This window comes from Myotis nattereri (genome assembly GCF_964212035.1).
Source record: "Myotis nattereri genome assembly, chromosome: 7".
Lineage (NCBI taxonomy): Eukaryota > Metazoa > Chordata > Mammalia > Chiroptera > Vespertilionidae > Myotis > Myotis nattereri.
Genome location: NC_138082.1, coordinates 92979057 through 93120452, shown reverse-complemented (window position 1 = coordinate 93120452; position 141396 = coordinate 92979057). Strand labels below are relative to the sequence as shown.

At 52.8% G+C, this 141396-nt stretch overlaps 1 protein-coding gene across 7 annotated transcripts; it reads left to right on the top strand.

Annotated features, from left to right (window-relative positions):
• Nucleotides 1-34998: 34998 nt before the first annotated feature.
• On the top strand, nucleotides 34999-87128 carry BIN1 (bridging integrator 1). 7 transcript variants are annotated; one of them, XM_081095277.1, is made up of 19 exons: nucleotides 35001-35201; nucleotides 64371-64451; nucleotides 67721-67775; nucleotides 67971-68065; nucleotides 68274-68369; nucleotides 69232-69339; nucleotides 70069-70161; nucleotides 73674-73759; nucleotides 73933-74008; nucleotides 75232-75314; nucleotides 77931-78078; nucleotides 79228-79356; nucleotides 81817-81924; nucleotides 82383-82406; nucleotides 83214-83321; nucleotides 84029-84118; nucleotides 84310-84417; nucleotides 84642-84743; nucleotides 86514-87128. In XM_081095277.1, the coding sequence occupies exons 1-19, from the start codon at nucleotides 35118-35120 to the stop codon at nucleotides 86619-86621; spliced, it is 1782 nt and encodes a 593-aa protein (XP_080951403.1). In that variant the 5' UTR covers nucleotides 35001-35117; the 3' UTR covers nucleotides 86622-87128. The 7 variants fall into 7 exon arrangements, with proteins under 7 accessions (XP_080951398.1, XP_080951401.1, XP_080951404.1 ...); XM_081095272.1 differs by lacking the exon at nucleotides 70069-70161 and having other exon boundaries at nucleotides 34999-35201; XM_081095273.1 differs by lacking the exon at nucleotides 79228-79356 and having other exon boundaries at nucleotides 35004-35201.
• The last annotated feature ends 54268 nt before the right edge of the window (nucleotides 87129-141396 follow it).

Here is a 141396-nt window from a genome sequence, read left to right as displayed (position 1 = left end):
AAATAAAGATAAACAATCTATCAGATACAGGGTTCAGAGCACTGGTTATAAAGACGCTCAATGAACTTAGGCGAATAACAGATGAACTCAGTGAGGAACTTATACAAAGAGAAAGGAAATATAAAAATGTAAAAGGAACATAAAAGGAACCAGTCAGAAATGAAGAATACAATAACTGAAATGAAGAATACACTAGAAGGAATTGATAGAAGATTAGATAAAACAGAATTGAATCAGCATTTGGGGAGACAAGGTAACAGAAAACACTAACTCAGAAGAGCAGAAAAAGAAAAAAAAACTCTAAAAAAAGAGGATAATTTAAGAGGCACTGGGACAACATCAAGCATATCAATGTATATTACAGGGATACCAGAAGGAGCAGAGAAAGAGAGAGCAAAGAATTGAAATCTATTTGAAGAAATAATGACAGAAAATGTTTTTAACCTCTTGAAAGAAATAGACATACAAGTTCAGAAAGCACAGAGCATCCCCAGCAAGATGAACCCAAAGAGGCCCACACCAAGACACATCATAATGTAAATGCCATAGGTTAGAAGCAAAGAGAGCGTCTTAATAGCAGCAAGAGAAAGACAGTTACCGACAAAGGAGCTCTCATAAGACTGTCAGCTGATTTCTCAAAGAAACATTTCAGGCCAGAAGGGAGAGACAAGAAATATTCAAAGTGATGAAAAACAATGATCTACAACAGCATTTCAAACTCATGGCCCGTGGGCCGCATGTGGTCCTCAACGAATATTTTTGTGGCCCAGCCAATATAATGGTGTGTAAGAAATGTTTTAATAAAAATTTCGTAACTTAATTTTTACAATATCCTGTTATACATAATTATTCGATATGAACTACAACATTCGCTAATGACTGATTACTATAATTATGTTGCATTCACTTCCTTTATGCACCTTACACACAAGCACACCATTTCTCTCCACTAATACTAGCAGTGAATATTTTAGCAGCCAATTGCTACATTATTAGTCTTGGACTGACTTGTTTGGTGTGCACAACAGAAAATATTTCGCTTTTGAAGAACAAGAAAAATAGGTTTATTTGTGTTACACTTACTAATTTGTGCAGTTATTCAGTGTCTGGTAAGTTCATGTTCAAGAAAAAGTATTAATTTTTATTAAAAAGTTCTATTATTTTATGTTAATGATGACTAATTTATTTCAGCCCTTTGTATTCAGCATGTCTCTATCAAAATAAATCTATGTTTCTATGAAAATTGAAGCTTTTGTTTTTTTGCGGCCCACATAAACTTAAACCTTGTTTATTTGGCCCATGTTAGCTTTGAATTTGACATGCTTGATCTACAACTAAGACTACTCTAACCAGCAAAGCTGTCAGTTAAAATGGAAGGAGAGATAAAGAGCTTCCCAGACAAGAAAAAGCTAAAGGAGTTCATTATCACTAAACCAGTGTTATAAGAAATGTTAAAGGGACTTCTTTAAGAAGAAGAAAAAGGTAAAAAATGAATAAGAAAATGGAGATAACTACATATTTATTAATAATCACTTTAAATAGATGAAATGCTCGAATCACATGCTGAATGGATAAGAAAATAAGAGCATACATATGCTGCCTATGACTCACTCCAAATCAAGAGACACATAGACTGAAAGTAAAGGGATGGAAAAATATTTCATGAAAAATCTGGCGTAGAAATACTTATACCAGACAAAATAGATTTTAAAACAAGGACTACAACAGGAGACAGAGAAGAACACAGTAATTCAACTTCTGGGTATTTATCCAAAAAAACTCAAAACACTAATTCAAAAAGACATATACATTGATATATGTTCATTGCAGCATTGTTTGCAATAGCCAAGACATAGAAGCAACATAAGTGTCCATTGATGGTTGATTGAATAAAGAAGAAGTGATATATATATATACACATTAGCCATAAAAAGAATAAAATTTTGCCATTTCTGATGTGGATGGAATAGAGGATATCATGCTAAGTGAAATGGGTCAGACAGAGAAAGACAAATGCCATGTGATTTCAGTTATATGTTTAATTAAAAAAATAAACACACCAACAAAAAAAACAGAAACAAATTCATAGATACAGAGAACATTTTGATGGTTGCCAGAAGGGAGGGAATAATGGGGGGGGGGATGGGTGAAAAGTGAATGAGGTTAAGAAGTACACATTTCAAAAACATTACAAATTGTAAAAACAGTCATGGGGATGTAAAATACAGCAAGGGAATATAGCAAATAATATTGTAATAACTCTGTATAGAGTCAGATGGGTACTAAACATTAAAGTGCTCACTTCATAAGTTATACAAGTGGCTAATCACTATGTTGTACAACTAAAACTAATATAATATTGTATGTCAACTATAACAGAAAATTTAAAAAAATCCAATATAATAAAAGGCTAATATGCAAATCGACAGAACAGCAGAACAACCGGTCACTATGATGTGCAGTGACCACCAGGGGGCAGACACTCAACACAGGAGCTGCTCCCTGGTGGCCAGTGTGCTCCCACAGGGGAGCGTCGCTCAACCAGAAGCCCACAAGCCAGACTCATGGCCAGCAGTTGGACATTGCCTGAGGGCTCCCAGACTGTGAGAGGATGCAGGCTAGGCTGAGGGACCCCCACCCCAAGTGTACAAATTTCATACCCGGGCCTCTAGTTATTTAAAAAAATGAAAATGATATAGATGTATAAAGTAATGTGTTGGGAAGAGATGGCAATAAACATGATGTCAAACATTAATAACATTTTGTATATATTTAAGCATAAAAAAGTGAAAAGCAACCCTTGCCCTGAATCACCAAGACAGAGGTGAGAAAGCTGCAGCTGGTGTGTGAGGCAGGACCACTGGACGGCACACCCTCAGAGCGGCTGCAGCTCCATGGCTGGGTCAGCCAGAGTGTGGGGAAGAGGGCAGCATGGACAAGCCTGTCATTTTTTGCTGTAAAATAGTGAGTCAGGGCATCTGGGCTCCGTCCTCGGGCCCCTCCCCCAAGGCAGCCTCCTGTTGGCGATTCCTCTAATAGCACCACAACTGTCTGCTCCTTCTAAAAGCTGATCTGGGCCGATGGCAGTGTTTGTCATTTATACAGGAAAACATGTGTGGGCTTAAATAATATTTAAAAATAGCTTTGTTTTTTAAATTATTTTTTAGTTTGAAGGGATGATACAGCTTTTATAGAAGTCACTCATTATAGAAAAATACAAACACTGAATTTGTGCACTTTTTTTCATTTCTTTTTGTTCTCACCTGAGAACATTCTTCGACTGATTTTATTTTATTTTATTAAATCTTTATTGTTGAAAGTATTACATATGTCCCCCTTTTATCCCATTGAGCCCTCCTAGCCTGCCCCCATTGCCCTATTGTCTGTGTCCATGGGTTATGCACATATGCATACAAGTTCCTTGATCTCTTACCACACACCCACCACCCTCCCCTGCCTTCCCTCTTAGGTTCTATGCTTCTGTGTCTCTGGAACTATTTTGTTCATCAGTTTACTTTGTTCATTAGATTCCACATATGAGTGAGATCATGTGATACTTGTCTTTCTCTAACTGGCTTATTTCGCTTAGCTGACAGCGGTTCTCAACCTGTGGGTCGCGACCCCTTTGGGGGTCGAATGACCCTTTCACAGGGGTTGCCTAAGACCATCGGAAAACACATATATAATTACATGTTGTTTTTGTGATTAATCACTATGCTTTAATTATGTTCTATTTGTAACAATGAAATTGGGGGTCACCACAGCATGAGGAACTGCTTTAAAGGGTCGCGGCATTAGGAAGGTTGAGAACCACTGGCTGAGCAAAATACTCTCCAGGTCCCTCCATGCTGTCTCAAAGGGTAAGATGTCCTTCTTTTACTGCCGCATGTACTCCGTGGTGTAAATGTACCACAGCTTTTTTTCCACTCGTACTGATGGGCGCTTGGGCTGTTTCTAGCTCTTAGCTATTGTAAATTGTGCTGCTATGAAGATGAGGTGAATACATTCTCTCTGATTGGCGTTCTGGGTTTCTTAGGATGTAGTCCTAGCAGTGGGATCACTGGGTCAAATGAAAGCTCCATATATAATATTTTGAGGAGGCTCCATACTGTTTTACATAATGACTGCACCAGTCTGCATTCCCAGCAGCAGTGCACTAGGGTTCCCTTCGCACCACATTCTCACTAACACTTGTCATTTGTTGATTTGTTGATGGTAGCCATTCTGACAGGTGTGAGGTGATACCTCATTGTTGTTTTAATTTGCATCTCTGTGATGATCAGTGAATTTGAGCATTTTTTCATGTGTCTCTTGGCCTTCTGTATGTCCCCTTTAGAGAAGTGTCTATTTAGGTACTTTGCCCATTTTTTAATTGGATTGTTTGTCTTTCTTTTGCTAAGTTGTATGAGTTCCTTATATACTTTGGATATTAAATCTTTATCAGATGTATCATTGCCAAATATATTCTTCCATACAGTGGATTCCCTTTTCATTTTTGATGGTTTCTTTTGCTGTGCAGAAGCTTTTTATTTTGATGTAGTCCCCTTTGTTTATTTTCTCCTTAGTTTCCTTTGCCCTATCACTAAGAGATATCTGAGATTTTACTGCCTATGGATTCTTCTAAGATTTTGATGGTTTCCCATCTTACATTTAAGTCCTGTATCCATTTTGAGTTTGTTTTTGTGTATGGTGTAAGCTGGTGGTCTACTTTCATATTTTTGCATGTATCTGGCCAATTTCCCCAGCATCATTTATTGAACAGACTGTCTGGTATTGTGATTCCCTCTGACTTTGTTCTTCTTTCTCAAAAATCCTGCGGATATTCGGGGTCTTTTGTGGTTCCATATAAATTTTTGGAACCACAAAACTTTGTTCTAGCCCTGTAAAATATGCTGTTGGTATTTTAACAGGGAGTGCATTGAATCTATGGATTGCTTTGGGTAGTGTGGGCATATTAGTGATGGTGATTCTACCAATCCATAAACAGGATATATTCTTCCACTTGCTTATATCTCCCCTGTCTCTTTTTTCAGTGCCCTGTAATGTTCCGAGTACATGTTTTATCTCCTTGGTTAAGTTTATTCCTAAGTATCTTAATTTTTTGTTGCAATGGTAAATGGGATTATTTGTTTAGTTCCTCTTTCTGAGAATTCGTTATTGGCATATCAAAATGCCATGGATTTCTGGGTGTTAATTTTGTGTCCTGTTACATTGCCCAATTCCTCTTTCATTTCTGATTTTGTTTATTTGGGTCCTCTCTCTTTGTTTCTTGTTGAGCCTGGCTAGAGGTTCATCAATCTTGTTTATCCTTTCACAGAACCACCTCTTGGTTCTATTGATCTTTTGTCTTAATTAATTAACTAATTAACTAATTTTTTGGTCTCTATGTCATTTATTTCCACTCTGATCTTTATTATTTCTTTCCTTCTTCTTACTTTGGGTTTTTCTTGTTGCTCTCTTTCTAATTCTGTAAGTTATAGTATAGATAATTTATTACCAGTTTTTCTTGTTTTTTTGAAGTATACCTGTAATGCTATGAACTTCCCTCTCAGGACTGCTTTCACTGTGTCCCATAGATTTTGGATTGTTGTATTTTCATTGTCATTTGTTTCCAGGATGTTTTTAAAATTTTATTTCTTCTTTGATATCTTTGGTAACCCAATCATTGTTTAATAGCATGTTATTTAGCCTCCAAGTGTTTGAATTTTTTATGATTGTTTTTATTGTAGTTGTTTTATAATTTTATGCCATTGTGATCTGAGAAGATGCTTGATAAGATTTCAATCTTCTTGATGTTGATCTCTCCCTTGATATCTTCCAGAACTTTTTTTTTTATGTATTTGAGTGCTCCTGTATGGGATACATATATGTTTACCAGAGTTATATCCTGTTGATGTATTGATCCCTTTAGTATTATGAAGTGGCCTTCCTTATCTCTTGTTATGGCCATGCCGCCCTGGGAGTGCCCACAGCAGTAACAGGGGCTCCCTGTCTAAGAGAGCCTGATCTGTCAGTCCCTGGGACTCCTGAGATATCTAGCTGTCCCTCACGCACCCACTCACACACAACACATGTCCACACACACCCCTCTCACTTCTTTACTCTTACACTCTCCCCTCCATGCTGTCTTGTCAGCTGCCATGTTGGTTCGCTCTCCTTAAGCATTCTTATAACCATTGTTTTGAACTCTGTGTCTAGTAGTTTGCTTGTTTACATTTCATTTATTTCTTTTTTTCTGGATATTTCTTCTGTTCTTTCATTTGTGACATATTTATTTGTCTCCACATTTTGGCTGCTTCCCTAGGTTTGTTTCTATGTATTACACAGAGCTGGGCACTCTATGCGCTGTACACACCATCTTGTAGTTGAGCCTTGATTGCTATTGGTGTCACTGTGAGAAATTGACCTCAAGGCCAATTGGCTGTGAGGACCAGCTGTGTCTGCAATGAAAGAGCTGCTGTGCAGAAGACACCCTATGGAGCAGGACTTGCTTCAGTGGGGCTTCAGTGCTCACGGAGTCTGCCCCTTGAGTGTGTTGCTTGTGGATGTGTAGAGTTGTAATCTGCTATGGTCTGAAACTGTCCACCAGGTGCACTGGCTCTGAGCCCCCCCGCCTCGCCCCCCGCCCCCCAAGAAGTGCAAAGTCAACCACCGTCTGTGCCCTGCCTGAGACCACCCTTCGGGAGCTACAGAGTGACCTGCAGATGGCTGCTACTTGTGTTGGCCTTGGAAGCGCCCAGGAGATGCCAAACTGCGAAGCAAGGCAGGCTTCTGCTCAGCCCGGGGTTCTTAATGAGAGGTATGGGGCACACTGATGCCAGCTGCTGCTTGCTTGAGAGCTTTTAGGAAAGTCTGAAACCTGAGCCAGGACAGGCAATTCATATGGAAAATCCGTTGCAAACAGCTTGGGTGGGACAGTATCTCAAGGAATTACCTGGGTGGTGTGAGCCTCAGATATATATGGTGCCTGACAGTCAGCTCTGTGGTGAGGAGGTCTCAGCACAGGAACAATGACCCCTGACTGGGAGAAAGCTGCCCCTAAGTTCCTTTTTTTCTTTTTCTTTTTTTAAAGGAAAGCCTTTTTTTTAAAAAAATATTTTATTGATTTTTTACAGAGGAAGGGAGAACGATAGAGAGCTAGAAACATCAATGAGAGAGGAACATCGATCAGCTGCCTCCTGCACACCCACTACCGTGGATGTGCCCACAACCAAGGTACATGCCCCTGACCAGAATAGAACCCAGGACCCTTCAGTCCACAGGCTGACGCTCTATCCACTGAGCCAAACAGGTCAGGGCTGCCCCTAAGTTCTTGCTCCAATGCCAGGCTATCCCAGTTCCTCCCTGTCTGTCTGTCCCTGGATTCCACCAAGCCACTTCCCCAGTATTTGAGCTCAGAGGGAATTGTGTCTGAGGAAGCCTGTGCACTGGCTCTTTATGAGGAACTGTCTGGGTCTCCAGCAGCCTCCATGTCACTCAGCTTCAGTCCTTGCTGGTTTATACAGCCAAAGTTACACAGGCTTCTCTTAACAGCACTGGAACCCTGGAGTGAAGGGTCTAGTGTGGGGCTGGGACCCCTTGCTCCTCAAGGGAGGCCTCCACAGCCTAGATATCCCTCCCAACTAAAAAGAAAATCACATGTGGGTGTCAGACCAGCCCATTCTGCACCTCCACCACTCCTACCAGACTCAATGTGCTTTCTTCTTTACTTTTCTAGTTGTAGGACTTCCATTCAGCCAGATTTCCAGATTTCAGGTTGTTTTAAATGATGGTTATTCTGTATTTTAGTTGTAATTTTGATGTGGTTGTGGGAGGTGGTGAGTACCATGTTTACCTATGCCGCCATCTTGGTTCTATCCTAGAATTATTTATTTTAATTTGGTGAGAAATGCTATTGGTATTTTGGTATGGATTACATTAAATGTGTAGACTGCTTTGGGTAGCATAGAATTTTAACAATGTCAATTCTTCTTATCATGAGCAAGATATATGCTTCCATTTATTTAAGTCTTTTTCAGTTTTTTTCTTCAATGTCTTATAGTTATTTGAGTACAGGTCTTTTAACTCCTTGGTCATATAATATGTTACACCCATATATATGCTGTGTAGAAGAGACCCACTTCAGAACAAAAGACTAACACATATTGAAAGTGAAGAGATGGAAACAATTTTTTTAGGTAGGTGGAAATGAAAAAAAAAGTTAGGGTATCAATACTTATATCTGACAAAATAGGGTGGGTAGGTGGGGGCATAAAAGATAACCAAAGAGCTTGTATGCATATAAGCATAACCAGTGGTTCTCAACCTTCCAAATGTTGCGACCCTTTAATACAGTTCCTCATGTTGTGGTGACCCCCAATCATAAAATTATTTTTGTTGCTACTTCACAACTGTAATTTTGCTACTGTTATGGATCATAATGTAAATATCTGATATGCAGGATGTATTTTCAGGGGTCGTGACCCACACGTTGAGAACCGCTGGTAGACAATGGGGGCGTGGAGTGAAGGCAAGGGCTGGTGGGCGGGGGCAGGCTTAAAAGGACAGTGGGGGGAAAGGGTGCATATGTCATACTTTTAACAATAACGAATTTTAAAAAAATGCTTAATGAGTGCTTCAAGAAATTTAGTGAGAATTTCAAGGATCTTACTGAGAACCTTAAAGACATGGAAAAGAACAAAGAGAATATCTCCAGCTGAGATATTCCTCCCTTTTCTTAATTGCCACACTGTGGGAGGGGAACCTGCCTGTTCATGTCTCCACCCCCTTACCAGTCTTGTTGTGGCTTCTTTAGACCCTTAGTTATAGGACTTGTGTTCAGATGGTTCCCATTGATGGTGGTTCTATAATATTGATGTAGTCATGGAAGGAGGCCATCTTGACTAGAAACTGTAAGTCTTTGCTTGTGTGGGTGTTTTTGTTTCCCTTTGTTTTTGTTCAGCCCATCTAAACTTCCAAGGATAAAAAACATCAATAGTCTTAAACTGCAGTCAGTAGTTTTCGTCCTCTAAGTAGTCTTAGTAATATTTTAAAAGTATTTGATGCATGTTGTAAGTTAAAATAAGTAAATATACTAATCGAAGCCAAGATTTTCAGTTTAAGAGAAGAGATATATAAATATAAAATAAAATAAGTTAAGGAGGGAAAACCCTATAGCATTAAATTTGAATTAGAAATATCAATTAGAATGCATGTTTTTTATAAACTTACTTTTCCTAGCTCTGTACACGAAAAGGGCCCACGAACAATCACATATAGGACCAATGAGCACCCAGATGTTGTTTTTGTTCTTTTAAATACCACTTTCCAGTGGAAAAAATGAGAACTCTTAGAGAAACAACTGATTCCAGGATGGAGGGGACAATACAAGGTGAGTTTTGGATATCTTATGCCAGCAATTAAGAAAGCCTTTTGTGAAGGTAAATTTCGCGTGTCAACTTGGCGAGGCTGTGCTGCCCAGTTATTTGGTCAAATACAAGTCTAGCTGTTGCTATGAAGGTTCTGTATAGCTGTGGTGAACATCTACAGTCAGTGAACTTTAACTACAAGGGTTAACCCTTGATAATGTGGGTGACACTTACCTTAAAGTTGAAGGCTTTAAGGGCAAAAGCTGAGGTTTTCTAGAGCAGAAGGCATTCTGCCTGAAAATAACATAAAAACCGTGTGGGTTGCTCTGTAGATTTCAAACTTGCTCACCCCCAACAAGTATGTGAACCAAATCCTTACAATAATATATACATACAAATATGTATACATGTACACACACACACATAGTATACATACCTCATTGGTTCGGTATCTCTGGAGAACCCTGTCTGGTACACCTTCAAAGACTACTAGGGGCATAGCAAAAGGACAAGGAGTCAGGTGTCAATAAACAGCCACCAGTCCAGAGCAATTTGGACTCATGGGTTTTTATTTGAAAAGAAAGAGAGAAAGAGAGAGGAAAAACCCACCTTATTTAACATGATTGATGACTATTATAGCAATTCCTTATTCTGAAAAAAAAAGAGAAAGAATTAAGCATTTATGCTATATTTTAAGCAGGAAATGTATAAGTAATGTTAGAGTTAGAAAAATAGCCATTTTGCATTCCCAATGACTAATACTAGTGACTAGTTGAAAGCTTGCTAAGGATACAATACTTGTGTGGTGCCAAACCACTGCACCACAGCTCATCTGCTAATCGCAAGGTAAAATACCTTCACATGGGAAGCACAGGCTGCCACTACCTTAGCCAAGTGACCAAACTGAGTATCACTCACAGTGGGACCGGCTGGTATTAGGCACTTCCTGTTGTGATATAGTGTGACGGACGCAGCATCTCACTATAGGGCGCCTGCCGGAGAGTGGCTAGATTTAGCTTCCAGTTTACCATCCCCCAGGGGAACAGGTCAAAGCAAACCCCCAGGAAACACAATTTGGAATATGGGTTATTCTATAAGACACCTGACTTGGTGTCTTCAGACAGGCAATATCATTTCCCCCCAAAAGATGAGGGAGGGGCTGTTTGAAATGGACTAAAAGGTCTCAGCAACAAATATTTGTCAACCTAATTGAATCCTGTTCCTCCACAAAACCTCACCCTATAAATATGTATTTGTGACAATTGGTAAAAGTAAACCTAATTTAATATACATTGGATATTAGATGATACTAAACATATTATTGTTAAATTTTTTAGGTGATGAATTTATGAAAATCCCTTATTAGGAGATGCACACTGAAGTCTCTAGGAATGAAGTGTCATGGTATCTGCAAACTGACTTCAAATGGTTCATACATATTATAACATGTAAGCTCTATATACACTATATACCATATTATGATATAGTTTACATATAAGTGGACACATGTGGCAAAGTATTCACACTGTTGTATTGAGGTGATGTGTATGTGAATGTTGTTTGGTTATTTCCTTTTTTGTTTAAAATTTCCCATTAGAAAAAATTAGAAAAAATGTGATGAAGGCTATTGTTTTACTAAAAACAAATCATATTTTTAAGGTGAACAGTGGGATGCCAGCCCTTGCTGTAGTTTTAATTTCAGGGGCAGCATGCCCAAAGAACTACGTGTCATGAGAAGACTCCATTTTCCAACCACTTCCTCTACCCAAACTTTTGTCAAACCTTTTAATGGAGCATTTTGAAGTTGTTTACCCTTCTCTTGGCTTGATGCCAATACTGACATAAAATGTGCTTGTTCTTTTATAATTTCCATGAGACACGGTAATTTACTTGATACCAGTATGATCCTAAGTGGAAACAAATTCCTGCCTGACGTGGCGAATAGCACCCAGTCAGAAGGTGGTCATGTAGATAATCCAGGGTGACAACGTTGATGGGTGATGACAGGTGGTTCCAGGCTATGGGCACACTGAGGATAGCACTGTGTCCGCTTTCATGCTCACTTTCCCAAATGTCCTTGTTGCTAAGCATGGCATGTGATCTAGTTCTGGCTAATGAGATGGAAGCAAAAGTCATTCATTGTGGGGCTTCTGCATCACCTCGGTACAAGGGATCTGCTTAGAGAGCATGTAGTACCAGTCCTCTGCTTGTTGTCCCTCCTTTCTCCCTAACTAAAATGGAGATGCAACATCTACCTTGCAGCTGTGAAGATACACATTCCACAGACTATTGCTAGAGTCACGGAGTTGGAAGATGGAAGAACCTGTGTCCTTAATGACACCCTTGAACAGTTCCATCTGCCATAGACGGCCTCTCTCCAGACCTCTCATTTCATAAGAAAAATAAACTCATGTGCTTGAGCTAGTTTTCATTGAATTAACTTGCAAATAAACACATCCTTGGATGATTAATGCAGACTATCCTAATGTTAGATGTTTAGATTATCATATGTGTCATGAATGTAGATGCAAAAATTTTTAACAAAATCCTATATAATAAAAGGACAGTCGACCAGTTGACCAGTTGCTATGACATGCACTGATCAATAGACGCTCTGACTGGTAGGTTACCTTGCTGCTGGGGTTCGGCCTATCAGGACTGAGTGAGATGGGTCAGATATGCCCTGGAGCCCTCCTGTGGTCCCTCCCTGGGTGGCCAACCTCCTGAGTCCCTCCCCGTCCATGATTGTGCACTGATGGGTGATGACAGGTGGCCTGTGCCCTCTTGCAATACAGGACCTGTCGGGGGATGTCAGAAAGCCAGTTTTTGATGGATCCCACAGGCCAGGCCAAGGGACCCCACTGGTGCATGAATTCGTGCACTGGGACTCTAGAATCCTACATAATAAAAGCATAGTATGCAGATTGTCCCCTTGACCAGAAGTTGTCTGGGAGTTTGACCAGGGGGTGGAGCCAGCCGGGGGAAGGGAGGAAGTACCTAGCTGACAGCCAGCAGCCCCTAGGGACCCTATCAGTGTATGAATTTTGTGCACTGGGTCTCTAGTTAGCAAATAAGATTCAGCAATAGATAAGGTGAATTATACACCATAACTAAGTGGTCTGGAGGGAATGGGACCCATGGGTGCCCTTTTCCGTGGAATCAGACACGTCCTCTCCTCTCACATCAGTGTGCTCACCAACCGGAAGCTCCACAGAGCTTCCGTGTCCAGAGTTTTTCCTGTAGTTTCATTAAGGATTGCATCATTGGCCACATGATTGAACTCAATCTCCCTAGGTGCTGACTTCCTTAGATGCTGGGCTGATAATGCGTGGCTGAGAGTCCCAATCTGCCTATCACATGATTGGCTTTCTGGTGACTACCCCATCCCGAGTATCTCATTGCTTAGCATAAACTCAGGTGAATGGCAGATTCCTGAATGACAGGAACTCCTATTACTTGGGAAATTTCAAGGATTTCATCTCTCTTCTGGGAACCAGGGACAAATGCCAGTCAAGTGCTTTATTGTAGCCCAGCAGGTGTGGCTCAGTGGTTGAGCATTGACCCAATAACCAGGAGGTCACAGTCTGATTCCTGGCCAGGGCACATGCCCGGATGTGGATTCAATTCCCAGTAGGTGTGAAGAAGGCAGCCAATGAATTATTGTCTCTCATCATTGATGTTTCTATCTCTCTCCCTCTCCCTTCCTCTCTGAAATCAATAAAAGTATGTTTTAAAAATTATTATATAATAATAGCTAAAATAATTTTGAAAAAGTATAGAAAGGGAGGAGCCACTCTGCTTTCAAGACTTATAATAGAGCTACTGTTATTTTTTTATTTGTTATTTTTTTTATTTCTTAAAATATTACAAAGAGTATTACACATGTCTCCTTTTTTCTCCCCCTTGACATTCCCCTGGCTTCCCCAACCCCCCCCCCCCAATGTCTTGTGTCCATTAGTTATTCTCATATGCATGCATATAAGTCCTTCGGTTGAGCTCCTACTCCCCGCAACCTTCCCCAGGGTTCCCACTGTAGTTTGACATTCTGCTTAATGTTGCTCTGCCTCTGTATCCTTTTTTGTTCATCAGTCCATAATGTTTCTTATTATCCATAAATGAGTGAGTTCCTGTGGTATTTTTCTCAGCTTCCCAGGGGCTGTCCCAGCCTCATGGGGGCTGTTTCAGCCTCACAGGGGCCACCTCAACCTCACAGGGGCTGTTTCAACCTCATCAGGGCCATTCCAACCCCACTGGGGCGTTGCAAGCTCACCAGGGCCATCTCAACCTCACCGGGGCCGATTCAGCCTCACTGGGGCTGTTTCAGCCTCACCGGAGCTGTTTCAACCTCCCTGGGGCTGTCTCGACCTCACTGGGGCAGTCTAGACCTCACCGGGGCCGATTCAACCTCACCGGGGCCGTCTCAACCTCACCAGGGCCGTCTCAAACTCACCGGGGCCATCCCAGCCTCACCGGGGCCATCTCAGCCTCACAGGGACTGTCTCAACCTCACCGGGGCTGTCTCAGCCTCACTGCAGCTGTTTCAGCCTCACTGGGGCTGATTCAACCTCACCGGGGCCATCTTGACCTCACTGGGGCCGTCTCAACCTCACTGGGGCTGATTCAACCTCACCGGGGCTGATTCGATCTCACCGGGGCCATCTCAGCCTCACCGGGGCCATCCCAGCCTCACCGGGGCTGTCTCAGCCTCACCATGGCTGTTTCAGCCTCACCGGGGTCATCTCAACCTCACTGGGGCTGTTTCAGCCTCACTGGGGATGTTTCAACCTCACCGGGGCCATCTCAACCCCACCAGGGCCGTCCAACCCCCACCAGGGCTGTCCCAGCCTCTCGGGGGCCGTCCCAGCCCCACGGGGCCATCCCAGCCTCGGCCCTACAGGGGCCGCCTCGGCCTCATGGTGGCTGTCTTAGCAACACAAAGTTTGGCATTCTGTCCTTTGTTGGGCGGCTCCTTGCTGGACAAAATCTCCAGGCATTCCTGGTGGCTGAATATCTGGTATGCTTGCTTGGATTTCGTTTTCTACCAAGTTCACAGACTGCCTGTCTGCCGTCTCCCAGCGTCCCATGTGAGACTGGATCTGGTGGACCTGCCTGTGCGTTTGCTGGTATAGCGGTTCCACGTCGCCGGCCCAGCCGGGTCCAGTTCCGGCTTCCTCTGAACCTGATTCTGCTTCTTTAGTGTGTCCCTTATGTATGTGAGGAGTTGAAATCTGCATTCTGCTGGGCTGGGCTGCAAAAGCACCGGTGGTTCTCTTTGTGACACTAGCACAGCTTGGGTGGGGATGTAATTTGAATAGGGCGGGGTCCCTGGGAATCACCAGGGTGGAGCAAGAAGCAATGGCGTCTCCTCACTCCTTGCCTCTCTGCGACTCTGTGTCTCGCATCCCTGAGTGCCTGCGAGCAGTTCTGCGAGACAGCCACTCTCACTCTTCAGCCCGTTGCAAGGCCATCCCGCCTCTCCCCGTAGAGGTCTGGGACCTCAGGATCCCGCTGTAAACATGCTCAGTGGATTTGAGAGTCTGCATCCCCTTCTGATTGAAAAAAACCGCGCCTCTAGTTGCAGCCAGCCTGGCGCACGATTCCGTATCTCCGTTCTTGGAGCCTCTGCACAACCTACTCAGTCTCAATGCTCTTCTTTCTTTCCTTCCAGTTGTAGAGCTTCCATTGTGCCAGCTTTCCCATGGTTCTGAATGACAACTGTTCGTTTTATAGTTGGTAGTCTCGATGTTGTTGTGGGAGGCAACACGCACAGGTCTGTACCTTACGCCACCATCTTGGTTCTCTAGAGCTACTGTTATTAAGACTACGTGGCATTCATTGGCAGAGGAATAGACGTGCCAATCACTAGTACAAAATGGAGAACGAAGAAATAGACCCACACAAATATGGCCAACTGAGTGTTGACAAAGAAAGCTTTTGGAAAAGGAATATAGGCAAATAGGTAAAATTCTTTAGGGCCCGGGCTGGATGAAGAGTTCTTAAACATGAGTGAATTCACTAAAGGAAAAACAATGAATAAATTGGACTTCAAAATGAAAAGCCTTTTCCTGTAAAAGACCCTGTTAAATGGATGAAAAGACAAGCTACAGACTGTCAGAAACGACTTGGAAACCACATCCCCAACTAATGAGTATTATCTAGAACAGTGATGGCGAGCCTCTGACACGTGTGTCAGAGGTGACATGTGAACTCATTTTTTTGGTTGATTTTTCTTTGTTAAATGGCATTTAAATATATAAAATAAATATCAAAAATGTAAGTCTTTGTTTTACTATGGTTGCAAATATAAAAAAATTTCTATGTGTGACACGGCACCAGAGTTAAGTTAGGGTTTTTCAAAATGCTGACACGCCGAGCTGAAAAGGTTCGCCATCACTGATCTAGAATGTACTATACAAAGAGCTCTCAAAACTCAACAGTGAACAATCAGAGAACAGGCAGGAGACATGAAGTGATCTCACCGATGAGCAGAACAGATGCAAACAAGCAGAGAAGATGCTCAGCATGAGGCCATTAAGAAAATGCAAACGAAGACCGTGACGAGAACCCCTGCACGCCTGCCAGAGACGGCGAGGAACAAGGAGAACACCCGCGCTGCGAGCCTGCAGAGAGCCTGGGCTTCACCCTTTGCTGGTGGACATGGGAAGCTGTTCAGACACTCCGGAAAAGTTGGGCATTTTCTTAAGAAATGAAACACATACTTATTACATGACCTGGCATTTTTACTTGTGGGTATTTATTCCAGAGAAATAAAAACTTATGCTCACACAGAAACATGTACATGATTGTTCATTGCAGCTTTATTTGTAATAGTCAAAAACTAGAGTCAACCAAACACCCCTGGCTCAGCGAAGCCAAGTGGGCATCCAACCACACAATCGAATGCTGCTCAGTAATACCAAGGACGAGCTATTGGTGGATGCAGCAGCTGGGAAGGATCTCAATGGCATTGTGCTGAGTACAAAGCTACTTTAAAAACATCACATGCTCTGTGATTCTACATCTAAACATTAATGAAAATGACACAATGATGTAAATGGAGAACAGATTAGTGGCTGCCAGGCCTAAAGGGAGGTGGGACGGGAGGGTGTGACTATGAAGGGCTTGCACCAGGGAGGTCTTTGTGAGGCTGGAATAGTTCTGTGGTCGTTTATATGAAGCTACACCTGTGATAAAATGACAAAGTTATACAATCATACTGTACCAATCCACAGTTCCTGGATTTAGATTGGTTTATAGCTATGCCAGGTGTCACCATTGAGGAAAACTGGGTGGAGGGTACCTGGGATCTCTACACTACTTTGCAACTTCCTGTGAATTTTCCATTTTAAAAAAATTAAAAGGAAAGGAGAAATGGCAAAATAAATACTTCTTCAGAAAAACATTGCAGTAGAATGCATGGACCTCCTCACACACCTCCAGGGCCCTCAACCCCTAGCTGAGAATCGCAGAGGTGGTGTGGGGAGGGGCTGGCTAAGTCCCATGAGGTGCAGCTGCTCCTAGTTGAGGTTCGGATGAGGTCAGCATTGCTTGGGGCAGAGGAGGCCCCCAGTCATAAAACAACGTTCCTAGCTTCCTCCCACCCGCTCTCTTTCCCCCAGCACCTGAGCACATTAGGCACCAGCCGCTGTTGGGCACTGAGGTGTGGAGACGAACGAGGTGGGCCTGCTCCTTCGAGGGATAGATAATAAGGTGGAGTAAGTGCTGTGGGTCTCAGAGCAAAGTCGCTGGCCCAGTGGCGAGCCGGGGAGGCTTCCTGGGTGGAGGACTCTTGGGCCAGAACCAGTTAGGAAAGAAGGTGATGCTGGTCAGGCAGAGGGAACAGCTCTCTCCAAGGCCTGGAGTTGAGGGTCAGCAGAGAGGGCTGGTTGAGCCTGGGAGTGTGGGAGAGGAAGGTGCGGAGGCAGATAGGAGCCCGGCCACCAGGTGGCTGCATTTTAACCTAAGGCATGTGGGATTTATTCTCAAACCTGGGAGGCAGTGAAAGGTAGGAGCAGGCATGGTCAGAAAGACCATGAAGAGGGCATCCAGGGGATGGGCCAGGATCCAACCAGCCGGCAAAGCAGATGAAATGGGGGCCTGGAGGCGGCATGGGGAAGGGTCCAGAGCAGAGGTTCTCAACCTGCGGGTCGCGACCCCTTTGGGGGTCGAACAACCCTTTCACAGGGGTCGCCTAAGACCATCGGAAAACACATATATAATGACATATTGTTTTTGTGATGAATCACTATGCTTTAATTATGTTCAATTTGTAACAATGAAAATACATCCTGCATATCAGATATTTACATGACGATTCATAACAGTAGCAAAATTACAGTTATGAAGTAGCAACAAAAATAATTTTATGGTTGGGGGTCACCACAACATGAGGAACTGTATTAAAGGGTCGCGGCGTTCGGAAGGTTGAGAACCACTGGTCCAGAGGGAAGCAGTCTTGGGAGCAGAATTAACCAGGGCTGTGTCGACACAACACAGCTACAATGGTTGCAGGGACCAGGCCAGGCCCCTCCAGGAATGACCGGAACACACTTCTTTCCGGCTGCCAAACTGTTCCTCTCTGGCCCTTGGGGCAGGAGGGGCACAGCCCTAGCTACAGCACAGCACCCTGTAAGCGGCTGGGCCAGGAGCCTGCTCACGGCTTGGAACACCCTGTTTCTGCAGATGGCGCATGAGGGTCGGGTGTCCCAATGGGTCTATTCGACTGTTCCTGGGAAGACCTCCCCGCCCACCAGGGAGCTGCCGCTGCAGATAGTCAGGCCTCAGGCCTAGGTCCCACAGCTGGAGGCAGGGGCAGTTGCTTTCCTCCAAAGGTGTCCACATTTGTGTCTCTAATTCAAAACCAGTGAAGAACGGTCGTCCCTGCTCAGGTTTCCTCCCACCCAAGGGGTCAGGGCCGAGGAGCGCTTTGCTCTGTTACAGATGACCCTTCACTATGTGTCACTTACAGATGGTGCCGTCTCCTTCCAGACCGAGGACCCCTGCCACGGCGCCTGCTGCCTTCTCTCCGGGGCGCCCAGTGTCCGGGCCCAGGTGCAGTGCCCAGGGGATGCTGTCTGGGAGGAGATTCACTCGCAGTGGCCGTGGCTCTGGCTGGCTCGCTGCACCGGGGCCTTGCTGGATGGTACAAAACCCCGCCCTCTTTATGTCTGCAGAAACCGTTTATGTAACTAAACTATGTATTGTGATATGCATAGGGTGGGATTGGCAATCTAACCATGGCTTCTCCCCTCGGCATTTCTGTGACCCTTACCCTGCTGCTCAAACACACCAGCTCCCTCCTCTCATTGCCTCAAGAAATGGACTTTTCATTTGGGAAAGCCTGGGTCTGTTCATTAAGCCAGTGGACTGGGGCCAGTCCCTGATGCGTTAGTCTAGAGCAGTGGTTGGCAAACTGCGGCTCGCGAGCCACATGCGGCTCTTTGGCCCCTTGAGTGTGGCTCTTCCACAAAATACCAACTTCTGTGCATGGGCCACGAAGTTTCAATCGCACTGTACATGCGCGCCCGCACGTGGTATTTTGTGGAAGAGCCACACTCAAGGGGCCAAAGAGCCGCATGTGGCTCGCGAGCCACAGTTTGTTGACCACTGGTCTAGAGCAAGTCTTCCTCTGTCAGATCAGAAAGCTATTATTACGTGGGATTTGGAGCATCAGAAAAGTGGAGAAGTAGACGCTTCCCTGCCGCTGGGACCACTCCCAGGAGCAGGGAGAAGGAGAAGATCACAGCCAGTTTGAGAGAACCTAAGAGCAGAGTGTGCAGTCATGCAGGGGCAGGAGAAACTGCCCTCCTGTGTGCTGGGCAAGGTCACACCTGGGCCCCAACATGGTCCCTGTGTCTGCCCACCGGCCTGAGAGGCCACCAACGTTGGGTGTCCCAAAACCCAGTCATGAAGGAGGTTCCTCTCCGTCTCTGGGACAGATCTGTGGTGTCACTGCATGGTGATGCATCGACCCCAAGCTGGGGAAAGATGGGGACGAGCTCACTGTGGTGGATGGAAGTGGCCGGGGACAGATGAGGACCAGAGCCTCTAGGGCTAGAGAAATGGGAGCAGAGGGCACGGTGACTGGATGGTGAAACAGGGTTTGAGGGGCAAGAGTAAAGGAAGTCCATTGTTTCTTCACAGCCAGACTATAGACTGAGAGCTCCCCAACTACCTGTGAGTACACACATTTGCACTCATTTTTTATTTAAGGAAGCATTGTTGCTTTGGGGGCAGGAGCCATTGAATTGGGCATTGTCAGATGTTTACTTAGAATGAACAAAAGCTAGTATTATGTTCTATGTCCTACTCTGCAAAATATAAAATGCAAGAAACATGATTTCATTGCAAGAGTGATGCTGGCACCTGCACTCTGTGAATGTGTGTCTGTCTCCCACTGCACCGCTGCCCAGAGGCCACAGCCAGAGCAGCCCTGTGCTCCGTGCTCTGCCAGCGCCCAGGCCCAGGAACCAGGCTGGGCAGTAGAAGCTGACTTTGGAAGTAATAATGGTCATTAGGAACTAAGTGTTAAGCATGGCAATGACTTATAAAACTACAACAACACACCCATGCTCACCATCGAATATTTACAGAGCAGGTGGCGGGGGAATACAGAGGAGGGCCGCTTAGCCCTGTCTAAGTGAGAGGGGTTGAAGAAGGCTCTCTGGAGGCAGTGACATGAGAGTGGATCTGAAGGACGAGAAGGGGTTGCCAGGTTGCCAGGTAAAGAAATGAGGGAAGGAGAGTGGGGTGTGTGTGTGTGTGTCTTTAGGAAGGACACAGTAAAAGCCCCAGCATGCACCAGGAACCTGTCTGGGTTGGGCAGCTGCTCTTATTCCAGGGTGTTATTTGCAGCCATAAGGATGTTCAGGGGGTGAAACATACAGGTGGGCCCACAATTAGACTTCAAGTACAGATGATGAACTTGAGTAGAATATGTAGGAAGAAAAGATAGAAAAAGAAAAAAGTTCATCATGAGGAAAGGAGAAGGAATCTGTTATCTTATATAATAAAAGCCTAGGTGGCGTCAGGTGCAATGTCATCACAAGATGGCTGCCACAAGATGGCCGGCAGGGGAGGGCAGTTGGGGACGATCAGGCCAGCAGGGGAGCAGTTAGGCATCAATCAGGCTGCAGGGAAGCAGTTAGGGGGCAATCAGGCTGGCAGGCAGGTGAGTGGTTAAGAGCCAGCAGTCCCCGATTGTGAGAGGGATGTCCGACTGCCGGTTTAAACCGGCAGTTGGACATCCCCCAAGGGGTCCCAGATTGGAGAGGGTGCAGGCTGGGCTCAGGGACACAACCCATGTACAAATTTCATGCACCAGGCCTCTAGTAAATTATAAGTGGCTCCTCTAGTAAATTATATAAGCAGAGTTCCAGTGGCTCCACATCCTCACCAGCATTTGGTGTTGTCACTCTTTTTAATTTTAGCCATTTGGGGGAAGTGTGTAATGCTAGCTCATTGTGACGTTAGTTTGCATTTCCCTAAAGACTAGTGAGTTTAGCATTTTCTCATGTACTATGGCCATGTTCTTCAGTAATTCTTCAAATCATTTGGCTATTTTTTAAAGTGGGTTGTTTGCCTTCTTCTTATTACAACAATTATATATTCTAGATACAAGTCTTTTGTTAGTTATAAGTATCATGAGTAGTTTTTGTCTAAGTGAATTAGTCTTCATTTTCATAACCATATCTTTGGAAGAGCAGACTTAAAATTTTTAAGTAGTTCTACTTATCAACATTTAATGGTATCTCAATGTTCAATATAGATATATCAAAATTTAGAAATTAACTTATTTAACCAACTCTTGCTTGGACCTCTGGGCTGTGTCCAGCTTTTTAGTATTTTATTTGTTTTAAGGAATATCACTGTACTTATCTTTACCATCAATATTCTGAACTCTATATCAGATAAATTTCTTATCTCCATTTCATTTATCTCTTCTTCTGGAGAATTCTCTAGTTCTTTCATTTGGGGGTTGTCTGTCTCCTCATTTTGACTGCCTGTTTGGGTTTGTGACTCTGTATTAGGTGGATCTGCTATGCCTGTCAATCTCTAGTGCAGGACAGTGTCAAATACTGTTTCTGAATAATTAGATCAGGCAAAGACTCAAATCCTCCAGAGACTGCTTCTGTCTACAGACTGATAGCATTGCCTCTTGAATTGCCCTCAGGCAGTCTTCCACAGGTGTGGTGAGAGTTTTTTTCCTACAGGGTGGGGCAATGCTTCTGCTTGGAGGCTAATTGTTATTCTCAGTCTCTTAATGGGCCTCTGCCCCTCCAGTCTCTATGCGGTCTCCACTTTCTGTCCTCAGTTATAAGGGTTCCCTCCAGTGAGTCTTCTGTTCATTATTCAAGAAGTTTTTCTGTATTTTAGTTATAATTCCAGTTTGGTCCTGGGAACATGTCTGTTTAGCATCCACTTACTCTGCTGCTATTTTTAATCCCTGGTTACTTTTAAATTATGTTGATGGCAATCTTTTCTTTTTTAATATATTTTATTGATATTTTAGAGAGGAAGGGAGAGGGATAGAGAGTTAGAAACATCGATGAGAGAGAAACATTGATCAGCTGCCTCCTGCATGCCCCTGACTGGGGATTTGCCCGCAACCAAGGTACATGCTCTTGACCGGAATCGAATCTAGTACCCTTCAGTCCACAGGCCGACGTTCTATCCACTGAGCCAAACCAGTTAGGGCGATGGCAATCTTTTTTGAGGCAACTTGAATAAGGGTACTCCTAGTCGGTTTGGCTCAGTGGATAGAGCGTTAGCCTGTGGACCAAAGGGTCCTAGATTTGATTCCAGCCAAGGGCACATACCTTGGTTGCAGACTCCTCCCCAGCCTGGGCCCTGGTCAGGGCATGTGTAGGAGGCAACCAATCGATGTGTTTCTCTCACATCGATATTTCTCTCTGGGAATATTGTTATAGTTAAAACTGTGTTCTAAGGATTGTATAAGATGAATTTCAGGAGGCCAGCATGTGTAAGTCTTATGGCATGGCTCTCCTAATGGGTGCCAATGTAGCCCAGTTTCAAGGAACCAGCCACTTCCTTAGAATTCCCATTGAAGGTTAATTTGTTTATAAATAAATAACACTTTAGAAATGCTTAAAACATACATGTGAAATCTTGTCACTGCACTCTGTTTAGTAAACCATTATTTTTATAGAGAAATATAATTATAGTAAATTTCCAGCAAGCAATTTCAGAAGCTGGACCCTTACTTCTAAAGGAACTCGCAGTGACTTATTGAAGGAATACTGAGCAAAGTTTGCTTTTCTGAAACTCTGTTTACCCATCTGTGAAGCTGGCAAAGGCCTCGCCAGCAAAGAGGCCACAACTCAGATGAACTAAGAGACACTTTCCTGACCTTCAGAAAAGGATGTCATAAGATAACTATCATTTACTCAGGCTACTACACCCTGGGCCAGGACAGCCTTGCCTGAGATTACTGCTCCATTTAAAAGGAGCAGGCAGTGGTGGGCCCAGGTCACATGACTCACACCAACAGAGCCAGAGACTTCTGGTCTGCTACCTTTCAGCTGTACCACAGAGCACACAGGTCACCACAAGTTTAAAGACATGCAGAAGAACACATGTCATCTAAATTTTTTTTTTTTTTTTTGCTCTTGGAAAAAATTTCATTTGCTGGTGGCAAAAGGAAGTACTGATTTTTGCTGGAAGTCTTGGAAATGTCCTGGAGCTATTTGGTGGCCCTTTGACTGGCCAGGCCACTCCTGGAGAACAGGGCTGAACTGGATGGAGACTGGAATGTAACATCTGGGTCAGTAGGTTTGGAAGCCAGGAGGCGAAGCCTGAGACATGTCTCCTTTCAGAAGGTCCTCTGGAGTGTTACCCTCCCATCTCTGCAAGGGTCCCGGAAAGGATGGCTGGACAGGCCTGGAGAATGGACAGGTGCAACGGTCAGCACCCGCTTAACCACAGACTGTGAACTGCATGGCCTTAGCCCCCTTCCCCTCCTTTACTCTTAACTCCTACCCCCGACCTAGGAGCTCAGACATCCCGATTTGCTCAGGACAGTTCCAGTTTATGCCTGCTGGCCGGGTGCAACTACATATTTTTACCCCCTTGCATTCAAACCTGTCCAAGCTGAGCATTCTATAGTAACTCAGATGGACCAGGTGGAGGCACTCAAGGGGAACTCTAACTCAAACCTCCACTAGGGTTGTCTTTGAGAAGGACAATTTATGATAATTTTTATTAGTCTTGACCCTTTAGATTGCTAGTGACCTCAAATTGGCTTTAGCAAGAAAAAAATGTATTCGTTTGTATAGCTGGACCGTCGGAGGTGGGGACCAGGCAGGATTCAGGTGTGACTGGAAGAAGTTTGCATTACTGTTGTCTGTCTCTCTGTCTCTTTTTCTCTCTGTGCTCCCAATCCGCTGACTTCATCTTCTGGCAGGATCTTTACCACGGAGGGCTAGCTGGCCTCTGACGACTCTAGACTCCCATCCTCCCATCTCAGCAACTCGAGCTGAAAGAGGCACTTCTGTGTCCCACAGGCTCACTTCCTACAAATCCAGGGAAGGCTCTTAGTGGCTCTGCTTGGGTCATGCACTCATCCGTGAGCCAGCTGTTCGGGCTGCAGTGAATGGCTCACCGGCAGTATGTGCACATCATGGTACAAGGGACAAAGTCTGCCTCAAACCACATCAAACAAGGAGTTCTTAATGAAAGTAGGACACTTAGCTGGGCAGACCAAACTTATAGCATCTGCCAGCTACTATATAGCCACCATTAACAGAGTTACTTCTAATATTCCAGGGGCTTTATACTTACTGCTCTTTATTTCCACAATAACCTACAGAGTGTAATGTACCCCTTTCCCCATATTACAGATGAGGCTGGAACAATTTAAATAACGTTGCCAAACATGGAAAAGTGGTAAATGGAGGAGCTGACTTGACTCCAGGTTGGTCTGTCCCTCTCACAATCTCATGGTGGCATTTTACATGTGAGAGAGAGTGAGGATAATTTGAGTCAAGGGCCCTTCTTGGACACCATATCACGCATATGCTGCCCTCAAACAATGCTGCTAGAAAGACAGATGCCCTCCTGGCTCTGCCTGCAGAGTCTCCTGGATCCTCCCTGTCTCTTGAAGACATGGCACCCGAGAGCCCAGGTGTGAAGCTGGTCTGTTCCGGACCTGGAGCTGGCCAGGTGCCAGTGATGTCAGCTCAGCCCCCCCCCCCCCCCCCGCCCCGTGTGCCTCCTGGGGAACTCATGTTCTCCAAGTGTCCAGCCATAAAAGATGGCAAGAGGTCCTGCTGCTGTTGAACATAAGATTATTCTGACAGTCGAAGAGTATAAACTAAAAATAGTGCTGCTCAGGGCCTCTTGCTCATCCTTGAAGAGCAGAAGGAAGACATAGGTTGGTGCTCTTGTCTCTCCATGGGAAAGGAGGACTGCCCTTGCTTGTTTGAGTTCTTCATGGTTTGAAAAGTCACTTCCCCGGACTTCACAATTCAGGTATGCAAGTACAGCACACACTCCTCCACGCTTTCTCTTTCTATTCTGTCACACTGTGGTTACCCAACTAGAGCCTCAGGGCACAGTTCCTGCATTGCAATAAAAATATTTGTATTTTCAATAGCATTTCTTTTAAACATATATATATATATATATATATATATATATATATATATTCTTTTTAAAAAATGTTTTTATTGATTTACTAGTGGCCCAGTGCACAGATCTGTGCACATTGAAAGGAAATTAATTAGAAGGTGGCTGGCAGGGTGGGACTGGGCAAGACGGGCCAGACATGCCCTGGAGTGAACCTCCCGTGGTCCCTCCCCACCTGGGGTGGCACTGCAGCTTGAAGGGTGTCCGCAGAGTGAGAGGGTCCCTTCAGCAAGTGGGGTCCCTCGGCATGGCCTATAGGGATCGGGCTGAAACCGGCTCCCCAACATCCCCCGAGGGGTCCTGGAGTGCGAGAGGGCACTCTGCAAAGTTGCTGTTGCTTGACAGCTCCTGCGTTGAGTGTCTGCCTCATGGTGGTCTGTGTACATCATACCTATGGGCTGGTCAGATGGTCAGTCAGTTGGATGGTCACTTAGCCTTTCATATGTATATATTTTTATTTTTTTAGGTAGAGGGGAAGGGAGAGATTGAAACATCAATGATGAGAAAGATCACTGATTGGCTGCTTCCTGCACGCCTCCTACTGGAGACTGAGCCAAACCCCAGGCAGGTAACTTGACCGGGAATCAAACCCAGGACCTCTTGGTCCATGGGAAGAAGCTCAATCCACTGAGCCACACCAGCCATGCAGCATTTCTTTTTCATTACAAAAACAATACATGTGTAAAATTTGGGAAATAAAAAAGAAGAGAAAAAAATATCATTCCTGAATTGCTCTATCCAGAGACACCAAATGCATTTGGACAGCAGTTGGCAGGATACTGTTATGCAATTTAATATCCTGTATTATGCTAACAATACATTACAGGCACTTCACCATCACAAAAAACTTCTTGAGCATTACTGTTCTGATAAACATTTCCTGTCTGTCTATACTGTAGTTTAGTTAATCACAGGTGGTAATAGCCTTTTTCCCGTGTCTGGGGGTGGGCTAAATGGTGGCCACGGTCTCTGATGTGGAGAGTTGGAGAGATGCACAGCTCAGAGGCTGGGGTGCTGAGGGGCAGAAGGAAAGATAGGCCAATAATGCTGTAGACATTTGCTTGTCCGATCATTTCTTCTGGTCTCAACATTTAAGGGCTCCACTAGGCACCAGGCTCCCCACGTGTTCCTCAGTCAGTGCTGATTTCAGGTCTTCAACATCACCCCTTCAAAGAGCCCCGCTCCCTCCCAGACCCCAACCCCCTCCCCAGACAAGATGTACCACTGAAGGGCCTTCTCTGAAGCCTCCGTTTCTGCAGTGAGCCCGGGGCTGGTACTCAGTAGGCGCTCAGAAATGGTTGCAGACTGAGGGAGTGAGCAAATATGAATGACAACAATGATAATAATGGCTCATACTTGCATGTTTTCAGTTTTGTGCAATTATAATAAATGTGATGAACATCTGTGTCATAAAGCTTTGTAAAAATTTTGAAAATTCTTTTTTTTGATGATTCTTAATACATATTGCAAGATTGCTTTCTAGAAATTCCCTATCAGTCACACTCTCAGAGAGTATGTGAAAGTGTCTGTCTCTGGTTTTAAGTAACATAATTTTAAAAATGACTTTGCTAGAGATTAAAAATGGCAGCAGAGTAAGTGGATGCTGCACAGACACGCTCCCAGGACCAAACTGGAATTACAACTAAAATACAGAAAAACTTCCTGAATAATCAACAGAAGACTCGCTGGAGAATCCTGAAAACCTAGGACAGAAAGTGGAGACTGCATAGAGACTGGTAGGAGTGGCGGAGGCACCAAAAAGCAGGCCGGGGTGCCGTAACCGGTTTGGCTCAGTGGATAGAGCATCGGCCTGCGGACTGAAAGGTCCCAGGTTTGATTCCGGTCAAGGGCATGTACCTTGGTTGCAGGCACATCCCCAGTAGGGGGTGTGCAGGAGGCAGCTGATAGATGTTTCTCTCTCATCGATGTTTCTAACTCTCTATCCCTCTCCCTTCCTCTCTGTAAAAAATCAATAAAATATATTTAAAAAAAATTAAAAAAAAAAAAAAGCAGGCTGGGCTCCCACAGACAGCAGCTGAAGTTCTGGAGAAATATCTTAGTTGTGGGGAGTTGCCACTGAGAACTCTGGGGTCTAATCCCCAAGCTCCCCCCCACCCCCAGCAAAGAGCACCAGAATGGAGAAGGGTACCCTCATAACATGTGGCTGTGAAAAGAAGTGGGGTTGCTGTCCACATGGGAGAGATGGTTGGAAATGCAGGCACCCTCTTAAAGGGCCAATGCACAAAATTCCCTGTGGATCCACCCACCTTGTGCTCTGGCAGAGGGAGGGCAGAGTGGACTGGAGCTATGTGAGCAGAAGCCAGGATCTGGAACTCTGGGGTTAGAGCTCAAAAAGCAGACACATCAGTTTCCTGTGCTGAGCCATTCCATCACACTGTGAAGTCATCTTTCTCATTCAGACATTTGCTATACAGGCAGCTTTGCCTGGGGAAAGAGAGTTTACCCACCCTATTGGAAAACACCTTGCCTCTCCATGGGGAATTTCTGAGGCCCATTGAGAGATTGAGAATAACAATTAGCCTCCAGGTAGAAACAATTGCCCCACCCAGTAGAAAAAACTCTGTGGACGATTGCCTGAAGGCAATTCAAGAGGGAATCCCATCAGTCTGTAGGCAGAGGCAGTCTCTGGAGGATTTGAGTCTCTGCCTAATCTAATTAGTCTGAAACAGTGTTTGACACTGTCCTGCACTAGAGATTGGGAGCGTAGCAAAGCTACCTAATACAGAGTCACAAACCCAAATAGGTAGCCAAAAATGAGAAGACAAAAAACAACCCATAAATGAAAGAACATGAGAGTTCTCTAGAAGAAAAAATAAATGAAATGGAGATAAGAAATTTATCTGATATAGAGTTCAGAGTAATGATGACAAAGATGCTTAACAGCATGAGAAAAGATATAGTAACTATGAAAACAGAAATAAAAAATGACATAGCATAAATAAAGAACATATTAGAAGGACTACACAGCAGATTAGCAGAAGCAGAGGATTGAATCAGTGAATTAGAAGACAGGATTGAAAAATCAATTAATCAGAGAACCAAAAAGAAAAACAAAAAATAAGAGGACAGCTTAAGGGAGCTGTAGGACAACATGAAACATAATAGTATTAGAATAGTAGGTGTGCCAGAAGAGGCAAAAAGGGAGAAAGGGATAGAGAATGTGATTGAAGAAATAATGGGAGAAAACTTCCCTAACCTGATAAAGAAAAAGTCACACAAGTTCAGGAGGCACAAAATACCCAAAGCAAGAAGAACCCAAACAGGCTCACACCCAGACAGATCAAAATTAAAATGTCAAAAATTAAAGACAAAAAGAGAATCTTAAAGGCAGCAAGAGAAAAGCAATTTGTTACCTACACAGGAGCTCCCATAATGCTGATACCTGATTTATCATCAGAAACTCTACAGGCCAGAAGGGAATGGCATGAAGCACTCAAGGTAATGAAAAGCAAAGGTCTGAAACCAAGATTACTATATGCAGCAAGGCTTTCAAAATAGATGGTGAAATAGTGAGCTTCCCAGACACAAAAAGAAGGCTAAAGGGGTTTATCACCACCAAACCAGCACTACAAGAAATACTAAATGGACAGCTGTGATGAGAAGAAGAAGTAGAGAAACCTAGCAATACAGAATTAAAATGGCAATAAACAAGTACCTATCAATAATAACCTTAAATGTAAATGGATTACATGCTCCAATCAAAAGACATAGGGTAGCTGAATGGATACAAAAACATGGCCCAAGTATATGGTGTCTACAAGAGACCCACCTCAGAACAAAAGACTCACACAGGATGATAGTGAAAGGATGGAAAACAACTTTCCATGCAAATGGAAATGAAAAAAAAAAAGCTGGAGTAGTGATACTCACATCAGACAAAATAGACTTTAAAATGAAGACCATCACAAGAGACAACAAAGGTCACTACATAATACTAAAGGGATTGATCCAACAAGAGGATATAACCCATGTTATATGCACCTAATAGAGGAGCACCTCCATATATATAAAAAAATTACAGAGGACTTAAACGGAGAGATCAACAGCAATAGAGTCATAGTAGGGAAATTTAACACCCTGCTGACTTCATGGGATAGATCTTCCAGACAAAAAAATTAACAAGGAAACAGTGACTCTAAAGGACACACTGGATCAGATCGATTTAATTGACACTTATAAAACATTTCACCCCAAAGCTGCAGAATATACATTCTTCTCAAGTGCACACGGGTCATTCACACAGATACATCACATTTTAGGAAACAAAACAAGTCTCTACAAGTTCAAGAAGATTGAAATTATATCAAGCATCTTCTCGGTCACAATCGAATGAAATTAGAAATCAACTACAATAAAAACACCCAAAAACATTCAAACACATCAAGGCTAAATAGCATGTTATTAAACAATAAATGGGTTACCAATGAGATCAAGAAAGAAATCAAAATCTTCCTGGAAACAAATGAAAATGAGCAAACAACCCAAAATCTTTGGGACATAGCAGAAGTAGTCCTGAGAGGGAAGTTCATAGCATTTCAGGCCTACCTCAAAAAACAAGAAAAATTTATAATAAACTATTTAATCTTACAACTCACAGAATTGGAAAGAGAACAACAAGAAAAGCCCAGAGTAAGTAGAACAAAGGAAATAATAAAGATTAAAGCAGAAATAAGTGACATAGAGACTAAAAAAAAAAAAAATACAAAAATCTATGAAACCAAGAGCTATTTCTTTGAAAAAATATAACAAGATTGATGAACCATTAGCCAGACTCATCAAGAAACAAAGAGAGAGGATGCAAGTAATTAAAATCAGAAATGGAAGCAGTGAAGTAACAACTTTCATCACAGAAATACAAAGGATTGTAAGAAAATACTATGAACAACTATATGCCAACAAGCTAAACAATGTGAATTAAATGGATAAATCCCTAGAATAATACAATTTCCCAAAACTGAATCAGGGAGAATCAGAAAATCTGAATAGGCCAAGAACAACTGATGAAATCAAAGTAGTAATCAAAAATCAAGAACTCCCAGGAAACAAAATCCCTGGTCCGGATGGCTTCCCAGGGGAGTTGTACCAAACAAAGTTCAAAGAAGAACTATCACCTATACTCCTTAAACTGTTTCAGAAAACCCAAGAGGAAGGAGACTTCCAAACTCTTTTTATGAAGCCAGCATTATCTTAATTCCAAAACCAGATAGAGACACTGCAAAAAAGAGAATTACAGGCCAATATCCCTCATGAACATAGATGCTAAAATCCTCAACAAAATATTAGCAAATCAGATCCAGCATTATATCAAAAAGATCATACACCATGACCAAAAGGGATTTATTCCAGGGATGCAAGGCTGGTACAATAGTCACAAATCGGTAAATGTGACACATCACGTAAACAAATTGAAAGACAAAAATTACAGGATCATACCAAAATGCAGAAAAAGCATTCGACAAAATCCAACACCATATTTTAAAAAATAAAAACTCTCAGCAAAGTGGGAATAGAGGGGTCATATCTCAACATGGTAAAGGCCATATATGACAAACCTATAGCCAACATCATACTCAAAGGACAAAAACTAAAACCATTTCCCCTAAGAACAGGAACAAGACAGGAGCCGGGAGCCGGTCCATCCTTGCTGTTTCAAGGGACCTGGCATATATGGCATACTGTTCTTAATATGTTTGCTCACTTTCTTGGCACTATGTGTTTTAACCAAGGTCACCTCTCTGAGAAAGGTTGTTTCCCCAGGTAGGGATTTTCCCCTGAAGTTAGGGAGGGAATAAAACCCCTTAACTAAGCGCCAGGCAGGTAATTAATCACTTTAACTACGAACAATCATGCTTAAGCTACATAATCTTTACTCCCTGGAATGGTATGCCAGGTCCCTTGAAACAGCAAGGATGGACCGGCTCCGGGCAGACAGGGATGTCTGTTTTCACCCCTCTTATTCAACATAATACTGGAAATTCCAGCCACAGTGATCAGACAAGAAGAGGAAATAAAAGGCATCCAAATTGGAAAAGAGGAGGTAAAACTGTCATGATTCACAGATGACATGATATTGTACATAGAAAACCCTAAAGACTCCATGAAAAAACTACTAGATTTAATAAATGAATTTGGCAATGTAGCAGGATGCAAAATCAATACCCCAAAATTGATGTCATTTTTATACACCGATAATTCTCAGAAAGAGAAATGAAAAACAAAAAACCAACCCCATTCACCATTGCAACAAAAAAATTAAGATACTTAGGAATAAACTTAACCAAGGAGGTAGAAGACTTGTACTCAGAAAACTATAGAGCATTGGAAATAAAAGAAATAGAGGATGATATAAACAAGTGAGAGAATATTCCATGTTCATAGATTGGTAGAAATAATATCATTAAAATGTCCATCCGTTCCAAAGCAATCTATAGACTTAATGCAATCCCTATTAAAATACCAACAGCATATTTCACAGATCTAGAACAAATACTTCAAAAATTTATATGGAACCAAAAAAGACCCTGAATATCCGCAGCAATCTTGAGAAAGAAAAATAAAGTTGGAGGAATCACAATACCAGCTATCAAGTTATAATACAAAGCCACTGTAATCAAAACAGTCTGCTACTGGCACAAGAACAGGCATATAGATCAATGGATCAGAACAGAAATTGGCCCAAGCCATTACACTCAATTAATATTTGACAAAGGAGGCAATAACATACAATGGAGTCAAGACAGTCTCTTTAATAAATGTTGTTGGGAAAATTGGACAGATACATGCAAAAAAGAAAAGAAACTAGACCACCAACTTACACCATGCACAAGAATAAACTCAAAATGGGTAACAGACTTAAATGTAAGTCATGAAACCATAAAAATCCTAGAAGAATCCATAGGCAGCAAAATATCAGACATCTCTCTTAGCGATATATTTACAGACACATCTCCTAGGGCAGTGGTTGGAAACTGCGGCCCCTTGAGTGTGGCTCTTCCACAAAATACCACGTGTAGGCGCACACGTACAGTGCGATTGAAACTTCGTGGCCACACTCAAGGGGTCAAAGAGCCGCATGTGGCTCGCGAGCCACAGTTTGCCGACCACTGTCCTAGGGCAAAGGAAACTAAGGAAAAAATAAACAAATGGGACTACATTAAAGTAAGCTCTGAACAGCAAAAGAAACCATCAACAAAATGAAAATGAACCCCACTGTATGGGAGAACATATTTGGCAGTGATACATCTGATACATTAAAATATATAAGGAATTCATACAACTTAACAAAAGGAAGACAAACATTCTAATTAAAAATTGGGCAAAGGACCCAAATAGACACTTCTCCAAATAGGACATACAAATGGCCAGGAGACATGAAAAAATGCTCCAAGTCACCAATCATCAGAGAGATGCAAATTAAAATGACTATGAGGTATCACTTTATACCTGTCAGAATGGCCACCATCAAGAAATCAGCAAAGGACAAGTGCTGGTGAGGATGTGGAGAAAAGAGAACTCTAGTGCACTGCTGGTGGGAATGCAGACTGGTTCAGTCATTATGGAAAACAGTATGGAGTTTCCTCAAAAAATTAAATATGGAACTGCCATGTGACTAGTGCTCCCACTTCTAGGAATATAACCTAAGAAACTTGAAACACCAATCAGTAAGAATGTATGTTCATACATTCATCCTATGTTCATAGCAGCACAATTTACAATAGCTAAGATCTGGAAACAGCCCAAGTGCCCATCAGTAGATGAGTGCATAAAAAAGCTGTGGTACATTTACACCATGGAGTACTATGCCACAGTAAAAAAGAAGAATCTCTTACCCCATGGAGGGACCTGGAGAGTATTATGCTAAGCAGAATAAGCCAGTCAGAGAAAGACAAGTATCACATGATCTCACTCATATGTGGAATCTAATGAACAAAATAAACTGAGGAACAAAACAGATTCAGAGACAGAGAAGCACATAAGATTCTGTGGAATCTCAGAGGGAAGATAGGGGAGGGTAGTGGGAGTGATCAACCAAAGAACTTGTATGCATATATGCATAACCCATGGACACAGACAATAGTGTGGTCAAAATCTGGGGCAGGAGGCGGGAGCAGGCTAGAAAGGGTCAGTGGGGATAAAAAGGGGACGTATGTAATACTTCCAACAATAAAGATTTTTTAAAAGTCTGGTCTGCACGGCTCAGGGGTTAAGCGTTGACCTATGAACCAGGTGGTCATGGTTCAATTCCTGGTTGGGGCACATACTTGGGTTGTGGCCTGGATCCCCAGTGTGGAGTGTACAGAAGGCAGCCAATCAATGATTCTCTTTCATCGATGTTTCTGTCTCTCTCTCCCTCTCCCTTCCTCTCTAAAATCAATAAAAACATATTTTAAAAAGAGATTCTCACTTCTAGGTGCTGATCATTAATGGGAGGACCCAGAAGGATCCAGAGTGCAGGGGGCCTCCCAGGCAGAGGGAAGAGAGAACCAGCTGGGGAATCCAGGCTGAACCTCTAAATTTGGGCCTGTTTCTCCACTTGTATAGGGGATGTGGCTTATGAGCTCTTGCTGCTCTCAGGGACCCCTGCCTTGGCTCCTGTCCAGGCACTGGACATGTCCAGTCCTCCTCATTCTCAGCAGGGCCTCCAAGGCACCTCTCCCCACTCAACTCAGCCCACAGTCCCTGAGAAACCTTCCTGCAAAGAGAGGTGGTATCTTTCAAAGACCTGATATGATTTGGGAGAGGGGTTTGGGTGGAATACATACAGGGTGGGGTAAAAGTAGGTTCCTAGTTGTAAGTGAAATAGTTTGTTCTTGCATTATTTATTAACTAGAGGCCCGGTGCACAGATTTGTGCACGGGCACGGTCCCTGGCCAGCCATGGGAGCTAATTGGGGCAGGCCGGCTGAGGGACCTCAGACCACTGGGGGGTTGGCTGTGGGAGTGCACTGACCTCCAGGGGGCAGCTCCTGCATTGAATGTCTGCCCCCTGGTGGTCAGTGCATGTCATAGTGGCCGGTGGACAGGTCCTTCGGTCATTGGTTTGCTTAGGCTTTTATATATAAAGAGGCATATATATATATAGAGAGAGAGATTACTGTACTATTTTCCATATGAACAATTGTAGCCCTACTTTTGCCCCAACCTGTATGTATTCATGTTGAATACGTGTCAGTGGTCTGTTGGCCAAGGTGGTTAGCAGTGACCTTATCTTCTCTTTAAATAGTGATCATTAACCCTTCTCTCCCTGAGAGCAAGAGGAGACACCCAGGGTATAGTGGGCGAAAGCCTGAGAGCCAGAACTCTGCCTCATTTGTAAGATGGGAATAATAATTCTATCATTAGTAATAGAATAATTGATAAAATAGTAACTGTATTGTTTTGTTAAATGCATTTTAGTAGCAGCACCCACATCATAGGGCTGTTATGGAGGCTGAATGCAGCAATGCTGAGCAGGAGGCACCTAGCAGAGTGCATGCCCAGCGAGGCATGTTATTGTAAAATAACTCTCAGCAAACCGGAAGACTGGGCGCCCGGCTGGCATGGGACTAGGTGCTCCGACAGAAAAGTGAACACGTCCGGAGGCCTCCAGAGAACCCGGGCGGAGCCCGGTGAGGGTGCAGCCCCCAGGAGGCTGGTGTGGAGCGGGCAGAGAGGCCCGGCGCAGGCAGGGCTCCGGATTCCAGGAGCGCGCACCCGTCGCCGCACGGCCTCCGCTTCTGCCGGCACCCGCGTGTCATCTGGCCTCCCTCGGGGCCGGGCGGCGATCCTGGGAGGGGACCCACGGCGGCCGCGCTCGTCCCGGCCCCGGGCGTCCGGCTGGCGGAAGCCCAGCCCACGTGCGCGTCGCTCCCTCCGCACCGGCCGCGCGGGTCCCGCGCCGGAGGCCCTTTAAAAGGCCGCGTCCGCGGGCCGGGCGCACTGACCGCCGCAGGCCCGCCCTCCCCGCCCCCCTGCGTCCCTCCCTCGGCCCGCGTCGCGCTCGCGGCTCCCGGGCGCACGCCCCGCCTCCGCGCGGTCTCCGCTCCCCAGTGCGCGGCGGGAGCCGGACCGGGGCCGGCGGCGGGGCTGGGAGCTCGGCGCCCGACAGCGGGCGAGGCCGGGCGCGATGGCGGAGATGGGCAGCAAGGGGGTGACGGCGGGGAAGTTCGCCAGCAACATGCAGAAGAAGCTCACCCGGGCGCAGGAGAAGGTGAGGAGCGGGACGCGGCCCGCCACCTGCCTCCAGCCGCCGGGTCGGCGCTGCGCCCCCGGGCGCCCGCTGCCCAGGCCTTCGGGGTCCGCGCGCCGCGCTCCCCGAGCTCGCTCTGGGCTCCGCGGCATCGGCCCCCCGTCCCCACGACCCGCGGTGCCCCTCCCGGGCCCTGGGTTTTCTCCGCGCGCTGCCCTCCCCTCCGGCGGCGCGAGGTCCAGGTACCCGCCCTGGAGGCCGAGGGCCGCGCAATTGGGAGCGGGTGGCGCCCCGGGCGGTCGGTCCCCGCGGGTCCTGCGGGCCGGCGGCGCGGGGGAGGGGCTGCCCCTGGTCCCGGCGGCGGCGCCGGGGTCTCCGAGGCCGCCCTTCTCCCGCCCGCCCGCCCGCCCGCCTCTGCCCGGGGTCCGCCGGTGCCGGGGACTGGGCTTCCTTTCCCGGGGCGCCTGCGGCCTGGAAGTTCCGGGGAACGGAGGGCTGCGCAGCCCCCGGGGGCTCCGCGTTTCCGGCGCGGGGGAGGGGTGGCGGCCGGCTTTGGGGCCGCAGCCCGGAGGGGAGCCGCCGGAGCCCTGGGGCCGGGGGCGCGGCGGGCGCGGGGTGCTGGGGCACGCGGGCGCGGGCGGGGGTCCGTCCTCGGCCTGGTCCCCGGCGCCTCTGGCTCCCGCACGGGATCGGCCTGCCGCCCACGCCACGTCCCCGCCCGCTCGGGCTCTGAAACGCGAGACGCAGATGACATGCTCCTGCCGGGCCCCCCCGGGCTCTGCCCCCCGCGCGACGTGCGGCCGAGTGGGCGCCTGGGGACGCTGGCCTTCCCCTGCCAGGCTCGTGGCTGAGTATAAAGAATGACTTTGGCAGCTGGGGCCTGAGGGCTCCCTAGGAGGCAGCCACGTGACGGTGATGGAGCGGGTGCCCGGGGAGAGCTCCCGCGCCTCCCGGAGCCCTGAGCCTCGTCCTGGCCCCAGGCTGAGGAGGTGGGCGGCGGTGGTGGAGGCAGGGCCCTCGCCGCAGATCTGGCTGCCCCAGCTGTTCCCACCCCCTCCTTCCTCACCCCCTCCGCCTGCTGGGCCTGGAGGGCGGATTAGAGCCCTATACATAGCCGGCGGTGCTGGGGTGGCTCAGTCCCCAGGTGGGGGAGGGCGTCTCCTCTCCTCTCCTCTGCGCCTGGGGAGTCCAGCCGGTGCCTGGAGCCGGCAGCTCTGGCCTAAGCCGGCTTCCTGTTCCCAAGGGGCCAGAGGGATGAAAGAGAAGCCACAGCTGAGACCAGTTCCTGCCCCTTCCACTGCGGCCCTCTCCCTCCTGCTGGGCCCCTTGGCCTTGGCTGCCTTGTCACTGCAGCGGCATCTTTCAGTAACTCAGGGGCAGGGGCCTGGACTGTGTCCCTCCGTGTCAGTGCCAGTGTCATCACTGGCCCCACTGAGCCGCCACTGCTCCCTCTTTAGCCCGGTTTTGTGGCCGTAGGCAGTTGGCTGACAGCTGGTCAGCTGTGGATGCTGGCCTTGCACCAGGGCTGGCCCACCAGAGCGGGCTTCATGGGACTGGAGCAGCTTAGTGCTGCTGGTGGGCAACGGTTAGGGTCCCCATCAGAAGCCACAGCAGCACAGCAGGCTTCCCGCCTAGGATCCCTCCCCTCCCCACAAAACCTGATGGCTCTGCCCACAGGACCTCTCCCTCCTGCTCCAGTCTGTCCCAGCCTGAGTGCCAGGACCTGCTGCCTCCCAGCACCTTCTGGTGGCCACAGCACCACCTCTAACTCACGTTGCCAGTGGTCTCACAGGTACCCCACTCTGCCCATCTGCCTGGGTCAAATCTGAGTAAGTGGTGATTCCGCTGTCCAGTTGCCGCAGGAGGGCACTTCCTGAGCAGGGCCAGGCAGTTCTCAGTCCGCCACTCGCAGAGGGCCACAGTGTGGTCCCAAGAGCTTGCCCCCAGGTACCTGTGGAGACAGCTCCCTGTGTCTCTCCAGGGTCCTGGCCTGGCCAACCCATCGGCCAGCCTGCCTCCACACGGCTTCCCGGGGGACGAGGGGCGGGCCTTCCCTGGTCCCTGCAGGTGCTGCGCGGCTGTTTATGAGCAAACAAGGACGTTGGGGGCTGGCTGGGAGCCTTGCGCTGGCCTGTGGGTGGGCTAGGTTGTCCCGACTGGCCATATGCCCTGTGCCTGAGCCTGAGCCTGGGCTGAGCAGTGTGTGGCTCTGTTGGCATGGAGCGATGGCTGTAAGGTCCTGTGGCCTCTGGGCCTGGTGCCGGGAGAACAGGAGGAAGTATGGGAAGGGTTGCCAGGGTCTGCTAGCATGGCGCCACTGCTGCCCCAGCGCTCAGGCCCAGGGCACCATGAGGTCATCTTCCCATTGTGCGTGGCTTCTTGGACCCTCTATAAATGACAGTGTCCATTTTTGGGCTTCAGTTAGGGTGGCTGGGCAGAGCTAATTTCGGGTGGAGCTGGGTCAGATGACAGGATTAGAGGTTGCGGAGCTTGGCCCCTTGGGGGAGGTGTCGGTTGGGGAGAGGGACAGCTGGGGCGGGGGTGGAATCTGGCCTGCTCCTCTCTGAGGTCCATGCCCAGAAGTCCTCCTAGGGGTGCCTGAGGGAGGCTGGCCTTGCGCTGGGGGCGGCGATGGGAGGAAGAGGGCCCTGCAGGGGCGAGCATGCCCTCTCTCTGCGGGGAGGCCTCGTGGAGAGGGCAGCCCCTGTTGCCAGTGGACAGAAAGCCGGGCCTGTGGGAGCAGGTGCTCACGAGAGGGAAGGTGCAGCGCTGCTATTTATAGCCCTGACACTCGGCCAGGCGGGCACCAGCTCATCCGGTGATCAAGGGCTCCTCCTGCAGCATCCATGTTGCCCTCCTCAGTAGGAACCAGGCCTTTACAACCAGTCCTTGTCCTCACAGCAGCCTTGAGAGTAGCCTCAGTACAGCCAAGAGCAGGTGCTGGGAGCAGGAAGCCCACCCAGGTCTCCAGGAGGGCCTCTGGCGCCCCAGTGCCTCCCCCTCCCCCCTTCCCAGGCCCCATCCAAAGATATTCCTCTTCGCCCATATTCTTCATCTCCCTTTCCCCTTGGCATCCATCTCTCTGTTCTCGAATGTCTGAGGACTCTTCCTGCTCTTTCCGCTCATCAGCTACCCCCACCGCTCCCTCCCCTCTTCCTCGCTCGGCCCTCTCTCTCTGCCCCAAGCTCTCTCTGAGCTTGTACCAGCTTTCCTGCGCCTCTCGGTCTCCGATGAGAGCAGCTTCTCCCTGAGCTTGAGCTGTTGGTGTCCACGGTCCATCATCTGTGCACACAGGCCCCTGGCAGCATCTCCTGGTGGAGCGTCTATGGGGCATGGTTGACGTTGGCTAGGGAATGTGTGGCTAACGGGCAGCCCGGCCTCCAGGCTTCCCTGAGGCCCAGTGGGCCTGGCTGGGTTGAGTCTCCACTGAGTGGAGTCTGCTGGTTCATGGCAGGGCCCAAAGTGAGGGAAAGGCTGTTTTGCCCGGGGCGTGCAGGGGAGGAGAGTGCATTGGGCTGCATGGGACTCGGAGAGGCTGTTCCAGGAGGGACAGGTATGGACCAAAGTGAGAGGTGGGTGTGAGGACTGCAAGCCAGTACACCTGAAGAGAAGGGGAATGTGTGGTGAGTCCGGAGTGGGGAGGGGTGGGCAGCAGATTTGGGCCGGATTTGTCCCTGGTCTTTCCTCGGAGCTTGAATTCAGGGGTGTCTTGTATTTGTATTCTGGAGAAGCCAGGGCGTGCACGCCTGCATTTTAACCCTCAAGGCCCCTTCTCACCTCCCTCTCTGGCCCCGGCCGGCTGGCCCCGCACGAAGCCGTCTACACTGGCCAACGGGAGAGGATGCTCTGCCCCTCCCTCCTGCCTTCACCCGAGACTGGCTTCCATGGTTCTTTCTCCAGGAGGTTCTCGCACTCCTGGTCCTCCCCTTGGCGTGAGGCCTCTGTCTCGCCAAAGGAGAAGAGCGTGCCTGTGTGGGCTTGGCCGGCAGGTGGGCCTTGGGCAGGTCACAGGACCCCCTGGGCCCAGTGTCTTCGTGTACAACAAGCGTGTCAGACTCACAGGCTAACGGGCCAAATAAACAAGGTGTGTGTGGCCGCAAAAAAACAAAAGCTTCAATTTTCATAGAAACGTAGGTTTATTTCTATAGCAACATGCTGAATACAAAGGGCTGAAATAAATGAGTCATCGTTAACATAAAATAATGGAATCATTAACATAAAATAATAGAACATTTTAATAAAAATTAGTATTTTTTCTTGAACATTAACTTACCAGACACTGAATAACTGCACAAATTAATAAGCGTAACGCAAATAAACCTATTTTTCTTGTTCTCCAAAAGTGAAATATTTCCTGTTGCGCACACCAAACAAGTCAGTCCAAGACTAATGACGTGTCCGCTGGCTGCTAAAATACTCGCTGCTGGTATTCGTGGAGAGAAATGGTGCGCCTGCGCGTAAGGCGCCACGATTCTAGCCATCAGTCATTAGCGAACATTGTAGTTTGTTATTAATAATTACGTATAACAGGATACTGTAAATATTAAGTTTCAGATTTTTTATTAAAATGTTTCTTACATACGGTTGCCTTGGCTGGGCCGCGAGTTTGACATGCGTGGTGTAGAAGATGGGATAATAATGGCTCCTCTTCACGTGTCGGGGAGGAGAGCCTTGAACAAGATGTAGTAAGTGCTCACTGAGCGCCTGCTCTGGGGGCCTAGCGGTGCGGGGAGCCCTGGAGCCGTCCCTCCTGACAGGCTGCTCCCAGGCCCTCTGCCATGGACCCAGTACAGCCTCAGCGGACAGCTGGTCCACGCTGAGCCCTCGGCCGATCAGGGCTTACCTGTTGTCCTCGTCCCAGGTAGTGTGTGTGTGTGTGTGCGTGTGTGTGCGCGCGCGCGTGTGCGTGTGTGCGTGGTGTGTGGATGTGGAGGGGCAGCCCGCAGCAGGGAGGGAATCCAGCTCTTCCGGGTGACCTTGACTTGGCTGCACATGAACCGTGGGCCTGGGGCACGTTGCCCTCCACTTGGGTCTCTGCTGCTTGTTCGTTCCTTTCTCCGTGGCACCCCTGGGTGGGGCACTGGTTTAGGGTGGGTGTCAGGCCAAGCGAAGCCAAGCCCTCACTCAGGAGCTGATGTTCTGGCTGGAGAGGAGTGAGGCAGGGCGTGCCTGCTTTCCTCGGGAATCGGGTCGGCTCAGCCTTTCCCGGGGGGCCCGGTGCGGGTGCCGAGGACGCGGCATGGGTGTGCACGTGGGTCCTCCCACAGCAGAGATGGGGACGGAGAGGATGTGGAGCTGCTGGTGTCCAGGTTGAGGGCTGGGGGGAAGGCTTCCTGTCAGATGTCACCTGGTCTATACTGTGAGGACTGCCTCTTGGGCAGGTCTACCTTTAGGATTAAACGTGCAAGGGAAAGGGCACAATGTTAAAACCAGGCTCAGACAGAGGACAGGCCTGGCAGCCTTGGAGGGCAGGCCTTGCCAGGGGGTAGGGGCTGCCCCAGCAGCACTGCAGGTGGGCAGAACCACTTGGCTCTGGAGCTCTGGGCTTGCATTCCTCCCACCAGTTTGCACCAGGGAGTCACGCGAACCTCCTGAGCCGCAGTTGCCTTACCTGAAACAGGTGGTGTGTGCCCCAGAGTAAATGTATACAGATTACATGGATCTGAGCAAAGGGCAGGGCCCGTGGTCTCCTAAAGGAGCAGTTCTTGCCTCCCCCCAAAAGGTGCCATCTCCCAAAGAGGCCACGTGGTTCTGGGCCGGGCAGGGGAGCTGGCTCCATGCCAAGGCTGGTTCTTCCTGCCCCCAGGGTGCCCTTTGTTAAATATTAACTTATAGCAAGAGCCTGGTTTATTGTGTAGCTGCTGAGTGCCAGGTGCTTGGTGAACATTCTCATCCTTCCTGCAGCCTAGTGAGGTCCTTATGATTCCCATTCAGCAGAGGGAGAGACTGAGGCCCAGAATAGTGGTGCGACTTGCCCGTGGGCTCTCTCGCTCGCTCAGCTGTCCCGGTTGCCTGGGGACATGCAAATTAGAAGAGTGAGGCCCTCCTGACCAGGAAGAGTATCTGTTAGGGGGGCCTTTTAACAGATTTTGGTCCCCAGGACCTTCTGTCTCTTTCCTATTAAGTGAGATGTGGGGCCCAGTCTCCCCCCGAGCCCTCACCCAGCACCCAGGCTTACCTGTTGGGATGCGACCTTCCCCTGTTAGGTTGTGTTGTGGGCTCTGGGGCCGAGGGAGGGCCTGGGGTTTCCTGATGCAGATGAGGCCATGTGGTGCGTGTGTGTGTGTTTCCCAAGTATAAAAGCTGCAACCAGTTTATCCTATATAATAAAAGGCTAATATGCAGATTGTCCCCTCGACCAGGAGTTCTACCGCGAGTTTGGCCAAGGGGCGGGGCCAGCCCGCCAACTGCCTGCAGCCCCTCCCCCCAGCCAGCCCGACCCCATCGGCCCTATGGGGTGGACCGGCTGGACTCCACCCACGCACTGGCCTCTAGTTCAGTATAAAAGAACACCCTTTATTCTGAGATTATAACTGTCTACTTCTGTTGAAATGTTTCTTTGATTAAATGATGGTAATACTGTTTGTTTCTTAATGTTATTGGGGAGGAAATAGTCCTGCTGCTGATCACGGGCGCCCTGGAATACCTGCGCCATGAAGCTGGGCCCTGCCTCCTCCAGGTGCCCGGTGTCCCCAGCAGGGCGCACACGTGCTAGTATTGCACAGATGCATGGCGTCTTCAGGTGCCAGGGAGGGGCTGTGGCTGCAGGATTTCAGGCCTTCAGAGCAGAGGAGGAGCGGTGAGAGCGCAGGCCCTGGCATTAGATGGAGGGCACACCCTGTCCCACCACAGTGGTTCAGGGGACCCAGGCACCCTGCCCACACCTCCTCCACATAGAGTGTGCCCGCCTGAGCCTGGTTGGGCCCAGAAACGGGGTTCCCAGGAACGGGCTTGGGCCCTTCCGGGGAGTCCTGCGGGGCTTTAGGCCGCAGCCTGGGCCCCTGCACGGGTGCTCTTCCCACCTGAGAATATTCTTCCCACTCGGAGGTGACTCCGGTGCTGCCATTGCTGACCGGGACTTGCTTGGCCTGGGACTTGCTGTCGGGGGCCAGGGCACTGTTGCCCTCACTCCCTTCTACTCATTGCTGGGCCTCCTCTCTCTGCTTCCAGAATATCCCCTTTCACCCAGGGCTCTGGCTCAGGTCCCTGTGCCCCTGCAGGGGGGGTGGGCTCAGGACCGCAGAGTGGCCAAGATGGGGGAGCTGGCGGTGGGCAGTGATCTCTGGGCACTGAGCTGTCCATGGTGCCCTTGAGAGTGGGCATCGTGTTCCGGTGGGGTGGGGCCTCTGCTTCAGCACCCTCAGCCCCCAGCCCCGCATCCGGCCCCCTGCCCGGGCAGGCAGTGGATGAGTGGGTGGCACTGGCAATGGGGTCATGGGCCCGGGTCCCCACTGCTGCTTCCGCCTCACGCTAGGCCAATGAGCTGTCCACATCTCCACTGAGTGTGAGGTCACAGGCAGCGCCTGGGCCTGCGGGAGTGGGGGTGGCCACCGGCTGCAGCCACCACAGGACTGTGGGGCTGGCTCCAAGGCCTGAGTTCAGCAGGGCGTCCTGGAGCCCTCGGGCCTTTCGTAGGGCCATGGGGCTGGCTCCTGTTTTAGACGCCTCGGCCTCTTACCCCGAATCATCTGCAGTGGCTGGGATGACCTTGGCATCGCCAGCGCCATCCTCACACCCGCAGCCTGCCCCGGGGGTGGGGGGCAGGAGGCAAGGGGCTGAGGGTGCGAGAGCAGCGGCCCTGCCCCCACACTGCCCAGCCCAGCACTGCCCATCCGTCCTGGGCAGCCAAGGCTTCCCAGAGGATGTGACCCCTGAGCTGTTTGAAGGGCAAGGAGGCAGGTTGTGGGTGGGGAGGGATGTTTCTGGAAGCCATTCAGGGTGGCTGGAATGTGTGGGGGGGGAGGGACCAGCGGCCCTGCCCAGATGCCATCTGCCCCCACCTGCTCACCTTCCTTCTCAGTGTGGGCTCGCTGAGGCTCCAGCGCCTCATGTCCTGGGCCGTGGGCGCCCTGGCTTTCTGAGGAAGGGGAGGCGCTGGGTGAGGGGGAGTCCCGAGCCCCCTGGCCGGTTAGAAGCAACCTGTCCAGGAAGGCAAGGGTCTGGGAGGGTGGCCTGTGCCCTCGCCCTGCTGGAAGGCTGGGGTGTAGCGCCTACCTGCCCCCTCGCGTGGATACCTGCCCCTCTGTCTGGGGCCCCACGGTGACACGCTGAGCTCAGAGCTGGGGGCCGTTGTGGATCCGGTTACCCCTCTCACGTGCCCTCAAGGCCAGGCCGATGACCAGATGGCTGTCCTGGGTCAGAGCTGGAGGCTCTCAGAGGCGGTGGGCTGGTGGGCCGCACTGGCTGTGAGTGCAGAGCCCTGGGTGGGAGTGGGTATGAGGGGTACTGTGTGAGGAGGCTGGGGCAGCGCTGCCTGGGGGTCAGGGTTCCCACACACCCCTGTGGCTTGAGGCGCTTTAAGAGGCTGTGGGGCCGGAAGGGGGATGGTGCCAGGCGAGCCTTGGTGGCCTGGCCCCTTTTCCAACAGCTGCTGCTACTTTTTTTGGACCCTTTGCTCAGCACGGCCTCTCCCTGGACTATGGCCAACATGCCTGAGCCCTGGCCCGCCCTTGGGCACTAGGGACAGACCTGGCGCAGGGAGACCGAGCCAGGAGAGACCCCTCAGGGGGACCCCTGCTTCCTCCACCCTGTCTGCTGGGGCTCCCCTGTTTCTCTGCTGTAGGAGGCATCCGCTCTCAGCACAGGCTCCCCAGCCCCCTGAGCGCTGTCTCAGGGCCAGGCAGGGGATGGGTGGGCGAGGTGGGCATCCCAGGCCCAGGGGCAGGGGTGGAGCAGGGAGAGGGGAGAAGACAGGGCAGGGGTTTATGTGGGAGGAAGACAGGCCCGAGCAGAGAGAGAGGAGTGGGGTTATGGGCCGCATTCCATGCTCTGCGGGCCTGAAGGGGCGCTCCTGCCCGGCTGGTGGAGAGGGCCCCAGAGCGGGGATGTGGCCGGCGTCCGCCTGCGGGCCTTCCTGGGGAAGCCCAGAGCCCACGCTGTGGACCTGCTGGCCTTGTGCGTTGAGCCGTTTGTCTTCGCCTGGGACAGGATTCTTGAACTGCAGTGCATCCTGTTTCCTGTAGAGTCTGAGGGAGCTAATCGGAGTGTGGTGTCCCCTCCCTGAGGTGGGATGGGGTGCGGAGGGCAAATGGTTCCAGGTGGGGCTGTGGTTTGAGAGGCCAGATGAGGGGCAGGGAGCTAGGGACAGAGGAGAGGGTCTCCTGTTATTCATTCATTCATTTGTTCATTCATTCATTCATTCATTTGTTCATGGGGCCTATGTATAGAAGGGCACGGGTTCAAGAGACGAGTGTGTGCTGGGAACCGGGAAGCCTGAGCCCCGGCAGTAAGGCGCGGAACCCCAGTCCTGTGGGGCCGCAGGTCTCGCCGGGCCAGGAGGGGCGGAGGCGGAGCATCGCCAGGGCACCCTGTGACTTGCTGAGTGCTCCACACCCACCCTTTCCGTGTGTCTGTTCGTGGCCTGTGGAGTAGCAGGGCTGGATCGTGGGCCCCTTGGACAGAGGAGAGCACTGAGGCACGGAACCCCTGGGATTTGCTCCCTCAGTCATCAGCGGTGGCCCCCAGTTGGCCTTCCCGGGCGCGGCCACCGCCACCCCTGCACCCAGGGAGTCAGGGTGACAGTGACAAGTGACTATTAAAGAGCAAATGTGCTGCTTAAGTGTTTTCAAATGAAGTCCGTGTGGGGCTCCCTTTGTGGGGCACACTTATGGGGTGTGCGTGTGCGCGTGTGTGTAGCGGGGGATGCTTGGGGGCTCCAGGAGACCGGCACACTAGCGGAGAAGGTGACCCTAGAGCTGGCCCCTCAGTGTGTTGGGGGGTCCCCCAGAGACTCCATGAGAGGGTGGGCGAAGGGGTTGTATTTGGATGGAGCTGGCTCAACGGCACTCCCCAGGGAGCCTCAAGGTAGAGGGGACTGGGCACAGGTTCCACAGCCCCACCTCCCACAAAGAAAGAGTTGGGGGGACCTTGGGCCAGGAAGCCTCAAGGCATGTCAGTGGCCAGAAATACAAGTTGAGTCTCGTGACTTAAACCAAGAAAAAGAGTCCACACTTAATTGGATGCATTTGCTGAACCTGGGACAGGACCCAAATGTTGTTGTATTTCTGAACGTAAACTAAGCCAGGAGCTGATTTAATTGTGTCCTCCCCACTCTGCTCCCCGAGGACTCGGGGTGGTGTGTTCTGGACGCAGGCCTGGCGGAGCCGTCGGTGGACTGAGGGCCTGGAGGCCACACCCAGGGCGGCCCGCGTCCTTTCTGAGGGTGCAGAGCACTGCCCAGGGTCTGGTGGCCCGGGTGGGGGCCCCGTTGTGGGGCCTGGTCCTGGCCCACTGGCCTGGCCTCCAGGAGCTGCCCGAGGGTGGGTATGTGCAGGGCCTGTGGGGAGAGCTGACTGAGCTGACTGCGCCCTGGTCGCAGTGGACAGAGCCTGAGGCCTGTGTCCCCCTTTGTGCCACTGCCCTCTCGCGTCACCGTGCCCGCTCTGTGCCCCGGAGACCAGGGGAGGCGCTTCCACGATCTGCAGCCAGTGGTCTGCAGCCAGCACCGTGCCGCTCCCGAGCAGGCGGGAGGGAGCCTGAGCAGCGGGGCTCTCAGCGCACCCAGAGCTGCGCTCCCCCCTCCGCCTGGGACTGGGACCGGGTACTGGCCCCTCTCGCTTTGGCTTGTTCCTCTGTAAAGTGGGGTCACCGTCTCTGTCCAGGACCTCGAGTCTTTGAGGGTGGAGCCTGGGACCAGGTAAACTGGCGTGTGAGCGCGGTGCGTGAGGGCTGGGGCGGGTTCTGCAGAGCATCCCACCAGCAAGCTGTGTGGCAGCACGCGACCCAGGCTGCACTCGGCTCCCTCGGGCCTGGACCTTGCAAGTCACTGTTTTATCTGAGCCTCGCTTTTCTTATTTTTGAGGATTAAATGGGAGAAGAGTTTCTCCATTTCACACCTGTGGACACAAGTTTGGGGCAGCACGTGGGCCCAATTCTTTGGGGTGGGGAGTCCAGGCCCAGCTTGAAATCCAGGCGGTGGGGCCTGAGGCCTCGGGAGGGATGGCCGGAGAGGGCCCCTGGTAGCCAGGGGCCAGGTGACAACACGGACCCCCACTATTCCAGCCCTCCCTCCGGCGCCCCGGCCCTGTGTGGGGGGTGGCCAGGGCCGACCTCCAGGGCCTGCGCTGGGCACTCACACAGGCTGGCCCCTGCTGGTCTCTGCGCTTACCCTTTGGCACGTCCCTTGACGCTGTCTTTTTTTTTTTTTTTTTTTTTTTTTAACAAAAGGGGTTGGTGGCACTGCTCTCCTGGGAAAGGGCCCGGGGAGAAGGGGACCGTGGGCCTGAGCCCCTCCCCAGCAGGCAGAGTGGGTGCTGGCGTTAGCGGTGCTTCTGGGAGGGGCCTCTGCCACCCTCCCTTCCTCACGCACCAGCTCCTGGGGCCTCGGAGGGAGCCTGGCAGTGTGAGAGGAAGGAGGTGGGCCCGGCCCGGACCCCCTTGGATGGTGAGACGGGCTCGCGGACGCTGCTGAGTCTGGGACGCTAGAGCTGGGCCCTCTCTCCCTGCCCCAGGGCAGAGGTGGGCCGGGGCCTGCAGAGTGGAGGCTGCCCCGCCCTGGCGCCTGTGCACGGACCTGCGCACACAGCCTCCCGGGGAGACGGGAAGGCCTGCTCGGCCCCTGTGTGCTGACCGGCACCTGCTCGTTGGTCCCGCCCTGCACTCTGTTCCTCTCTCCTCTCCATGCCCCCAGCACAGCATGCAGCGTGCGGGGCTAGCAGGGGGAGCCCGGAGAGGCCCGTCCTGTCCCCTGGCAGGGGCTGGGGCAGCCACATGACTCCCCTGGTGTGTTCTTGGTCCCAGCTTGCTCCATTTCCCCCAACCTTGACCCTTGACCTGCAAGTGGATCAAAACCCCCTCCTCTTCCAGTCCCTTCGCACCCTCCTCCCTCCTTGGCTCCGACGCAGTGGAGCCAGCCCTGGGCTGGGAGCACAGCCACCCCAGAACCAGCAAGTCCTACCCCCTGATTCTCCATCCACAAAGTGGGAGTCCCTGGGTGCCCTCCGGGTGCTGGGAGTTGGGAAGCCACAGCGAGCTCCCAGGCGCAGGAGGCGGCGGCCTGGCTCCCGCGGCTGTTCCTGTTGTGCACCCGATGGCAGGGCAGGACGGGGTGGGAGCTGTTGGAAGCTGACTGGGCACCGAGCGACTCCTTTGAATAACAAAAGTAACCACAACCAAAAGCTAGCAATAAAGTGTTTGAAAATAATACTGCATACCTTACCTCCTGACCGTACTGCTTAATAGTCCAGTTACACAGGCCAGGAAGTGGAGGATTCGGGTTGGGAAAATGAGTGAATAGCCTGGTTGCACATTTAGGTTGAGCTCAGACAGGAACAGACATATGCAAAGGGCTGAGGGCTTCTGGAGGGACAAGTGAGCCTCTGTGCCTCGGGTGGGGTCAGGGAAGGCTGCCTGGAGGAGGTGACCCAAAGGGCCAGCATGGTCGGGCATCAGGAGGGAAGCAAGTTACTGGTGAAGACTGTGGGGTTCCACTGGTCAGACACTTGCTTGGCCCCCAGGCAAGGCAGGTGGGCGTGGGCAGGGCTTTGGCCCCCCTCCCCCCGCCTGTGCTCTGCTGTGGGCTGGGCCATGCCTGCTGCCCCTCTGGACAGGCTGTTCTCTCCCTGAGCTCAGGAAGCAGGTGGTGAGGGGCGGCGGGCCGCCTGGGGCGGAGTCTACCCCGTGCTGATGGCAGCATGCAGCCTGGCTGAGAATAGCACACACTTGCATGGAGGGGCAGGTGGGCGGCGGCTTGGGGGTGGCTGTGCTGACATCTCTGAACAGGTGGTGTGGAGCGCTGGGCCAGGGGAGGGCGTGCCTGTCCTCTGAAGGCCCCGCCTGGCTGCGGCCCTCTGAGCCTCTCCGCAGAGTGGCTGCGTCCGCGTGGCACTGGGATGCCGAGTACCAGGGGCCGTGGGCTGCCCGGGGTAGCTCTGGTGGGGGGAAGGAGCCAGTGCTTGCTGCTGCTGCGTGGTTTCCATGGGCCCTTCTCATTTCACCCTTTCACAAAGGGGCCGGCGCGGAGGGCTCGCCCAGCTGAGGGTGAGGAGGCTGCTGAGGGGAGGTGGGCCAGGAGAGGGAGATGGGTGGCTGGTGCTGTCTCCGTGAGGAATGTCCTGTGAGCGTGTGAGCCAGTGAGCGCGGGGAGCAGGTGTGCTGGCCGCCGCCGGCCTCAGCCCCAGCCACAGGGAGGGGAGGTGGGGCGGAGGTGGGAGGGGCTGCCAGAGGTCTCGGGTAGATAGGTAATGGGGTGGGGAGCAGGCCAGGCATGCTCCGTGCTGTGCCCGCTTCCTGTTCCACCACAGCTGTCCACCCTACTCCCCGACGGGAGGGCGCGGCTCTGCCGCACTGCGTCCAGGCTCAGGGCTGCACGTCCCGCCAGGGCTGCTGCCCAGGCCCCTCCCACCAGCAGGGAGGGCCCCAGCAGGAGGTGCTCCTCCCACCCCACCCACCCAACTCTCACCCCGTTTCTGTAGAGCTGCCCAGAGCAGACACAGCTGGTCACCGCCCGAGGGGTGACCGAGGCAGGTGGGCGGGGAGTGGGAGCGGCAGGAGTCTGATGGTGGGGTCCGTCCTGACCGCCCAGGGGCCCTGGCTGGTGTGTCCCCACCTCCCTTCCTGACATCTCTGGGTGCCTCAGACTCACCACGATCCCCAGGGATCCCCAGGTGTCCCTGCCTCGGATGATGGCAGCTCCTTCCTTCTCAGGGCTCAGACCCTGGAGTCCCTTTCACTTCTCTCTGTCCCCCCTTATCTGACACTTCTCACCATTTCCTGTTCTTGCTGCTGCCGGTCACTGCAGCCACCTCCTGAGCCTCTCTGTGCCGCCCTGCCCTGAGGGCGTTCCCCACAGCAGCCTGAGCTCTTTTAAAACTGCAGGCCAGGCAGGTGTCGGTGTGAGGAACGTCCATGCCTGGGGCGGATTTTATGCGTTTCTTTGAGCCAAACTGGCGGAGATGGCACATGCGGGGAGCAAGGCTCCAGTGTGCGGGAGAGACGGCGCTGCCCCTTCCTCCTCCTCCTCCGTGCACGTGAACCCGCGGGGCAGGGAGGGGGGAAGCCTCCGCAGGTGGGGGTGTGTGCTCTCTTCAGGGCCAGCGCCTCGGTCTGACGGCCTGTGCAGCGGGTGTGAGCCTAGACGGCAGAAACACGGCGAGGGCTGGTTCACGGCACCGAGGGCCTGGGTGTGAGAACCCCCTGCGCCCTGCCCAGTTCGGACTTTATGGGCAGATCGCCCCGGGAGGCCGCTTTCCATAAAACCCCCTTTTTGTTGGCAGCCCTCTCTTCAGAACGTCGGCCTCGGTCCAGGGCCTTTGCGCTCGCTGTGCCGCTGCCTGGCCTGCCCGCCTCCTCGTGTGTCAGATGCCAGGTTCCTGAGCTCCTTCCCAGAGCAGCACCTCTGCCCCATGCCCGTGCCTGCAGGCCTCTCGGTGGTGGACTGAGCACCACATGCTGTCCCTCGGGGCACTGGCCCCTCCAGGCCAGGGACCGTGCTTTGCTGCCTGCAGATCAGAGCTAGGCAGTCAGGGAGGGCATCCAAGAGGAGCCGAGCCTCACAGCCCAGTGGGCAAGGCCCGGTGTCCAGGGTGCGGGCTCCTCACGGGAAGGGCCGTTGAGGCTGAGCTGTGAGGGTGAAGTCAGGTGGGGCCACTGAAGAGGGGCAGCGGGTGAGCAGTCCTTTCCTCCACTGGAGTGTGGCTGGGTGGGTGGACGAGTAGGGAGGGAGGGGTCCATCCTGACTGCCCAGGGGCCTGGCTGGTGTGTCCCCACCTGCCCTCCTGACATCTGGAGGGAGGGCTGATAGCCTTGGTCACGTAAGGGGGCCAGCCTTCCTCTGGGTGGTCTTGGCCCTTCCGAAGCCCTCCTGCTGCCTGTGGACTCCTGGTTCTGTGAGGCTAGGAATGGGCCCCACCTGATGGGGGACCCCTGGGGAGAGGGGAGCCTGTCCCGCCAGCCAGGGCCTCCAGCACGCCCGGCTTAGTGCTGCCTTAGCCCCCCTCCTCCGGGCAGACCCCCCCGGGAGGTGGGCTGAGAGTTCACATTCTAGCTGCTCACTCAGCCTCGAGATCAGGGCTTTGAGGCTCAGTGTCTCCCGGGGAACAGCTGGTAAGGCTTTCGGGCGCCTTTGGCGAGTGGCTGCTGCTGTTCTGTGGCCTCCCCCGCCCCAGCCCCACGGCCCTCGCAGGCACCGCCCCTTCACCAGCCTGACTTTGGCCCCTGCTGCCTCTGCTCCTTGTGCTCTGGTCCAGGCTGGCCCAGCCACCTGCCCACCTGGCTTCCACAGGCTTATCTGCTGCCCGGGTGGAATTTCAGGCCCTGGGAGGGGCTGGGCGAGGAGGGGAGGCAGTCTGGCAGCCTGGAGCGACTGGAAACTCCCCACCTGGGGCGAGGCTTCCCTTCTGCCTGGGGAGGGATGTGGAGGAGGAGCCCCCCATCACTCAGCCCCCGGAGCCATCACCTGGGAAGGGCCTGGGCTGGGAGGCCACTTCTGCACGTGGGCTTCTGAACAAGCAGTCCCATTTCAAGGCATTACTGTGGGGCTGGCCGAGCGTTATGTGTCCTGCTGAGGACGTAAAAGAGGAAACCAACATCCCTTTTCACTCTCGCCAGCATTTCGTAAAGGAAAGAGAAAGTCACTGAAAGAGGAAGGAGGTAATCTCCCTGCGATCAGAGCGAGGCAGTCTGAGGACTGTAAGGTGCGGTCTCCCAAGAAAGACCAGTGGCTTCCTTGTCTGTCAGCTGTTCGACCAGGACTGGTGTCCGGCACAGCGATTCTCAGAACACGGACTTAAAAGCAGATCGCCGAGGGGCGGGGGAGGCCCTGGAGCTTTGGGGGGCAAGAGGAACCCGTAAATGTTTCCTAGTTTTACATGTCATTGCTAAAGTCTTTGCGAACTTGGAATCCGGCTACAGTCTGTCTAACTGTGTTGGTTATATCCCCAAAGTGTTATCTCTACCAGTAAAATTTTTGGGATGCAGCAAGATGGAATGTGAATCTTTTGCAAGAAACCCTGGACAGGCTGCCTCTTATTCCCTGTTTGAGAATCACAAGTTGATTTTGGGCTTTGGGATCATCAGGTTTGGGCTCCTGGTTCTGCCACTCGCCGGCTGAGGGACTTCTCTGAGCCCGTTTCTTCATCTGTAGAATGGGACTAACTGTCACCATCTCGGTTGCCCTGGTGACATGACACCACCTGTCAGGGTGTCAGGGTTGTGCCCCCTCAGTGTGGGTCCTTGGACCTGGCTCTCTGGGGTCAGGCCTTGCTGCGTGATTTCAGTGAAGCTCCTTGGAGCTCAGAAGGAGGGGCAGGTACAGTGCCCCCGCTGGTGTCCACGGAGAGCTTGCAGGGCTGGCGGGTGTGTGGCTGGGAGATGGAATATGCTGGTTAGGGGTCCCCTCTGCAGTGCGAGCCGGGCTCACGGTGTTTGCCTGGGAGGAAGGAGGATGGCAGCCAGCCGGGGGAACAGAGGACCCAAGTGAGGGTGGGGGGCGGAGAGACCTGGGCCAGGCCTGACTCTCAGGGGCAGCACGTGCCCCAGAGCCGGACCGCCACAAGCTGGGCCCTTCTGCCTGGGCTGTGTTGGCTCCCTTTCTCTGTTTTCTCTCCAGTCTCCTACATCATCTCGTTCTAATACGGCTTCTCCTGGCCTCTGCTCTGCTTCTTGCCTGGCTCTGTGGCCTCTTTGTGGTTCCTGCCACCTTCCTGCTGTGCCTGGAGGCAACCGAAGGGCCTTGGGAAGGAGCCCTGTTGGGGAGCATGTGTGTGTGCACTGACAGGTGGCAAGCATCAGCATGTGACCATGTGAGTGCTGTGTGTGCCTGCTGCATGGGCATGGGGACCTGTGCGTGTGCAGAGGGGACCTGTGCGTGTGCAGAGGGGAGCTGTGTGTGTGTGGAGGGAAGTTGTGCATGTGCAGAGGGGACCTGTGCGTGTCCAGAGGGAAGCTGTGTGTGTGCAGAGGGAAGCTGTGCATGTGCAGAGGGAAGCTGTGCGTTGCAGAGGGGGCATGTGCATGTGCAGAGGTGGCCTGTGCGTGTGCAGAGGGGACCTGTGCGTGTGCAGAGGGAAGCTGTGCGTGTGCAGAGGGAAGCTGTGCATGTGCAGTCCGGACCTGTGCGTGTGCAGAGGGGACTTGTGCGTGCGCAGAGGGAATCTGTGCATGTGCAGAGGGAAGCTGTGCGTGTGCAGAGAGGGCATGTGTGTGTGTGCAGAGGGAAGCTGTGCGTGTGCAGAGGGAAGCTGTGCGTGTGCAGAGGGGAGCTATGTGTGTGCAGAGGGGAGCTGTGCGTGTGCAGAGGGAAGCTGTGCGTGTGTAGAGGGGACCTGTGTATGTGCAGAGGGAAGCTGTGCGTGTGCAGAGGGAAGCTGTGCGTGTGTAGAGAGGACTTGTGTGTGTGCAGAGGGAAGCCGTGTGTGTGCAGAGGGGGCCTGTGTGTGTGTGCAGAGGGAAGCTGTGCATGTGTAGAGGGGACCTGTGCATGTGCAGAGGGAAGCTGTGCGTGTGCAGAGGGGAGCTGTGCATGTGCAGAGGGGAGCTATGTGTGTGCAGAGGGAAGCTGTGTGTGTGCAGAGGGGACCTGTGTGTGTGCAGAGGGAACCTGTGCGTGTATAGAGAGGACTTGTGTGTGTGCAGAGGGAAGCCGTGTGTGTGCAGAGGGGACCTGTGTGTGTGTGCAGAGGGAAGCTGTGCATGTGTAGAGGTGACCTGTGTGTGTGCAGAGGGAAGCTGTGCGTGTGCAGAGGGAAGCTGTGCATGTGCAGAGGGGAGCTGTGTGTGTGTGCAGAGGGAAGCTGTGCGTGTGCAGAGGGGAGCTGTGTGTGTGCAGAGGGAAGCTGTGCATGTGTAGAGGGGACCTGTGTGTGTGCAGAGGGAAGCTGTGCGTGTGCAGAGGGAAGCTGTGCATGTGCAGAGGGGAGCTGTGCATGTGCAGAGGGGAGCTGTGTGTGTGCAGAGGGAAGCTGTGTGTGTGCAGAGGGGACCTGTGTGTGTGCAGAGGGAAGCTGCATGGGGCTAGAGTGCTGAGGAGTATTTTGGGCTCCTAGGGATGGGATGCAGTTCCTGGCTCTTGCCCAAGGCCAATCCTAATATATAAAAAACCAGGGGCCTTCGTGACTGAAACAACCAGACGGACGACCGAGCAGCAGGCTTCGTGGGGTGTCAAGGCCGGCAGGGGGGTTAAGTGAGGGACGAACAAATGACTGAACAGCAGGCTGTTGGGGGCGACCAGGCCGGCAGCGGGGTTAGTGAGGGATGATCAAATGACTGAACAGCAGGCTGTTGGGGGCGACCAGGCTGGCAGGGGGGGCAGTGAGGGACGAGCAGGCTGGCAGGGGGGGCAATTGGGGGCAACCAGGCTGGTGGGGGGGCAGTAAGGGGCGACCAGGCTGGCAGGGGAGGCAGTTAGGGGCAAACAGACCAGTAGAGGGGGGCAGTTGGGGGCACCCAGGCCAGCAGGGGTGGGGGGGTGAAGTTAGGGGCAACCAGTCTGGTGGGGGGGACAGTTGGGGGTGATCAGGCAGGCAGGCAAAGGCAGTTAGGGGTGATCAGGCTGGCAGGGGGGTCAGTTAGGGGTGATCAAGCAGGCAGGTAGGTGAACAGTTAGGAGCCAGCGGTCCCGGATTGTGAGAGGGATGTCCGACTGCTGGTTTAGGCCTGATCCCTCCCAATCCTGAGGGGACCGAGATTGGAGAGGGTGCAGGCTGGCTGAGGGGACCCCCCCTCCCCGACCTGTGCATGAATTTTGTGCAACAAGCCTCTAGTCTACACTAATAAAAGACAAACATGCAAATTGACTGTACCTTCACTACGCCTTAAGCCATGCCCACTAGCTAATCAGAGCGACTATATACAAATTAACCCAAACAAGATGGCAGCCACGGAGTTGGAGCAAGCAGGAGGCTTGGTTGTCCCAATGATGGAGGAAGCCACGCTTCCCTCCCGCCTGCCCTGGCCAGCTCTGAGCTCCTCTCTAGGCTACAAAATTTCAATTATAGAAGGTAAATAAGTCCCAGAATAAAAAAAAGAGAGAGAGAAAAAGGAGAGGCTGGGAGCTTCTGTCACCAGGGGGGCTTGGCCAGCCTGAAAATGGCCCTCAGCCCCTCACCCAGACTGGCCAGGCACCCCAGTGGGGACCCCCCCCCACCCTAAAGGGGGTGTGGCCAGCCTGAAAACAGCCATCAGCCCCTCACCCAGGCTGGTTAAACCTCCATGGGGTGAGGGTCCCCGCTTGGGGGGGGGCGCTTGACCAGCCTGCAAACAGCCATCAGCCCCTCACCCAGGCTGGCCAGGCACCCCAGTGGGGACCCCCACCCTGAAGGGGGTGTGACCAGCCTGCAAACAGCCATCAGCCCCTCACCCAGGCTGGCCAGGCACCCCAGCGGGACCCCCACCCTGATCCGGGACACCCTTCAGGGCAAACCAGCCGGCCCCCACCCATGCACCAGGCCTCTATCCTATATAATAAAAGGGTAATATGCAAACTGACCCTAACAGCAGAACGACTGGGAATGACTGTCACTATGACACACCCTGACCACCAGGGGGAAGATGCTCAATGCAGGAGCTGCCCCCTGGTGGTCAGTGCACTCCCACAGGGGGAGCTCTGCTCAGCCACAAGCCAGGCTGATGGCTGCCAGTATAGTGGTGGTGGTGGGAGCCTCTCCTGCCTCCTCAGCAGCGCTAAGGATGTCAGACTGCAGCTTAGGCCTGCTCCCCGCTGGCAAGTGGACATCCCCCGAGGGCTCCCGGGCTGCCAGAGGGATGTCTGATTGCCAGCTTAGGCCCAGTCCCCTGGGGAGCAGGCCTAAGCCTGCAGGTGGTCGTCCCCCGAGAGGTCCCAGACTGGGCCTCTAGTGCACCGGGCCTCTAGTCTATATATATAAAAGCCTAAATGACAAAAAGACCGGTCGGCTGGCCGCTATGATGTGCACTGACCACCAGGGGCAGATGCTCAATACAGGATGCCCACAGAGGGAGCACCACTCAATGAGCTTACTGGGCGGCGGCGGTGGTGGCAGGTGCAGCAGGGCTGGGATGAGTGGGAACAGTGCCCGGCCTGGGCTCAGGTTCCTCCCCGGCCGCCTGCTGTTTCGCATAGTACATCCCTTGGGGGGATGTCACTGCTGGTTTTGGCCCAATCCTCGCAGGTCCCTCTGCCTGGCCTGCAGGGATCAGGCTGAAACTGGCAGTCCGACATCCCCTGAGGGATCCTGAATTGTGAGAGGGCACAGGCCAGACTGAGGGACCCCACTGGTGCACGAATCTGTGCACCGGGCCTCTAGTGTTTAATATTTACCTCTTAAAACGTCATCAAGCCTTTGGGAAGCTGTAAGGCAAAGCCTTTTGGTACTGCAGGAGGCTAAGGAGTTGTTTTTGGCCAAAGCTTCTCAGCCACGTGTCCTAAACTTCTTTTCTGGACCCTGAGCTGCTACTCCCTCCAGCTGGGCTGGAGCCAGGCCAAGGGGTCCACAGGCTTGACACTGCCCAGGGAGTCCAGGCCTCTCTCTCTAGCCCCTCTCTCCACAGTCCCCTCTCAAGCCAGATGCCCAGCAGCAGCTCTGGCCACTGGAGATGACCAGCCTGGAGGAGTGATGCGGCCCCGAAGGCAGATTCCTGCTCCCCTCGGAGTGCGTTCGCTGGCCCAGAGGGAGAAGCAGGGTTTCTGGGCTGGGTCAGAAGACAAAGCTGCTCCCAACTGCAGTCACCCACCGGCTCAGGATCAAGAGCCACATCCCAGAGATGCACCTGGTGAAAGGACCAGGAGCCAGAATATCCAGGTCTGGTCCTGGCCAGCCCCCAGGGCACCCCAGCGCTCCACCTCACTAAGGGGGATGCCAGCCCACTTAGAAGAGGCCAAGGAGGGCAGGCGCTTGAGGGCTGCTGGCTGCAGCAGCTGGGGCCCTGCCAGAGTGCAGGCCCTGGCTGGGGCTTGGACCAGTGGGTGGGCGGGGCCGGCAGGCTGGCTGGTTTGCTGTGCACATGAGCTCCGAGCCACGCTGTTCACCACCACAAACCACAGAGCCCTGCCTTTGCTGCTTCAGGCATTACTTAATGAGTCCACATTACTTAATGTCTCAGCATGTCCTCGTCTCTCTAAAGTGGGGGTGAGCCCACAGCCCTGGGCATGGCCTAGAGCAGTGATGGCGAACCTGTGACACGTCTGTCAGAGGTGACACGCGAACTCATTTTTTTGGTTGATTTTCTTTTTTAAATGGCATTTAAATATATAAAATAAATATAAAAATTATGCCTTTTTTTTACTATGGTTGCAAATATCAAAAAATTTCTGTATGTGACACGGCACCAGAGTTAAGTTAGGGTTTTTCAAAATGCTGACACGCCGAGCTCAAAAGGTTCGCCATCACTGGCCTATAGATTACAGGAGATGCCAGGGCACACCTCCCCCGAAAGGGCACCAGGGCTTCTTAGAGAAATGGCTGAGCCGGCAGTATCTGTAGTGGGAGGAAGTGAGCAAATGCTCGAGACCTGGGCCGTCCAGAGGCGCCCATGGCCAAATCCTATCTAATAAAAGAGAAACATGGTAATTGGCGTACGACCGCTACCCTTCCCATTGGCTAATCAGGGCAGTATGCAAATTAACTGTCAGCCAAGATGGCGGCCGGCAGCCAGGCAGCTTGAAACTAACATGAGGCTTGCTTGCTTCAGTGACGGAGGACTCCAACGTTCCCCGCCTGCCGCTGCAGGCCTCTGAGCTGCAAGCAACTATGTAACAAACATAGAAACTAAACAAAACCCCAGAAACCTGCCGGGCTTCAGCCAGCAGGATCTCAACATTATAAGCAAAGGCCAGAAACCTACTTTCAGCAGCGGAGGCCTAAGAGCTGGAGCCAAGCCTCAAAGCTAAAGCTGGCCCAGAATAAAAAAAAAAAGAAAAGAAAAAAAGGAGCAGTTGGGAGCTTCAGTCACCCCCAGCCTGAAAACAGCCCTCAGCCCCTCACCCAGACTGGCCAGGCACCCCAGTGGGGACCCCCACCCTGAAGGGTGTGTGACCAGCTGCAAACAGCCATCATCCCCTCACCCAGGCTGGCCAGGCACCCCAGTGGGGACCCCCACCCTGAAGGGTGTGTGACCAGCTGCAAACAGCCATCATCCCCTCACCCAGACTGGCCAGGCACCCCAGTGGGGACCCCCGCCCTGATCCAGGACACCCTTCAGGGCAAACCAGCCGGCACCCACCCATGCACCAGGCCTCTATCCTATATAGTAAAAGGGTAATATGCCTCCCAGCACCGGGATCAGCGGAGCCGTGAGGCCTCCCGGCACCAGGATCAGCGTGACAGGGGGCAGCGCCCAAACCCCCTGATCGACCTGCGGCTCTGTGTGTGACAGGGTGCAGCGCCCCAACCCCCTGATCGGCCCTGCTCTGTGTGTGACAGGGTGCGGTGCCCCAACCACCCCCCAGCCCCCACGGGCCCTGCTCTGTGTGTGACGGGGTAGAGCCATAACCTCCCCATCCGCCCTGCCCTGAGTGTGAGAGTGGCGGCACCCCAACCCCCTGATCGGCCCTGCTCTGTGGGTGATAGAGGGTGGTGCCCCAACCCCCTGATGGGCCCTGCTCTGTGCGTGACAGGGGGCTGTGCCCCAACCCCCTGATGGGCCCTGCTCTGTGCGTGACAGGGTACAGAGCCCCAACCCCCCTGATGGGCCCTGCTCTGTGAGTGACAAGGGGAAATGCCCCAACCCCCTGATTGGCCCTGCTCTGTGCATGACGGGGTGGCGCTGCAACCTCCCCATCGACCCTGCCTTGAGTGTGACAGGGGATGGTGCCCCAACCCCCAATCAGCCCTACCCTGAGCGTGACTGAGGGTGGCATCGCAACCTCCCGATCGCCCTGCTCTGTGTATGACGGGGCGGCGCCCCAACTCCCCAATCGGCCCTGCTCTGAGCCTGACCAGGGACTGCACCTAGGGATTGGGCCTGCCCTCTGCCACCCGGGAGCAGGCCTAAGCCAGCAGGTCGTTATCTCCCAAGGGGTCCCAGACTGCGAGAGGGCACAGGCCGGGCTGAGGGACCCCCCTCCCCCCCAGTGCACAAATTTTTGTGCACCGGGCCTCCAGTTTGAATATAAGAGAGTTTGAGTATCAAAAAGAGTAATGAAGGTAGGAGGCTCTAACTCACTGATGCAAAATCGAGACCTGAGTCGGTGAACATGCCCACCCTCCCCAATGCCAGGCGGAGGGCATGGTGGCAGCACTGGGACCTGGTCCCGCACGGAGAGGGTGCTGCCTGGGACGCCGTGCGCACCGAGCGGGGCCTGGCTGGGATGCAGGCCTCACTCAGCAGGTCCGAGGCGGGAAGGGGACATGGACCTTCTGTGTCTGCACTGGCCGGGCTCCCGGGGGCCGGATGCTGGTCCGTGGCCCCCGCTTGGAGGAGCAGCGTGTGAGGATGGTGACGGCGCTGGGTGAAGAGTTGTCGGCCTCACACGTCCACAGTGACAGTGCCTCCCCGTCAGATGCCCAGTCCGTTAGCAAGAGGAGCATTACCTTTAGGCAGAGACCTGGCCAGCGCCCCCACCGTGGTCCGGCTCAGCACGCCAGGCGCCCCACGTCATGTGGCAGGAAGGACACAGCAGCACCTCAGTCATCTCCTTGCCACACAGGGCTTAACCTGAACTTAGTCACAAAGAAATAAGCAGATGAATCAAGTGTGGCGCATTCCCCATGGGCAAAGTTTGTGCTCGTAAAATTGTTAGTGTCACAAGAGAAAAGAATGTATCCGATAACCAGTAACCAGTAGGTGTGCGGGGAATATTCCGGATGGAAGGGGACAGAGACATGGCCTTCAAAAGCAGTGTGGGGACCATGTTGGACGCCAGATCTAAAAACAGCAGAGACAAGGGATATTTGGGGGCAAGTAGGGATATTTGGGTCTGGGCTCTGCCTGTCAGCTCCCTCTCCAGCCTGGTGGACACTCACGGGTTGTGGGCAGAATGTCCCATCTGGGCATGTCTGGGGGGAAGGGTCACTGGTGGCTTTGGCCCGATTCCAGTGGCCCTGCCTCACTGTCCCCTCTTGGGGTGTCACCCCCAGAACGGGCCCAGCTGTGGGAAAACCCGGCCCTCCGCCTGCCTGTCGGGAGCCCGTGTGAGGGTTCCAGGATGTGCGTCCTGTCCTGTGGTCCCCGACCACAGCTCTGTGGGGAGGAAGCCGCCGGTGGTGCCGCCCCCGCGGGCGGGCTCACTCCGAGACCAAGGCTGCCAAGGGAGGTGGCAGGGCTGCAGGAGATGAGGAAGGTGACGGCTTCTGGGGGTCCGCAGCCGGGTGGGGGTCTTGTGGGGAGCGGGATGAAGCCCCGCGGGCGTGTGGGTGTGTGTGGGTGTGGGTTGGAGTTCTGCGGACACTCTGGGGGGAGATGGGGCCCGTGGCCACCGTGACAGGACCGGGCCCAGCGCCTGGAGGCAGGGCTGACTGGGAATGTGGGCCCTGCCTCCCACGGCCTTCCCTCCTCCTCCCCAGCCTGAGGTTCTAGAAAGGACTTGTTCCTGCCGTGTGCCAGGCCATTCAGAGGGGGGCATGTGTCCCCATCAGTGTCGGGGTTCGGCCCCTCTGGGAGTCAAGGCCCCAGGAGGAGCCGGGGCTCAGGCTCAGGGCTCAGAGGCCACCCGGGTCAGCGCCGAGGGGAGCCTGCGAGCTCCCTGCCCCGGCCTGCCCTCTGGGCTGGCAGCTCGGCAGGGTGGGCGCAGCGCTCAGGCCTGGCTCCAGGGCCTTAGGCTGGTCCCGATGTCTGTGCTCGGTGCCACCTGCTCGTGGAGGGGGACACTTACCTGGGAGGAGGGAGACTTCTGGTGGGCGGGGCCTGCTCTAGTTCCAGTAGCTGGCCCCTGCCCTGTGGGCTGGGAGGCCCTGCAGCACAGCTGTCGGAGGCACTGTCCCGGGGCCTGGCTTGTCCCCAGCTGCTTTCCAGGAGGAGCAGAGGGAGGGGCTCTGCTGCGGCTGAGAGAGAGGCACAGCAGGGGCTGGGGAGCCCTCACTCTTCCAGGCCGGCGTGGGCAGCCCCACCCAGCCTGGTCACAGCCCTGGTTCAGAGGTGGCCAGGGTGCTGTCAGAATGCGCCGCTCTGTCACTTTGGGGTGTCACCAGAGTGCCCTTCGCAGGCGTTGCTGCGCTGCTGCTATCTGCTGCTCTGAGGAGGTGCTGAGAGGCTGAGGCAAGAGGTGTGAGAGGAGCTGGCAGCACTGAGCAGGAGGTGTCCTGGGCCACGGGCAGTCCTGTGGGCCAGCCCCTGGGGTGGGGGCCTGTGTGCTGCTCTCAGTCCCCTCATCAAAAGGCTCCCGTGTTTGTTGCAAAGGGAGACCCTTGTGATAAGTGCATGAGAGTGTGGCCCTGTCCCCGCTGCCCCCCGCCCCCCGCCCCCCAGCCCCGGACAGAGTGGGTCCTGACGGCGCCCCACCAGGCCTCCTCACCCTGCTCTGCTCATCCTCCAGCCCTCTCCTCCGCCTGTCTTCCCCCTCCCTCCTCCCTCCTCCCTCCTCCCTCCTCCCTCCTCCCTCCTCCCTCTGCGCCCCCCCCCCCCCCCCCCCGTGCCATCCTGCAGGCGGTGGGTTCTGTGTGTGTGTAGTAGGGGCAGGCCTGGCAAGGCTGGGGACCGCAGCCTGGGGCCTCCGGTGGAGAGGGGCACACACCTGGAAGGCTGAGCAGCCTGTGGGTGGCGGGAGGGCTGGGCTGCTGCTGGGGAGGGCGGCAGTCCCAGCTGAGGCGGCAGGAAGTAGGAAGCCAGGGCAGTGGAGGCTGTGGGACTTCCTGGACTGAATTGTGTCCTGGCCCCTGCCATTGGGCAGGTGGGTTCAGATTGGTTTTCCTTCCAGTTGCCACACTGGGAGCTCCTTGAGGACAGGGACCCGGCCACGTGTCCTCCTTCCCTCACCTCTCAGATGGGGGAGGGTTCCAGTGGGGCTTGGACAAGGCCAGGACCAGCGTGCGTCCACTGAGCTGGCTTTCTGGCCTCCTCCACGCGGTGGCGCGGTGTTCCCCCCGCTCAGAGGTGGGCGCTGAGGTCAGGAGAGGTGGAAGCAGGGGCCCGAGTGCTCCCGGAGCCTCTCGACCTGGCCACGTGCAGGCTGCTGCTTCAGGCCGGGACCCACTGGAGCCAGCCTGGTACCCAGGACCAGACATCGGACTGGCAGGAGCGCCAGCCCCTGGTCCTAGGGGCTCCCTCCCCTGGCAAGCTTTCCTGTGCACTAGGCACACACATGGCCATAGAGGACTGCGTAGAAGAGACTGAAGTTGAGAGATGGTTCAAGGCCATGACTCTGCCCTCAAAGCCCATGGCTCAGTTTAGCTAGCGGTCACCAAGAACATGTGTCTGACCTGTGCCTAGTCCTGTATAGGAGCTGGGACAGAGAGCTGGACACTGTCCCTGACCTCAGGCTGTTCACGTGGCTGGGGCAGGGCCAGCGTAGACACGCGGGCACCATTGCACAGTGATGAGGGGCATGGTTCTCAGGCCCTCAGTGGTACAGGGTGGTGTGCAGCAGGGCGCTTCACAAAGCAAGGTTTTGAAGGATGAATAGGAGTTTGTTGTGTGTACAGGTATTCCCATGCATACATGATCCGTGTGTGTGTCCAACGTCTCGAGATGCCATCTGTCTGGACCTGGTGTGAGGGTTGGTGTTGCCAGGCCTGGCCTGAGTGTGAGGGCTGCCCTGACGGGCTCACTGTTACTCGAGGATGTTCTTGGGCCAGGACCTGAGGTGAGCTCTACAGACACGGGCCTCAGGTGGGTGCCATGTTCTCCCATTTTCCCGACAAGGCACTGAGGCTGAGAGCGATGGGACGAGCCCTGTTTTCCAGGGTCTGCTCACTGCCTGGCCGGTCTCTAGCTGGCCTGCCGTAAGTCCCGAAGCTCACCCAGGCGGCTGTGGCGCGCTGGGAGTCCTGAGGGAGGGATAAATCTTTGGGGATTCAGTGCATATCCTTAGGGAGAAGGGGAGGGCAGGGCCCAGACAGGGCCACCTCCCTGATCCTCCGGGCTTGAGGGCGGCTGCCCAGGCCCTGCTCCTGCTCCCTGGGAGCCCCTGGCTTTCTTGGTGGCCCCATGGGTTTCTGGACCCACGGGTCCATTTCTCTCTTTGGAGGGGGAGGCCCCTACCTAAGCTCAGGCACCCCTGCGGGATTCCCATGGGACCAGAGGGCGGTGGGGGTCGCTTTCCTCTCCTCCCCTCGCCTGAGTGTGGGCCGTGTGATCCAGCTGCGCTTGCCCAGTGGACTGTGTCCTGACGGTGTAGCACATGGTTGTTCCGGGGCCGCTCCCCAAGGCCCATCCCTGCCTTCCTGCTGCTCACTGTCCTCTGCGGCCTCCCGTTGCCTCGAGTGATGGAAATTCCTCGGTAATGTACCCTCATCTTCCTGGTCTCCTTGCCTTTGCTGTAAGCTCTCTCCGTTGGAGCTGTAGCTTCCCCCAGGAAGTCCTCCTTGATTACCCAGGCTAGATGGAATTTCTGTCCTGGGCTCTCCTACAGGACCATGTGCTCCCTCGCTGCTGGGGCTGGACCAATGTCTGTCCCAGCAGAGGAGCCTGGATCTGAGCAGGCACTTGGCAAGAGATGCCAAATGTACTGTGTGATAAGAGAGAACCTGAGAGCTGATTGGCTGCTGTGGCGCCTGGGCCAGCCAGAGAAGGAGCAGCCCGGAGCACAGGCCCTCCTGGGCCAGTCAGGGCTCTGCACACCCCTCAGGGCCCCAGCCTGGGGCTTGGGTGGGCAAAGCTGGTGCTCGAGGCCCGCTTCAGGGTCTGCGAAGGGAGAACGTGGCTGAAGGGAGTGATGGTGGTGGCTGCTGGTCTCAGACAGCTGCTGGGCTGGCTCCTGGTCCTGTGCAGCCCAGCCTGCTGGGTACCCAGCCCTGGCCTGTCCCCGCCTTTCCCCGCTGCGTGCCACCCCCACCGCCACCTGTTTCCTCTCATTCTTGTTGAGTTGGGGCCACTGCCTCTACTGAGCTGTCAGCGTTGTTCTTTCTGCTGCTTAATGGAGGTGCCTGCCCAGGGCTGCGGATGGCAGTCTCTGGCTCCTCCGTCTTGGTCTCAGCTTCCCTCTTCTTGCAACCCCCCCCCCCCCGCACCCCCATCCCTGCCTCAGCATCCCCTCTCTGCTCCCAGCTCATCTTTCTCAGCTCTTCTCCATGGCCCTCCCCTCCTTCCATGCCTCTATTTTGTGCCTTTCTCTCCTGCTCTTCCCCCCTCTACCCTTCCTCTTCCCCTCCCCTCCTCTCTCTCCTGGAGAACTGGGATGGGGTAGGGGGTTGTGGGTAGGGAGTAGGATCTAAGAGGGAGAACCTGATGGGCCAGCCCTTCTGGCTTCCTCCCAGGCTCCTCTCCTAGCGCGCCCCGCCCCCCCCCCCCCCGCCTTTACTCACCTCTGCCCTCCACTCCTCCCCAGCGTGTGTGCGTGTGTGCGTGCGTGTGTGTGTGTGTGTGTGTGTATGTGTGTGGGCTGTGGAGGTGGGAGCAGGTGGCTGGGGGGTGGTCATATCTGAAAACCTACTCAGACTGGGAGCTGACTGCTAGGGACACAGAGAGCCTGGCTCCTGGCACCTCTCTGCCCTTCCTCCTGGGTGTCGCCTCCAGCCCGGGACTGAGTTCGGTTGTGGGGCGCTGTGGGGGCCTGTGGGTAGGTGGGGCCGCCCTCGCCCCTTGAGATTAGCTCACCTTTCGCCACCAGGGTGGGGGGAGCACCCAGGGGTGTGCATGAGGTCAGCAAGAGGGGCACCTGATTCCGCATCCTGTCTTTGAAGCTCCCTCCTCCCAGTTCAGGCACTAGGCTGGCCTGTCTTAGGTCCTCCTGTTGGTGATGGGCAGGCCCTGGAGAGAGGGTGTGGTCTGAGCCTTGGTGGGCTCCGTCCTGCTCTTGGGATCATAGCAGCCAGGAGACCTGATGGTCCCAGCGCCTGGGCTGCTGGTACTGGCCAGACCTCCTGGACCCTGGCTGTGGGGGAGGGGCCTGTAGTGTTGCTCAGGGCACTCTTGCTTCGGGTGGTCTCTGCCTCAGGGGCACGCTCCCTCCCTCTGCCTCTGCAGGTCCTCCAGAAACTGGGCAAGGCTGATGAGACGAAGGACGAGCAGTTCGAACAGTGTGTCCAGAATTTCAACAAGCAGCTGGTGAGTGGGGTGGCCCTGGGCCTCAGGGAGCTGGTGGGAATGGGCCTGTGGCTGTGGGTGAATGTGGAGCAGGGGAGCTCAGAGAAGGGGATCGGCAAGGCCATAGGACACTGCCGGGAGGACGGAGCACTGGCATGGGCGCGGACGGGGCTGGAGGGACCAGGCCTCTCTGCTCCTTGTCCGCGTCTGAGGCCTCGGGTCTCAGGAAGCACTGAAAGCACTGCCAACCCAACAGCTGGAATGGAACCCAGGGGAAGGCCCATTTTTTCCTGAGAACTGACAGCCAGGGCCCGGGAGCCTGCAGGGAGAGGGAGAGGGAGAGAGAAACATCAGTGATGAGAGAGAATCATGGATGGGCTGCCTCCTGCACTCCCTGGACTGGGGATGGAGCCTGCAACCCAGGCAAGTGCCCTGACCGGATTGAACCCTGACCTCCTGGTTCATAGGTGAATGCTCAACCACTGAGCCTCGCCTCTGGGCACGCCTTGCGTCTTTGAGATGCTGCTGATGTTCTCTTTATTTTACCGAGGAGGCACTGAGGCTCAGAGGATGAGGCAGGGCTTCCCAGGCCACACAGCTGATGCGGGGGCTTGGGATTCCAAACGCAGACCTTCCCACTTCAGGGGCCTGTGCTGGAGCTGAGCTGAGGTTGCAGGGCAACAGGCCGGCCTGGAGGGAAATGAGCTGCAGCCTGGGGTGGTGGTGGGGAGAAGGGGGCAAGGGGGCTGCCCCAGCAGGCGGGGCTGTTTGCAGAAGGTGAGGAGAGGGCCCCTGGGAGCGAAGGTTCCCTGTGGCCTGGCCCCAGGGCTGTGACCCAAAGGTTGCTCTTCCCATATGTTACTCAGAGTCACGACTCTGGGTCCCTGGCTCTGGGCACGGACTTACATGGATCTTCGGGCCGAGGGGCCAGGCAGGAGCTGGTGCTGGTGGTGCCCTGGCTGGGCACGTGCATTGGCCACTTAGGCTGGCCCTCTTCCCACCCTCAGGTGGCTGGGGGACTGGCTTTTCAGGGGCCAAGGGTAGGAGCAGGAGGGACAAACTTCAGTCCCCACTGGAGACTTGGGGTAGCTTCCCTGGGGGTTGAGGCGACAGGTGGTTCTGGATCTGACAGGTGTGTGGGGTGACTGAGCCCTGGGATGCCAGGATTTAGAAAGGTGTGGGCACTGTCCTGGAGGGAGTGAGGTCAGCGGCCTCGGGCGGGCAGGACCTGGGAGAGGTGGGTTGAGGCCGGTTGGGCGCCGGCAGCGGGCGTCTGCTCGTTACCTGTGACACTGAGCGCAGGGCTGAGGCTAGTCAGGGGCTGGCGGGCGGGAATATGGTCTCAAGGAAGCAAATTCTGAGTCCTTCCTAGGAGGTGGGTCCTAGGAGAAGGCATAGGTGACCTGGCGTCACTTGTTCTCACATCCCTCACGGGCCCACTTGACACTCGTGGCAGTGCACCTGTCCTCCCTCCCGGCTCTGAGCCCTGGAGGCCTCCTGTCCCTCCCCCTGAGCCCCATGAACCTAGCTCAGGCGACCCCGAAGCACCCAGGGTCCTGGGGCCACTGTAGCCTGCAGCCCAGGCCTCCTCATTGCTGTGTTTGTCCTTCCCGCCCCAGGGCCCACCCAGGCTCTGCTCCAGGCGGGCATCCCTGCTGGCCCTGGTGTGGAGTGGCAAGAGGCCGTGGGGGCCAGAGGGGTCCGTGCAGGAGAGGTGCCTGCCCCCGGTCCCCCTGGGAAGGCAGGGGCTCAGTCTTCAGGGGTGGTGGGGAGCACCCTTTGGAGGGAGGTACAGCGGAGACATGGGGTGCTGGCCAAGCTGCCGCCGTGGAGCTGGACCAGGCGCTGGTCCTGGGCTGTGGTGCTGTCCGACTCGAGCCTGGAGAGCAGGCCCAGGGGCAGCGGGTCCAGAACTTTGTCCTCCCGCTGCTCTGCCAGGAGCGTCAGAGCTCCAGGCAGCTGCAGACTCTGCCCAGGCCCCGCGGGGGAGCAGCCGTGTGAAGGGAGCTCACAGATGCTGTGCTGGCCCGGCCCTGCCCTGCTGCGGAAGCAGCTCGATGGGGCAGGGCTGTCCGACTGGAGGCTGATGCGAAGCTGGCTTAGGGTTCCAGCTGCAGCTGCATGTGGGCGGCCCCTTGCACATCTGTGCCCCACATGCCTGTTCACAGTGTGGCCTTGTTTGGGAGGCACAAGGGGCCCTGGTACATCCTGGTGCCCAGGCAAGCACAGCACCTAGGCCCGTGATGGCGAACCTTTGAGCTCGGCGTGTCAGCATTTTGAAAAACCCTAACGTAACTCTGGTGTCACGTCACATACAGAAATTTTTTGATATTTGCAACCATAGTCAAACAAAGACATATTTTTGATACTTAAATGCCATTTAACAAAGAAAAATCAACCAAAAAAATGAGTTCGCATGTCACCTCTGACACACGTGTCATAGGTTCGCCATCACTGACGTAGGCCATGGGCCACCCCTCCCTGGGGGTGAGTCCGCGGGCGCTGGGGCTGTTGCAGGGAGTGAGAAGGGGAGGCCTGGCAGGGAGAAGCTGGGTTTGGAGGGGACCCCAGTGGATCAGGCCCAGCATGATGGTAGCTTCACTCTTGGCCCACTCCCCTGGTGACCCTTTCTCTTACATCCTACACCCTCCCTCCCAGCTGGCCAGCGTCCCGAGAGCCGTGGACCCGGCCCCACTTCTCCGTCCCCGGGCGAGGCCACCCCTTCTCCCCAGGGCCGCCTTCCATCCGGGCACATTGCAGTGGGAGCTGCTGGTCTCGGGCACCATCGGAGCTTTTGGAACAAGGTGCCCCTGCCCCCGCCCACGTGTCTGTACATTGGTCACCGGTCCATGGTTGTCGGAGGGCGGGCCTGCGCACGCCAGTCCCACCATACACGCGTGCTGCGCCGTGTGCTGTCACCGGCCATGCCCCAGTGTCCCACCCGGGACGCCTGTCATCCTGATGTCCTTACAGGGCTGAGAGTAGTGTCTGGAGAGACAGGTGCTGATAACTCAGGATGAATGTCCCCCCGGGCCCACAGCCCCACCGCCCGGTGGAGCCGAGAGCACACTGGCTGCTCGGTGCATGTGTGTGGCGGGCGCACTGCTGCTGTGCTGAGGCTGAGCTGGGGGCCAGGCCCGCCCGGGCGTTTGCACCTCTCTTCTCTGGTCCTGCCATGTCCTGTAAGGACAGCCTTCATTTGCCTGCGGAGTGCAGGGGTGCAGGAAGGAGAGGGTGGAGTACAGGGCGTGCCCCCAGCCCTCACCTTGTTTTCATCTTTTTCTTTGCAGAATGAGGGCACCCGGCTGCAGAAGGATCTCCGGACCTACCTGGCCTCCGTCAAAGGTACGAGGCAGACCTGGCCTGGGTGGGCCAGACTTCACGGATGCAGGGTGGGGCCTTCCCCATGTGGAGCTGATGTGTAAAGAGCTGGGAGTTGCCAGGGTCTATGAGGAAGGGGCAAGGACTCGTGGGCCTCTGGGGACCCTCCATCCCAGGTCCCCATGGCCCTGGCTGCAGCATGGCCCTTCTGCCCCCCAGCCATGCACGAGGCCTCCAAGAAGCTGAACGAGTGTCTGCAGGAGGTGTATGAGCCGGACTGGCCTGGCAGAGATGAAGCGAACAAGATCGCCGAGGTGAGGAGGGGCAGGTGGCTCGGCCCTCCCACGGGGCCTTGCTGGCCTCGGCTGCTGGCCCATTTTACCAATGAAGAAACTGAGGTTTTGAGAAGGCACCGAGCCTTGAAGTGATGGGGCAAGAGCTGAGCTCCGAGGTTCCTGGGAGCGCTGTGGGCTGGGGCGGCTGGCGCCCTGGTGGTGTACTCACCTGCTGCTGCCTCCTTAGAACAACGACCTGCTCTGGATGGATTACCACCAGAAGCTGGTGGACCAGGCGCTGCTGACCATGGACACGTACCTGGGCCAGTTCCCTGACATCAAGGTGAGAGGCTGCCGTGTGGCGCTCCTGCCGGGGAAACTGGAGAGGGAGAGAGGAACCGGGCGGGGCGGTCCGCGCTGGCTCAGGCACCGCAGTGCCCTGCCCAGAGGCAGGCATCCCTGCCCCTGGCGCGTGGTCCCTCCAGGCTGCTCCGGCTGCGGCCGGCCTGCCAGCCCAGCCGGGCCCTTTCTGAGCTGGGAGCTGGGGCCCTGCTCCCGGGGCCTCAGCTCGGGGAGGAGGCGCGCAGTGCGTGTGCCTGTGTGTGGCGGTGCCTGGAGACGGGGACTGAATAAGGTGTGTAAGGGGTGTCCGCCTGCAGGGGCGTGTGCAGGCTGTGTGTGCTGTGCGTCGCCCCTTCTCCGGTGTAGCTGTGTGACTGTTCAAAAAGCCAGCTGCCCTGCTGGCCTGGGCTGTGCTGCACGGTCGGTGAGCCAGTGTCTCCACCGAGGCCCCGGGACCCGCTGCGTCTGCCGCGGAAGAGGCGCCTGGAGCCGGGTGGTGACCGTGATGCTGGGCTGACCCACGGGGTGGTGCTCCCCCGGCCCCTCACCCACCCCGCACTGATGCTCGGCTCCCGAAGGCGTCCGGGGGAGTGTGGAGGCTGCCGACTGGCCCTGGACAGGAGGAGCTGGGCCAGGCGGGGAGGAGGCTGGGCCTCGGCTGGCTGGTGGCGACAGTGGGTGGATGTGTGCAAGGCGGGGGTTTGACCTGTGCGTGAGGGCGGGGCGCAGCGGGCGCAGGGGCGTGCACAGCCTTGCCGGCGGGTCTTCCGCGGGCGCTCTGGCTTCCTCCGGGTCCCGTGTAGCTGGGCCACCGGCTGGCAGCCAAGACCAGGACTTCAGCCCTCTCCTCCGCTCTCTCCCAGTCACGCATCGCTAAGCGAGGCCGGAAGCTGGTGGACTATGACAGTGCCCGGCACCATTACGAGTCCCTCCAAACAGCCAAAAAGAAGGATGAAGCCAAAATTGCCAAGGTGAGGGGCCAGGGCAGTGCTGGGGAGACAGCGGGGGAGGGCTGTGCGCAGGCCCAGGAGCCTGCCCTGGGCTGGGCTTACCTGCCCCTTTGCACCCTGGCCCCTGCCCTCCACCTGTGACAGGTGGCAGGTCCCAGAGCTGGGTGGTGGGTGACAGATCTTCATGGTCCCCAGGGTGGTCCCGGGGTGGCCCTCTGGCTCATTCACTGGCACCTGTCCAGCCCCTGGTCCCGTCCCCACCCCCCCACCCCCATTGGCTCCCTGTGGCACTTTCCTGAAGGAGAGGCTTGGGTTATGGGGTGAGGCCCTCACCCAGCCGGTGTCTGAGTGGACGCCCCAGAACCCATGCGAGCCTGCGTCTGCTGGAACAAGCCAGGCGGTGGGATGGAGGCGGGGGGGTGGGGGGGCGCGGTGTGGGGGCCGCAGGACTTGGCGGGGGCCCCATTTCCCACAGGTCCTGAGGGAGAGCCCTGCCCCAGGGCAGGCCCTGCTTGCCGCACCCCCGCCCCAGCTAACGGTCTCACATTTTGCTTTGCAGTTGGAGTTCACCCCCTTCTGCGCCTGCTGGGGCTCCCCTAATTCTCTCGGCCTCTGAGGGGCCGGGTCCCTGGAGGCAGCAGCTTGTTTGTCAGCCTTCCAGGCCTCTGGACTTGGTGTTTAACGTCTGTCTCTGTTTCTCTCGTCTCCCTCCTGTTTTCCTCTCTCCTTCGCCTGACCTCCCTTCCCCAGCCTGTCTCGCTGCTTGAGAAAGCCGCCCCCCAGTGGTGCCAAGGCAAACTGCAGGCTCATCTCGTAGCTCAAACTAACCTGCTCCGAAATCAGGTGACACTGGCTTCTAACCTTGCACGTGCTGGCGCCTTCCGGTCTGCGGCCCTGCCCTGTCTGCACTGCCCTGGCTCGGGCGGGGGGCGGCGGGGGGGGGGGGGGCGGGGAGGGGGGCGGAGGCCTCTCCCAGGCTGGAGGCAGGGCTGGTTTCAGAGGCCTGTGCTGGGAACTCCCGCCGCAGACCAGCCCTGGGGGCCAGCAGGGACAGAGGCTGGGGGCTCTGGGGGCTCTGGCGGTCCTGAGACGGACACCCTAGCGTCCAGAAGGCCAGGAGGCCTGGAGCCCTTTGTCCTCTGAGGCTCCTGCAGGGAGGGGCTGCTGGCACCAGGGCTCTGGCCTGGCACGCGCTGGCCTTCGGGCCTCGGCACTGAGGGGGGGTCCTGCATTGTCTGAGGAGAAAGCCTGAGGGGGCACAGTCTCCTGGCCCGGGCCCAGAGCCGCGTCGTGGCTGAGTTGGGGCTCACAGGACTTCAGGGCTCCGCGCCCTGGCCCAGGCTCCGTGTGGGTGGTCCTGCCACAGACTCATGGGGGCCTTGGGAAGTGTGGGCCCCATAGAGCCCCTGGAGGGGATACGGAGGGCGCAACAGGCTGGTATGCTGAGGCCTGTGGCGGCCCTTGGGGGGGTCTCTGGTGGGCGGTCTGCACACGGTGGTCCCGGGGGCCTCCTGAAGGAGGGAAGCTACGGCCAGCAGAACTGCCCTCCTCTCGGGCGGGTGCAGTGTGCAGGGCCGCTGGGTGCAGGGCCGCTGGGTGCAGGGCCGCTGGGTGCAGGGCCGCTGGGTGCAGAGCCGCTGGGTGCAGGGCCCCTGGGTGCAGGGCCGCTGGGTGCAGGGCCCCTGGGTGCAGGGCCGCTGGGTGCAGGGCCGCTGGGTGCAGGGCCCCTGGGTGCAGGGCCCCTGGGTGCAGGGCCCCTGGGTGCAGGGCCGCTGGGTGCAGGGCCTTTTGGTTTTCTCTCCAGAGAAACTGATGTGACCTGGAACCTGAACCCCTCGTGGTCTTGGGGTGGGGGCAGGCGACAGCCTCAGCCCAGGAGATTGGGTTTCTCTCTGGGCAGCTGCCCGTTTTTGCTGGGCCACCTCCTGATTCCATCGTCCCAGCCACATGTATCGGATGCCTCTGTGTGGCGGGCGCCGGGTCAGCATGGGCTGGTGGCCAGCTTCTGACTTGACCTGCTGCCTGATTTCTTCTAGGCCAGAGCTGTGGGCTGATCGGGGGGAGAGTGCCCAGGGACTCCAGGGTCTGAGGGAGGCCCCGGCGTCTGGGACAGGCCGTGCCTCCTCTGCTGCGGGGTGCGGGAGGGCGAGTGGGCCTTTGCAGAGCATGGACTCTGGCCGGAGGGCTGGTGCCGCGGGCCCAGCGACATGGTTTCTATGTCATTTTCCTGGGGCGGGTCTGCCGGAGGCCAGGAGAACGTTTTTGTGGGTGGGAGTGTCCCTAAGACTGTGGGGCCTGGGGTGCGGCCCGTAGCAGCTTTGGGGCTCCTGGGTGGGTGTGGTGGGAGATCCTGCTGGGAGGGCCCACACCCGGCCCTTGGGGTGCAGCAGGGGACGCTAAAGCCCGTGATGTCATCTTGGATGTTGGATGCACATGTTTCGCCCGCAGCCAAACTGGCTTTCCATTTGGATTGAGCATTCTTCCTTTGGCTCTCCCCCTGCCTCACGCCTGCTGGGGTGGGGCAGCCTGGGGGGTCCCGCGGGCGGCTGGCTGCCTGTGAGCTGGGTACCTGGGGCCTGAGGCTGCCCCAAGGGCTGGCCTGACTTTGCAGAAACAGTGCAACCCGGTGGGGCTGTGCGCTCTCGAGCTGACCAGCTCCAGGTGTGCCCAGGCTCGTCTGAGCTCTTCACACTTGCCAGTCCCCCGACACCTGCCTGCAGGGCCCTGGTGCCCTGGTGCCCTGGCGTGTGGCAAGCCAGCCCGTTCTGGGTCCGCTGCGCATGTCCATTGGTCAGCACGTGGCAGAGCCACTGGGGCTGCAAGCCCGCCCCACAGCGGGTAGCTCTCCTGCACCCCCTGCCGCTCAGAGATCCAGGCGATGGATGTGACGCAGCGAACAAGGCTGAGGCCCTGACCTCGGGAATTAAACGGAGCAGCGCTGTTCACTGCAGTCCTGCTGGAAGGCGGGCCGCCGGCACACAGCCGAGATCTGTGCCGTGGCCATCGTCCCGGTCACGACTGTTTATTGGGGAGTTAGGGCCAGCCTTGGGTCAAGGCCAGCACCCGGGACGGGCCTAGAGCCAGACTCCTGGTTGTCGCGCGAGAGGCGCTGACGCCCGGGGTGGGGGCCACTCGTGTTGCGGCTTCACAGACCATCTTCAGCAGCCCAGGCAGCACAGGCTGCCCAGGCCAGAGCCGCTCCGTCCAGGAGCAGCGGGCATGTGTTTCTTCCCCTCCCTCTACCTTTAACTGTTAAATCCGGTTTTTAAAGCTTGGGCCAGAGCACGCTCACTTGAGCAGTTCCAGTAGGGACTTGTAGTCAGGAGAGATGGCAGCCCCTCTCCCCTCCCACTCACCCCAGCCACGGGGCTCAGCCTGGGCACAGTGCAGTAGGGCCGGCGCGGGTTGGTCCTGGTGCCCGGGGCGGGCAGCCTGTGGGCTTGGGACCCGGACGCTTTGTCCCGATGAGGCATTCCAGCCAGATGCTGCCTTTGTCGGAGGCCTGAGAACAGGCTGCTGCAGGAAGTGGGCCTGGGTGGAGCCTGCCCTCTCCTGGGCAGTGACTCAGACCACGTCCCGGTCACCCCGAGTCACTGTTTCCAGCAGGGCCTCCAGGAGAGCTGGCAGAGCCCTCCGGGCAGGGTCTGGTGACGGCCCTGCACCTTTGGGCGCTGCTGCTGCATTCCCCCATTCGGCTCTGCCTGGGGCCCAGCACCACTGCGGGGTGCAAGGGTGGAGGGCACCGTGTGCCCGGGGCAGGTGGGGGCTCAGAGCAGGCTCAGGCACCCTGCCAGCTGCCCAGCTCCGTGCTCCCGGGCCCTGCCCTCCATCTGGGTGCACAGGTGACAGAGGAGAGGATGTAGGGGTGGGGGCTGGGAAAGACTATTGGGGAAGTGAAGTGCAGGCTGGGGGCTGAGGCTGAGTAGAGGAGCCTTGAGAAAGGGGGCAGGGGATCCTGTGAGGGGACAGCAGGGCCCAGAGAGCTGGGCAGCAGGCTAACGCCGAGCCTCAGGCTCACACAGGGGGCAGGTCCCCGTGGCGGAGTCCTGTGCCCCAGCACCTGGCCCATGCCCGTGCCTTCTTATTGTGCCCTACTCACCCCTCGTCTCCCCCCTGGTCCACCTGGCAGGAGAGGGGTTCCCTTTGCCATGGCTGCTCCGCCCCCTCGGAGGGCCTGGGAGGACCTGGCACTGGGTCCTGGGGGCTGTGAGGGTGGGGCTGCCCGGTCCCACCCCCCTTGCCCAGAGCCCTGTCTGAGCTCGCTGGGCGGGAGGTTGGAGAGCAGGTCTGGGGTGGCCTGGCCTGGCCTCGCTGGCTGGGATGGGCGGCGGAAGCAACGACTGTCCTGCCTGCAGGCCGAGGAGGAGCTTGTCAAAGCGCAGAAGGTGTTCGAGGAGATGAACGTGGACCTGCAGGAGGAGCTCCCGTCCCTGTGGAACAGGTGAGGGGAGGGGTGTGGCCCCTCACCTCCTCCCACGCTGCACAGCTGTGCCTGTGCCCGTTGGGGTGCGCCCTCGGGCCGTGCCTCAGGTGAGGGTGGAGTGGGCAGCGCGTCCGCGCTCTCCTGGTTGCCCGCCCTGACCTGCGTGTTGGTTTTGTCTCCTCCCCCTGCAGCCGTGTAGGTTTCTACGTCAACACGTTTCAGAGCATCGCAGGCCTGGAGGAGAACTTCCACAGGGAGATGAGTAAGGTGGGTGGGCGTGCTGCCAGGGCCTGCTGAGGACAGGCCGGGAGCCCCGCTTGCCTGCCCTGCCGAGGGAGGTCCTGCACAGGCCCCTCTGGCCCTGGGAGGAGCTGCCCTGCGCATGGGAGCTGTGTTGTGCTGGGGGCTGTGGGCGGAGCGCCAGGGCCCGTGCCCGCCCCGTTCCCGTGGTTGTGCAGAGCCAGCCCTGCCCACTCTGTACCCTGTTCGCAGGCAGCTTTGGCCCAGGGAGCTGTGTCAGACGGTGGTGGCTTCCCAGGTTGTAGGCAAATACATAAATTGCGAGAATCTTCTCAGTTTCTAATATCCTTTCACGTGTCGTAGATATTGAACCGGGACTGTTTTGCCTGCCTGGACTTGGGTGAGAAGGGGTCTGATTGGCCTCCGTCCCCATTGTGTTATTTTCACGTTAGTTTAATGGGGAGTTAGAGGGCAGCGCTGAGGGAGACCCGCCGCGGCCTCCTCCCGCGGTGCCCTGAGCGGGCCTCCTCCCGCCGTGCCCTGAGCGGGCCTCTCCGGCTCTGGGCCTGGAGGAGGGAAGGGATGCTGCCGCCCAGCCCGGCCAGAGGGAGCAGCACGCCTTCCCCGAGTCCCCACGTCAGCCGAGTGGGACTTCCGCCGTGGGGCCGTCCCTGTCTGCCTGCTTTCCCTTTTCCCTTCCGAGACCCGAGACAGCCTAGGAGATGGCAGCACAGAGAGCGGTGGGTTGGGGAGAAGACGTGCATGTAAAGTAGGAGGGAGATGAATCTCTGAGCTTCCTGTCAGCCACAACAGAGGACGATTCTCAGTAGTGAGACTCGCGTGCACGGGGCGACCTGCCTGTCGCGGGACCTCCCTGGCAGGTGGGGTGGCCTGGAAGCATCTGGGCAAGAAGACCTCACAGTTCAGACCCCCAGTTAGTTTGCAAGAACAGCTTAGACGTTTTAAAGCAGGAGCAGCTCTGTGTGGCCTTTGGGGAATCTCTACGAGTAGAAAGAAAAGAAAAGATGGTCCCTGGAAACAATGGCTGTGGCAGGGCAGCCACTGCCTCCACCTCGCCCCTTGGCTTCCTGGTTTGGGGTGTGGGTTCGCAGCTCCCCCTGATGGGGGAGCAGAGCTGTTTCCGCAGGGACGGTGCGGGGAAGGGGTTCAGAGGGAGAGGCAAGATGGCGTTGGGAGAGTGGCTGTTTGGTGGCTCCAGAGGCTCCCCTACCTGTGCTCTCCCTCTGCAGCTCAACCAGAGCCTCAACGATGTGCTGGTCAGCCTGGAGAAGCAGCACGGGAGCAACACCTTCACGGTCAAGGCCCAGCCCAGGTGCGCCGTTCTCTGCTGCTGGTGGGGGAGGGCGTGGGCAAGGCTGGGGCAGGGCCGCTGCCGTGGTCGCCCGGGGTTGGGCCTTATGGGGAGGCGCCCTCGCAGGGCAGTCTGCTCACCACCTGAGCCTGGCCCACATCCTCATCTGCGGGGCGGGCGGCCGGGGCTGTGCCCGTGGGGCGGGAGGGACCAGGACTGACCCCCAAGTGTGGGGCTTCTGGGAAGCGAGCAGTCCTCTTAGCGTGGGTGGCGCCCTCCCTGCCCCCTGCTCCCGGGAAGCCGAGTCCCAGGCTGGCATTCTGCATCCCGGCCGGGGTGGCCTTGTTCCCGCCACACCGCCTCCACGGAGACCGTTTCCTGAGGGGCACGGCGAGCGCGGAGGGGGAGGGAGAGGTCCTCCCTCTGTGGCCCGTGGGAAACGGCAGTGCGTCTGGGAGTTTCCTTCCTGCCCGGTCGTCACCCCCAGAGTGGGGACCACAAGGAGCCTCGCTGTCCTCATCTGTAGGAGGGGTGACTGACTGCTTCTTGGGTGATCGGGGTTACCTCGGACTACGGAGGTATTCAGGGAATACTACTGCCCCTCTTCTCTGAAAATAATGTAAACGTGCCCTGGGCTGAGGAGCGCCGGGTGGAGTGGCGGTGGAATGAAGGCCAAGGGCGACTTCCCAGGTGCCTGCAGGGAGGACCCGCCTCCCTACTGCACTGCTGGCCGAGGTGCATGCAGCGGCCAGGTTGAGTGGGGCGGGGCGGGCAGTGGCTGTCCTGGTCACCATCCTGTCACCGGAGGGGAAGGGAGGGCTGGAGGCTGTGAGCTGCTTCCCACAGGAGGCCTGCTCACCTGGCCCAGCGCTGCCCTGGCCGCCGAGCCCACCCCTTCCAGACACGGGGCCCCGGAGCTCCGTGCTGCCCCAGCCGAGTGCCCACCGCTCACCAGGCTCCGCTCGTTCCGTCAGCACCATCCCGGCCCGGGAATGGACCACGGCAGCCAGGCGGCCAGGCCTCTCATGGCCCCAGGGTGTTAGGGGAGACTGCTTTCTGCCCAGCCCCCATGTTAGTGGCTCTGATGAGGGGTGAGGACAGGCCAGCCCCGCGTCCCACATTTCCCCCGGTGAAGGCCTCCGTCCCGTCCGTCCCCACAGAAAGAAAGCTAAGCTGTTCTCCCGGCTGCGCAGAAAGAAGCCCAGGTACCACACTGCGTGCTGTGGGGCCGCGGCTGGCACCCGCTGGCCCGTGCATGCCTCCTGCCTGCTCCGAGGGCGCCACTAACCCCTAACCCGCCCTCCGCGTGGTGCTGCCAGTGGGGCCGGAGCGCTGTGCTGTGAGGTGTGCGGCGGGCACAGGGCGGAGGGCAGGGGGATGGCGGGCCGGCAGCCTGAGCCGTGTGTGCATTGGCCGGGCCAGACCCGACCGTTAACAGTGGCCGGTGACCAGAAAGGGGCCTGGGAGGCGCGGGCAGGGCAGTGCTAAAGGGGTGTACGCCTGCCTCTGTCCTCACATCTGTTCTTCAAGGAGCAGCTCCTCCCAGGACACACTCACTCACTAACGGGGAAAGTGCCAGCAGTGTCAGGCTGTCCGCCACCCAGGCCCCTCCCCAGGTGACGCGTTTCTCTGTGCCCCTCTAGAGCCGCCCTGCAAGGCGGCCACACACCACAGGTCCGGCCAGAGGCCTGAGGAGCTGGGTTCTAAAATTGATTCCACTTGCATGTGGATGTACACTGCCCCCTGGCTAGTGGCTGGTCTCGGTCAGCCCTGTCTCAGTGCATCTGAGCATGCACAGGGTTTGCCCTCGGCCCTCTGCCCCCACGCGGAGGCCTGTGCACACAGCTGCCTGGTTCTCGGTGCCGAACCATGTGGCTTAGAGATCTTACCCTCTCTCCCACTCCTGGGCTGTGGGGCATCCCTCTGTCTCCCACCGCCCATGGCCTCCAGGTGGTGTCCCAGGTCTTCCTGGAAGGGCGCCTGGGAGCAAAGGTTCGGAGACAGTGATGGTGTGGTGTGAGGTGGGCAGAGGGCGCAGCGTGGTCGAGGAGCCAGGCATTGGGGTGTGAGTGGGGGCAGGGCGGGAGGCAGCCAGAGGCCTTTGGGTCCAGCTCAGTGGCAGCCGGGAGGAGCTGATGTGTGGCTTGTGGGGACTCACTTTGCCTCTAGGATGTTTGGCTTCCTCCTGCTGGGGAGCTCGGGCCTGTGAGGCTCCTGGGCTGCCCCTGGTGCTGGCTCGGGACCTGCCCCATCCCCTGGGGACCATAGGCCTCCAGCTCAGTGCTCCCCCAGGCGCTGCTGCCAGTCCTCAGGTACAGGGACACGCAGCTCACACGTGGGCACATCACATGTTCCCAGTGAGTCCATGTGGACACTCATCACACCCAGGTCCACATACTGCTCTCCATGCTCACACACACATGTGTTCTCATGCACAGGGACCCCAGGGCATCTGCACATGCACACTTGTCCCGCACACTGCTCTACATGCTCACACACACACGTGTTCTCATGCACACGGACCCCAGGGCATCCGCACGTGCACACCCCTTCCACACACACCTGCAGATTTGCACACTTCCTCTTCGGCGCTAGGAACCTCCCTCCCCTGGACACCCTCTTGTCTTCCCTCTGCAGTGACAATGCCCCTGCAAAAGAGAACAAGAGCCCTTCGCCGCCGCCAGATGGCTCCCCTGCAGCCACCCCTGAGGTCAGAGTCAACCATGAGCCCGAGCTGGCCGCTGCGGCCACCCCCGGCGCTGCCCTGCCCAAGTCCCCGTCTCAGGTAGGCGTGTCCTCTCGGTGGCTGTCTCCTCTCCTGCTTGTTTTCCTGCTTCAGTGTTGCCCACTCTTTCCTCGTGTTTCCTGCCCGCGCCTGGGCAGGTTTGGAGCCAGAGGCTTTGCCCAGAGAGGGCTGAGCCTGGCATTGCTCTCCCTCTGGCCCTGCCTGGCCCAGGCTCACCTTAATGGCCTGGCCCTTGCAGGGGCCTCTTCCTGTTCTTTCCCCTCACTGTGCCCCGGCCCGCGGCAACGGCCCCTCTCCCTCCTCGGTTTTGGGTGGCTTTCCTTCCTCCATCTTCCCTTCCATGTAGGACACAGGCTCGGGCCCTCACCCCAGCACCAGGTCCTCAGAGCGGCCACCGCGTTGTCCTCGCCTTCTCTCTCCTGCATGGGACAGTGAAAGGCCCAGGGAGGGCTCGGCGAGGTGGGCGGGGTCAGGGCGGGTCCAGCGGCCCCTGCCCACCAGGCTTCCAGTTGTTTTCTGGAGTTGGAAGGGGAGGGGGGGTGCAGCGTCCCTCCGTGGGCTGTCCCTGCCCTCCACTCCTGGCAGCAGCTCTGCTGGGCCTGTGCCTCACCCCACCCAGCAGTGATGAGGACACAGGTGGTAACGGTGACGAGAGCCCACCTCTGAGCGCACGTCCGCGTGGCGTGCGTGGAAGCCTGACAGTCGCCTGGGAGGCGGGCGCTCCGAGGTGCCCGAGGCTCCCGGCGGCAGGGGTGTGACTGCCTTCTGTAGCCTCTTCCCGGCCCTGCTCTGCCGCAGGTGAGGTGGAGGCTGAGCTGAGCTCTGCAGCGGGGCCTGGAGTGGTGCAGGGCGAGGCTGCAGGGTGGCTGCTTCCCAGCTGCTTCCCAGCCGCTCACCTGGCGAGCCTTCCTGGGCTATTGCCTTTGTCTTCTCTCTTCTCTCACCTCCTTCGCCTTCCTTCTCTCCCTCCCTTTTCTCCTTTCTCTCTGCACAGCGTGGTGGACCCCCTCCCTTGGGAGGCTGGCGTGGTCCTGGGGTCTGTCTTGGGGAGCAGTGACTCCTTGCTGCTTCTTCCCCAGTTGCCTGGGTGGGGCCGTGGCCTGTATGTGACTAACCTTGGCTTTGTCTCTGTCTGTCTCCCCCCACCCCTGTGCTCCCTGCGCGGCCCCTCACCCGCTGTGGACTCAGCTCCGGAAAGGCCCACCCGTCCCTCCGCCTCCCAAACACACCCCATCCAAGGAGGTCAAGCAGGAGCAGATCCTCAGCCTGTTTGGTGACACCTTTGTCCCTGAGATCAGCGTGACCACCCCCTCCCAGGTCAGCCGCGGCCGCCGCGGCCCAGCTCTCCCGTCCTCTTGCTCTCTCGGGGCGTGCATGGCCTTCCCTCCATCCCACACCCTGGGCCTCTGCCTCAAGAGCCAGGCATTTGGCCAGAGAGATTGGCCCTGAGCCTCCCTCTCACTCACTCATTCATTCACCCATGCTTTCATCCCTCATCCCTCATCCATCTCTGAGCATGTGTTGGGGCCCATGCAGGCACACGAGCACATGGTCCTAGCAGGGTGGTCATCTCAGGGCCCCTGGCTCCACCGGTGCTATGGCTGGAAGGGGTGGGAGCACGGGGGCCTTGCTCATGGGGGGGGGGTCCTTCTTGGGGCAGGAGCTGCAGGAGCTGCAGGCAGACAGCCAGGAGGCTGAGTGCTGGGCTCAGGACTCCTGCAGCTCCTGTGCCGAGTGCCATTCACAGCAGGACGGCAGGAGGGCCGCACGGAGCGGCCTACACCATCCGAGCAGCGCAGCCAGGGAGCTACCTGCTGGAGCCTGGGTCCCGGGCCTCCCAGCCAGGCCTGGCCCCGCGAGGGCTGGTTCTGTGTGGACTTCTAGCCCCAGGCTGTGATGGGCCGGGGTTGGGCTGCTGCGGGTTGGCCCTGCCTGGGGCACTCGCTCTGACTCCTTAGCGCCTCTCAGAGGCCTGGGGCTGGGGCAGAGCAGGAGATGTGAGTGCAGGGAGAGGTGCTGGCAGGCTCTCGGGAGAGTCCCCAGGGGGGACTTCGGGTCAGAAGTAGGGACTTTTAGTATGGGTGTGACGTGGGTGCGGGGAGTGCCCTGGCCCGGGCCCCGGTGGCTGGGGGCCCGTCTGTAGAGGTGGTGAAGCTGGCCGGGCACTCCTGAGCGCAGGGCAGCAGGCTGCTGGGCCGCTGACCACTGGAGCGCGCTTCTGCCCGTGCCCAGCACTGTGAACCTGACCAGGCAGTGCCACCACTTCCATCACGGCCCTGGTCCGTTCCCAGCCGCCCCCTGACAGGGTGGCCCAGGGCCAGGTGAGCTGCGGGCCTGCCCTGCAGCCAGACCGCCGGCCCCAGCGAGTCCGTCTGCACACTCACCGCACGCTGCCCTTGCTGCCCCTCGCTGTCTGCAGGGACGAGAGGTCTGCCCTGCCCGGCGGGAGGGGAGTGTACACGGGGTGGGGGTGGGGTGGGGGGGTGTTGCCTGGGGCGGGGCTGGTCCCGGTCGTGCGTGGCGGGGGTGCCAGGGGTGCCGGGCTGCTGGGCGGTGGGCGGGAGGACGTGGACTGCCCTGGCCCTGGACACTGGGTCCCTGGAACACACGGTGGCAGCTGCCTGGGCCTGGGTGACTTCTGAGAAAGGGCGGGTGTGGGGAGAGAAGTGCTCCCGCAGGCTGGTGGGAGCACCCAGAGGCCGCACCTAGCGTGTCCCGGGCATGGGTTCCCTCAGAGGCAGGGGCTGGGCTGAGCCGGGCAGGCCCTCCTGTCCAGGACGTGAGTCTCGTGGACTGGGCTCTGGGCGAGGGGTGCCTTGTCTGTCCCCTGAGCTGTGGGGCAGCAGCACCAGGTGCTCTCAGGCCTGAAGGGCTCTCCTGAGGCCATACCTCCGCTGAGCAGGCTTCTCTGGGGAGCCCCTCCCACACCCCAGGTCTCAGAGGGGAGGGCCTCGGAGGACAAGGCCGGAGGGCACTCCCCGTCAGCGCTGGTGCCCATCAGCAGAGGCAGAGCTGGGCTGGGCTCCGGAGTCTGCGGCCCCAGGAGGGCGGGAGGCCAGGGGAGACCCTCACACGGATGGAGGGCGGCATGTCCCCTGGGCTCGGTGCGGGGGGCCGTCTTCTGCAGGTGGCTCTGGGACTGAGGCCCCCCTTACAGTGGGGCTGGGCCTCCAGCACGCGTGGGCCACCGTGCCCCGTCTCCAGGCTGTGCCTCGCAGGCCCATTCCCGAGCTGTGCCCAGACCCCTGCGTGGTAGTCTCGGAGTGGTTGGGCGGGATCTTTCACTGGAAAAGGCGCCGCGAGTGTTGGGGACCCACTGTCATGATTGGGCTCCTCGCGGTGTGGCTGGCTCGGCCCGTCCTCACTCCCTGGAGCTGGCTGGTGGGCAGTTGTCACACTGGGTGGATGTCCGTACGGGGCAGCAAGGGAGACCAAGGCTTTCGAGGGGCCCCCTGTGGCCCTGTCCAGCCTGGGGCGCTGCCCGGCTTCTCGGGTGGGTGGTGAGGTCCCGGGAGCTTGTGGTGCAGGAGCGGGAGGCAGAGCCCCGGCGAGCGGGCTGGTGCCGTCTGGCAGGTGGTCGGCCTGCGGCTGGTGCCTGAGGTGGGGGCCAGGCTTGTGGGTGGGGTGGGAGCGTGTGCCAGGGTGTCTGGCGAGGGTGTGCTGCTCCCTGTGAGGGGCCCTGTCTGCGCGGGCACCCATGTGCCCGAGCCGCACCGTGCCCGCCTGTGCTGAGCTTTCTGTCACTAACCGCCTTCCTCCTCTGCTGCTGCCGCCCAGTTTGAGGCCCCAGGGCCGTTCTCGGAGCAGGCCAGTCTGCTGGACCTGGACTTTGACCCCCTGCCGCCCGTGGCGAGCCCAGTGAAGGCGCCCACGCCCTCCGGTCAGGTTGGTCTGAGTCTGCCACCACCTGTGTGCCCATCGGCATCTGGGCGGCTGGGCCCTGGGCGCACGTCTGCCCCGGCCCTGTGAGCCCATGGAGTCCTGGCTCTTCTCCCTCCCACTCTGTCCTGGGCCGGGCCGTGGGGAATGGAAGAGAGCAGGCTGGGCGGGGCCCGGGGGAGGGCCTGCTGACCTCACCTGGCAGTGGACGGCTTCTCCCAGCACCTGCGCCTCTCCTGGCAGCAGCCCTGTTGGGGTGTTCCCTGGCCTGAGGTTGCAGGCCCCTGAGAGGTGTCCAGGACGCAGCCTTCTGGGGACCCAGCCCAGCTCAGGCTGACCTGTGCCTACTGGCTTGAGGGCCCCGGGGGTGGGGGGGGAGATTCGTGGGAGGGGGTCCCCGGGGCTGCTTGCCTGCCCCCCTAACTCCTGTGCTAACTCTGTGCTTCTCCCTCTGCTGCGCTCAGCCCATCCCCTGGGATCTCTGGGAGGTAAGCCTGCTGCTCGGCGCCGGTCCCGGGGCCGCGCCTCCGCGTGGGCCACCTGCTCACACGGGCACGCACAGCCACAGCTGCGTCTCCAGCTGCTCCTTCTCTGTGGGTGCCTCCCCGCCAGCCCCGATGGGAAAGGGCTCTTGGTTTCGCGGGAGAAGGGGTCCTCCCGGGTGTGGGCCGGCGTCAGGGCCTGTGAGCGGCCTCCACGCCGCCCGCCAGGCGTCCAGGGTGGACGTGCTGCCCGTGTGCCGGGCGGGACTCAGTCAGGGGGGCCCTGGGTGGAGTCTTGGCCTTTGACAGGCTTTCTGTCCACGGCCACACGGGCAGTGGCCTCGGGGCTTTTGGGGCAGGCGGGCGGGAGGGAAGGCAGGCTGCTGTGCACATGGTGCCGTGACCTAGCGGCTCTGCCACGGCCCCGGAGGGCAGGAACTGCCCTGTAGGAGGGGCTGGCGACAGTGCCGCGGCCCAGGCTCGGGCAGCGGGCAGTGGGGACAGCCCCACAGGAGAGCTGCCCTCTGGAGGGGCCTGAGGGGGGCGGGCAGAGCCGTCCTGGCCAGCAGGTTTCAGGAGGTGCCAAGTGCGGTGCGTTCCTTCCTGCCTGCTGCTGTCGGGGGGCCCAGGAAGTGGAGGCAGGTGCCCCTCAGGGTTGGCATCTGCCCCAGGCTCTGGCCAGCACCTGCCGCAGGCACCCGCGCCCCTCTGCCAGCGCTGGTGCTCATGCCTGTCTCTGTCTCGTGCCCTGCCCACCACCTTCCCTCCCTGCCTCCCGCCCTCCCACCCGTTCTCCCTGGTGGCCGTCACCAGCCCACAGAGGGTCCAGCTGGCAGCTTACCTTCCAGGGAGCCCAGCGCTGCCGAGGGCACCTTTGCTGTGGCCTGGCCCGGCCAGGTGGCTGAGCCGGGGCCTGCCCAAGTAAGTGCCCACCTGCCAGCCCCCATCTGCCCTCGTATCTGGGGGTGTAGCATGGAAGACGAGCCTAGAGGAGGGAGCACAGGATGGACATGCTACGTGAGCTGGAGGGTGAAGCCAGGGCCCCGAGCCTGGGCGCCTGTGTTCAGGACGGCTGGCTCAGAGCAGCCCCTTTCCCTTCCCCAGCCCCACCCAGCCCCCAGCGCGGCCTCTCCTAGGGGAGGGAGGAGCATGTAGAGCACCCACTGGTTTAGGTGAGAACCTGTCAGAATTTTCTCCCTTACTTCACCCTGCACAGTCCATTCCCCCCTGAAGAGTGAGGAAGGTTGTGGGATTGCTCCCAGAGTTGGAAGTGGCCGAGCGTGGGAGGTGGCCCAGGGCAGCCTGGCCGCCGCCAGGTGGCATCGCCCGACCTTGCCCAGGCCCCCATCACGGTGCCCAGCCTGTGCTGCGTCCTCCTCCGGCCTGAGGGCAGGTGGCCAGGCCGGGCCGTGGGAGCTGAGGCTGGGCCCGAGCTTGGGCCTAGGGGCCGGCCTGCGAGGGCGAGGTCGGGGGCCAGCTGCTCCCCACACCCGGGACCTCGCCCCCCTCCAGGGGCTCCCTGTGCTGTGCAGGGACACTGGCCAACTGTAGGCACCACTCCGTGCTGCCCGGGCCCCTGCCTGTCCCGGGGCGGCCCCACATCTGACCCGGCTGCGTTTATGTTGCAGCCAGCAGAGGCCTCGGAGGTGGCGGCGGGCACCCAGTCTGCGGCCGGAGCCCAGGAGCCCGGGGACACAGCAGCTGGCGAAGCAGCCTCGGTGAGACTCGGGGACCGGGCCCTGCCTTTCCCCCCCGCTGTCTGTCTGCTGCCCGCCTGCCTGCGCCCAGCTCTGTCCAGCTGCAGTTCCCGTGGGGGAGACTGAGGCAGGCTGGGCTCGCGCTGGGCCAGCACCCCTCCCCTGTCCCGCCTTCCGCCCACCTCCTGCTCACAAACCTTGCTCCCTCCCAGAACTCCCTGCCGGCCGTGGTGGTGGAGACCTTCTCTGCAGTGAACGGCACGGTGGAGGGCAATAGCGGGGCTGTGCGCATGGACCTGCCCCCGGGGTTCATGTTCAAGGTAAGCCCCGGCTCTCATCCCCAGCCTGCTGGCCACTGCCTGAGGCGTCCTGGGGGTGGGGGCACCCCTGTCTAAATGGGAAGGCGATGTAGTTGGCCCAAAGCCATCCCGCTCCTACAACGCCTGCTACCCAACTGGTTCCTGGCCACCTGGTCCGGCACAGGCCGCCGGTGGGGCCCAGGGCCTTCGAGAGAGGGTGTGCAGCTTCCCGACATCCCCTGCAGGTGCAGGCCCAGCATGACTACGCGGCCACAGACACAGACGAGCTGCAGCTCAAGGCGGGGGACGTGGTGCTGGTGATCCCCTTCCAGAACCCTGAGGAGCAGGTGGGCCGGGGTTCGGCCGGGCGGGCTCCCCATCCTCACCTGTCCTCATCACTCCCCTGCCCCGCCTTGCTCCCTTCCTTGTCCCTTCCCTCCGTCCATCCGGTCCCCCATGTGGCCACAGCTGTGTCTCTCCTTTTCCTCACTCGTTTCCTCGCACACCTGCTCCTCCCACGCCTCCTCGTCTCCCTGAGGCTCCATCTGCCTCTCAGCGCTCTGCAGGCTTCCTTCTCCGGGCTTCCCTCCTCCAGGCTCCTCTGCCCTGCCCACTGCCCTGCCCTGCCCTGCACCGCACTCTCCCTCCTCCCAGGCTGAGCCCCTGGCTGTCCCTCCATGAACCCGCCTGCTCTGCTTCCTGCCTCTGAGGGGCCCTCTCTGTGGCCTGCCGGTGGCCTGCATGCCGCCCCCCCAGGCTGGCCCGCACCCATCCACAGGGGACCCAGGGGCCCGCAGGGCAGTGAGTGGTCTCTGCAGGAACCCTGAGCACCCGCCATGCCTCAGCGTTTCCCACCCCGTGCCTGTCAGAGCCGCCTCCTGCGTGGCTTCTCCTTGTCTGCCTGTCATCAGCACGTCCCTGGGGTTTAATTGACGGGCGGCTGAGGGTGGGAGGGGGGCTGGTTTGGAAGGAGGCCGACTTGGGTGGGGTCCTGGGCGGGGCTCTAGGGCGCCAGGTACTGACTGAACCACACTGGGCTGGGAGTGAGTAAGAAGGGTTTCCCGGGCCTGGTGCCCGATCAGCTGATTCTCCTGAACCTCAGGTCTCCCTTGTGGGCCAGCCCGGGGCTGGGTGGGGTTTTCAGAAGCAGAACCCTGGCACCTGGCCCTTGCCTGGTCATCTGGGGCCAATAGAAGTGGCTCAGATCGGACCAATGGCAGAGTGAAACGAGAAGGATGTAGGTGGGCACCAGGCGTAGCTCAGCTGCAGGGCAGTGACGGCTCAGCCACAGGCCTGGGGTCAGGGTCTGGGGCCCAGGAGGCTGTCAGGACCTGGGAGGGGTCAGGGTCTGGGAGGGGTCAGAGTCTGGGAGGGGTCAGGGTCTGGGGCCGGGGAGGCTGTCAGGGCCTGGGCGGGGTCAGGGCCTGGGAGAGGTTAGGGTCTGGGGCCTGGGAGGGGTCTGGGCCTGGGAGGGGTCAGGGTCTGGGGCCCGGGAGGCTGTCAGGGCCCAGGAGGCTGTCAGGGCCTGGGAGGGGTCGGGACCTGGGAGGGGTCAGGGCCTGGGAGGGGTCAGGGCCTGGGAGGGGTCAGGGCCTGGGAGGGGTTAGGGTCAGGGCCTGGGAGGGGTCAGGACCTGGGAGGCTGTCAGGGTCTGGGGCCTGAGAGGGGTCAGGACCTGGGAGGGGCCAGAACTAGGGCAGAGGCTGGTGGGATGGCCTCAGGTCACTCTGGAAGCTGTTCCTGGGCCAGCTCAGCGGAGTGTCCTGGAACTGTTCAGGGAGGTCTGGGAGGGTGGTGATGTCCATGGATGGTGGGGAGCTCCTGGCTGGGACTGAGGGCCGTTTAGACACGTCCAGAGCAAGACCACGGTCAGGCTGCCTTCCAGGGTGACTAGGCCTTGGACAGTTAACCCACCTGCTGAAGGGCGGACGGTCCTGGGCAGCTAGGCTTGGGGCTGCGGAGGTTAGCAGGGAAGGCTGCCTGGAGGAGGCGTTCTTTCAAGGGTGGGCAGGCTAGAGGAGGGGACATCTTCCCAGCAGATCCCCAGACACACACACCCTTTAGGGTGCAGGCAACCCTCCTTGGCCACTCGCTCAGCCTGCGCTCTGCTCCCTCAGGACGAAGGCTGGCTCATGGGCGTGAAGGAGAGCGACTGGAACCAGCACAAGGAGCTGGACAAGTGCCAGGGCGTCTTCCCCGAGAACTTCACGGAGCGGGTTCAGTGAGGCCAGCAGGGCCATGGTGCGGCTCTCTGGTGTGTGAAGAACACCTTCTCCCCAAAATGTGTGTTTTTTTCTTTGTTTTTGTTTTTGGACTTTTTGGAAAGCAAAGGGAAATCGCGAGGAGAGACCTGAGCCACGAGGTGTCTCCCAAAGGAGGTGGTTTTCCGAAGATCCGGCTCCGGCAGGTTGGGCTGAGTCGCCAGTGTCCGGCGCTGCTGTGCCCCTAGTTGAGTTCTGGCTGCCGCCACCCGCAGCGCCCTTTGGGGTCCGCAACCGCCGCCTACCCGGCCCAGGGCGGGCCTGGGGCTGCAGAGCCGCCGCGCTTGCCTGAAGCTTTGGCTGAGCCACTGGGCAAGGGTCCTTTCCTGCCGCTGCTGTGGGTGGGGTCCAGTCTCCCAGACACCTTGGGACCCAGACCTGTCTGGCCTCGCCCTGCCCCGCAGACCGTCTGTGTGCTGTTTGAAAATAAATCTTAGTGTTCAAAACAATGAAACAAACCTGACAAAAGCACTCAGAAAATGTGCGTTTTCTCTCCATTCCTGTCTCCTCTGCGTTGTCGCTGGGGTTACCTGGGCGCATGCTGGGCAGCAGGCTGGTTCCTGGCGGTCACCCCACCAGCTGCACGGCCAGCACTTGTGAGTTGGCTGGGCCTAGAGCCGACAGGCTCCCGCCCCTCGCCCCTCGCCCCTCGCCCATGGGCCGTGCGGCTGGAGGCTGGATGGGATGCAATGGCAGGAACCAGGTGACAGTGAGGGAAGACGGCTCGCACAACCAGCTGTGCCAAGAAGTCTGCTAGGGCCCTGGCCTGTGCTCAGTGGTTAGTGTCACCCAGGGACCAAAGGGTCTCCGGTGCGATTTCTGGTCAAGGGCACATCCCTCGGTTGCAGGTTTGATCCCTGCCATGGTGGCGGGGGGTGGGGGTGGGGTGTGTGGTGTGTGGAAGGCACTAATTGATGTGTCTCTCACATCGATGTGTTTCTCCCCCCACCACTCTCTAAAGATCACTGAAAAAATAAACTCGGGTGAGGACTTAAAAAAAAAAGAAGTCTGCTAGGGGCCGCTCTGAGTGATGGGAGTTAATACACCTGGGAACTCGGGGTCAGGGGTCAGGGTGAGGGAACAGGCCCGAGGAGGGTGGTTTGTGGCTTGCAGTGAGTGGTGGGTGGTCTGAACCTGAGCCCTGGCTGGGCACACGGGGACGCCTGAGCCCGGTGTGTGGGGCCCACGCTCGGCCCCAGCTTCTCCGTCCAGTCCGTCCAGGGCTGACGCCAAGTCCGTGTGCCGGGACACGGCCCGGGCCCCAGCGGAGCGCCCGCCCTCCCGGCCCCCCCCACCCCCCCGCCCCCCGGCCCCACTGGTTGCTGCCTCCTCGCCGCATGGAGACTGCTGGCGGCAGCGCCTGTGCAAGTTCAGGCCCCGGCGCTCATTCCCGCACCATCTCCCAGCGGCAGGGCTGGCGGGAATGGAAGGGGCCCCCTGCCGCACTCAGGGGAGCAGTTCCAGCCGCGCCGCTGTGGCCTGCGTGGTGTGCGGGGCTCCGGAGGGAAAGCCGCCGCGGCTTCGGGGGTGTCTGCCGAGCCTTCAGTGAATGGGGCTCGGGGCTGAGCAGGGGGGCTCCTTTAGGCAGAGAAGCCAGGGGGCGTGGAGTCGGCATCTGGCCAGGAGGTCATGGTTGAGTTGGAGAGGCCTGTGGGGTTCCAGCTCCTGCTGAGGAGCCGGCTCAGGAGAAGGGGACCCAGGCCAGGGACAGGCAGAGGCCGGGAGCCCCGCGTGAAGGCGGGAGATGGGGCTTTGTGCGCTGAAGCCTCCAGAGCAGCGGCCAGGAGGTGGGACAGTGGGTGAGAGGGGTGGGCCTGAGGGGCGAGGCAGCTCTGACCTCGCCCCAGGCTGCCCTGCGGACACCCTAGGGAAAGGCCCCTCAGGGAAACCGAGGACAGGTAGCAGTGAGCACAGCCGGCACTGACCCTGCTTCTGGCCGGGCTGCACTGCGGGGGCAGGGCCGCTCTCCCGCCGCAGCCCAGGTCAGCACCAGGGCCCATGGAGATGCGCCCAGATCCCGGGTGGGCGAGGCCTTGTCCCCCCATCTGCCACCCCCAAGCGTTTAGCTCCTGTCCCGGAAGTGCCTGCCCCGTGCAAACTGCCAGGCGACCAGGAGGGCACGGCTCCTCCCCATGGAGGTGAGAAGCTCGTCTCAGGGCTAAGGCAACGGGTCCTCGGTAGCCGGTCCTCATAGTGCCGTCGCGATGGGTGGGCAGTGCCGCAGGCTGGTGACCTCGCATCTATGGCCTCAGGTGGGGTCCTCGCCTGCCCAATTCCCCAGATGCCCGTGGCACCTCAGACTCATGTGCCTGAGGCTGGCAAACCCTGGGTGCTGGGCGCCCCCCTGATGCCACTGCTTCAGGTGCCACGGATCCCACTGGTCCCGGCCTTCCTGGCAGCTCCGGGGCTACAGCACAGGCCAGGGCAGGACGCGAGGGAGGGCATTGCCTCCTGAGCAAAACGGCAACACCTTCCTAGCAAGGCTCTCCCTGCCTGCTGGAGGCCGGAGGTGCAGCTGCCTCCCGAGACCCTACAGCTCAGGCGTGAGGACGGGGCACCACTGATCATGGCAGATGGAGGGATGTTGCTGCAGTCATATTCCCTCCAATTGCTGTCTTCTGGCGTTTTTCTTCTGCAAAACATGTAAGCCCACCACACCTGTGGGGCTTGCTGGCGCTGGAGGTGCCCCCACCACACCGGTGGGCCTTCCTGGTGCTGGAAGTGTTCCTGATTGCTCCATGCTCTCGTGTCTGTCTCCAAGTCCTCTGGCTGGCCTCTTAGAGAATTCTGGATCATTTTTGTCCCTCCCTCATCTCCTCCTAGTTCAGGCCTGTCACCTCCTTCCGCACAAATGTGACAGGATCCTGGTAGCTACTGCCTCTGTGGCCTCTCCCTCCAGTGCACCCCTGGCTGCCAGGTGGTATCTCAGACACACACTTCTGGCGCCCAGGACTCCCATGTTTAAATACCCAGTATTTCCATTTCCCACATAAGCCCAGATCCCTCACCCAGACCTGCAGGACTTGGCCCCTAGCCACCTTCTTCCATTTTCCTTCACTCCCCCTCGTGAATGCACTGCCCCAGTGACACAGCTGAGCTGCACGCCCTCCGCCTTCTGTCCACCTTTTCTGTGCTGTGCTGTGGCCAAGCAGCCTCAAAAGGACTCTTCTCTCCCCCGCTGATTCCCCTCCCCCTGCCCTCCCCCACTGATTCCCCTCCCCCTCACCTTTCCCTCACCTGCTGATGTCCCCTCCTCTTCAGCCCAGGGTGGACTTGTTTCCAAGCCTGTGTCCTGACAGGCAAAGCCTGGCACCAGGGGTGGGCAGATGGAGGGACCTGTTCAGTGCCCTCTGGGGCCTCCAACAGTCCACTGGGAGCCTCAGCCCAGGGCGGGTAGGAAGGGGGCTGTCACAGAACTGCTGGGTCCTGCCCAGGGCCCTGCCAGCCCCGAGCACGGCCTGGACGCGGCTGGCTCTGGCTTGGACGCCCCTTAGGAAATGTTGGTCCCTGAGTTTACCTTCCCCTCCTCATCCTGCGAGCTAATCTTTCTCTATTTATTTCGCAAGATCTTTTCGAGGGACCGTGAGACCCCAAGGCAGGGGTTACATGGGAGATGTGTGTCCAGGATTTTTTCTCTCTCCCAGCTGTGTGCTGTGTGCGTGACCCTGTTCTGAGCCTGCAGCATGTTCTAGAAGGCCCTCTCCCGTGCAGGCCGGAGAGAGCACGCCGGGCCCGCCTGCACGCCCCACGCCGTCGGTGGGGAGTTGGATTGCGTGTCATGGGAAGGAAACAATTCCGATCTGCAAAGTTGCCTGTCATTTGAAGAAGGGAGAGCAAACATTCCTCTAACAGAGTCAAAGGCATTTGTTGGGGAAAATACCTCACAGAACGTTTGGTTCTCACAGATGATCCCTCAGCCCCATCACAGTCGGAATCAGAGAAACGGGAGAAGTGGTTGTTCTCTACCATGGGACCCTTTCCCTCCTCCTGGGACTGGGAGGTGGACTTGAGGCCCCCAGGGGGGAGGGCAGAGGAGAATGAAGAGAGTCTGGGGAGAGGGGGCCTGGGGGAGAAACACCCTGCAGGTGGGCTCACAGGGCACTGCAGGCTCACATCCAATCCCGGCTGTTTCTACTCCTGTGCTGGGGAGGCCGCCCACCTTCACTCCCAGACCCGCAGTGTGTCCCTGTTCATTCAAGGAGAAAGGCCGAGGTTCACATCAAAGCAGACACCTGCTGAAAAAGAGAGGGCTGCTGGACAGAAGGCAGGGAGGCCGCAGGCACTGCCCTCCCCCAGAGAGCTCCCCAGACAATGTCCTCTCCCCAGAGAGCCCCCCAGAAATGCCCTCTCCCCAGAGAGCCCCCAGACAATGCCCTCCCCCAGAGAGCCCCCCAGACACTGCCCTCCCCCAGAGAGCCCCCCAGGCACTGCCCTCCCCCAGAGAGCCCCCCAGACAATGCCCTCCCTCAGAGAGCCCCCCAGGCACTGCCCTCCCCCAGAGAGCCCCCCAGACACTGCCCTCCCCCAGAGAGCCCCCCAGGCACTGCCCTCCCTCAGAGAGCCCCCCAGGCACTGCCCTCCCCCAGAGAGCCCCCCAGGGAATGCCCTCTCCCCAGAGAGCCCCCCAGGGAATGCCCTCTCCCCAGAGAGCCCCCCAGGGAATGTCCTCTCCCCAGAGAGCCCCCCAGGGAATGTCCTCTCCCCAGAGAGCCCCCCAGGGAATGTCCTTTCCCCAGAGAGCTCTGCAGGCACTGCCCTCCCCCAGAGAGCCCCCCAGGGAATGCCCTCTCCCCAGAGAGCCCCCCAGGGAATGCCCTCTCCCCAGAGAGCCCCCCAGGGAATGTCCTCTCCCCAGAGAGCCCCCCAGGGAATGCCCTCTCCCCAGATAGCTCTGCAGGCACTGCCCTCTCCCCAGATCCCAGTGATGGTCCTATTGCACAGTATGTAGGAACTGATGTTTACTCAATGGCTGGAATGAACAGTTTCCAGTCTCCCCTGGAGGAAGGAAAGGAGCTTCCAGCAGGCAGAGGCTGGGCCCTGGCCGGCAGGGATGTTGGCAGTGGGGCCCTGGAGGCAGGTGCTGGGCTGGTTAACATGGGCTCTTGCCCTGGACTCATCCAGCCTTTCTGGTGCAGCATGGCTTGGACACTGTTTCCTATCAAGCAGTGGTGGCCACAGTCCATAGGCATGGTTCCCGCATGAATAGGAAGCATCACAGGATAATTCTAAGAATGTAAAACGAGACATACATACCAGAGAACCAGAAAAGCAGCACATCTTACTTAAGTAACCAGGATCCGTGGGTGCTGCAGGCTGCAGCGTGAGAACCGGGCACAGCGCGGCCTCCTGTGCGGTCCCCGGCGTAGCCTGAGCAGGCAGCACCTCTCGGGCTCACTCTCTGCAGATGCACACTGGCATACATTTTTAAAGGTCTTTAATACATATCGCTACATTATTTGCCAGAAGAGTTACACAAATTTATAATTCAGCCAGCAGTGTACGTATCTCCTTGTCATCATACCGCAATGGTTTAAAACATGTTTAAAAATAGTATTTCACCAGTTTCAATTTGATTTCTTTAATTATTATTGACTTTATCTAATTTTTGTAAGTTTATTAGCCACTTGTAATTTGGTAAATTGATTTTCATGTCCTTAACCCATTGTTTTTAACTTAAAAAACCAATGAAAGAGTTTTCAATTGGAAAGTTTTAATTGGAAATAAAGAGGATAATGTAATGGAAAATTCTCATGTAACCATCCCCCAACTTGGGTAATTATCAATATTTTCCATCTTTATTTGAGCTGCGGCTTCACTTACACTGTTTTTTAGGATCTGGAGCCCTTTAAAAGGAAATGCCTTGCACCGCGACCTGACCCAGAGACACAGCAGCACCGCAGACCGCCAGCGGCGCCCCACAGAGGTGACCACGCACCTGCGCCTGGACTTGCTGCCTGATGGGGTGCTGGGGGCCAGCCTGCAGGCGGCAGGCGCCTCTCCCTGAGGGGACTGTGGCTGTCCTCCTGGCCTGTCCCTGCCCGCAGGTACCAGCTCAGCCCTCGGGGAAGGCCCGTCTGTGTGGGCAAGGCCGTTCATCAGGCCCGGCCGTGCCGCCCTCGGGGAGCCAGGCGTCCTGCGCCCGCACAGCCCTGGCTGCAGCGAGGCCTGGGATGCAGCAGCCGCGGGCCGGCCCATGGAGTGTGCCCGCAGCGTGGGCCTGGGCATGAGAGGCTCTTGAGCATCGGGGCTTGGGGATGGCTCCCAACTCCCTACACTGAGCCGGAGTGAAAAGCAGACCCGCTCTGCCCAGAGTCAGTGGGCATGCGGGCTTGCCCGCCGGTCCTGGTGTGGGGCCTCTTGGGAATGAGGATTAATTTGGGTGAATGGCAACGGAGACTCTGAACGCTCACGAGAAACTTCCACTCTCCCTTAAGGAATTTAAATTAGGAACTGGGCCCATAAGAAGTGATCACCAGCAAAACATCCTGTGAGTCAGCTGCAGTGCCAGTGCCGCAAACCAGGCTCCCAGGGAGCTTCTGCTCCCCAGCTGGGTGAGAACCTGCCCCCGCCCCCTCGCCAGGCCCAGGCATCTCATTCTCCCCACCCCCAGGCCCAGGCACCTCCTCCCCATCCCCAGGCCCATGCCCCTCATCCTCTCCTTCCCCCCATCCCCAGGCCCATGACCCTCATCCTCCCCCTCCCCCAGGTCCACACACCTCATCCTTACCCCCTCCCCCAGGTCCACACACCTCATCCTTACCCCCTCCCCCAGGTCCACACACCTCATTCTTACCCCCTCCCCCAGGTCCAGGCCCCTCATCCTCCCCCTCCCCCAGGTCCACACACCTCATCCTTACCCCCTCCCCCAGGCCCAGGCCCCTCATCCTTACCCCCTCCCCCAGGTCCACACACCTCATCCTTACCCCCTCCCCCAGGCCCAGGCCCCTCATCCTCCCCCTCCCCCAGGTCCACACACCTCATCCTTACCCCCTCCCCCAGGCCCAGGCCCCTCATCCTTACCCCCCTCCCCCAGGCCCAGGCCCCTCATCCTTACCCCCTCCCCCAGGCCCAGGCCCCTCATCCTTACCCCCTCCCCCAGGCCCAGGCCCCTCATCCTTACCCCCAGGCTCAGGCATCTCATCCTTACCCCCAGGCCCAGGCATCTCATCCTTACCCCCAGGCTCAGGCATCTCATCCTTACCCCCAGGCCCAGGCATCTCATCCTTACCCCCAGGCTCAGGCATCTCATTCCACCCAGACTGCCTGGGCCTGCATTTCCCTGCAGTCTCGAACCCCTCCCGCCTGCGGTGATTTTCTGTTGTTAATCTGCCTCACACCTGTCTGGTTATCACACCAAGTAGAGGGCAGATGTCAGCCTGCTCCTCCACAGCTGGAGTGTGAGCAGGACACTCCCCAGCTGGGCGCTGCCCCAAGCAGCTGTGGGGAAGGTCCTGGCCTCCCTCTAGTATCCAGGCCCCTGCAGAGCGGAGCTGGACCGCAGGGTGCAGTCTACCTTCTCGCCACGGACAGCAGCAGGAGAAAATACTGTGTCACAGCTTCGGCTGCTAAGACTCTTGGCTGTTCCGTGTGGGTGCTCACGGGTTTTCTGTTTTTCTTCGTGTCTGTCGGGGGCCTATGTTTCCATCTTATTATTTGTCCTGAGACCTTGGCCTTCTCACCCGCCAGAGCACTGTCTCTGGCCTTCACCACCCAGAGTGCGCTAGCCTGCACCTTGCTCAGGCCCAGGGAGCTCTCAGGGAGTTCTCTGTCGCTCCATTTCCTCCCAGAGACGGTAGAAACAGCCCTGTTCTTGTCTCCTGCTGCTCCGAGGATGAGCATGCGTCTGAACCTGGTGGCAGCCAGCAGGCTGTGGTCTGAGCTGAGGGAACCCAAACACCTCATTCCACGGGGGAGGGCACCTGAGAGTCCCGGGGTCTCTGACTGGGAGTGACCTACCTGGTGAGGTTGCATCTGCCTGTACTACCCTCTGGGAATCCCTCTTGTGTCCACCAGCTCCTACTGGCTTGAGTTGTTATTAAGATTTTACTCATCAAGGCCAGATGATGGAAAAATATCTAAATCAAAAAGTTTTGGATTGAAAAACTTTTAAATCAGCCCTGGCGGGTTTGGCTTAGTGGATAGAGCGTTGGCCTGCGGACTGAAGGGTCCTGAAGGGTTCAATTCCAGTCAAGGGCATGTACCCTGGTTGCAGGCACATCCCCAGTAGGGAGTGTGCAGGATGCAGCTGAATCGATGTTTCTCTCTCATCGATGTTTCTAACTATCTCTCTCCCTCTTCCTTCCTCTCTGTAAAAAATCAATAAAATATATTTTAAAAAGAAAAAGAAAAACTTTTAAATCAAAAAGAAAGATTTTGTCTTTCAAGAGAGCGCTTACATTGCTATAATGGCCAGGCATTAAGATTCCCTTAATATGCTGGAAGGACAGATATTAGAACAAAACTCAAAGCCCACGCACACCCTCTCATGGTCCTTGCGATGCTGTGAAGCACCAGGCCGTGGAGGTGCGACGGTCTCGCACTTACCAGTAAGAAGAAAAAGGAAAGAAGAGAGTGACCAAGTCCTGCCGAAAGATAACCTAAACATTTTATACCCTAAGAACTCAGCGTAGTAACTGTCTGCAGAGGCTCCCAGCATCGTCGGCCAGAAACGCGGGCTAAGCTGAGGGACAGCTCGGGTCCCACCACCTGGTGCAGCCCATGGGATTAGACCTAAATTCTAGAGGCAATTATGAGGGATGTTCCAATTAGATCAGGGCCTTTAAGGTGCACTTAAATACAAGGGCTTCCAAAATCAAATAGACAGAATGGGATGCCCATTTAAAAATATTGATAAGGGAGCCCCAGCTGGTTTGGCTCAGTGGATAGAGTCTTGTCCTGCGGACTGAAATGTCCCAGGTTCGATTTTGGTCAAAGACACATGCTCAGGTTAGGGGCTCGATCCCCAGTAGGGGGCATGCAGGAGGCAGCCAATCAATGATTCTCATCATTGATGTTTCAATCTCTCTCTCCCTCTGCCTTCCTCTCTGAAATCAATAAAAATATATTTTAAAAAATATTGATAAGGGTGAAACAAAGAGGAAAGAGAGAGGAAAGTCACAGGCCTGGTCCCAGCGGGGTGGACAGCTTTAGATGGGTCTAAGAAAACCGAGATAAATAAAATGTCATTGACATGGTCAAAACGAAGGTTTGAATACAACACTAACAAGGCTGAATGGTCCCCAAGGGGCCCAGTGTTGATCCCCCAACAGCGAAGGACCCCAACAAGTCTGCTTTATTTGCAGCAGCACTTCCAAAAGCTGGAGGCAGAGGTGACCCTGGGAAGCCTGACCCGCAGTCGCAGGGGCAGCAGCCAGGCCAGTGAGATGAAGTCAAGACTGAAAACAGGGAAACCCAGGCTTCCTCGCCTTGACCCTGCTGGGGACCAAAGCCCTTCTACACAAGAGTGGGCAAAGTGGTCGGGGTAGGAAGAGAAATTTCCAGGCGCCTGGATATGGAATTCCAGGAACGGAGGTGCCAAGCCCGTGGGTGAAGCCCTGATCAGGCTACGATTGGATGAAAGAATATGGAAATGTATTGGCAAGATTAAAAGATTGGCACTTTAAACAGGCTTTAAAGCAGTGGTGCCAGCATGAGCTGTTTATGGGCGTGAATATTATGTATGTCCAGTAACTCTACTCAGGACTGTACAGCCCACACCTGCTGACAAGCCCTGTCGGCGTGCAGGCCAGCACACAGGAGTTGGTGGGATGAGTAAACGCTTATAGGCAACTGGTGTGTTTTGGACAGGCGTGGTGTGAGGTGACTGCATCCCTCTTACCGGATCGCATTGTGGAAATAAACAGTGTCTCGCTGGGGAACATTCCCTGGCCTAATATTGTAAACCAGAAGGTATATAAATCCGCCCTTCAAGCAATATTAATTAGACATGCTAGGAAAAAATTAATAGCTTCACTGAAAAATTTGCTATGATAGGCTAATGAAAAACTAAAGAGGTAAAAGGTAGATAAGATAAGGACAAGACTGCCACTAAGGCTTCCTGCCCCTGTCCTCCTTTATTCGAGTCTCCTCTAAAATGCTTCTTGATCAAGGGCTGTCAGAAGGCCATCATTAGAGAATTTATTAAAAGCAGGGAGGGCCCTCAAAAGTTTTTACAGATGGGTCATCTCCTGAGCCCAGTGAGAGGGGGAAATAAAGTTCATGGGGGTCTGTGAGGCCAGCCGGGAGATAGCGTGCGGCCTGCCTGGTTTCCGTGCGGCACCGCTGGGGGGCCCAGGGGCCCACACTGCGCCAGGCCTGTGGTGTCTGGCCGCACTCACTGCATCTCTGCGGGGACTCGGCATTGTGTCTCAGGCCGAGGGGGGCACGTGGGGACACAGGGGCCCAGGTGCTGCCCAGGGCCAGGAGACCAGCTGGGACCTGCCCTTCCACTCCAGACACTCGTGCTTTGATCGGAGGCCAGGCCTAGGGACTGCACCCGTGAACGAATTTTGTGCACCAGACCTCTAGTACAGTGTTCGCCAACCTTTCGGACCTCACGGACCACCAGTGGTCCATGGACCACCGGTTAGCGACCGCTGCTGTAGTATACAATAAGTCCTTCTATATTTTGGACTAGAGGCCCGCTGTATGAAGATCCGTGCAATAGGCCTTCTTTCCCTGGCTGCCAGCACCAGTTTTCCTCTGGCACCCGGGACCCAGGCCTTCACTCTGGCCACCGCCTTCCATCTTCGCTCTGGACACAGTCTTCGCTGCGGCTGGAGCCTTCAGTCTTTGCTCCTCGCTCTGGAGGGAGTCTTCAGTCTCCGGCCAGAGCTGCTCCTGTAGCTCCTTCCGCCCCCCACCCTCCCCCTCATAGCTTGATTGCTGCTTCGCCTGCAGACCTTGCCCATGGGCTCCTAGATTCCAGGGGACTGCCTTGCCTGTGGCCCTGCTTTCCGATCACGATCACGATCACGGGCCGCAGGCAAGGTGGCTTCTGGGTCCCGGGGTGCCTCCTTGCCTGCAGCCCGGTTTCCGATCACGATCCCCATCATGGCCACAGGGTCCCGCTGCCCAGGGCTGCCATGGGGGTCCTGTGTGGGGGCGGGGCTTAGGTGGCACACAGGGGCCCAGTTGGCGGCTTGTGCTGGCCCGCCCTGCCTGCAGTATGCAAATTGGCCGCCATCTTTGTTGGCAGTTAATTTGCATATTGTGCTGATTAGCCAGTGGGAGGCATAGCAAAGGTACAGTCAATTACCATGTTTGTCTATTATTAGATAGGATAGTGACCTTTTCTCAGATGTATCATTGGTGAATACCTTCTTTCATTTAATGGGTTGTATTTTTGTTTTGTTTATTTCCTTTACTGTGCAAAAACTATTTTTATGTAGTCACAATTTGTTTATTTTTTATTTTGTTTTCCTTGCCACAGCAGATATATCCAAAAAATATTACTGAGTGAGTTTAAAGAGTTTACTGCCTATGTTTTCTTCTAAGAGTCTATGGTTTTGGGCCTTACATTTACGTCTTTAATCCACTGTTACTTTATTTTTGTATATGGTGTAAGAAGGCGATCTCGTTTTATGTTTTGCATGTGTCTGTACAGTTTTTCCAACACCATTTAGTGAAGAAACTGTCTTTACCCCATTATATATTCTTGTCTCCTTTATCATAGATTAATTGACCATATACACCTGGGTTTATTTCTGGGCTGTCTACTCTTTCTGGGCTGTCTATTGGTCAATGTGTATGTTTTTATGCCAGTACCATGCTCTGTCGATTACTATATCCTTGTAGTACAATTTGGTAACAGGTCATGTGACACCTCCAACTTTGTTCTTCTTTCTCAAGATTTGTTTGGCTCTTGGGGCTTTTTTTTGTGGTTCCCTATAAAATTTAGGATTATTTATTCTGGTTCTGTGAAAAATGCCCTTGATATTTTTATTCTGTAGCTTGCTTTGGTTAGTATGGAGATTTTAATGATATTCTTTTTATCCATGAGCATGGTATATGCTTTCTTTATTTGTGTTATCTTCAATTACTTTCTTTCTTCAATGTCTTTTAATTTTCCACATACAGGTCTTTAATCTCTTTGGTTAAATTTATTCCTAGGTGTTTTATTCTTTTTGATGCAATTGCAAGTGAGGTTTTTTAATACTATGTGTTTCTGATAGTTTATTATTGTTGTACTAGAGGCCCAATTTGTGCACTGGGGGGGGGGGGGGGGTGGTGGTGGTGTCCCTCAGCCCAGCCTGCACCCTCTCCAATCTGAGACCCTTTGAGGGATGTCTGACTGCTGGCAGTCAGACAACACTCCCACAATCTGGGACTGCTGGCTCCCAACCACTCGCCTGCCTGCCTGATCACCCCCTAACCACTCCCCTGCTGGCCTGCAGCGGAGGGAAGTTGTGGGTAATCAGGCCAGCAGGGGAGCAGTTAGGCATCGATCACTTTGAATATTTCCTGCCAATCCCTTCTGGCCTGAAAATTTTCTTTTAAAAATCAGCTGACAGTCTTATGGGAACTCCCTTGTAAGTAACTAACTGCTTTTCTCTTGCTAATTTTAAGATTCTCTCTTAGTCTTTAACCTTTGGCATTTCAATATTATGTATCTTGGTGTGGGCCTCTTTGGGTTCATCCTGTTTGGGACTTTCTGCACTTCCTGGATTTGTATGTCTATTTTATTTGCCAGGCTAGAGAAGTTTTCAGTTATTATTTTAATGATATTCTTTGTATCCATGAGCATGGTATATGCTTTCTTTATTTGTGTTATCTTCAATTACTTTCTTTCTTCAAATAAGTTTTTAATTCCTTTTGGTACTCTTGAGATGTAAATCTTGGTATGTTTGGTGTTGCCCAAACGTCCCTTAAGCTATCTTAAATTTTTTTTTTCCTTTTTGTCATTTAAATTCAGTATTTTCTGCCACTTTGTCTTCCAAATTGCTGATTCAGTTCTTTGTTTCATCTAATGTGCTGATGATTCTACCTAATGAACTCTTCATTTCAGATATTGTATTCATTATTGCTGACTTTTTTTTTTAGGTTTCTCTTTCTGTGTATGTTCTCACTTAGTTGATCTAGTTTACTCGTAAGTTCATTAAGCATCCTAATAATCACTATTTTGAACTCTGTATTTGGTAGATTGTTTGCCTCCATTTTGTTTAGTTCTTTTTCTGGAGCTTTATTCTGTTCTTCTATTTGGGATATGCTTCTTGTCTTCTCATTTTTTCTTATTTTTGTGCTTGTTTCTATGTATTAGGTAGATCTTCTATTTCTTTTCTCTTTTTTAAAAATATATTTTATTGATTTTTTACAGAAAGATAGAGAGTTAGAAACATCGATGAGAGAGAAGCATCTATCAGCTTCCTCCTGCACAACCCTTACTGGGGATGTGCCTGCAACCAAGGTACATGCCCTTGACCGGAATCGAACCTGGGACCCTTCAGTCCCCAGGCCGATGCTCTATCCAGTGAGCCAAACCAGCTAGGGCTAGATCTTCTATTTCTCCCGATCTTGGCAGCACAGCCTTCTGTTGTAAGTGTTCTTTGGGGCCCAGTGGCACAGACTCCCTGTCACCTGAGTTGGGTACTCTAGGTATGTCCCTTGTGTGCCCTCCTTGATTGCTGTTGGAACATCATTGGGTGGGATTGATCTTCAGACTGACTGGTTATGAAAACTGGCTGTGGTTACAGTGGATGAACTGTAATGAGGGGTCTCACCCCATGGAGTGAGATTTGCTTTAGTGAGGCTCTGGGTCCGTCTGAGTCCACCCTTTGGGTGTGACATTTGTTGGTGGTCTGAAGTGGCCACCATTTGTGTTGGTTCTGGGCCTCTTGGGAACATTTTTTTGTGTAGGCCAAGGTCAGCTTCTGACTCTCCCCACTCAGGTAGGAGCTACAAAGTGATCTGAGGTTACTTGCTGAAGGTGCTGGACTTGGGGGTGCCTGGGAAAGGGTATGCTGTGAACTGAGGCTGGCTGCCACTAGTGCAGAGAACAGTTAGCAAGAGGCATGGGGCACACAGAGGCCAGCCACTGCTTGTTTGGGTTTGTGGGCCTTTTAGATATTTTAGGAAAGCCCACTGCATGGGCTGAGGCTGGCTGCTTGTGAGTGACAGCTGCTAAAACAGGTTTCTGCCTTTGCACCAGTCGGGTGAATCTGGTTCTCAGGAAATTAACAAAGTGGGGTGAGTTTGATGGAGACTCAGATTTGGTTCCCACCAGTGCCTGCAAGCTGGGTGGGGTGAGGGTTCATCAAAGGATCTGTGGCCTCTGCCGGCCTTCTCTCTGGGAGAAATATGCACCTCCAGCCTCCTCCCTGATGCAGGTACTTCAGTTCTTCCTCACATGTTACTGGCACTTTTTGAGCTGCTGTCCAGCTCTGGAACTCAGAATGAGTGACTCCAAGTAAGTTTGTGCATGGGCCCTTTAAAAGTAATGCCTGCAACTCCAGCTGCCCTGTCTTACTCAGCCACAATTCCTACTGCTGGTCACAGCCAGAAGTTATGGGAACTCTTATCAGCAGCACTGGTGCTCTGGGGTGGGTGTCCGGTGTGATACTTGGACCCCTCACTTCTCAGGGGGCACCCCCACAGCCAAGATCTCCTTTTGATTTTGTGTCTCTGCTCCTCTACCAGCTTTGATATGGCTTCTTCTTTACATCCTTAGTAATAGGAGTTCTGTTCAGCTAGTGGTTTTCATGGGTGTTTGTTCTAAAATTTAGTTGTAATCTTGATGTGGTTGAGGGAGAAGGTGACCACAGCATTAACAACTCCACTGTCTTGACCAGTTTACACCTAAGTCTGTTGATTCTTATGTCACTGTAGAAGTAAAAGATCAATAAACATAGTTTAAAATTTAAAGTCTGGTATTAGAGGGAAAGGTGTTCCCATTTTTTTAGGTTGTGAGTTTAAAGAATAGATTAAAAGCATTTTTAATTGAAAGCACTTGTAAGATAGTGGAGGCCACAGACTCACATCTTTGGAAGGGATGTTTTCAAAGGCTATTTTATCCAGCTTCCTTTGGTCAGATAAGACACCAGTATCTCTATTTCTCTAGCAACAAAGTCAAGGCCATCTAGGCCAGGTGGTCACCCAGGAGAAAGTGAGTCTACTTTGTTGAAGGATAGGTAGCTGTAGCAGATGGACAGGTAAGATGGTGCCAGTGATCTGTCCCTGTGTGCAAACGGCCCCTCTTATCAAGAGGGGGTGTCTGTCCCCTCTCCCCTTGAATCTGGACTGGCCCCATGACTTTGAGAAATTCTGTGTGGGTTATATTAAGGTCCAGTTGCTATGTGAAAAAGCTAAGCCCAAGCACCCATAGCATCATGGAAATAAGTCAGTTTAAAGCCTCCAAGTTTTGGGGGGTAGTTTGTTATGTAGCCATAGACCAGTGATGGAGAACCTATGACACGCGAACTCATTTTTTCGGTTGATTTTCTTTGTTAAATGGCATTTAAATATATAAAATAAATATCAAAAATATAAGTCTTTGTTTTACTATGGTTGCAAATATCAAAAAATTTCTATAGGTGACACGGCACCAGAGTTAAGTTAGGGTTTTTCAAAATGCTGACATGCCAAGCTTAAAAGGTTCGCCATCACTGCCATAGACCATAGTTGTAGCCATGGTCAAATATCATTTGGAAACATTTATAAGTTTTTAATTTTTAACTTAAAGTTCATAAATCCAGTCAAACTTATTTTAAACTTATTCTCTATAAAATAATTAAATTATAGAACATAATGTCCACTTACAAAAAGTCACCCTAACTGGTTTGGCTCAGTGGATAGAGCGTCAGCTTGCAGACTCAAGGGTCCCAGGTTCAATTCTGGTCAAGGGCATGTACCTGGGTTGCGGTCACATCCCCGGTGGGGAGTGTGCAGGAGGCAGCTGATCGATGTTTCTCTCTCATTGATGTTTCTAACTCTCTATCCCTCTCCCTTCCTCTCTATAAAAAATCAATAAAATATATTTTTAAAAAAAGTTATGAAAAATTTAAAACATACACAAAATTACAATAAACATCCACATGCCCATCACCCAGTGTGGACAAAAAAAGGCCACAACTAAACCTGGCTGCTCGGAGGAAGCCTGCAACTCAGAGACCTAAAGGAACCACACAGGATGGCCTGAAATTAAAACTTTCTAACTAAAAGCAGGTCATGGCAGGCAGTCATGATCTGGGATGATATTTTTCTTGACAAAAATCAATCTTCACCTTAACTGAGTCTGCTGTATTGTCTTTTTTTTTCTTTTTAGAGTATTTTTATTGATTTCAGAGAGGAAGGGGGAAAGAGATAGAAACATCAATGATGAGAGAGGATCATTGATTGGCTGCCTCTTGCACACCCCACACAGAGGATTGATCCTGCAACCCGGGCATGTGCCCTGACTGGGAATCAAACTGTGACCTCCTGGTTCATAGTTGACCCTCGCCGGCTGGGCCACATTGTCTTTTTCCACCTATCCTAAAGGCACCTCTGCAAAAGGAGTGTGTTTCTATTCCTTTTACTTTCCATCCAAGCCCAGAAATTTCCCCTTCTTTGCTTTTTCCCGCTTCCATAATCTATTACCAATGACTTTCATGTAACTTTCTCATGCCTCTTTCTCTTTGAATGCAATGTATAAAATAAGGTACAAAACTGCCATTTTCTCAATCCATTAAGATCTTGCTTCCAAGCAATTGTCATCAGTTTGGCTCAAATAACCCTGTTTTAAGGACAGAAGCCTGACTTTATTTGAGCTGTTTTTTTTTTTTAAATTTTTTAAATCCTTTAAATAGAACTAAAGGTTAAAGGTTGAAAAAACCCAGGCTAAAGGTAAGAGTTAAAAACTCAGAGAAAGCCCGGCCAGTGTGGCTCAGTGATTGAGCATTGACCTATGAACTCAGAGGTCATGGTTCAATTCCCAGTCAGGGCTCATGCCCAGGTTGCGGGCCTGATCCCCAATAGGGGGTATGCAGGAAGCAGCTGATCAATGATTCTCTCTCATCATTGATGTTTCTATCTCTCCTTCCCTTTCCCTTCCTCTCTGAAATCAATAAAAATATATTTAAAGAAAAACTCAGAGAAAAATAGGTGACTGGTTTTGATGTTTGGCTGTCAAAGGGGATTGCTTTTTGTGAGTTTGAACAAAAACCCTTTTGCTAGATAAAAGAGAGCCTGAACTCGTTCAGCTCCAATACCTCACTCCTCAAATCTTGGGTATTCTGAAGTGACTAAGAATTTTTGGAGCCCCATAAGGAATTTCAATTCAACTCTGATTAAATAATTGACTTGACCAGGGACACACACATGAAGGCTGGTTACATAGCACTCTGAGTTCTCATGGCTGTATGAGAAGCCAGGGAGAAGCTGAGACATGGAAGAGGGTTTGATGCAACTCGAAGTGGCAGCTGTTGGCGCTCAACCCATAGCAGCACTTTTCGACCCCCTACACAATATCCCTAGAACTTTTGTTCAGACTCTGCAGATCCCAAAATGAAATTAATATGGGAAATTGTGCTTCCGCGGCCAGAAACTTCTGGCCCCTCGCCCCTATTAATACTCTTTCTTGTGTTATGGGCCAGATGAGACCTCAATTCTTGTATTTTGGAAGGAAGTTTTCAATTAAGAGACAAAGTGTAGAAAAGCAAGCAGGAATTTATTGACTATAGCAAAAACACACTTAGGACAGTCCAAGAAGGAAGGGCATAGAAGAAGCAACAGGAGAGCCCAGGCTGGGCTGCTCTGGCTCCCTGGGAAGCCAGAGAAAAGGGCCATGGTGACAGGTTCAGGGGGTGAGCCTGGGATGAGCTGCCGCCGCTGCCCATTGCTCCCCTTCTTGCAAGTCTCCTGGGGTCACGGAGAGGTTTGGGGATTTGTGCGGGAGGAGGTGGAGGTGAGGGGGAAGGAATTGGCAGTGTGCTCCCTGGAAGAAGCTGCTGGGACCTTCATTTTCAGGGGTTTGAAAGGCTGGGCATTTAGGGGGCACTTAGGGGCTGGTCAATAGAATATTCATCATCTTTATGCTGACGTACCAAAATGAGATTTATTCCCTTAATTTGTCTGTCCTTGGGTGTGGCTGGCAAATGGCACTAATTGGATCTCTGTTATCTGTCTCCCTGAGTGGGGTGATTTAAGCTATTTTCCCTCTGGTTGGGGAGGAGAAGTGCAACCCATTTACTCTTGTGTCCTTGGGTTAGGGGAGATAGGATTTACTTGGTGGCTGCAAACTACTGCTTAACTATGTCTTAGTTTCCCTATTCTGCTTGTGTTGGAATTTTTCTAGCTTCTTAGTATTCTATAACACCTGCGGATACAGAATTAAAAGGAAGCCTTTACTTGCAAGTACTTACAGAAATGGGAAGATTTAAGTAGAAGTGGTATCAACTAAAGATGACTCCTGCTGGCCAGCATGGCTCAGTGGTTGTGTGTTGACCTATGAACCAGGAGGTCACAGTTTGATTCCCAGTCAGGGCACATGCCCAGATTGTGGGCTTGATCCCCAGTGTGGGGTGTGCAGGAGGCAGCCTATCAGTGATTCTATCTCATCATTGATATCTCTCTCTCTCTCTCTCTCTCTCTCTCTCTCTCTCTCTCTCTCCCCCTTCCTCTCTGAAATCAATCAAAATATATTTAAAAAGAAGCAAAATGAATTAATGAGAAGCATGTCTTGATTGAAAATTAGAAGTTTCTAGAAGAAGCACAGATAAATTTTCTTTAAAAAAAAGAATTTAAGAAATTTTAGAGATTGTTTCTGAACTAAATAAAGCTTCTTTAACTGATAAATGCCAGTACCTGATTCTACAACTGAACAACCAATGGGTCTAGGCTGCCTGTCATTACTTGAGCCAACTAAGCAGAGACAGGGTTGAATCATATATGAGCATTTATTCCAATCCTGCCAGCAGCATGAGAGAGCAGCAGCTCATCCACAAAAATCTGCTCTGCACCCCCCACAAGCCAGCTGCGTTGTGAGAAACTGTTTATTGCCTTCACTATCTGATAAGCGTAGACAGACCCCCCCCCCCCCCCCAAGGCTGGGTGCCTTTGAAGCCCTAGCAAAGGTCAGAGCGAGGCGCCACCTCTGTTTGTCCAGACAGTGGTAGCTGAAACTACTCCCCCATTTATTATTATGTAAATCCTTGCTGGTGGGCTAGTCTGCTTGTTACTAGGGGGTCACCTGCCTAAGGGCTATGCTATGGGTGTATCCCAGATCAATAAAAGCTTGGTGAGGCCTGAGCACGGAGTAAGTCCTTCGGGACTTGCCGCCTGGTCCCCCAATATTGCAAAATTATCTCGTGTGTTTTTCTCTCATTTGCTGTGCAGCTCCTCTTTCAGATACCGAACCCTACTCCACGCAGAACGTGGAGGGAGTCTTACTCGACACTGTGTGTATAGGGTAGGACAAGGATTACATGGGGAAGTAGGAATGACAGGCCTGGGAAAGTAGGAGGCTGGGATGGGACTCCATTGTTTGGGCAACAAGGTTGTTAATCTTTCCATGATTTTAGACAGTTCTTGAGTGAGAATGGACCACATTCCAAGGTTGACTCCCAGGTCCCAGGGATGTGCGTACTACTCCCTGCCAGGTCAGAATGTCCTTTCTTTAACCAGAACAAGGCACTCATGGTTAATAGAGCATGATTACTATTTCCCATAACTGTACCTAGTCCGAAATATTCTATTTCTGCCCCTAACATTTCCTCCCCTTCTACAGCTCCTCTACTATACCCTTTGCTCTCTGAGCTTCCTTGTTTGGAGTTGCCCGCCCCCCCCCCCCCCCCGCTCCGCCCCCCTCCCCGGCCGCCCTTCTTCCTTCCCCTTCTATATCCTCTGTATCTCCTCCACTACCACTCTCTACTGATCTAAGGGGAAAATAGGAATAAAAAAGTAGACAAGGAGCCCTAGGTGGTTTGGCTGAGTGGATAGATTGTCAGCCTGCAGACTGAAGGGTCCCTAGTTGAGTCCGGTCAAAGATACATTGCCCGGTTGTGGGCTCGATCCCCAGTTGGGGGTGTGCAAGAGGCAGCCGATCAATGATTCTCTCTATCATTGATGTTTCTATCTCTCTCTTCCTCTCCATTCCTCTCTGAAATCAGTAAAAATATATTTTTAAAAATGTAGACAAGAATAATCTAGGAATTCTAGCAGCTCCCTTCAGGGAAAAGCCAGTCCCAGGCAGAGGGGACCCAGTGATTACATATATTCCTTGGACTAGAATAGAATTAAGAAATCTACCTACACATCTCCCCTATTTTCTCCAGGACTCTGACGGGTTCAAAAAGGAGTTTAATTTAACGATTAGACCATGTGAGCCTGGCTATTCTGACCTGTTCCAATTAACATACCTACTAGTTTCTGGGAGCAAAAGCAATAGAATTACTAAGTGGGGTTTGCTGGGAAACGTGCAGAGGAGTCTTTTTTTATAGTAGACAGTCAGGTCGCCTTAAGAAGGATTACAGAAAGCTGAAATGGGATTTAGGAAGGGAAGAGAAGCAGAAGAAAGCATATGGTTGCTCCAAGAACTCTGTGAGGGTGTTTGTCCTCCTCACTGGTAATTTAGGAGAAACTAAAATTACCATGAGAAGGAGAACTTACTAAGGCTCTTGTAGACACTGGGACTACGTTTTCTGTTCTGAACCCAACTTAGCTGCCTCCTCCCTCAGAGGAAAGCTTCTGTGCAAATGGTAGGGATGTCTAATCAACCAACGACTGTTTTTTTAAGTAAGAACCTGTCCCCTTCCAACTAGGGATTGCTATGGGGCAATGCATAGTTTTGCTAAGCAAATCTGCCCCAATTCACCTGATAAGGCAAGATTTTCTTGAAACCAATTGCGGTCGTGCAGTTAGACAGACATGAGCAGAGCAAGGACAATGGCCGGGTACAGCAGTCACCAGGCAGAAAGCCCCAGGTGCCCAGCAAAGGACAACTGTAGGGTGAGTGGCCTGTCCTCCCCTAGGTCCTGTGGTTGGACCCTGACTTTTCCTCCCTAGAGATAATGTCTGGGCCTCAGTTGTATTACAGCTCTAGGCCTAGAGAAACAGCAAAACCTATTGAGGTCTTCCCCTCGGTCCTCCCCTACAATCTCCACCCTTTAAACCCTTGGGAAGGAGGACCTGTGTGCCTCCCTCCTGGGAGCATGCCTATGCCCTTCTCTTCCTCCCCTGCCCCCCACCGGGCACCTTACCATTAGCCTCCTCACTCCCAAGCTCCAAGGGCCCTTCCTTTGCTTCTATATCGCGTGTTTCCTAAGCCCATTTCTTCTAGGAATTACTTCTTCCACCTCTGTGATTTTATTTTTTTATGTTTTTATTGATTTGAGAGAGAGAGAGAGAGAGAGAGAGAGAGAGAGGAGAGAGAGAGAGAGAGAGAGAGAGAGAGAGAAACATCAATGATGAGAGAGAATCATTGATTGGCTGCCTCCTGCACGCCCCCTACTTGGGATAAAGCCCGCAACCCAGGCAAGTGCCCTGACTGGGAATCGAACTGTGACCTCCCAGTTCATGGGTTGACGCTCAACGAATGAGCCACACCGGCCGGGCTACCTCTGTGATTTTATAAATAAATGTACTCTTATAGTTTGAGTCTTGCCTCTGAATTCTTTCCTAGCCAGAACTTAAGTACTGAGGTTACTGAACCCAGGTCCAATCTGACTCCACTAGTCTAGTTCCTGGTGCTGTTTCCAGCTGCCTACAACACAATGATGTACAGGGTCTCAGAGCTACAAATAAGATAGTTATTCCCAGACATCCTGAGGTTCCAAATCCACAGAACCTATTATCAGCCATGCCTGTGAACGGTCAATACTTTTCAGCGATGGATTTATGTCGTGCCTTTAGCACATTTCTGAAAGAGAGAAAGACACACACACACACACAGAGAAAGAGAGAGAGAGAGAGAGAGAGAGAGAGAGAGAGAGAGACCTCTTTGCTTTCACTTGGCAGGATTACAAGTTTACTTGGACTGTAATACCCCAGGGATATACAGAGAGCCCCACCTATTGTCTTCAATACTAAAAACTGATTTGAATGGTGTTGAATTTTTCAGATATTCTGCTCTAATCCAATATGTAGAAGCCTTATTTTTATGCTCTAGGATGTATTAGACTCCCAAGAAGATGCAACATATTTATTGCACCAGCTAGCCATAAAAGGACATAAGGTCTCAAAAGATAAGCTTCAATTTTGCTTACCTGAAGTAAAATGCCCTGGCCCTCTCATATCTAAAGATGGGCTACTGATTAAGCCCAAAAGACTCAGAGGAATCCCATCCTTCCCTCTCCAAAAACAAGAAAAGCAGCTCAGAGGAGGCCTGGATTTGACTAGATATTCTTGCAATTGGGTTCCAAATTTTTCATTAAAAAATTGGTCGTGGGCTTTTTGCAGGAGAAACTCCTGGGCGCCATACACCCAGAGACAAGCCGGCACCCAGACTTGCTGGCAGTTATGGTGGGGGGAGAGGCGCAGCTCTATGTGTCCTATTGAAGCCAACCTGCCTGATCCAATTCAGTGGAACGAGGAAGGGAAACAAGTTGTAAGATCTCTAAATAATCATCTATAGCTCCTGCTCTGGGTCACCTTAAGTATAAACTTTCTAACTTTTTATACATAAAAATAAAGGAAATACTTGGAAAATTTTAACTCAAAAACACTGAGGTTATCATATGTACTTTACTGAAAGCCCTGGAATAACAAAAGAAACAAATACAGAGAAATGCATGAAATTTGCTAACCTACCTACAGCTTCTGCTCCTGGTTCACACGGACACTGCCCTTCCAGCTTCCAGTCAGTCTCCATGTGGCAGAGACCATACTTTTCATTATATATGTCTGAAAAAGTAAATACACTTATTGAAAATACATAGGGTTGAGATTAAAACTTACAAAGTCTCCCTCTTATTCCTGTCCAAAACCCCCCAGCTCCCCTCCTCTAAGGCTCCAACATTATTGGTTGCTTATGTACTCTTCTAGGACTATTCAATTGCATACATTACGCACACGCACACACACACACACAAACACACACACACACACTCACATCTATGCTAACATACTGTGTGCACTTTTAAAAAAAAATCCTCACTCAAGGATGTTTTTCCATTGATTTTTGGAGACAGTGGAAGGGAGAGGGAAAGACAGAGAAGTATCGATGCCAGAGAAACACATCGATTGGTTGCCTCCTATACAAGCCCGACCTGGGCCCATCCAGGAGGAGCCTGCAACCGAGGTACATGCCCTTGGCTGGAATCGAACCTGGGACCCTTTGGTCTGCAGGCCAATGCTCTATCCACTGAGCAAACCAGCTAGGGCTTATGCACTTTCTTTACATAACAATATATCTTGTAGATTTTCCACATCACTCTCTTTTTTTGGCTACCAGGTATTTCATTGTATTGTACCACAATTTATTTTCTACTAGAGGCCCAGTGCATGGAATTTGTGCACTGGTACGGTCCCTCACAGCTGCCAGCTGCCAGCCGGAGCCTCCCTCCCTTCCTCCAGCCGCCCGCTCCCTGGCCGAACTCCTGGAAGAACTCTGGTCGAGGGGACAATTTGCATAATATGCTTTTATTATTTAGGATTCTCTTGTTGAGAGGCAGTCATATTATTGCCAATATTTTGCTGTTAAAAACACTATAAGAGTGCCAGTATTCAACTAGAATGTCACACTAGTGTGTTTCTCAGGAAGATACATTCCTAGAAGCGACATTGTTGGGTTTGACCATCTGCGTTCACACTTCTGTGGGCCGTGGGCCTTTTGCAGGGGAAACTCCTGGGCCCTATACACCCAGAGACAAACCGGCACCCAGACTTGCCAGCAGTCACCGTGGGTTAGAGGTACAGGAGCGCGCAGCCTGGAGAAGAGGCAGTACGTGCTGGGTGGTGGGCGAGGATGGCCGACAAGGGCCTGGCGGGCCTGGGGAAAATGGACGTTGCGTTCTTCTTAAGGGCAAACATCAGTTATTTTCACTGTAAAACTGATTTTATCCAGATATTGGCTAAAACAAGAACTGAACTATTTGCTGAATCTTACCCATCAGGAACTTCAGTTTCCTGGGAGAAATTTAATTTCCTGGCCGTGGCTCGGGCCCTGTCACTGCTACATAAACTCTTGAAAATTTTAAAACCATTGTTTTATTCAGAAAAGATCTCCAGCTCAGACTTTATGCCACTTTAGACTGGTCTTCTCCCTAAGCTGGAAGTAAAGAAAAGGGAGCTCATGATTTAGCTGCTCCCACTGCAGTTCTCAGAAGTGGCCCCAAGAGGGCACTAGAGAGATTCTTCCAGGTTTAAAGGCCACTGTGCTCCCAGCTGCCTCCACACCCACATCCTGCCCCAGCTACCTGGCCTCCTCCTGAGCTTCTGAAGCACCTAATTATTAGTAGAGCTTGATGTCAGCAAAGAAGCCCAAAACGGGAAAGGAACAGACTGGAAGCAAGCCACGGACAAAATCATGCCAAGGAGTAGAGCAATGCCACCAGCGCGTCCCAGGTGGGGCTGCCCATGCACGCGGCCAGCTCCGGCCACAGCTCCTGCCGGCACCCTGGGCGCAGGGGCTGCGCCCACAGACACTTCCCCACTCCCTGACCAGGGGCTGCGCCCACAGACACTTCCCCACTCCCTGACCAGGGGCTGTGCCCACAGACACTGTCCTATCCCCTGAGTGTGTGCTGTGCCTGAGTGTGCCATGGCTGAGTGTGCTATGACTGAGTGTGCCGTGGCTGAGTGTGCCGTGGCTGAGTGTGCTGTGCCTGAGTGTGCCCTGGCTGAGTGTGCCGTGGCTGAGTGTGCCGTGGCTGAGTATGCCGTGACTGAGTGTGCCCTGGCTGAGTGTGCCGTGGCTGAGTGTGCCCTGGCTGAGTGTGCCCTGGCTGAGTGTGCTATGGCTGAGTGTGCCATGGCTGAGTGTGCTGTGGCTGAGTGTGCCCTGGCTGAGTGTGCCCTGGCTGAGTGTGCCGTGGCTGAGTGTGCTATGGCTGAGTGTGCCGTGGCTGAGTGTGCCGTGACTGAGTGTGCCGTGGCTGAGTGTGCCGTGGCTGAGTGTGCCGTGGCTGAGTGTGCCCTGGCTGAGTGTGCCGTGGCTGAGTGTGCCGTGGCTGAGTGTGCCCTGGCTGAGTGTGCCGTGGCTGAGTGTGCCGTAGCTGAGTGTGCCCTGGCTGAGTGTGCCCTGGCTGAGTGTGCCGTGGCTGAGTGTGCCGTGGCTGAGTGTGCCCTGGCTGAGTGTGCCCTGGCTGAGTGTGCCATGGCTGAGTGTGCCGTGGCTGAGTGTGCCGTGACTGAGTGTGCCCTGGCTGAGTGTGCCCTGGCTGAGTGTGCCGTGGCTGAGTGTGCCCTGGCTGAGTGTGCCCTGGCTGAGTGTGCCGTGGCTGAGTGTGCCCTGGCTGAGTGTGCCCTGGCTGAATGTGCTGTGCCTGAGCGTGCTCTGGTTATCTTTCAGGTGCCGAGCTCCTGCTGGTTTTGTTGAAGGGGGGCGGTGGAGGTAAACAGGATGCCCACGGACACCCCCATTCAGGGGAGTTCTCACAGTTCCCAGAGGGTGTGGGCTCCCACACTTCTCCATTCAACCGTTGTCTCGTTTGTGGTTCAGCAGCTGTTCACCCAGCACGCACCTGTCGCTCTGGAGCACCTGTCCGGCACAGGAATCAGAGAGAGACATGGAGAGTGGTGCAGCTAATAGGAGGTCTGGAGAACAGTTACATGACCTTATATGAAGAATTCCCTGGACTTTAGGTTCTCCCCACAGTGTATATGTCAGTGCTTGTGTGTGGGCGAGCCCAGCACCTTCTCTGGTGCCACCCTCTTTCCTGACCTTCACTCACTCCCATTTCTATCTCTGCCTTTCCCTTGGGGTCAGATCACACCTGCTGGGGTCCTAATTCTTGGAGAGATGAAATGCCAGAAAATGGAATTCTAGAAAACTGTAAATAAAACTATAAAACTCAGTTCTCTGAACCTCAGGCATTTAAGATTTCACACACAAGACTGCAAAAATTTGAATTCAATGCAATTCCATTCAGTTGCCCAAACACAGACCCTTTACCCTGCATCTGGCACAGTGCTGGGCCTGGGGTGCCTCGCTCTTGTGTCACAATGCACACACTCAGGTCCTTGGAGAAGGGGCAGACATTTCAGTGAATAGTTTGAAACATAGGACCCTTAAGTGCAACATAGACCGATGTGCCAGCCCCAGAGTGACAGAGTGAAGATAGGACGGGCGGAAGGCGTGGTGCAGGTGATGCTGCTTAGGGAAGTACTGAGAGAGCTGAATGTTGAGTGACTAATCAGGTGTACCTGATAGGAAAGAAGGGGAAAGAGGCTTGTCCGGCACAGGAACCAGAGAGAGACATGGAGAGAGGTACAGCTAATAGGAGGTCTGGAGAACAGTTACCTGACCTTATATGAAGAATTCCCTGGACTTTCGGTTGTTGAGCACACTGAGGGCCATGTGTGGACAATGTGGGTCTCTGCTAATGTGGAGGTCACCATCCCTATGCCTCAATGCCAGGCTTTCCCCACTACTCCTTTCCCACAAATAGTCTTATAGGGTAATTCATTCCTTTATCGAAAACCTAGTTTGATGGTTCCTGGATGTGAAGAGAGTGGAGGTGATGGTGCCTGAATGTGATGGTTCCTGGGTGTGATGGTTCCTGGGTGTGATGGATCCTGGAGGTTATGGTTCCTGGAGATGATGGTTCCTGGTGTGATGATTCCTGGAGGTGATGGTTCCTGGAGGTGATGGTTCCTGGGTGTGATGGTTCCTGGGTGTGATGATTCCTGGAGGTGATGGATCCTGGGTGTGATGGTTCCTGGAGGTGATGATTCCTGGGTATGATGGTTCCGGGTGTGATGGTTCCTGGGTGTGGTGGTTCCTGGGTGTGATGGTTCCTGGGTGTGATGGTTCCTGGGTGTGGTGGATCCTGGGTGTGATGGTTCCTGGGTGTGATGGTTCCGGGTGTGATGATTCCTGGGTGTGATGATTCATGGAGGTGATGGTTCCTGGGTGTGATGATTCCTGGAGGTGTTGGTTCCTGGAGGTGATGGTTCCTGGGTGTGATGGTTCCTGGGTGTGATGATTCCTGGAGGTGATGGTTCCTGGGTATGATTGTTCCGGGTGTGATGGTTCCTGGGTGTGATGGTTCCTGGGTGTGATGGTTCCTGGAGGTGATGGTTCCTGGAGGTGATGGTTCCTGGGTGTGATGGTTCCTGGATGTGATGGTTCCTGGGTGTGATGGTTCCTGGAGGTGATGGTTCCTGGAGGTGATTGTTCCTGGAGGTGATGGTTCCTGGGTGTGATGGTTCCTGGAGGTGATGGTTCCTGGATGGTTCCTGGGTGTGATGGTTCCTGGAGGTGATGGTTCCTGGGTGTGATGGTTCCTGGAGGTGATGGTTCCTGGGTGTGATGGTTCCTGGAGGTGATGGTTCCTGGGTGTGATGGTTCCTGGATGTGATGGTTCCTGGGTGTGATGGTTCCTGGAGGTGATGGTTCCTGGAGGTGATTGTTCCTGGAGGTGATGGTTCCTGGGTGTGATGGTTCCTGGAGTGTGGGAAACTGGTTATTGCCTTCACTATCTGATAAGCGTAGACAGAATACCCCCCGAAGGCTGGGTGCCTTTGAAGCCCTAGCAAAGGTCAGAGCTAGGCACCACCTCTGTTTGTCCAGACAGTGGTAGCTGAAACTACTCCCCCATTTATTATTATGTAAATCCTTGCTGATGGGCTATCTGCCTGTTGCCAGGGGTCGCCTGCCTAAGGGCTATGCTATGGGTGCATCCCAGATCAATAAATGCTTGGTGAGGCCTGAACACGGGTGGAAGTCCTTCCCCTTGAGTTGGACTTGCCCGCCTGGTCCCCCAATATTCCCAAATTATCTCTTGTCTTTTCATTTTCATTTGTGTGTAGCTCTGCTTCTAGTTCCTGAACCCTGATCCATGCAGGACGTGGGAAGGAAACACTCAACATCTGGTGCCCAAAAGGGGAAAACTGGAAGTGAAGGTTTCGCTAGAGTGAAAAAAGGAAGTTTCACCAAAAAAAGGTGAGGAAAAAAGAATTCACCGAGAAAAGGAATGGAAAATTCACCGAGAAAAGGTGGGGGAAATTCACTGCATGCAATGCCCAGGATCAACTTCAGAAGTCACGAGCTGTAAGTAGGTTGGGAACGTTTTCTTTCACCAGGCTAATGGGGCAGGGTTTGGCTTTAATAAAAAAGTAGATTCGGCTTTTTTAAAAAGTAAGAAACTTTATTATAGACTTTTGATTTGCATGCTTAAGGAGTTAAAATTTTAGAAGGTAATCTCTTACAGTTTTTGCATGTTATTATAGAACATAACCATTGGTTTCTTGAAAAAGGTACATCAGATCTTAAAAGTTTGCCAAAAAGTTAATCAGAACTTTGCAAAAATTGTTTCCCCTTGTGGAAAACGGTATTTCATTTGCTAGAGGCTTTAGGAGAGGTCAAGGAGGATAGATCTCCTCCCCCTTGCACCCTCCGCTCCTTAAGAGGAGCAGAAGGAAAAGAAAAAATGGGAGGAATGGCCTTCATGGCTCCCTCCACCTCCATGTCCTAATCCTGAAATGTTTAATTTGCCGTTAATAGAATCACCTGTGCAAAAAGGCCAAATTATAAAGAAATTGGAATATTAAAAGGTACTCTTTTGAATCAGGCTGGAAAAAAAAAAGAGATTGCCATGGTCATCTTAATGTGGTTTCTTGTCCAAATTAAACTCTTAATTTGTATTTGGAATCTAAAATCTGTAATAAGAAATAAAACCCCGCTACCGAATCCGCCTCTGGTGTGGAGAAATTCAAAGTTGGCAGGAGAGGGCAGAACTATAAGCTCTCCCACAATGAGATTACTTAATGTTTTGTTTAAAAATTACTGGAGAACATGTTTGGAACACTGTAGAGGGCCGCCAGGGAGGCACCTAGGCATTTTCTTATAATTATTGTCAGCTGAACTCAGAGCATAGGCAGAGCCACGGCCTGGGAACATGCTTCCCCAATAAGGCTGGACATGTTAATCAGGCAGGGGCGGAACTAGATATGTAAATCTAGGCCTTTAAAATAAACCTGCTGTGTGGCTCAGCCTGCTTTTTGCCGCCTCTCCATCAGAGAGGATGGCTCCCACCTGGCCCCAGCTTAAAACCTATTTCTGCGTCTTGGTCTTTCTTTAGTTTCTTAATTCCCAGCTCCTCCACTCAGCAAATGGACTGTTTCCTTTTCCATGCGGGACATGGTAAAGAGAGAAACAGCCCCCCACAGAACACCAAACTTTGGCTAAGGTAAACTTGGGTGCTAGCCATTGCTTTAGAAAGTGAAATAGGAAAAAATTTAAAATGTCTTTTTCTATTAAGCATGACTTTGGGAAAAATACGCCATCTGAGTCATTTGCTGAAACTTCCCCCAAAGCAGGATGTGGGGAAAGGGAAGAAAGAAGCTCATGTGGTCATCCAATATGGACGTCACTCCCCAAGAAAGCCACTTCTTTGCCATCTTTATCCTTTTTTTCCAGCTAATGACTTAAAGCTTTTACAAATTCATAAATGCATCTGGGATTTCTGTGCACATATAAAGGGAAAAGGCCAGTTTAAAAATGAGTGCGCATAGTTTTGAGCTGAACTTGACCTTTTGCTGTGTACAGAATAAAAACCTGAGACTGTTTTGGCCTTAAAAATGGCGAAGATGAACCTGAGAAAGAAATGCAGGCTGGTTTCCCGAGGCGATTTAAAGTAGCTCTTTTGAAATTTCCCGCCCTGAGGCAAGTACCACCAGGAAGTTGATAGTCAAGTTTACATGTGAATAGCTATGGGTTTGCTTCTTGACTTCCCCAGCAGGAAAATTGTGCCCATTTTGAAATTTAGGAGCTATGCCAGGCTTATTGGCTGGAAACTTAAAACTTTTAAGTTCAAATCATCTAAAAGTATTGAGATTTATAATACTGAAATGTTGATCTGAGTATGCCTAGTATGAAGTCTAGATGATAGAAGTTAATCTATTAATTGAAAATGCCTCATATTTTATTTGAAATGTATCCTTAAATGTAAAAGTATTGATTTGAAAAATGCTAAGTATTTAATTTGCTACCTAAGATTTAAAGCTCTGAAAGTTTAAGGTCTCTTTTCTTGCCATTAAAAAGTTTAAAGCTACACCCTTTTTTAATGAAGGGAAGGGTAGACACGCCCTTCCCCTAGCAGGCAGGTAATCCAATTCCCGCCAGCAGCCATCTTTAGGAATGTTAATTTGCATTTCAATGGCTATACCTTTTGCTAGCCGACCTTCCCAGAAAAGGTCAAGCGGCCAAAGGGTGGCTCCTTTGAAATCAGCTTTCCGCCAGTAGTCATTTTTTAATACCTACAAGTTTGCTTCTCAGTTTCCCCATGTTAACTTTTAAGATGGTTTAAAGTTAATTATTAGATTTTAAAATTTATTCTTAAAAATGTAAAAGTGTAGTTAATCAAAGAACTGCTAATATTTGACTTGTAAGCTCTGAAAGTTTAAAGTGCAAATTGAATCGGGAGAAATTAATTAAATATCTAATGTATAACTTGTTTTTGAAAAAATAAAATGTGTTTTCTCTTAAATGATTAGGAATTCAAAGTATGTTACTTCTTGGTCTGATTTAAAAAAGAGGATTAATTTTATGACTTCAACTGAAATTTTTTTTAATACAAAAACCAGTTTAAATTTAATTGATATTCTTTAAAATAATTTTAAAAGGTATAAACAGCTAATGAGATTTCTGTTTGTCTGCAATATAATGTTGGCCATCTATCTTTTAGGGGTTTTGGTTTGCTCTTCCCTTGTTTATTGTGAGAATAAGGAAATCATGTTTTCTGTCAGAGAACAGTGTAGACAGCCACAATGTTGGGCTGTGTGACTTGGCAGTGGCCATGTTGGCCGCATGGCCTGCTGCTCCCCTGGGGGCTGCCATCTTGGAACAACAAAGGCCCCTCCCTCTGACTTAGCCAATCACAAAAGGGATGTCCTCTCACTGAAGCAGGATGGGATTTCAGGGGTGGAGTTTTAAGGCGGAGTTTTACTATGGAAATGAGGATGGGGCAGACAGTGTGCTTGCCTCTCGGATTTATTTAATACTATTTTTAAGAAGATATTTTTAATACTTAATAAATTAGCAATCACAGTCTTAATATAATTTCAGTGGTATGATAGACCAATGTTTTGAGCAGTTGGCTTTATAAGGGCCGACAATAGAGCTCCTATTTCTTAAAAGGCTTGTAGATACATTTTTAAAAGATATCTTAAATTCTCAGTAGAACCACAGTTATACATATATCATAAACAAATTAAGAGTAATTGATTCCATGGTCAAGACTAGATCCTATTATGTTGAGAACTGTTTTTAAGTGTTGAAAATTTTTTAATTAGATATGTATTCGGAAGTTTTTCCCGAGTGCAATATTTCAAAATATAATATGCTTGGTTGCATAAGAAATTTCTGCCAAATAAAAGAAAAAATTGATTTATTAGTAGCAATATCTTTATTTAAACTAACAAAAGCTCCTCACCACTGCATTTTTTAAATTAAATCTTTATTGTTCAGGTTATTACATTAGTTACTCTTTTTTCCCACCATAACTCCCCTCCACCCAGTTCCCACCCCACCCTCTGCCCTCACTCCCCACCCACTGTCCTCATCCATAGGTGCACGATTATTATCCAATCTCTTTCCTCACCCCACACCCCTTCCTCTGCCGCCCCCCCCCCCAAGAATAGTCAGTCCATTCCCTTTCTATGTCCCTGATTCTATTACAATCACCAGTTCATACTGTTCATCAGATTATTTATTCACTTGATTTTTAGATTCACTTGTTGATAGATGTGTATTTGTTGTTCATAATTTGTATCTTTACCTTTTTCTTCTTCTTCCTCTTCTTAAAGGATACCTTTCAGCATTTCATATAATACTGGTTTGGTGGTGATGAACTCCTTCAGCTTTTTCTTATCTGTGAAGCTCTTTATCTGGCCTTCACTTCTGAATGATAGCTTTGTTGGATAAAGTAGTCTTGGTTGTAGATTCTTGGTATTCATCACTTTGAATATTTCTTGCCACTCCCTTTGGGCCTGCAAAGTTTCTGTTGAGAAATCAGCTGACAGTCGTATGGGTACTCCCTTGTAGGTAACTGATTTTCTTTCTCTTGCTGATTTTAGGATTCTCTCTTTGTCTTTTGCCCTTGGCATTTTAATTATGATGTGTCTTGGTGTGGTCCTCTTTGGATTCCTTTTGTTTGGGGTTGTCTGCACTTCCTGGACTTGTAAGTCTATTTCTTTCACCAGATAGGGGAAGTTTTCTGTCATTATTTCTTCAAAGAGGTTTTCAATATCTTGGTCTCTCTCATCTTCTGGCACCCCTATAATTCGGATGTTGGTACGCTTGAAGCTGTCCCAGAGGCTCCTTACACTATCTTCGTATTTTTGGATTCTTTTTTCATTTTGCTTTTCCAGTTGGGTGTTTTTTGCTTCTTCGTATTTCAAATCTTTGACTTGATAATTGCGATCCTCTGGTCTGCTGTTGGGAGTCTGTATAATGTTCTTTATTTCAGTCAGTGTATGCTTAATTTCTAGCTGGTCTTTTATCACAACGTCGAGGGTCTCATTAGATTTCTTGAGGATCTCACTATATCGGTGGTCTCACCAGTCTTCTTGAAGATCTCACTACATTTATTGGCGGTCTCACCAGTCTTTTCGAGGGCCTTATTAAATTTATCGGCGACTTCTAGACAGTTCTTTAAAGACCTTAAAAGTGTGGTTTTGAACTTGATATCCAGCAGTTTGCTTTCCTCCAATTCTGTCGTTTGTGTCCTGTTTCTTTGTCTAGGCATTTTTTATGCTTCGCTGTGTCGATAGAGTGCCTTTCTGTGTTAAGTTTCCCAATTACCTGAGGTGGACACTCTTGGTGCACCCACTTGTGGTCTTTGTGCACAGTCTTGTTGTAATTAAGCCTTGATTGTTGTAGTTATCACTGGAAGGAATTAACCTCCAGGCCAATTGGCTGTGAGAATCAGCTGTGTCTGCAGTGGGAGAACTTCTGTGCTGGAGACACCCTCTGGGGCTAGACTTGCTTCGATGGGGCTTTGGTGCTCACTGAGTCTGCCCCCTGAGTGTGTCTTTCATGGTTCCACGGAGCTGCAAACTGGATGGTCCCACTCTGACATCTGGACTTCCTGGCTCCTGGATCTCTAGGGAGGTGCTAATCTAGCCTTTGCCTGAGGCTATCCAGCAAAATTCTCCCTGCAGGGCTTGGGTGGGGTGGGTCCCACGGGATCAACAGGGCAGGGTTAGCAATTATGGCTGCTCTCAGTCTTGCCCTCAGAGGCTCTGCTTCTCAGTGTCCCAGTAATCGCTGCAAGCCCCAGGGAGAGAAAGCTGCCCTAGGGTTCTGTGCGAAGCCAGACAGTCCCACTTCTCCCGTATGAGTCTGGGTCCCTAGTGACTCAACCGGAACTGGAGCTCAGAGCCTGAGACTCCCTCCGATTGAAAACAACAACCACGCCCTCAGCTGCCAGCCCGCTCTGCATGCACTCCGCTCCTCAGTATTTTACTTCAACACTGCGCCTCCTCTGAGTCCCGGTATGCTTTTCTCTTTCCTCCTAGTTGTAGAACTTCCACTCAGCCAGCCTTCCTGTGGTTCTGGATGATGTCCGTTCCGTCTTTTAGTTGTATTTTTGAAGTGGTTGTTCGCGGCAGCAAACTCTGGTGTTTACCTATGCCACCATCTTGGTTTCTTCCCCTGCATTTTAAATTAGGCTGGAGGTGGGGCAGCGTTTGCACCTCGTGTATCAGACATAAAACTACTAAATTTACTAATCTTTGTAAGCAATTGAATCCTAGTAAAGTAAAATTCTTCTAAAAAGTTACTGAAGGCTTCCCATGATCCCTCTGTATATGCAAATAAGCCAAAAGGGAATGCTGTTTAAAAATATTATTTTAAACTTAATAAAAAGGAGAAATTTTAATATTTTGAAATATCTTCCACTAATATTTGTAGGATAATCTAATGATTTGCTGTTAAAATACCAAATCTGAAAATAAATACAGTCACCATAATGACTTTGACTTGAAATATATGGCCTTGCGGCACTATCAGTCAACATCTAAGAAGTAACTCTGTAGGTTACTTGGTGTAAAAAAGAAAGATTTTTCTTTTTTAAGTTAAAGTTCTCCAAGTGTAATCCAGCAGGAAAAGGATGAGCCAGACAACAAACAGCCTGGAGACCACCTGGAGCACGGTAAAGAAGATGGTACAGACGCCTGATGCCTGAGAATGTCTTTCTTGCCATGCTAGCAGTAATCATCTGTACGGTAATATTACCTAGGGCAAATGTGGAAGTATTTCAGACTTATGCTCCTGACCCTTCATGGGTAAGAACCCTTAAGTGGGCTGATCCCCCGCCTAATGTAATATCCAGTAGGAACATGGGTGGGGCAAGGAAGTAGGAGACTATCACTACTTGCTCCTGGGAGAGGTGCAGAAAATGTAACTAAGAGCTTGTCTATACAAAAAGAAATTGACAGCCAGTTTAAAATTGAACTGCCATAGCCTAGAGCAAAGAATATTCTTACATGGTATTATTCTATAAGTTTCATTAATAATTTTTGATGTTTTACAACAGTATATTGTGCATTTTTCCCAAACATACTTACAAATTAATTCTTTGAATGTTTTAAGGACATGAAAGGATTTATTCCCTTCCACTGTGTGGAAGGCCCCCTGGGAAGGCACTTAAGCATTCTGTATTGACCTCTCTTGACCTTTTTGCCAAGAGGGTCCCTCTTCTCACAATCCAATTGCCTACAGCTGTTACCTGAGCTCTCCATTGAAGCTGAGATCATGGTGGCTGGTACCATAGATCTGTCTCTTGCTCAATGGCATAAGCTGGGCCCTCTCTGGAGAAGAAACCTGGGTTCCCCAAGATATGTGATCAATGCCGGGGCCCTGCCAGCAGGCGAGGGGATCCAAAGGCAGTTGCTGGGCGTGGAAGCCACAGGGGCATAGGCTACCAAGGAGACAGAACTGAACCTCACATCACCCTACTTGGCCCAGAGGATGGCTGGTAGTCAGTGATGGGTAAGACCCCCCTCCCCTCAGGGAGGGGCGACCTAAGACAGGCACAGTGGGGGGCCAGTAGGAGAGAACTTGGGGTTTAACAGAGGTGGTGCACAGATCCTCACCCCCCCAATTGTGCAGGGGCTTGAACACTCGCCCCTTCTGAGGAAGGTCTCCTGTCCCCATGGCTGCTTCTTGCTTGCCATGCCCAGCCCAGATCAGGAACCAAATAACAGAAGAGACTTGGTCCAGCTGAAAATGGTACCCGGAAAAACAAAGGCTTAGTTAACAGACCCTATATCTAAATCCGGCCTAGCAACAGGAGTGTTTGGGGCCTTCTCAAGGATGCAAAATAATCCTTTCCATTAACATTTACAGTGTAAACTAAGATTGTTTTTAAAGTATTAAATTTGACAGTAAAATAGTTGTCAAGTTTTCAAATTAATTAAATTTGGCTAATGTGAAATAAGGAATTACTCAAAAAGTATTAACCAAAATTTTCATTTCATGGTAAAATTGCTTAACATGCTATGAATCTAAAGCAGTCATATTTTTGTGCAAAAAATTAAAATTTATAGTAATCTAGACTGCATTATAAATTTTCCAAAAGTCTCCAAATAATTAAATCAAAAAAGGGGGGATAGTGGAAAAATATAGTGGAAAAATATAGTGGAAAAATGCCATGTAAGGAAATAGATCCTGTAACTAAATTACATCTAGAAAAATTTTTTTATTTGTAATGCTAACAGCAAGACACCCATGAAAAACATATGTGGTGTCAAAATAAGCCAAAGCAAAATCATTTGGGCAAATATAAAAAGGACTCCCCAAGTAAGATTTCCTTTATTAACCTTCGGTCGAGAATACGTTTGTATATTTTCAGAAAACAACTCCAAGACCATGTGGATTCCTGCAACAAGGGATCCTGGAGAGAAACTGACCAGATTGCTCTAGCCACAAAGACAGGAGAGACAGTTCAGAGATGGAGATGGTGAAGATGCTTTTCCATGCTAGCAGTCAGCAGCTGTGCGGCACTGCAGGGTGCCCAGGACCAAACCAGAGAGGACCAGACCTGCATTTGTCCACCATCCAGAACCAGCATTTCATTGCTGGCATGTACACATGAACTGTCGGACCTTGAAACTTGGACTCAGAACTGTTGGACATTGAAATTGGGACTTGTTCTTATATGTTTATTTCTGGTCTGCAGATACAAGATTCTTAAGGAAAAAATAAGGGGGAGATGTGGGAAACTGTTTATTGCCTTCACTATCTGATAAGCGTAGACAGAATACCCCCCCCCCCCCCCACAAGGCTGGGTGCCTTTGAAACCCTAGCAAAGGTTGGAGCTAGGCGCCACCTCTGTTTGTCCAGACAGTGGTAGCTGAAACTACTCCCCCATTTATTATTATGTAAATCCTTGCTGATGGGCCAGTCTGCCTGTTGCCAGGGGTCACCTGCCTAAGGGCTATGCTATGGGTGCATCCCAGATCAATAAAAGCTTGGTGAGGCCTGAGCACGGGTGGAAGTCCTTCCCCTTGAGTTGGACTTGCCCGCCTGGTCCCCCAATATTCCCAAATTATCTCTTGTCTTTTCATTTTCATTTGTGTGCGGCTCTGCTTCCAGTTCCTGAACCCTGATCCATGCAGGACGTGGGAAGGAAACACTCAACACTGGAGGTGATGGTTCCTGGAGGTGATGGTTCCTGGAGGTGATGGTTCCTGGAGGTGATGGTTCCTGGATGTGATGGTTCCTGGGTGTGATGGTTCTTGGAGGTGAAGAGAGTGGATGTGTGAGCAGCAATATGAGTCAGGGGGTCTGTGAGGCCTGCCATGCTTTGGCTCCTGGGACTCACAGGCTGAGTAGAAGCTCCACACTCTTTGGTGGAAACGTATTCCTGCTTGGTCGCATTTAATTTAGAAGATAATTGCCTATCTACAAAATCAGTTTTTGGATGAAGGAGTTTTCAGTGGGTGAATGGGAGGAAGCATTTATTAAGTACCTGTAGCAGGGGCCCTCTTATAACTAGGACTTTACCTCACAACTCTGTGAGGTGGGATTGTTAGCTCCAATCTCTAGAGGAGAACAGGAGCCTCGGAGAGGGTAAGTGACTTGCCCCAGGTCACCCAGAGAGTGTGCCAGCCAGCATTTCCGTCTCGATTGGACGGACTGGAAGCCCCACTCCCAAGATGCGCCCATGGGCTGCGGCTCGGCACCCGCCTGCCTACCTGTCCGGCAGCTGAGTGCCCATGAGGCTTGGGTACGGAGTGTGGCTGGTATGACTGAGCACGCTTTCACCTTTTTGGAATTGTAATTAATTTAAATTTAAAAATGGAAACTGAGGCTCCATTCAGTTATTGGAGGACTTTCATGTGTGTTTGGAACAACTTGGGCATGTGAACTGCTCTTTCAACCGTACATGTGACACGTTAAAGACAGGTTAAATGTTTCTGAGGCAAATAGCTGTCCCAGCTGAGACACCTGAAGTATAAAATACCCCAGATTTGGAGGTACATTGACTACATGTTGAGGTATAAAATTTGAACATATTGGATTAAATAAAAATATTTTAGAGATTAATTTCACCTGTTTCTTTTCCCTTTTTATGTGGCTATTAGAAAATTGAAAAGTAAATATGTGGCTGAAATTTTATTTCCATTGGAGAGTGCAGTTCTAAAGCAGATTTGTTTGTTTTGTTGATCCTCACCCAAGGGGATTTTTCCATTGATATTTTAGAGTGGAAAGGAGGGGGAAAGACAGAGCAAGAGAAACATGGATGTGAGAGAGACACATATATTGGTTGCCTCTCACACGCAGCTGGGGATCGAGCCTTCAAACAAGATACGTGCCCTTGACTGGAATCGAACCTGGGAGCCCTTCTGTGCATGGGCCGATGCTCTACCCACGAGACAAACCGGCCAGGGCTAAACCAGAAGTTTAAATAAATTAATGAAGTTTGTTAACTTGTCAGGTTCACTGTATGCAGCACAAACTAGTAATACAGCACATTTTGCAAACAGACTGACGTTCCTGCCAGCGACCCCATGGGCCCCAGGCTCAGGAGGCCTTCTGTGAAGGGGAAGGCACCCATCTCGGGTGACACTTTCAGAGCAGCAGGCACCAGGCCCGAGGGCAGGCACCTGCAGGCTCCGGAGGGAAGTGATTACAGGGGTGAGCAGGGAGTGGGCAGGAGAAGGGCGCTGATGTGGACTCGGTCCTGCTCAGAGGGGCTTTCAGATGCCCCGCTGGTCCAGGCCGTGGACAGAGCCCCAGCCACCAGCCCAGGCCTCTGCGGGAGCGCGCCCCGTGGGAGCAAGGCAGACGTTCTCGTAGCTCAGGGGTGGGCAAACTTTTTGACTCGAGGGCCACAATGGGTTCTTAAACTGGACCGGAGGGCCGGAACAAAAGCATGGATGGAGTGTTTGTGTGAACTAATATAAATTCAAAGTAAACATCATTACATAAAAGGGTACGGTCTTTTTTTTTATTTCAATAGTTTTATTCATTTCAAACATTTTAACAAAAAGAGTATAAACACTAATTATTATAATTTGAAACTTCAAAAAATGGAGGAATCATAGCACAATAACATACCTTATATTGAAGATGGCAAATGCAAAATAAAATTGCCTAACAAAGGAAAGGTACAAAAGCCTTTCAAATTAAACTTAAATATAATAAAATAATTTAAAACTAAAACAAATAGAAAAGAACAAAATGTGTAAACAGTAAATTAAACATTTTCTTTAGTGCAACTTCCAAATTACGCCCGGGACATAGATGTAGATGGCAATGTAGACTGGGTTGAAAGGTTTTTGGTCTTTAAAACACCAACTTCAGTGGGAACAGTGTTGTTGGTCTCCTTTTTAGCTGATGCATCAAAGTCTGGAGTTAGTTTTGTTGTGGCTATTCTCAGGATAGACCTGAGGTGTTCGTCAGTTAAGCTGGATCTGTGAGGGGCTTTGTTGATGTTCATGACGCTAAATGTCTGCTCACAAACATAGGTTGACCCAAACAGCACCAGTATCTTCTGTGCCATCCTCCGGATGTTTGGAAAAGTGGCTTCATTAAGTGAAGCATAAAAGTCTCTTAGTTCAAGAGAGCTGAATTTCTCCTTTAGGACAAAGTCAGACTGAAGATCGATGAGTTCCAGTTGCACTCTTCTGGTGCTGTTTCAGGGTTTTGTGACAAAGGACAGGCCACCAGTTGAAGTGACTGGTCAATTTTTTCAACATCAGAAAACCGACGACAGAATTCTGCATGCAGGTCATCCAGTGATTTGCTGTATTTCTTCACGTTTTGGATGGTCTCCTTCTGTGTGGCTAGTGTGGCAAAATGAGTGAAGACTTTGTCTGAAATTTGTCTGGAAAAGAAAATCAGCTTCGATTTAAAGGCTTTCACATTAGTGTACATGTCATGTACATACTGATTTTTCCCCGGTAGCTTCACATTTAGCTCATTCAAATCTGAAAATATATCTACAGCAAATGCAAAGTCACACAGCCAATTCTTGTCACTCAGCTCAGTAAATTCGTCAGACTTCCCCTTTAATTTCAAAATGCACCAATCTCTTCTTTGAGCTCCCACACTCATTGGAAAACTTTGCCCAAACTCAACCAGCGGACACGAGAGGGTAAAGTAAGTCGTGGTGATCCGCATCAGTTTCCTCCAGAAACTTAATAAACTGACGGTGCCGAAGTCCCTTTGCTCGAATGAAATTAACAAGCTTTACGACTGGATTAACAACATGATTAAGTTGTAATATAGACTTGCACAATGATTCCTGGTGAATAATACAGTGAAGAAAAATAACATCTTGGTTAGGGTTCTCCTCTTTCACTTTATCCTGAATTCTTTTTAGCAGTCCAACATTTTTTCCAGTTAAATTTGGAGATCCATCTGTCGTGACATTAGCAAGTTTACTCCATGGTAGCTTCATTTTCTCGATGACAGTAGACATCTGGTCATACAAGTCCTCTCCCCGTATTTTTCCTTTCAGTGGCTCCATGGCTAAAAACTCCTCCGTAATTTCAAAATTGTCACTAATCCCTCGGATAAAAATTAAGAGCTGAGCAGTGTCCTTTACGTCATTACTTTCATCCAATGCTAGTGAATAAAACTTAAAGAACTCTGCCTTACTATTTAACTTGCTGGCCAAGTCTTCATCAATCAGTTCCACTCGACGAGTCACTGTCCTGCGCGATAAGCTGAGTTTTTCAAACTTGCCTTTGCTCTCTGGACACAAGAGACCTGCTGTCTCTATCATACATTCTTTCAAAAACTCGCCTTCAGAGAGAGGTTTGCTAGCTTTTGCTAATTTGAATGATAGCATAAAACTTGCTTTGGTAGTTGTCTCTTGAATTGCAGTTTGTCTGTGAAAGACATTTTGCTGAGCCTGTAATTTAGCCATCAACCTCTGTGCAGTAGCCTCCCGTTCTTGAGGTGACTGCTTGCTAGCATAGTTGCCATGCTTTGTGGCAAAGTGATGGCTGAGATTGTACTCTTTGAAGACTGCAAGTGTTTCCTGGCATATCAGACATACCGGCATTGATCGGACTTCGGTGAAAAAATATTTTGTTTTTCACTCCCTCTTAAACACTAGGCATTCACTGTCCACTTTCCTTTTCTAAACATGGTCCACTCATGTTTAATACTGGGCTAAAACCAACAGTACTGTTCTCTTATTAAATTCTTTACTAAAATAAGACAGTAAAGTATAAAAACAAGTGATTAAATTTGCTCTACTATAACATTTTTGGTCTTCTAAAAAAATATATATATATAACAAAATCATCTGAAAAAGTTCAGACATGGGACAGAGGCACACCCTGACCGTAGAGAACAACCCCTTTCCTCCATAGGAAACCTGTGTATCTTTCACACAGGCCCTTTGTTTATGTTAACACACATAGCTGCACATTGCTGTGTCTTCCAGACACACTTGTATGGGAGGTGCTAGGGCAGTGCAAAACATGGGTAACCAGTAGTTACCACTAGCACTTCCGTTACTGGCAAAAAACAGCCGCAGTGCACATAGTGTGAAAGAGCCCATTATCAATGTCAGATTGCATCCACTGGACTCTATAAAAACAACCAAGTGCCACTTTTAAATGCCCATTGCAACAGTTTTTCTTATTAAAAGCTGGAAATGGCAGGATATTTATATATACCCCTACTGTGACAGCCTGGCAGAGCATTACAAAGGAGAAAACTCAGCATCTGGTGATGTCCATAAGTACAAGACTTCAGGCTGTCATTACCAGGAAAGGGTTTCATCCAAGTACTAGATATGAACATTTGATTTTCAGTTTTTCATTTGTCCAATTACTTCTGAAAACCTGAAATTAAGCGATTTTGTAATAAAATCTTTAATCTTTAGTTCATCACATTTCTATACAATCTTTTTGTTCAACCCACTGAATGAGGGTTCGTTCACACTAGCCGTGCTGCCGTTGCAGTGTGGTGCAGTACCGCAATGCAGTGCAGCTAGGGTTAATGCAGGGTACACAGGTTTCCATCATGTTTGCGTTGATGCTAATGTGCAGTGGTGCATGTTAACACAAATGCCCTGTAGCACGCATTTTTACAGCTGGAAGTCTTTGTTGTTTTATTAACAAGTCATTGTGATGTCCAGAATGTGGGAACAGGAAAAAATTGTGTTTGAGTAGAGCTCTTAATCTTACCTCAGAAAGGCTCTGATACTGTGCTCTCCAGGGGCGTGCCTCCCTACATCACCACGATAAGGTGTCTACGCATTCCCAGGGTGATGTCGGGAGACGCGTCCGCAGGCATTACAAGGAGCCTCTGGAAGATTGAGAGGTAGTTCCTTCTACTGAATGGGCGGATATAAATCCACCCACTCAGAAGAAGGAGCTGCGGCCGTGTTTCCCGACGTTGCCATGTTAACACTGCTGCTGGTGAAGGAGCGGAGGGGAGAGCAAGAGAACCCTCCGCTCTTTCGGCTCCGCTGGCCGGATGGAACAGCCGAACGGGCCGGATCCGGCTCGCGGGCCGTAGTTTGCCCACGGCTGTCGTAGCCGATTGCGGGGTTCATTTTTGTCTGAGTCAATTACAAAGGGTTTCTGTTTGCCCTCCATGACTACTGTTTGCAAAGCTCAGTTTCAGTGTTAGAAGTCTGACTTTTCCTTCATGTCAAACTTTACTGACAGAGCAGCATACAAGTATTTGAGGGGAGAAAAGGAAGTAAAATGAGGTAAAGTTTAAAGTTAATGAGGAAACAAATGATATTAGTGAGAGTGAAAGGGCGAGGGCTATGCCCTCCATCTTGCCCTGAATCCTTCATTTTTGGGCAGAGCCATGTGCTCAGCAAAGAGCCCCTTTCCGGAAGAAGCCCAAGCCTCTGCTAGCCACACCTAGGATTTCTTTAAACTAACCAATGACAATCAAGTTATAGATATGACCACATCCTGTGTAACGAGACACCGACTTGCGCCTGGCCAATCGGCAGGGCCCACAGTCATCTCTTCTCCCCTTACTATTAAATCCCTCTTCCCACGGGGCTTGGGTGTTCACTAGGCCACTTGCTGCTGCGTTGGTGAGTGTGGCTGACAGGGGGCCCAAACTAGTTTGAATAAAGACTCTTTGCTTTTGCATCGGGCTCGGCTGGCTCCCTGGTGGTGGTCTTTTGGGGATTTTGAAATCTGGGCATAACAAGAGGTGAGTTATGTTGATAATTTGAAAAAATAATTGTGATTAGTATTCTGATTTATTTTGGGTGCTGTTTTTAGTACTTTTTTGAGGCGCTCACTTCTCCAGCAGTAGTAAGGCTATTGCTCAGGATTTTAATGTCTGCACTTTTTCTTCTGAGGCTGGGGGAGGGAGGGAATAAGAGAGAAAGAGAGAGAGCAATAAGAGTGTGGGAAATTTTGGAGTTAGGATGACTTTATACCCTTAATAGTGGCTGATTTAATATTTGTGGTTTCACCTACTTATGTGCACAGCACCCCAAAAAACCCCAACATGATAAATGGTCATTTTGAGTCAAAAGGTGGATCTTTGAGGGTGGCAGGGTCAGGGCAGCACTGACCAGTGCTGCTCAGATGGTTCCTGATTGACTGGTTGAGGATTCCACCTGTCGGAGAGCCCTAGCTGGGGCTCAGTGTACAACTCCACTTGGTCCTGGCATCTTGGTTTTAGGGTCACCACCTGGGCCTGTCCTTGCCGGGAGCCGGTCCATCCTTGCTGTTTCAAAGGACCTGGCATATATGGCATACTGTTCTTAACATGTTTACTCACCTTCTTGGCACTATGTGTTTTAACCAAGGTCTCTGAGAAAGGTTGTTTCCCCAGGTAGGGATTTTCCCCTGAAGTTAGGGAGGGAATAAAACCCCTCAACTAAGTGCCAGGCGGGTAATTAATCACTTTAACTACGAACAATCATGCTTAAGCTACATAATCTTTACTCCCTGGAATGGAGATAAGAAACACCCTAACCTTTGTAATAGAGATTGATAGGACTGAATCAACTGGTATAAATACAGATGTAACAAGACAGCAAGACTCAGAACTTAGAAGACAGAACCTACACACAGAACCTAGAAGACAGAACCTACAGACAGAAGAACTTCGCTGGAGAGAACATGGCAAAAGATCCTGGACTGAACCTGACTACAGAAATTGGCAAGAGAACCTGACTAGAACCTGGTGACTGAACCTGGCTGGAGAACCTGGACAGAACCTGGCTGGAGAACCTAGCGAGGGAACATGGCTACAGAACCTGGCTGGAGAACCTGGAGAACCTGGCTGGAGAACCTAGCAAGAGACCATGGACACAGAACCTGGCTGGAGATCCTAAACAGAACTTCGCTGGAGATCCAGACCAGAACTTGGCTGGAGATCCTGGCTAGGCTGCTGATCAACTGAACACTGTCTCCGTGTCCTTCCTTCTTCGCCGACTCCGTCTACGCCTTTGGGAACCCCTGGACTTGCTGGGGCTGGACCCTGGCATGTCCTGTTTTCTCCATGTTCCCTCCGTCTCTTTAGAGTGCGGTTGGGCCAGCCAGGAGGTCAGTGCAGCAGCACCTGCTGTGAGGAGTTGTGGGGATGGAGGGGACAGAGAGCCAGAAATGGGTCCTGGAGTAATTCTACGTGTGCGTGGCCAGACCTCCCTTCAGCTGTGCCTTTCTGAGGAGCACAGAGGGGAAGACAGAATCTGAGGCGGCCTATAGCAGTGTCAGTGCTGCCTTGAGCAGCATTATTAGCACAGCAGAAAGTCGACAACCGATAGAACTGCAGGAATTCAAGGATCCTTCCCAGCTCCCTAAGGCAGTGCCTGTGGTTTTGTCATTTTTAGAGTCATGGAAACAATCTCCACTCCATCATAGTGTGACCTCCATAACGCCTTTCTCCTCTGATCAGTGTGGTGTGCACCACAATCTTATTACAGGCAGATGTGTTTTACTTTAGGTATATGTTTATTTCTTGAGTAGCTAGCTTTTGGCAGCTCAGCATGAAAATTCATTCAGCACACTAAAGCGAGGTAAGGGGAGAACCAGCTCAGGCAGAGGTAGAATGGAGTTCTATTTAGATAGACTTTCCATAAGCAGGACATTCAAAGACATGTGAAACCCAGGGACTTCCCGGGACAACTTTGATTCAGGTGAGCCTCTGTGTATGAAAACCCAGACAAAGAGCACTGACCACCTAGGGACACCTGAATTCTAGAGGGGTTTTTGCCTTATGAAGACATCTTCTTCAACTGAAGCTCCTCTAGTGCCGACAAGTCACCAATGATGCTGAAAATGCACAAACAGGGCAAAGAATGTGAGTTCAGGGCTAAGAACTTCCAAACTTTAAGAAAACTGAGGGAGGAAGATACTTGAAAAAATGGGGCTCTGTAATAAAGTGGTGCTAACGAACCTGTTTTGAGATGACTCATTAAGTAGTCATTTTATGAAAATTGCAGGACATATTCATGGCTAAATTAAAATGGTCCAGAGGATATAAGGTGAAGAGTATGTCTTCTAATCCACTCACTCCAAAATTACCATCATTAATCACTTATTATTTATCTGTCCAGAAATTTCCTATGCATTTTTTCTTGCCAGTAGTGTATGAAAATTCCTGATTCTTTCTAGACCTTTCTAATATTTTCCAAAAGTCACAGGAGAAAAAATTTATTTCATTTGTTCAGCCACTCAAATATATTAATGAGCACCCACTGCTACCGGAGGTGGGCCAGTCTGGAAATTGAGTCTTGTAGCATCATGGGAAAGGCATTTTAGGGATACTTGCCAAGGAGGATTCGAGCAATAGTGGCAAGATTATTAGCAGAGCACACAGGGCACAGATGCTCTTATAAAACTGCTGCGCTCCATGAGGCACTTCCCTGGGAGGTCTAGCAGCAGGAGCTGGTCAATGTTGTCAGTCTGCCCATGGGCACACCAGGCCTGATGTCTCATCTGAGACCAGGTTGATTTGCATTAGCTCTGTCTCACTGCAGAAGGCCAGCTTCAGGGGATGCAGACCCACACTTGTGCCCACTAGGGCCTGGAGGCGAGGCCCATAGCTGCAGTGCTGATAGTCCAGCACAGTCTCTAATCCCAGCTATGCTTTGGCCCAACACTGCTGCCAAAAGTGACTTGGAACTTAGTTAAGCTCCTGTGGGAAACTGTTTATTGCCTTCACTATCTGATAAGCATAGACAGAGAACCCCCCGAAGGCTGGGTGCCTTTGAAGCCCTCCCAAAGGTCGGAGCTAGGCGCCACCTCTGTTTGTCCAGACAGTGGTAGCTGAAACTACTCCCCCATTTATTATTATGTAAATCCTTGCTGATGGGCTAGTCTGCTTGTCACTAAGGGGTCACTTGCCTAGGGCTATGCTATGGGGGCATCCCAGATCAATAAAAGCTTGGTGAGGCCTGAGCATAGAGAGAAGTCCTTCTGGACTGCCGCCTGGTCCCCCAATATTGCAAAATTATCTCGTGTCTTTTTCTCTCATTTGCTGTGCGGCTCCTCTTTCAGATACCGAACCCTACTCCACGCGAGTCATGGAAGGAAACACTCAACAAGCTTCCCTATATTTCCTTGGGCTTGGGAGAGAGCAGACTTTTTAAAAACTATCCAATCTCTTTTCTGGGGCTTGTATCGTTATCCTATATGATTTCCCCCCCAGATTTTCCCAAATTGTCTCTTCCTCTTAATGTTGCCATTTTGGCTTCTACTGTGTATGCACCCATTGAAAGTGTTACTGCTAAGCAAACCTTGAAATTCTGGCAAGAGTGAACAAACAAGTAAAAATTTCTATACTTGAGAAATGACATATTTTTGCTTAAGTGTCTTGGTAAAGCACAGTGTTCCTGTTTCCAGTCACCACATGTGCAGGTTCACCAGGTGACCACAGGAGAACAAAGTTAGTATCAGGAACAGGATGACCAGAGAAGTCAAACTGCACGTCTGCAGGAAAACCCTCTGCTGCTCCCCTTAACTCAACTACCACTTCCTTTTCATCCTATTATAATTAGCTGGCTTCACAAGAGCTGTTGAGATGGGCTTTGGGACAGGAATTCCCATTTTCTCAAGTCGCTGGCAATTGAATAAACCACTTTCCTTCTCACCAGCACTTGTCTCATGAGTTTCCTTTTTTGGCATGCAGCCAACTCAGGTTTGGTTTCAAAGGGACTTTCCCCTGCACAACCTTCTCCCCTTCCCCTGCCCAGTTAATCTGGGGAAAAGTGCCAGTTGTTCCGTGGCATAGTTGGGAAATAGGTCTTTCCTGCCCACTTGGATGTTAATCCCTTTGGCTGAGCAATGGCAGCTATTCCTTGGAATGACTGTGAAACTGCCCCTTCCTACTTGATCTAGCTTAATCAGATATCTGGCTCCCTTCCCTTTCATTAATATCTAACTAAATGCTTACTGTAATACCACTATATGCCAAATATGTGTGTTAGTTCTGGGAATGCAATGAAAAAAGAAAGGCAAATGGCAGGACGCTTTCCTAGTGGGGTCATGGTACAGATGGGGGGACTAATATTAACTCAATAGTCACATACATAAAAAGGTTCTATAAAGATAAATACATAAGAGCTAGGGAAACATACAAAAGATAGCTGCTTTAATTAGAGAATGGCTGGGTATTCAGGACAAGCTTTCCCCAAGACAGGACAATAGAGCTGCAACCTGAAGAATGAGTAAAAACTCCTGAAGTGAAGAAAGAAAAAGGATAGGGAAAGAACATTGCCAGCAGAGGGAATGTACGATGGATGAAGTCCTGAAAAAACGGGTGGGGAGAAGTTGACAGGAGAGGTGGGATCAGGGCCAGACCACACAGGACCTACTAAGAGTTTCTATTCTTTCCTAAGAGGAATGGAAAACCATTTGAGAGGTTTAAATAGGGGAGTGGCATTATCAGATTTGTTCTTTGAAAAGAAAAGATGGTTGTATTAGCTCTTATATTGCTGTAATTTACATTTATTTAATTTTGAGTGAGGCTGGTCATTTGTTCTTATGTGATGATCAAATGCATTTCATTTTCTTCAATTCGCCTTGACAACTTTTTTTTTTCTCTTGGGTTCATTTTCTTGTATTGATTTATAAGCGCTTTTCTATATTAAGGAAATGAGCCTTTCATGTGCCAAAAGTTATAAATAATTTTCCAATTTTGTCTTTTGGCTATATTTAGATGTTTTAAATATTTATATGATCAGATTTATTAATATCTCCTTTATGGCTCCTCAATTTAATGTCATGCTCATAAAGGCTTTCTTTCCTCTAAGATTATAAATACATTTCCTTATTTTCCTAGGGATCATGTTTTTATTTCTTACATTTTAATTGATTTATCTGAAATTTATTTATGTAGGAATTGAGGTAGGTTTACCTATTTATTTTTGCTGATTGTTGGTCCGCTGTACATCACCATTTTATTTTTCTTGTTAATATGAAAAGCTACCTTTATCACCTACTAAATTTTCATTTGTAAAATATGCAGTTAGATATAACTTTATTCTTCATTTTATTTATTCTTTTCTATTTCTGCACAAGTAGTAATGCTAATAAATTACAGTGGCTTTGGAACGTATTTAAGTGTCTGGTAGCATTCAACCTCATTTCCCCACCATTTTCCTGGAAATGCTGGCCTGCTTCCTTTCAAAGCTCACTGAGCGAAATGAGGCAGCTAGCGTGACCTCCGACACCCACCTGAAGGTGCTTGTTATTTGTGTCTCAGTCCATGTGTGACATTCAGTGCCCGTCCAGAGCATGCATGTGTTTGCATGTTGGTCTGTGCCCTCCACTTCCTGTCATCAAGATGCCACTGGGGTTCATGTGCCCTCCCTGTGGTCATATCAGCAGAATAAACAGATGTCAGGAGCATCTGAACCCTGGGGAAGGGGGAATGCGGGCTGTTCTTAGCTCTCTTACCTTGATGATAGAAACAGTTATCATGAGAAGTAACAGGACTTCAACTGTAGAACGAAGGGGAGCGCACATCCCCTGGTAGCTGGGCTGCTGGCCGGGCCTGCAGACCTCTCTCCCTCCTCTCAGGTGCTCGGCTTCCCTCAGCCCTCCCTCCACAGGCACAGCAGGGCCTCCAGAGCCAGTGGACACAGGTGCAAAGCTGTGCGACTTGCTCTGACTTTGGAGCTCAGACACCCAGCACTGTGGCTCCTCCGCAGGCGTGGGGACAACTGGCCTGCACTGAAGAGGTGTTCTGAGAAAGAGAAATAGCATCCAGACAGCATCTGGCACACGTGGCTGCTAAGCAGGAACCATTGTTACCAGGCATCTCACACGTTTGAGTCATAAGAAGTAACCATGGTTCTAATACTAGCCAATCCCTTCTGCAATTTCTGAATATTGATTTAAATGCAACCCCCAGACTGGAGTTTCAAGGCCCTCCAGTCATCCCTAGGTCACCTGTTGGCAACATCAAGTAAAAAGAGGGGGGATATTCTAAATATAAAAGCAAGCAGTGAAGCATCGTCCGATATAAACTCTTCGTAGGTCCTGTGGGGTCTGGGCCTGATCTCACCTCTCCTGGAGGTGTCACAGTCCAGCCCCTACTGCTCTGGGCTGTGCAGGGGTGGGGAGAGCGGGACCCCCATGCAGCCCGCATGCAGCCCCTGGTGGTCGGGGAATGCAGAATCACACCAGCCTGCACCCTGGAATGAGCTGTTATCACTTTCTTGTTTCACACGTTTAATCAGCTAAAACTGAGCCAATGGTCTTGTGCAGATGGAAATACTTTCGGAATAAAAATGTCAGTGACCCTGAAAGCTTTATAAAGCCATGAAATGAAGGGAACCAACAAAAAAATAAGAAGAGTGAGCTAACACAACAGGATCTGAATCCCCAGGTCTATTCTCTTGGCCCCTTTCCTCTTACCCTCCTTTCCACCCCCCAAAAGAAGGAAATAGAGAGAAAGGAAGAAAAAAACAGGCCAGGGTCAAAAGGAAATTCTCCCAGGTGAGGCTCTCCAGGTGGCTTTATGAAGTGTGTTCTCTAAACAGCCACCCATCCTTCCACACGTCAAGCCCAAGGGGCTTTAATCAGCCGGTGGCAGCACTGGCGGGTCACCAGGACGCGGGTCATCAGGACGCGGGCCAAGGGCAGACCGTGTAAGTGGGATGGGAATGTGGAAGTGCAGAGCGCTGGCTCCAGGAGGACGGTCACACTTGGATTTGAGCTGCAGACTGTCATTAGGTGGTAAGTACCAAGTGACGAGGGCTCATGATGAACAAACTTGGAAAGAGCAGGGGCCAGAGGAGCAGCAGGTTGTGTGATGTGGGAGATGGAGCGGACACAGCAGATGGGCCATCAGGGTCTGCAGGCCCAGGCCAGCCAACCGCTGTCCGCAGCCCACCGCGCAGCTCAGCTGGCACACAGACACTCCGGCCCACAGTGAGGAAGCCAGTGCTCCTGGTGACCTTACCGGGATGCGGGCTTGGGTAGGGCCTCCATCTGGTTCCCTGAGGCTCCAGCTTGCCTCCTCCTCCCCTGTCACCTTCCCTTCCTCTGCAGGCCTCCCCCTCCCCTTCCCACCTCCCAGCTGCATCTCCTGGCCTCAGTGCAGCAGGAGTCCTCTGGTCTTACTCGTCCTTGTTCCTCAGAGCTGAGCTTAAGCGGCACTTCTTCAGGAAGTTTCTCTGGTGCTTCTACCTGGCTGGTCACCTCGAGGCTGGGGTAGATGCTTGCTCTTGGCCCAGAGCATGTGCCTGGCTCTGCTTCTCTGGGTGGGCTGCCTGGAAGCAGACCCTGGGGCAGAGTGAGCCGTGGCCTGGGCTGTGTGCAGTGGGAGCCTCCCACCACCCTAGTGTCACTGAAGAGCTCTGACACTAAGATGTGTGGTTGTTGTGGGTTGGTGAGAACCAGGCTCGCTCAGAGTCAGTGTTGTCAGCGCTCAATGTGGCCTCGTACGCGCCCTTAGAGTCAGGGACCCTGCCTGCACTGTGCTGAAACAGAGACCCCCCTGAAGCGTGTTGAAAACCAGAGCCCCCTAGCGTGCGCCAGGAGTCAGAGTTCCCCAGAATCCAGTATCAGAGTCTCTGTTGCTTCATGCAACCTTGCCTTGAGAATCAGGGTCCCTGAGTGCCCTTGCACCAGGAATTGGAGTCACTGTCTCTTAGTATGAATGCACAGGAAATCAGGATCTCAAACGCAGGTGAAAAGAAACACAGTCAAGTCACTGGTGCTTGGTGCTGCCTCCTGCCCAGAGAATCGGGGTCCCTGGGCCTGTGATACGCGGGACAAATTCCCAGTGTTCGTGCGATTGCTCCCAGCCCAGGGCTCAGAAGCCGGCAGTGCGCCTAGGCTCAGTTCCTGGGGTTCGCGCGATTGCTCCCAGCCCAGGGCTCAGAAGCCGGCAGTGCGCCTAGGCTCAGTACCTGGGGTTTGCGCGTTTGCTTCCAGCCCAGGGCTCAGAAGCCGGCAGTGCGCATGGGCTCAGTTCCTGGGGTTCACGCGTTTGCTCCCAGCCCAGGGCTCAGAAGCTGGCAGTGCGAGTAGGATCAGTTCCAAGGTGCTCGCGCACTTCCAGGCTAAATTTCCTGGAGTGAGTAGGATCAGTTCCAAGGTGCTTGTGCACTTCCAGGCTAAATTTCCTGGAGCGCTGAGGCCCTGGCAAGGGGTGGGTCTATTAGTTAGTTACTCTGGCACTGCCCGCAAGCCTGCGGGAAGGGGGGATGGGCTCTGTTACTCACGGATCTGCCGCAGGGATTTCTGAACTTTTGGTGTCCGCAGGTCTGTAGCTGTGGTCGCAGGTCTCTGTCCAAAGTGGCTGCAGGGTCCTGGTATGCGTCTGAGATCAGACTGGGTGGTGCTGAGGCCAGGATCCTAGTCTCAAGCAGCTCTGTTTCCCAAGATGGCGTGGTCTCCATACCTGTGCTGGCCGCCCAGGAGTGTCCGCGCAGGGAGCGGGACTCCGCCGCCTAAGACTGCCCGGTTTAGCAGCCCCTTAGAAGACCTGCAGAATCTAACTGTCCCTAGCTCATACACACACACATCACAAGGGTCCACACACTCCTCTATCACTTCCTTGCGCTCTCACAATCTCTCCCTCCCTACCTTCCTGCTGGTCGCCATTTTGGAAGTCTCCCCAAGTAAAACTCTTGACACCATACTGATATTACATGGGATTAAAAATTCCACTGAAATAGGAAAAATAATTGGAGCAGAACCTATTAAAGTTCAGATAGATCCACTAAACTGTTATACAAATTTCCTCAATATTTCTTGAAACCAGAAGCAGAGGAAGGACTCAGACCTTTAGTAAATGCCTTCTATGTAAAGCCATTGTCGTACTCTGTACCAGACCTATAACACTCTGGTCCTGCCAGGAAAGAAGTGTAATGGACAAGGATGTTGATTGTTCAAGACATCAAGGCCACCAACTAACTCAGCACCCTCCATTCTGCTTTCGTGCATAACCCCAACGCAGTGGCATCATCATTCCTGCTTCTCTGTAGTAAATTTTGCTCTTTCTTCCTCACTGTGCCTCTAGCCCAGAAATGTCAATGCCTTTTGCCTTGAGTCAGGGAGGTGAACAATATACCTGGACAGTCGTGCTCAGAGGTTCAACGAAGCCTCCACCTATTGCTCCCCCAGGTCTTTTCGACCAAACGATCTAAATGTCCCTGTGATGCGCATTATCACTCACTGCTGCAGCCCCCGACTCAGGATTCACTGCGTCTCCTGGCCGCGGAGAACACGGGGGACAGCCCGGCTGTCTTCCCTCAATCGGAGCTCTTCTTGTACTTCACTCAGCTTTAACAGAGACGCGCCTGACAGTATGTGTTGGTGGGTCATTACCAAACCTGAAAGTGGGCGTTATCAAGCAGAATATGCTGCACCAATTTATTCCATTCTGTGACACATAGTCCTCTACCTGAGGTAAAACCAACCAGGGGCAAAGAAACAGACAGCAAACATCACAGACGTTGTGCTGTAGGAGCAGTGCAGAACTTTGGGGTGCTTTGGAAGCAAAGGGGGCTTCTCACCTCTGCTGGAACCTCTGGCTATACTTAGGAGCGTTTAGATGCACTCCTACTTCCTGTGGAAGCGGCTGTGATAAAGGTTGAGGCTTACAAAAGAGAGATAATATGGAAGCTAAAGGAAATGCTTTAGCAGATGATGATGTCACACAAGCAGCCTTCAGCAAGGTTATAACCTTAACTAAACCCTCAAAGTATTAAAGAGGTCATAAACTACTGATGCTTAACCCCTATTTGCAGCCTTCACTCACATACTCTCTGGTGCTACCAAGATGTCCACTTGGTGGTACCAGATGATTCAAATAGATATTAGCTCGATGTCTCCATGAAGCTATTCATTTTGATAGAAACCAATTGGTTACTTTCTTAAATCAACATTTGTAGAAAAGTATAAAGAAAAAAAAATCCAGCCCACGTTATTTTGAGGTCGCATGTCACCTGTCAAGCACATAATTCTGGAAAAAATAAAAACATGGGCCATGACCAGAAACCGAAGCCTCAAGGGCCCATGAACACCTTCAATAGACTTTATCCAATGTCCAGCCTCTGTGGGACTTAAATACGTTTTAGTTATTATATATCTTTTTTTCAGGATTGGTTGAAGCATTTCCTTGTCAAAAACTATATAGTAGTAAAATGGCTGACTGAATTTGTGTTTTCACCCTGGGCTTATCAACTTTAACACCAAGTTACTGAGGCACATACTTCTAAAAGGATCATTAAAAAAAGAATTCTAGAAAAACTCTGTAACACATTATCTGTCAAAAACTGCATTATCTTACCATGTGTAAACTTCTAGGATGATTTAAGGACCAATAATATCCTTCAGCTAAAATTAGCAAAATTTTTAGAAACCCTTCATTTCCCTCGTCCAAAACTACTCAGAGACAGCCCTAGAGTCGTACATCGCACTCCCTCTCATACACATCAGGCGGCACTCCGACCGCTGGCAACTGCTCTGTCCATGCCCTTACAACTTGACTTCTGATCCTAGAATCTGAGATGACACATGCAGACAAAGCAAAATGTTGCTAAGAACTCAAGCACTAGGCACAGGCTATGACCAACAGTTTACCCTGTCTTTCTACATTACCTTCCCATCAGCCTTGCCATGATCATCAACCATGGAAGACGCATCAGAGAAAAAACTACCCTGGAATCATTCTCAAATTACATTCTCTTAACAATGAATAGAGAGTACAATTCCAGGAAGTTAGGCTTTGGGTTCACATTTCACAACTAATGAAGCAATTCAGAATTCCACACACTAGGGAAGCTACTTACTCCAAAAGGGACCTTGCACTACAGATTCTTAGAGATCCTCTAGAACAAGAATGTCAAACTCGTGGCCCATGGGCCACATGCAGCCCACAACGACTATGTGTGCAAACCAGCCAATATAAAGGTATGTAAGAAACATTTTAATAAGAATTTGTAACCTAATTTTTACAATATCCTGTTATATTTTATTATATTATAATATATATACTAGAGGCCCGGTGCACAGAAATTTGGGCACTTGGGGGGAACGAGGGGGGTCCCTCAGCCCGGCCTGTGCCCTCTCGCAGTCTGGGATCCCTCGGGAGATAACGACCTGCTGGCTTAGGCCTGCTCCCGGGTGGCAGAGGGCAGGCCCAATCCCTAGGTGCAGCCCCTGGTCGGGCTCAGAGCAGGGCAGACTGGGAGGTTGCGATGCCACCCTCAGTGACGCTCAGTGTAGGGCCGATTGGGGGGTTGGGGCACCGCCCCCTGTCACACTCAAGGCAGGGTCCATGGGGAAGTTGCGGCTCCAACCCCTGTCACCTACAGAGCAGGGCACACCAGGGGGTTGGGGAGCTCCCCCCTGTGACTCACAGAGTAGGGCCAATAGGGGAGTTGATGCACCGCCCCCTGTCACACACACAGCAGGGCGGATCAGGGGGTTCGGGCGCTGCCCTCTATCACCCACAGAGCAGGGCCAATCAGGGGGTTGGTGCACCACCACTCTCACACTCAGGGAAGGGCCCTTGGGGAGGTTATGGCTCTACCCCATCACACAGAGCGCAGGGCCCGTGGGGTGGGAGGGTTGGGGCGCCTTCGCCTGTCATGAACAGAGCAGGGCGGATAGGGAGGTTGTGGCCCCGCCCCCTGTCACACACAGAGCCGCAGGGTTATCAGGTGGTTTGGGCGCTGCCCCCTGTCACGCTGATCCTGGTGCCGGGAGGCCTCTCGGCTCTGCTGATCCTTGTGCTGGGAGGCATATTACC

Coding starts and splice junctions, on each gene's coding strand:
- BIN1 (XM_081095277.1), top strand. CDS start 35,118: ATGGCGGAGATGGGCAGCAAGGGGGTGACGGCGGGGAAGTTCGCCAGC. Junction 35,202..64,370: donor TCACCCGGGCGCAGGAGAAG/GTGAGGAGCGGG, acceptor CTGCCTCTGCAG/GTCCTCCAGAAACTGGGCAA. Junction 74,009..75,231: donor TCCACAGGGAGATGAGTAAG/GTGGGTGGGCGT, acceptor CTCCCTCTGCAG/CTCAACCAGAGCCTCAACGA.